The sequence below is a fragment of the Hoplias malabaricus genome, chromosome 18, assembly GCF_029633855.1.
Source record: "Hoplias malabaricus isolate fHopMal1 chromosome 18, fHopMal1.hap1, whole genome shotgun sequence".
Taxonomy (NCBI): domain Eukaryota; kingdom Metazoa; phylum Chordata; class Actinopteri; order Characiformes; family Erythrinidae; genus Hoplias; species Hoplias malabaricus.
Genome location: NC_089817.1, coordinates 9,197,230 through 9,341,408, shown reverse-complemented (window position 1 = coordinate 9,341,408; position 144,179 = coordinate 9,197,230). Strand labels below are relative to the sequence as shown.

The 144,179-nt window shown below is 38.3% G+C and overlaps 5 protein-coding genes and 1 pseudogene across 8 annotated transcripts; all 6 read left to right on the top strand.

The window, feature by feature from the left end:
- The first annotated feature begins 2,991 nt into the window (after nt 1-2,991).
- On the top strand, nt 2,992-66,274 carry pam (peptidylglycine alpha-amidating monooxygenase). 4 transcript variants are annotated; one of them, XM_066650535.1, is made up of 28 exons: nt 2,992-3,051; nt 6,448-6,556; nt 13,997-14,055; nt 14,216-14,673; nt 15,703-15,823; nt 20,129-20,183; nt 26,333-26,420; nt 28,580-28,671; nt 30,285-30,368; nt 31,459-31,507; nt 32,752-32,819; nt 33,115-33,195; nt 33,363-33,439; nt 38,225-38,328; nt 39,797-39,990; nt 40,593-40,655; nt 46,732-47,040; nt 51,540-51,669; nt 55,204-55,320; nt 55,813-55,885; nt 56,006-56,216; nt 56,746-56,949; nt 57,306-57,424; nt 59,600-59,699; nt 61,530-61,583; nt 62,386-62,676; nt 63,195-63,257; nt 65,422-66,274. In XM_066650535.1, exons 4-28 carry the CDS (start codon nt 14,582-14,584, stop codon nt 65,601-65,603), a joined length of 3,021 nt encoding a protein of 1,006 aa, XP_066506632.1. In that variant the 5' UTR covers nt 2,992-3,051; nt 6,448-6,556; nt 13,997-14,055; nt 14,216-14,581; the 3' UTR covers nt 65,604-66,274. The 4 variants fall into 4 exon arrangements, with proteins under 4 accessions (XP_066506632.1, XP_066506631.1, XP_066506634.1 ...); XM_066650534.1 differs by having other exon boundaries at nt 14,213-14,673; XM_066650537.1 differs by lacking the exon at nt 46,732-47,040 and having other exon boundaries at nt 13,997-14,673.
- A 3,939-nt stretch (nt 66,275-70,213) lies between these two features.
- ppip5k2 (diphosphoinositol pentakisphosphate kinase 2) lies at nt 70,214-103,913 on the top strand. Its single transcript, XM_066650193.1, has 31 exons — nt 70,214-70,734; nt 74,280-74,684; nt 76,315-76,510; nt 77,582-77,672; nt 78,147-78,232; nt 81,892-82,046; nt 82,263-82,364; nt 82,960-83,121; nt 83,567-83,688; nt 84,151-84,252; nt 84,489-84,575; nt 84,823-84,898; nt 85,014-85,123; nt 85,207-85,292; nt 85,488-85,613; nt 85,908-86,029; nt 86,606-86,788; nt 87,124-87,265; nt 87,339-87,562; nt 87,737-87,864; nt 88,727-88,841; nt 89,088-89,195; nt 89,311-89,427; nt 89,659-89,829; nt 91,769-91,942; nt 94,343-94,415; nt 95,755-95,874; nt 97,357-97,419; nt 101,716-101,859; nt 102,189-102,296; nt 102,517-103,913. The coding sequence occupies exons 2-31, from the start codon at nt 74,523-74,525 to the stop codon at nt 102,873-102,875; spliced, it is 4,014 nt and encodes a 1,337-aa protein (XP_066506290.1). The 5' UTR covers nt 70,214-70,734; nt 74,280-74,522; the 3' UTR covers nt 102,876-103,913.
- Nucleotides 103,914-105,503: 1,590 nt separating this feature from the next.
- On the top strand, nt 105,504-111,003 carry macir (macrophage immunometabolism regulator). The gene is made up of 2 exons (XM_066651076.1): nt 105,504-105,610; nt 107,614-111,003. Exon 2 carries the CDS (start codon nt 107,621-107,623, stop codon nt 108,251-108,253), a length of 633 nt encoding a protein of 210 aa, XP_066507173.1. The 5' UTR covers nt 105,504-105,610; nt 107,614-107,620; the 3' UTR covers nt 108,254-111,003.
- A 6,859-nt stretch (nt 111,004-117,862) lies between these two features.
- Nucleotides 117,863-125,765, top strand: LOC136675163 (uncharacterized; annotated as a pseudogene).
- Nucleotides 125,766-133,845: 8,080 nt separating this feature from the next.
- Nucleotides 133,846-136,284, top strand: LOC136674320 (lysozyme C-like). Its single transcript, XM_066650252.1, has 4 exons — nt 133,846-134,052; nt 135,296-135,454; nt 135,538-135,613; nt 136,036-136,284. The coding sequence occupies exons 1-4, from the start codon at nt 133,923-133,925 to the stop codon at nt 136,100-136,102; spliced, it is 432 nt and encodes a 143-aa protein (XP_066506349.1). The 5' UTR covers nt 133,846-133,922; the 3' UTR covers nt 136,103-136,284.
- A 1,846-nt stretch (nt 136,285-138,130) lies between these two features.
- On the top strand, nt 138,131-139,398 carry LOC136674321 (lysozyme C-like). Its single transcript, XM_066650253.1, is given in 5 exon segments — nt 138,131-138,190; nt 138,192-138,258; nt 138,535-138,693; nt 139,082-139,157; nt 139,251-139,398. Coding segments are annotated over 5 exon segments (429 nt in total). The 3' UTR covers nt 139,318-139,398.
- The last annotated feature ends 4,781 nt before the right edge of the window (nt 139,399-144,179 follow it).

The following is a 144,179-nucleotide window of genomic DNA, read 5'->3' as shown; positions in this document are numbered from 1 at the left end:
TTTATTTTCAAAGTGTATCAAAAATCCGAAAGGCTCGTTGAAGGCACAATATAACAGACTATTGATATCCTAAAGATGAAGAAATTTTACCGTGGATTTGTCATGGCCCTGTGAATATATAAAGTGACATGATGAATATCATCTAGCGGCGACAGAATGCAACTACTGCACCATTTAAGGTGAAAGAGAAAATCCAAATGAATCGATTGCTCATCCTTGGTGTCCCGGATGTGTACTCTGAATTTTTTCACTCGTATTTTGGTATCTGAATGTCGTCTACCGAATTTGAGCAACTTCGAAATATATTGTTTGAATTGTTTTGAGCTTGAATTTTTTTTTTTTTAAATTTATTAACCTTGAATAATAACAGTGAAAACGTGTTCTTGAAAATTCATGGGTTCTATTTAAGAGCAATTATATTTAGATGCATAATGTCGAAGCAAAATATTCAGAGGTGGAAATCTGAAGACTTAAATTCAAAAGCAGCAAAATTCAGAGGCATAATTTCACTGCAAAAAAAATTCAGTGCTAGAAATTCAAAAGTGGTAATATTTCAAAGTCTGATGAGACAGATTTGCTTCCATACAAAAACAACTGGGTACATATGGACAGGAATGACAAAGGTATTCACAAGTTAGAGTCACAAACAATGAAAGCATTTAAACTATACAGCTTACACTCACCGAACCACAGCGTCAGCGTTTGCTTCCACGCTAAAAGGGTGTCATGTGACATCACTGTCACACGATGGCGCACTTCTCTAAGTCTTGTTTTATTGCATTTTTGAGGCCATGATGTTTGTTTTTTTATCAACAGTGAGGATAATGGAATATTAAAACACAGTGCAGTCCTTGATGAGGTCACGAGATTATTTAAAAAATAATGTACGTAAAATAAGTAATATTTATTAATCAACAAGAATAAAAAAGATCACACCAGAGACAAAAATGACAAAAGAGAAGGTTTGACTCTGTAAACAATCTCCAACACCTAAGAAAATACTTTTTAAAAGCTAGATTAAATAACTTTTATTGTCTTACTGTTACACAACAGTCTGATTCCTCTAAACCTCATTCATGATCATTAGCAAATATTTATAAATATTTAAATTTTATCAGGTAATAATTCTTCAACTGAAAAAAACCAATTATGTCCCTTATATTCAAATACCCCACATTTTATTGTACATAAATAAAGTTAGAATTTCTTGTTGTATCATTCACTCCTCAGTCCATACTGCCTATATATGAACTGTCTTGATGATGTCATATGTAAAATACATTTCCACTTAATGTTCATGTAAATATTATTTTTAAGTTTGTATTGGTCCATTAACCACACCAATCTCAGAAAGAGACCTTGGTCCATAGTCAATCATAAGAAACACGTAAAAGTTTGCCCCTTAATAAAATATAATAGAATTACACAATCACTGAGAAATACGTATATCCTATATTTATATATCAATATGAACACATTGTTAAATGATATCATTTTATATAAATATATGAACATATGTATGTGATTTATAGTAGTACGTATCTAATACTATGCCTTATTCTGTTAGCCACTGGTTAAAACTGAGATATAATGTCATATTTATTTTAAAAATCATGTACTTAGACATATACTTATTCATTACCTGTACCATGGGAAGGCCCATCTGATGGCTTGTATTGTTATTGCACTCCTTCGACATAGAGCAATGCGATATTGGGTGGTGCAAATGACTTCATATTAATAGCTCATGTATTACATAGTCATGAATGAAGACACTGATGCTCGACACCTGATGCACAAAACTTACTGTTTTTGCCTGTATTGCTACTGTGGAAAAGGTGTGGGAGGATCGCATGGTGGGTAGAACTGTGTATGTGTGTGTGTGTGTGTGATAGAGAGAGAGAGAGGGGGGAGGAAGAGAGAGTGTGTACATGTTTGAGTTCTTGAATTTAGGCCTATCCAGAAACGCATTACATTTCTGAGCTTTGGGAGATTTAGCCAATTGAGTTTAATTAACGACAGATAGCTTAGTCTTCCCTGTTATGAATAACTAATTTCCTCTGGCCCTGTGAGACAGTCTGCTCAAATCTAATGAATAATTTGCTAGTGTAGACGAGACCAGAAACAGGACACAGCCTATATAATATTTGAGTATGGTGTTAAAATATTTACAGCCTTTAGTAAGTATGTGTTAAAAACGAATCTATCATGCCATGTTTTTAAATCTGACCTGGTCAAGTTTTGCACTGTGTGCCATGTGCTGTCCCAAATACAAGCAATATAACTGCTTTTACTATCTATCTATCTATCTATCTATCTATCTATCTATCTATCTATCTATCTATCCATCTATCACATACCTGTGCCATCAATGTGTTTTCATAAATATGTTTTAGGCCAAAGCTTTACACCAGATCTACAATGACAAATGTATCAGGCTGTGTATTGAGAATAACTTCATACAATTAATTTCTATACCCTGTTATACCAATGCGGACTGTAAAACAAACAAATAGGAAACCCAAAACGTTTACAGAAAATTACTTGTATTTCTAGAAAAATTTTCTAGTAAAATACTCTGAATATTTTGTACTTTACATCATTTTTAGTAACTTACTGTAATTCTATCCCATTAAAGTCAGAGTAAGTGAAAAATAAAATATGGACACCCTATTTTACATGGAATGTGTTTGTTTCAATGTTCAACAACAGGAATTAACACGAAAACTGTGAGGCCCTCCTTTCTCCTGTAGGTGTCAATTTAACCCTAGGGATGTTATTGAACCCTAGCTTTTGCTGCTGTAAACAAAATATTTTTTATTTATAGCTTTCTGACCTATAAAGCCCGTTGTTGCTCACGCAGCATTTGCTGTCGGTAATAAACGTTATTACACGTTTATAAACCTGTACGTGTCTGTGCTCACATATTTCCCTCCGCGTTCTGAATCGATTACTCAGGCTAGATTAGTTCGGCCTACCCTGGGATACTGGGAAATGAAGAGGGAGTGGGAGGACAAACTCAGTTTAGGACGGAGACAAAACAACAGAAAGGTAGAGTTTTACCGCCTTAACGCTCACTTTATTGGGTCTGTGTATGTACTTCTCTGTATAAAGTAGTTGTCATGTGTGGAGTTGGTATGAAAGAAACATCGTTGGTGAATGTTGAATCCACGACTTTCACTTCGCTGTTTTAAAGTTCACTCAACTTTAAACGGACGGACTGCGTTAATAAGAGCCGTGCTGGTGGCATCCCTTCATATTAAGGTTTTAAACGTTCAAACGAAATAAAAGTGCGTGGAAACCAGTTAATAATGTGTGGAAATTGTATTTTGTCCCGGGAACAAGATATCTAATGTGTGAGAATAGTTTTTGATCCCTTGTTAAGCTGTTCTTCGCCTTATGACCTCTTTTTCACTCACTATTTTGTCGTTCCCACGCATATTTAACGCATTCACACACATTATTTTATTTAGCAATTATGTGAGTGAATATTTATAGTTGAGCCTTCCTTTAAACAGCTGTCCTGTTTTTTGTTGATGTTGGTGATGTCTTTAGCCAGTTTATGGACAAAAAGCTATTGGTGTTGTTTTTGTTTTTGTTTGGCATGTTCATCACGTTCCTAATGGTAATTTAAAGACCACTTGAAATTATACTTATTATGTGGTAATAAGTAGGTTATGCCCCATTTTTAAGTTCGGTCATTCCTGGCCAAATAATATATTTAGTTTAGAATACACACATTTTGTAGCAGTATTATTTCCATTATATCAAACCATAGCACTTTAAAGCACAGTGGCTTTATATCTGATTAACTTCAGAAATGTGGCATGTGCAATATATTTTGACACCTGTACAGTTTCAGTGTCTCAGAACATAATTAGGGCTTTGATGACCTGTTAGGCAGATTAAGAATTAACGTTAGGAACTGTCATTATAAATTCTCTATGTCTTAAAACCTTGTGCTAACACTCATCATATCAACTACTTACTCATATTAGCAGCTGGCAGAGAATTTGACATTGAAGCAAACTGAAGCCTGCAACACAAAGGAAAGCTAGGGAAAACTGACCAGAATGTAAGTAGGTATATTGTCAATTAAAGGCAGGTGTGGAACACAAGGAAAGATCTGTACGATGAAGGAAATTCTCTGAACTGATTTTATGCTAGCAGTAAAAGCAGAGTGAATCTCCTGTATAACAACAGTGGGTCAGAGTGTTGGTGCACCATTCTAGAGGGAGGAGTCAGAAGTAAAATTGACCTGCAAATTTATCATAACATTTTCCAGAAGTTTGCAGAACAACATCTGCTTAAGCCAGATGTGGCTTGAAGAAAAGTGCTATGTTCAGACGAAGCAGAAATATAACTCTTTCGCCATAATCATTGAAGACTTTTAGTTAAACACATTATTCACCTGTCAAAATGTTGGTGGATCTGATGCTTTGGGGAAGACTACACATTGCATTACAATATTTTCTATGTGTAGTTTTTGATTAAGCTAATCTTGGCCACAGACTCTCTGCCGAAACACAGACATACTGCCAAACAGACATAGTGTCTGATCACTTTAGTGTGCTACCCAGGCACACAAGCTCCAAGGGGCACTACTTCTTTCTTTATGGAATACTGAAACAGCAGGTCTGTGATTGGTCATTTAGTGTATGAGTTAAATTTCCTCTTTTGTAATGTTCTTGTGCAAGTGGCGAAGGGCACCAGACTCCCTTGAGAGAGTCTGGCAATGGTAGGCTACCGTTAACCTAATCATTAATGGAGTTTAAAAGAGTGTGGTCCACTGTAGAGGTCCTGTGGGGTCCTGGCTGTTTGCTGGTGGGGCCAGGGAGTGCTAGCAGAATGTGTACGGAATTAGATGGACTGCAGTGCAGGTTGATGTGTGTGGGGGGGGTTTGATGTTGTGACTGATTGGTGTACACACATACACAGATATAGACACACACTAACACAAATTATAATCCTTGAATGAAGTTATATATTATTTACTATGATCACCACAGATTCTACTCCCATGTCAATTTCTAACAACAAAAACATGAAAACATTCCCAAAAAATCTTGTATAATATCTTCTTATTCTGTTTTCCTCCTATTTTTGTCATTTCGACATTTTTATAAAATGCTCTGTACATCTGTCCAATTATATTGTTATATGTAGTTTGTCTGGCTGCTTGTCTGTCTCCTTGTCTTGTTTGTCTACCCACAGTAATGAGGGGGTGTCAAATGAAAAAGATTTTGTGGAAAGCAGCCAGAAACCTCCAGTGACGTTGGGAGTTAGAAATAGATTTCAGTGTTTATTTAGAGATTTACCTGGTATCGAAACCCATATTTAGAAAAATGAGGAAAACTTCCCATCAAACAATTCTTTCAGGCTTTGTAACAGTGGTGCTCTAATAAAGTGTAGTACACAAATGTGTCTCTGGTCTGTTTGGTTAGTATTCATGTGAGGCCTGTACTGATTTGGCGGGTGAGTGGTAGATTTTAACTACATTAAACACTTCATTCATTCATTATCTGTAAGCGCTTATCCAGCTCAGGGTCGCGGTGGGTTCAGAGCCTACCTGGAATCATTGGGAGCAAGGTGGGAATACACCCTGGAGGGGGCGCCAGTCCTTCATAGGGCAACACAGACACACACACACATTCACTCACACACTCACACCTACAGACACTTTTTGAGTCATCAATCAACCTACAAACGTGTGTTTTTGGATTGTGGGAGGAAACCGACGCAGACACAGGGAGAACACACCAACTCCTCACAGACAGTCACCCGGAGCAGGAATCGAACCCACAACCTCTAGGTCCCTGGAGCTGTGTGACTGCGACACTACCTGCTGCTCCACACTGCCGCCCACATTAAACACTTATTTAAGGATAATTTAATAAACTTTGGTATAAACTTTGGTGGGGATTTTAAGCATCATATAACGGAATGTTCTTTACTGTGATGAAGAACAAAAGCAATGCTACAGAGGCAGTGAAGAAGCTACTCTTTTTTTCACGCTTGTCCAATCGCAGCAGCTCAAACTCCATGGTTGCTTGCGTATGTTCAGAAGGTGCCTGACTGTCGGAGGATACATGCAGCTGTTACCATAGTTTCCTCCTGGTCGACTCCTGTGTGTGATGATGATGTCAGCAAGCACGCTGAGCTGAGCCGCCTCTCTCTCTCTCTCTCTCTCTCTCTCTCTCTCTCTCTCTCTCTCTCTCTCTCTCACTCACTCTCTCGCCCTCTCTCTCTCTCTCTCTCTCACACTCACTCTCTCTCTTTCTCTCTCTCGCACTCGCTCTCTCTATCTCTCTCTCTCGCTCTCTCTCTCACTCAGTCTCGCTCTCTCTCTCTCACCCTCTCCCTCTCTCTCTCTCTCTCTTTCTCACACACACACACTCACACCCTCTCTCACTCTCTCGCTCTCTCTCTCTCTTCCCCCTCTCACAGTCTTGCGCTCCCCAGCGACTCACTGGCAGTAGAGAAGCAGCTGTCCTCTCTCCTCTCCTTGGCTTTCTCTCCTTCTTCTCCGTCCTCCAGAAGCCGATGTGACAAGCAGGTAGGCAAGCCTGTCTGCGGGCGTCTCAGCTCTGTGGACAAATTCTCAGCACTTCTCCCCACAATGTGGACACCCCTGTCTGTTGCTGTGGCTTTTAGGGCTTAAGCTGAACTGAAATTTTGCTCTGCATGAAGATTGTGCTTCGTGACGAAGATGTACAACATGTTTGTCCTCTTGTGTCAGAATTTGATAGCTGTTATAAATAGGTGAGGATCTATCAGTTTGTTGCTGAGACTTGTGTTGCCATTTTCTTGGGGCTATAGAAGAAAAAACAACCATTTTTTCCCAGTCTTGGAGCTATCTGTAGAACCTCAGTGCTGTGGCTGATTGATGTTTGCAGTTACCACTGGTGTATGTTGCTGAGGAAGCTGCAGCGATCAATAGAAATCTCCGTTATGAGTTTTAAAGTGGTTTTATGTGGGTTTCTTTTCCTTCCACTGACAAATATTCTATATATCTTCACCCACATGTCCACAGCTATTTACATCAAACTTATGCTTCCATAGTGGACTATTTCAGGAAACAGTGTGGCTTCTTGAGTAGACGTAGAGTAATGCTCTTATATCTGTATCTTGTTGGGACAATTGTGGATAGAGTTTCATATACTTTGTGCTGAAAATATCATTCTTCATCAACTTCATACAACATTAAGTGAGTCACGTTGGTCATGATATGTTTAGCCCGAGAGGATTTTTAAACATTCAGTTTTTAAGGTCTTTATGAACTGAAATTATTCACATGTATTGTTTTGCATTATATTTCACTTAAGGATGTTTGGTGACCTTTGAGCCTTTTTGTTTCCTGTTTATTTCCCTTTGGTCAGGAAATAGCTTTTGCCTTCAGGCTCTGTTTATTCACACCTTCTAACCTGTCATACTTCAGACTAGACCCGCTTTAAGAGGGAGCTGCCTTTGACTAGAATTTTTATGATATTTTTATGGTGCTACATTACGAGTAAAAACGAGGAGAGTGCTTTATCAGCATGTTTATTTGTTTATCATGGTGGACTCTCATTATATCTGCTACATCTATTGCAAAATATGTGTTTCTGCTGTTTGTCTGTTTCGTAAATCATCCTTTAGTTAGACATTTTAAAAGCATCTGTCAGTCTTGTTGCTTTCTTGTGCACTAGAAAACAGAAAATCAAAGCAATATGTGGCACTTATTTCACTTCAGACCGAGCTGTAGATTTTATGGATTGGTTTCTTCAGACGAATAAAGTGGATCAGGGTTACATCGTGGATTGATCTAAATTTAGAGGATGAGTCATGTGCTGTTATTCTTAGTTATGTATGCGCTACACAATGTTAGGAACACACTTGCCATACAATAAAGTCGAATATAAGCCCTTATTTCTGTTTGGAAGGTTTTTTGTTTTCATAAAGCATCATTATGTGGGAGATGTTTGAGTGAGTGTTTGTTTGTTTTGAATCTGATGCTCTGGAATAGCTCTTTTTCCCCTGTTTTCCCTATCACCTGGATTTGCTTTACAATAATATTGACTTTTTTTGTCAAATTATAAAAAGACCTTTTTGAAAATCACTGTAATTTCAGCTTTGTTTCTTTAATCTGTTATTTTTTTCATCTATTTATTTTTTCTGTTTATATGTGAATATGATTAATATAAACTCTGTTTGCTTTATTTGCATTTATTGTTCCCTCTTCTTATCCTATCGCTAGTTAAACACAAGCCAGCGGTGACGGTTGAGCTTTGTATTATCTCGAAAAGTACACAGTGATGATGCTTTTCTGTTGACTCATTGGCTTTCTGGTTGTGAAAGAGCGAGGCTGGTGCCACTTTGGCATATGGACGCTGCCTGCTGGTGGACCGGCCTTTCTGCCCCCAGAGCTGCTTGGCAACATGAAGGGTCCTCTGTCCCCCATCCTTCTCTCTCTTTGCCTCTCTGTCTCCTCCCTTCGTAGACTTTGCCGCATGGCATGGCTCCATGCTCCCCGCATTTCATCCGCCTCTGTGCTCTTGGCTTACTGAAGCTGCATTGGTGCAATGGGACAGAAGCGTCAGAGCCATTCTTAGTGCAGACAGACTCCTTTATTCTGATGTTTAAATGTGCCGTTAAAGTCCTCATCTCTTGCTGGAGAATGTGAGGAAATCCAGACATTCACAATTCAAAAGAGAGTTCCAGGATGGGACCTGAATCCTGCTTGGATGGCACCTCATATTTAGAGCAAACAAGCTAATTGTTATTAATTACTTGACAATCGACCTTTCTCAGCAGGCTCTGCCACTAATCTGGTTTTCATGGCACTTATTTCAAGTATGGACAGACTTTAATGAATGCTGGAAAAAGTGCTATTCAGCTGGAAGAACACTTATAGGGACACATTGTTTACAGTTGCTGAGTACAGTCCTCTATAAGCCGTGCAGCTGAGCTGGAATAAGTCACTGTAACCAATATGAAGTAAGCAGGTTTGTAATGACCAGAACAAATATGTCACCACTAGTGATGCATAAATACCATTTTGTGCCAACCGAGTATGAGTACAATTATGTCTATGTACTTTCCCATACCAATACTTACTTAGACATAAGCCATCAGGAGCGTTGTGTAATAGTGTAGTTATTAATTAAAACATTTTGTTTAATGAAACATTTTATTGTTTATTTCTGGAACTGTCCAACTTTTATTTAGCATTTTCCCACATTACACCACCAATTTATTTGAATACTATCAATAAAGTGTCTATCTATCTATCTATCTATCTATCTATCTATCTATCTATCTATCTATCTATCTATTATTGGCAGTGTTTATTTAAGAGCAGCACCTGATCTATGGCATTGGATCGAATTCAAAAATAATTTAATTTGAGGAAAAACCACGTCAGGCAATGAACAATGCTGCCAGTAACAGGAAAACATTTCCCGGTAGGAAAATCCACTTTGAGTGATGAAAAATCTACCTTTTTCGAAGTATACTTTGCTTGGGTTGCCATCACAGATTGTGAAATAATTTCAGATTGCCAACAGTTTGGGTTGTTTGCTCATTAGCGCAGCAACGTGCACTAAGCACAAGGTATTGGATGTTGGTATCGGAGCCTTGTTTGCGATTACTGATTACTGTGCGGACTGAGCTAATCAGTTCAGGAACAAATACAGGCAAAACCCAATTATTAAACGCTAATAATGTATAAATATTGTTCAAATAAAATCATTATACTATAAAATATGTAAGGTACATTGCCTATATTTCTGGGCCAAATATGTTCACTGTCTTCAGTTTCAGGGCTTCCTTAATTGGCTGGACAATACAAGAAAAACCAAAAGAGGTACATTGAATCTGTCCTAACATTTTGAACTGTTATGTACATACAAAATGACATTTAAAATTGCTAAAATGCTTTGATAGCTCATAGATATGAAGCGTATAGCTCACACGTTGGCTCATTCACTCAGTCAGTCACTCATATTTAACGATTTCCTACACAAAACTGATTTAGTGCTATATATCAAAGACACTCTATGTCCTTGTTTTTTAATGCGTTAAAATGTCTGATTAAACTGAATGTGATTTTTGACAGAGTTCCGTAAATCTTGTCTAAACTTGAAACAGTTCCTTTGGGAGAACGTACTTGTGGGCGGAGCATGGAGAGTACAGACTAATTACAGTGTCACTAGAGCAAGTTTAACACATTCAACTCTTTCGTCAGTTGTGGAGTTGAGTGAGACAAATGCCAGTTATTTAACATCCAGAAACACATCTCTCTAAGTGCCCCTCTGAATGAACAGTGCGTGGGAAGACCCTCATCACAGTGAGTCGGGTGGGCTGATGTGATACTGGATGATGGATTGATGTTACAGGGAAAAGTCCTTATTTACATAACGGAGGGCACGTAGGCCAGCGTGCTGTCAGTCTGCCGGATGTCTGCAGTAACTGGAACGTGGCGGAGGAGCCAGGCAGAGTCCAAATGAAACAGCAGTCACGTCTACAGAACTCAGTCAAGCACTAAATGAAGAAAGTGCTCGAGCCACTGCGTTTGACAAATGTTTGATTTAGCTACAGTGCTGCGTTGTCATTTTGGGAAAGATAAATTGCTGATGGTTGTCTGGAGAGCGAAGTCATGCTTGCGTATATACACTGGAGTTTTTGGATGCGCCCTGAACAAGATGGTTTATTGTTTATTATTTAAAGTGAAGGGAGTGTATAAAAAACAGATGGCTTTTACTTACTAGTTTTTATTGTGTTACACTATACAGCTAATTACTTAATTACACATTTTATTGCAGACTTAAATAATTACATTTACCTTATATTAATATTGGTTTCTCCCTTTTTATGACTTTTTTCAATGTGTTTAATTGCAAACAAACAACACAAACATGGCTAAAAAAACATTATCATTCTTCACAGCAGTAATGTTTTAATAAATGAAATTATTGATTGAAAATATAGAATTTGAATCTAACATAATATCTACATTTAATTACTGCCCAAAGACAGTCTAGTATCTCCCAAAGTTTTCATTTCAAGCAGTTTTGGAGAATTTCTGTTGGTCCATTCAATATGAAATTTTGACATAATGCAAAGGACAGATGCTGTATTCAAACAATCTAGTAAAGTAAAAATGGGCAAAAATGGAGATGTTCTTCATTCAAGTGAGAGATACTTTTGGTGTTGCTGTGGTGACAGTGAATAAGGATAAACACTATGCTCTGGTTATCTAGCAACCTGATTTCTTAACATCAAATGGCCCAGAATAGAGTGTGGATGAGGCAGCTAGAAGGCATTACGTTAATTTCCCTCAGTGCATGTGGAGAGGATTATTCTGCTAAACAGTCCTTGGCATAAGGAGGGTAAGCCCATTTCTGAGGATCTGACAATCTCGCTCTTCTCTACATTTTCTCCCTGAATAGACTGTTTTCACAGCCATTTGTTTGTCTCCTCTGTGTTAGTCCCCCCCACTCCTCTAACTCAGTGGTACAGGCTATTTGGCATCTGCTGTTGCGAAACAAGTGTGCTTTGTTATGTTCTCACGACTAGAGCATCACCATCTGTTTTCACATACAGTTAATTTCATTGAGGCGGCTGTCCTCTCCTGTTGCTGCACTGAATGTACCTGCATTATAGGGATGTGGAGTATATTCTTCTGTATTCTTTAGGGCTGGAGTATGCTAGAGTTGTGTGTATGTGTACACATTTATATGCCTGGTGTCTGTCTGGAGGATTAAAAGTTACATAGATTGTCAGCCAGTTCTAGACCAAAACACCTGGGAAAAAACTTCCTTGGCCACTTCGCTATTAGCTGAGTAGATTACCTTTTTGTTAATCTTGAGCTTATGTGGGAACTGTAATGCATGGACACGCTGCATTATTATTTTGAATATGTAAAAGGCCAATATAAAATAGGGTTGGACAACATGGTCAAAAATAGTTTAGAACAACAGGTTTCAGCACGTGTTCCTTTAAATGAGGATGAGCCACAGTTCTCTTCAGCGTGGGCACACAGGAGTGAAAAGCGAGGAGCAGAAGCTCTGTTTTTTGTCATTTTCCAATATTTAACCAGTACACTTATTTCTCCACAGTCTTTGTGTTTTCCTCTGTTTAACATTGTCTGTTTGCTCTCACAAAAGTGCGGGTCAAGCACTGTGGAGACTGGAGATACTCAAATGGGGAGGCAGGATAATTCTAAAGTCTCTGCGCTCTAACAAAAAAGCAACCCAAATGAGAATGGCTCATTTTATCCCATGTTTACTGACTTAGGCCACAGTGTGTGGGTTGGTCAGCTCCAGATCCCCAAATTAATGTGCAAACAGACTAAAGAAATGACCTTTCCTTAATGTGTCCTCTTCAAAGAAACAATTTATTTAAAAGATTAATTAATTAAATATTTTCATTTTCATTCATCTTTTAAAGCAGACAAAATGCAAAAGTGTCACATGTAAAAACGTAATCATATACAGGGGGTCCTCGACTTACGACGTTGATCCGTTCCTACGTCGCGTCGTAAACTAATTTTCGGTGTAAGTCGGAACATACGTACATACTGTACGTAAATAACATCCTGTAAGCACTTATCCTATCCTAACACCTATCCTCCTCGCTCCCGAGCCACGTAACCGTGTATTCTTCTGCCGCGCACACCAAACACGAAGTTCGCGTTACGACGTTTACGATGCAAAACCACTTAAGTCGAAACAAGGCTTTATACGGTAAATGGGAGATGTGTCGTAACCACGAAACATCGTAACTCGGGACTGATGTAACCAGAGGACCTCCTGTGTATATATATATATATAAAATGTTGCATGAAATCCAATTAAACAGGGTCTATGTAATGAAATGTACAGTGTGTCAGGTTTAATTAAGTACAGGCAATTTCCACAATATGGTTAGAAAAGCAAAGTCATTATCACAGTAATAATAAATATGGTCCTATCAAAAAGAAAATGCACTGGAACTGAATAAAACAGAAAAATAGTGTTATTTCAAGATGATCTATTCCTAACCAACTGTGAAAATTCACCTGTGATAGCTTCAGTGGTACAGCTGAAGAACATAAGTTTGCCAATGATTTTTGCTTTCTTTTTACAATATAACATTAAAAGCATAATATTTCAAAACATTGCAGTGACTATTTTTCTTAGTATCATTCAGCCGCAGTGTTGCTGTTGCAATGAACCTGCCACCAATTGAAATCCACTCTGTAATCTAGTCATATTTACGTCTGTGTGAGATGATATGTAGTTGACAGCTGATCATTCAGCAGTGAGAGGAGACTGAGGAAGATCATTCCTTTGTTTTCAGCTTGTCGTTTCCATTTTGGTGATGCACAGCGAGCCCTGCCATGTGTAATTTGGCAAATTCACCGTAGTTGTCTCTCTTCCACACTCCAGACGGCTGTATTGCTTCCCAGAGTGCTGGTGATGTCTCCTCAGCCTGGTGGTCAACAACCGGACAGTGGTTTTATGGGATCCTTTTTGCTGCCAGGACCTGTGATTGGATTAGTGGACTCTGACAGAGGCTTTGTGTCTCCCTCTCTCTTGCTGTCTTTCTTTCTCTGTTTTTTTTGTCTTGCTGTGCTTCCACAGATGGCTCTTATCCCACTCTATGTATTTTTCATGGCAGACGAACAGCAGGACAGAAGATTTAGCTGCTCAGAGAGATTTTGGGACAGTGGCCCCTTTTCATAACCACAGTGGGTTAAAATAATACAGTGCCCTACAAAGGTTTCAGCAGAATTTAAAATCTACTTTAAAGGTTTCTTGCATATTATCTATTTCCTGTTTGCTCTGCATTACAGACATTACAGAGACAGGGCTATTAAATTCATTGTCCAGACATTTATCCAGACAGATTGGTTTTTATATTTGAGAAACATTGCAAATATTAATTCCAGGCTGTTTAATGGTGAATCTAAGCGTTTGCAGGGTAATGTAGCTCATCCACATTTTCTTTTCTTCCTGTGATTGTGTATCTCCAGGTCCTGACAGAACGCTTTGACGTCGAATGTGTGATATGAGCCATCCAACCTAAGGAGGAGTGAGAAACTGCACGTTTTCCCAGCGTCCTCTCTCTCTCTCTCTCTCTCTCTCTCTCTCTGTTTAATCCCACTTGCTCAGTCTTTGCCTCGCTGTTTCTCTCCCTCTCCCCTTCTCGCTCTCTCTCTCCCTCTTTCTTGTTCCCCTCTTGGTGACAGAAGGCTGTGCCCCAGCTGTCACAGTGCATCTGGGCAGCCCTTTGACTGACTCTCAGACACTTTCGAGCCGAGCGGAGTGAGAGAAGAGAGGGGGAGGGAGAGAGAACCTGAGGGCAATCCTGCTTTTGTTTGCATCCAAGGAGGGATTACCGAGGAGAAGAGCAGAGGTGGAGGTGAACCAGAAGGAGCTGAGAGCCTAGCTGAAGAAAGCGGTGGATACAGGGCGTAGCATATGGAGCCAGGGCAGGGTTGATGCTGTGAGAAGTGTGCCCAGCTAAGCTAAACGTCCAATCTACTGGCCATCAGCTCAGTGCTCTGACCTGACCCACCCAGCCACCTGAGAGAGAGGGAGAGCGAGAGAGAGCAGAAATGGGTGTCCTGATATGTAGCATGATTGTGCTTGCTCTTATTGGCCAAAGCCATAGCTACAATGTCAGAAACCCACTGGACAGGTTCAAAAGGTAAGAGAGTGGTGTTATATGTTGACTACATATAAGATATATACATATACAAGGACTATCAAAGTACTTGCTTTCTTTTTTGGTTTTGCGCTGTATTTGTTAAAATATATAAAAGGAAATAAAATATTTGGGTGGCACGGTGGCGCAGCAGGTGGTGTTGTAGTCACACAGCTCCAGGAACATTTGTTCCTTTGAGGAGTTTGGTGTGTTCTCCTTGTTTCCGTGTGGGTTTCCTCCGGGTGCACCGGTTTCCCCCCACGGTCCAAAAACACACGTTGGCAGGTGGATTGGCGACTCAAGAGTGTCCATAGCTGAGAGTGTGTGAGTGAATGTGTGAGTGTGTGTCACCCTGTGAAAGATTGAAGCCCCCTTAAGGGTGTGTTCCACTTGTGGCCAGTGATTCCGGGTAGGCTCCAGACCCACCGCAAACCTGAATTGGATAAGTGTTTACAGACAATGAATAAACGAATGAAAATAGTTGTTTGACATCTCTTTTCAAGCTGTTCAGATATGTGAAAACAACAAAGTAGTTACATTTCATTCATTCACTCATTATCTGTAACCGCTTATCCAATTCAGGGTCGCGGTGGGTCCAGAGCCTACCTAGAATCATTGGGCGCAAGGCGGGAATACACCCTGGAGGGGGCGCCAGTCCTTAACAGGGCAACACAGACACACACACACACACACACATTCACTCACACACTCACGGACACTTTTGAGTCGCTAATCCACCTGCAGCATGGGTTTTTGGACTGTGGGAGGAAACCGTAGCACCCGGAGGAAACCCACGCGGACACGGGGAGAACACACCAACTCCTCATAGACAGTCACCCGGAGCGGGAATCGAACCCACAACCTCCAGGTCCCTGCAGCTGTGTGACTGCGACACTACCTGCTGCGCCCTAGTTACATTTCATTCAAATAATAATAAACATAAACATTAAAAAGCAGTAATGTAGTCTATTCTGTGTTAATGCAACTTTAACAGGTGTTTACATTTACACCAGTGGTTTCCTTTATGTTCAGATTTCAGGATACACCATGGTCTGACCCAAATGACTGCACCCACACCAGGCAGCCTTTTGTCTTGTCCAACACCTTTAACTTCTCACTGGACATGCGCATGCCAGGCGTCACTCCAACAGCGGTAAGTATCTTCAAATTTTGGTTGCTCTTTATGGGATAGTTTATGGACACACACACACACACACATATTAAGGATGTCTGAGATGTTTAATGCTGAGTATCTTTTGATATAGTGTCTTGAGCTGAGACTGATTTTTTCCTACATAAAAATGTTGCACAGTGCACACTACATACAGTTACATTAGGTACATTACAGTTATTAAAATCAATGATGACAATGAAATAACTGCAGTGCATTAAAAATATTGCCTATTTTTTTATATTTATTTATTTATTTATTTATTTACCAAATTACAATGTAAAGAAAAGATGTCTTTATCAATAACTTGCATAAATTCCTGTGAATGCAGCATTGCAATTGTAAAACTAGAACAATAAAAATGAGTTATATAATCAGTACCATACCAGACACTGTAGCTGTGTCCTGCCACAAACTGTGCACTACAGATGTAAAACAAAGTATTGGGCTTAGATTCGTGCTCAAATCTGATACAGGTCATTTAAAAAATGTCTTGATTCGCACCAATACTGTTTCTTGGTGTTTATAAGGCAAAATTGGATCTGAAGTTGGGCTTAAAAGAGTGATTGAAAATTCATATTGATGCTTTATTTAGGAACTCCTGTTTTAGATTTTGCCAAAAAGGATCTGATGTAAGATTCTGTTTTGGTCACGTCACTGCACTGGAAAGCGTGGGGCTGGGATGCTGTATATGGCGGGCCTGAAACTCAGCCCCTCTGGGAGAGTGCAGCAGGGCCTGGGGTAGATCTTCTGCAGTGTTTGTGTACACCTTATTGATCGCACTGTAATGTAGTCGTTAAAGCTTGACTCATTGCTACAGACGAAAGCTAATTGCCGTTACTGGCTGGCTTGCCAAACGCAGCATTGTTTTCCCTGCCCAGCCAAAGCTCATCTCCCACACCCATGGGGAAAGGGAGGATTTTTTTTGAGCCTAACGATGTTGGAGGTGAATGTGGGAGCCTTTTGCGTTGGCCCCTGGCTTTATTGACTGAGCTTCAGCATGTGAAATTTTGAGGGGCTGGGAGGGGGCCATTGCTATTATTATTCTCCAAGCAGGTCTATGAGTCATCGACGAGTGATTCATCGCAGGCTCTCAGTGATAACTCTGCTGGGAGGAGGAAAAGGGAGGAAGATGTGGATGTAATATTACAGAGGAAACAAGACTTCAGCCCTAGTGGCCAGTTTTATCTATATTGAGCTATTGATCAGCTGGGGATGACCTTTGCTTGCCTCTGGGGGTGCCACTGAAGTTGTTTTTGCCTGCTGATGCTTCCAAATGTTCCCAGATGTTTGGGTTTTTGAACATTTGGGGTTTGGGCTGCTGTTCTCAATAAGAGGCTAGGGAAACATGTCCTGACTAGTTCTCTACCTTGGCTTGGGACTAGGGTTTAGGAGAACGGGGTTTCTTTATTTATTCTTGTTTGTAACAATGACGTGGTTGAACACTGATGTTTTAATGAATCAAAATCATTTAACTCTAAGTGCTGAAATGGGACACGTGAACAAAAATGATCAGGGCATTGTTCGGATAAGCACTTACATTGTTATCATCATTGTTGTCACTTTAATTTGTGTTATTCAAATAAAAGTGTTATTTTGGGTCAAATATTACGTGACTTTAACCCTTTTTTGGCACTAATTGATATATTTATTTTAAATATATTCAGTCACACTGCTGATATTTGTCCATATTGTGCAGCCAGACCTGGGGCTTAATAAACCTCCCGAGTTTGATCTTTTTAGCAGTGTTTGTTTGAAGATTTCTCCTGATATTTGAGCAAAAATAAGCAAGCCTGTGCTCCTGCCAAACTTCACTTACCCAATTGGCCCATATTAGCGCATTAGTTCAGTTTTGTTGCTGCAGAATGTAAACTCAGCCCCTGTGTGCAAATTGATTCAATCATGTTCTCCAGCAGGAAGTCAGAGGAAAAGATAGCCACAAGCTATCGGCCATAACCAGGCAATTACAGTGTTTCACTGAAAATGACTTGCTGTCATGTTTGTTATTAATATGTGGCTGAATGGCTGTTTGCAGTCAACACACACACACATTAGCACCACTTGGTCTTCCATCAGTGACAATGTCCTCAGTGTAAGTGTTGGGCTGATGGAGTTATTTTAAGAAAATGAGTTTTGACTTGACTTGTTCGAGCTGGCTAGCTATAAAGAGTTCAGGGTGACAGAGAGGGGAGAAAGAGAAGCAGTGAGAGAGAATGAATGAATGAATGAATGAATGAATGAATGAATGAGCAAGTGGGGGCGGGGTGCATTGAGAAAGTGAGTTAAATGGAATTGGTGTAAAAATGTAGACAATGTTTGCAATAAAGGGAAAGACAGACAGAGAGAAAGAGGGTGATGGAGTGAGAAATAATCAGAAAGAGGAGAGTGACAGAGTGAGAGTGAGGATGTTCAATAGAACAAGTGAGGGATTTGAGAGAGAATTGGTTAAAGGGATTTAGATTTAGGAGATAGAGATAAAGAGGAAGATAGACAGATAGAAAGAGGGTGATGGAGAGAGAAATAATCAGAAGAGAAAGTGACAGATGAGAGAGTGAGAGAGGAAGAGAAAATGTCAGGGAAAGAAAGACAGACAGGAGAGAAAGAGACAAAGGGAAAGAAAGCTGGCAAGTGAGAAAACCAGAAAGGTAAACAGGCAGACAGAGAAAGAAAGGAAGTTATAAAGAGAGCTAGACAGACAGAAAGGATGTTACTCTCAGAGAGAGAGAGAGAGAGAGAGAGTAAGAGAATATAAAAGCCCTTGACTCTAGGCAGGGTCCTTCCTGTCATCTCCATTACCAGATTAAGAGCATTGTCTCAGCTTTGTACTGAAATGCAGACTGATCTTGGTGTGTTACACAAGGTCAGCTAAAGAGTGTGTGATTTAAGACTTGTGTGGAGCAGGGTGTTAGAGCAGTGCTCCGGGAGAGAGGTCCACTTACTGCTGGCATCCTCCATTTCTGCTGCTCTTCTGAATCAAATCACTGGTGGGGTCTGATCTCTGCGGCTGAGTGTTGAATTAGAGATGCGTGCCGTGTTGTATAGGCAGCGGCTGTTGCTGTCTGATATACTAAAGTGACTCATAATAACAAGTTTCATTTTCAAGTGAAATGAAGAGCAGAGAGGAGGTGAAGTGACCTTAAACATCACCCTGTTTACATATCACAATTGAAGAGCACAATATTATGACAGCTAATGAGCACTGACCACAGCATAAATGCAGTGGAGTTACAGGACCCTAATTATTGAAAGCATAATTAATGCATGAAAATGTTGAGTCAAACATGCATCAGCTTTAAAAATGTACTCATCTTTTATATATTCTGCCATAAGCTGTTTAGCATGTTGAATTTATAAGGATTGTTTCAAACGGTGGTGCAGCAGGTAGTGTCGCAGTCACACAGCTCCAGTGACCTGGAGGTTGTGGGCTCGATTCCCGCTCCAGGTAACTGTCTGTGAGGAGATTGGTGTGTTCTCCCTGTGTCCGCGTGGGTTTCCTCCGGGTGACTGTCTGTGAGGAGTTTGGTGTGTTCTCCTTGTGTCCATGTGGGTTTCTTCCAGGTGCTCCGGTTTCCTCCCACAGTCCAAAGACACACGTTGGTAGGTGGATTGGTGACTCAAAAGTGTCTGTAGGTGTGAGTGTGTGAGTGAATGTGTGAGTGTGTGTGTTGCCCTGTGAAGGACTGGCGCCCCCTCCAGGATGTGTTCCCGCCTTGCGCCCAATGATTCCAGGTAGGCTCTGGACCCACGGCGACCCTGAACTGGATAAGCGCTTACAGATAATGAATGAATGAATGTTTCAAATGGCAACCCTGCTCCTCTGGTTCTGGGAAGGATTTAGACTAGATATTTAGACATTCAGTATTTGATGAGATTTACTCAAGAGAACATTAGTGTGGTCAAACATTAAAAAAAGATACTGGATGATATTGCATAACTTCTAAGAGCATAGTTCCATTGCTCCATAGCCCAGGTCTTGTTGTCATTTGGTATTGTGTGTGATTACATTAGGCTCCTAAGAAACAGCTTGTTTTTGTTCTAAAGGATAAAGAGAGGCTGGAAAAGTACAGGCAAAATTAATTATGATGTTGCTTCATAAGAACACACAAATTTCAAAAGTCAGTGCCATGTTGTCAGTAGCCACAGTCCAAAGCATAGAATGACTCTTGACACAATATGATGTAAATGCCACAGTGGAAGAAGTGTTTTGGTTAGTCGTTCACATTTTTAATATGCTTATGATTTGAAAGTGTTGGCCCTGACACTAAATATTCATTGTTGTTTTTACAGTCGGATTCCTACTTCTGTATGTCAGTTCCTGTCCCCACAGAGGAGGCCTACATAGGTAAGTGACAGCTGTCACTTCCACAAAAAGGAAAATACTTGCAGTTATGCTTTTTTTATTCGATAAAAATATACTAATTATATCAGAGAAGCTCCAGGTTTCCAGTGCTTAAACATGTTTTTTATATTACAAGAGATTTTAGACTGTTGCTGTTAGTCTGTTGTCATGAAATACTCTTCCAGTGTAAAAGGGCAGCTGGCATTTTCAAATAGTGTAAAAAATAAAAAGGGAAAAAATGTGATAAGGTTTTATATGACAGCGGTGACATATTGGTATTTTTTCTTGGAGTTTCTCAGATCTCTTGCGTGATCAAATGTCATAGCCCTTATTTAGATAACACTGCAAAGTATTCACCCGTGAACATTTAATCTCCTCTGACAAATCGGCATAGAATAGCTCTGTAAAGTAAACACAATGTCATCTCTGAATATTGCATTTTTAAACGAGATTCTGGTTGCTACTGACAATGCTTCTCCCAGTGTATCACGTCGTGTCTTCACCAGGGTAGATCAACAAGTCCAGAACAATCCCTTAACACTGAATTGACCTGTAACTGTGTGAGTCACTGCTGTTTCCTACTGCCACATAAACCCAAGCTCAAAGAGTGTTTGTCTAGTCCCGGCAGAATGAGATTACCACCCAGCCAAGTACATTCTTCCCACACCCTCACTGGCAGTAAAATAAAGTGAGCCGGTCTCCAGCCCTGTTCAAATATATTGGACAGGCTTCAGCACAAAAGCAAAATGAATCACATGTAGGGTCTTCCCAGCTGTAGCCATAGCCTTAACTTTTCATTCATTGCTCCTTACTGCATCAATTCTCCTCAAATGTGCAATGCTCAGGTTGACTTAAGGTAGCCAGGCCAAACACACTGGTTGTTTTATTCTTTAGTTAAAGCCATTAGTCTGTACTTCAGCTCCATGATCATTGTCAGCAGGAAATCAAACATCTTCAGAATGATCACACTTCATTCATATTATATTACAGTATATGGGCAGTTTTAATTAATGACAGTAAATAGCCCTTTTAAGTGTTTCTGCATAAATCTAAATCTGTCTTAAATTGTATTTACCTTGAGTTTGTTCCTTTAGCCAGTGCAACTCACAGACACATGGGTGAAATATTTTTCTGATAAAATCTTCATAAGCTTCTCGAGGAAGAACTCTGGACACAGCCAATTAGAGAAGACCATTCTCTCCACAATATTATTTTTAGACTGTATAAACAAATATTGCAGTTTGCCCCAAAAAGTATCACAGATTTTGTTAGCATCCACTTCAGTAATGGTATCTCCGCATATAAAACAGTTCTGTGTGTGTTTAATTTCCACGACACTTCTCTCCTTCCCAGTCATTGTTAAGTAGACCCCTTCTGTCAGCATTATTTGTTGGACACAATCAGTAGAAGGGTTCAGTAGTTCTTCCGTCATACTCTATGCTTCATTCTTCCCAGAAATGCTTCAGTGACTTGTCTAGTCTTTGTCATGTGGAGTCAGCTATCCTCTGCTTGTATAATGGAGTCAAATGCCCTTACGGACACTGAAGGAGATCAAAGAAGCTACCTATGGTCAAATCAAATTCAAATGCAATATTATGCAGTGTGTGTGCCTCAATTTCTGCTTAGCTTTGAATAAACTCTGTGACTCACAGATATATGTTTTTGCTTTGAAAGCAGAACATTGTCTCTCACTTTCACAAAGCAATTAACATGAATGCACTGGGAGGGAGAACACTAAGCAGTTTTTTGGAGGGCATTTTGTGATTAACTTAAGCAAATTACTTACAAGGGATTATTTTAAAGTCTCCCAGTGGCTGTGGTTTATTTACGTTTGGTGCAGTTTGAATAATTTAGGTCCCAGGCAGCTTTAAATGTAGCTCTTTTTATTGTTTGAATGTGACCAATATTTAACATGGGATGGGCGTCCTTCTGTCTAGAAAGACAATGGAGTTTTGCAACTGAGTTGAGCCTCAGTGGGTCGATTGTGCCATGGCGTGAGCAATTGCAGGTTATGTGTTCTTAAGTCCTTCTAAAGCAGCATAGGCAGACGTTACCACGCAGCTCTTGTCTGCTAACTACGTCTGTCAGCCACAGATGAGGTTGCTGGACAGGGATGGTTTTGGACGACTGTATTATTGGTTTATAACAATGGAGTAGTAGGTGTCACAAGGCTACATCATGATAATTGTGAATGATGAGGACGTTAGTCTTTGTGGCTACAGCCAGGGTGATATTGTTTCATTCATACATCACTTTAGCTCAAAATGTTAAAAGTAAAGGCCTTACAGTCTCTCAGTGTTTGTCTGAGGCACTTTGTTTAAGGCACTAGTTTCCTCTCCAGGGCAGCTAAGAGTTGACTTTGAGGGTGGAGCAACCATTAATAAACACAAAGCACCTTCAAATCCTTCTAGGTTTGCACATGTTGGATATTTGATGACACATTGTATGACAGGTTACGGTGTATGTATCTGCCCCATCATTAGCAGATAAAGTACATGAAAAACAATGTGTACCTGCAATGGACATCATTTACAGTATCTGTGTATCCAGAACTAGGATGTTACTGTGACATTCTGTGCTGAAATTTACATTGTATGTGAGTAATAGGGATTTAAAATTTGTTCTGCAAACTGAGACTCAGCATTTTTTTGGGGGGCACTTTAAGGTTTCCCATTTCTGTGTCCAGTACTGCAGAACCAAAAGTCCACATTATTGTATTCTGGCAAGATGTTCCCACGTTTGTGAAACTTGTACAAGAAAATGGTGCACAGTCTTGTTGGCAGTTTTATTTGAGGAAGTTTCTCACAGAAAAAAACAAGGCTCTATGCTGTTACCATTTCTCTTGAAGCATAATCATCTTCTCTGACAATGACAGCAGCAGTTTTTTGATAGCTGTTAATGCTGGAGTCGTCAGTTTGTTCAGTACCTCAAGACACATGTCCTGAATGTTCCAGCCTGCAAAGTGCATTATTGATGTTTTTCGGCTTAGGTACTTGGCTCACTTCTAATAAAAGTGCTGCCAGTGGTGAGACCTAAAGCAAGAGGTAAAAATACTAGCTGCTGGTCCAGTCAAACACATCAGGTTTGGTCAAACACATCAGATTCTACTCTTCGGTTTATTTCCAGCTTTATTGGGTGTAGGGAAGTAGGACACTTAAGAAATAGCTGTATGTAGTTGTGTAACTCTTGATGAATAACAAAGCCAAGTAGTGTATATTTGCGAATACTTTTGCTATGTTTTGCAACATGCTGTGCCTTATTGACTAAGCCAGTTTAAGGCATGAGTGTTTAGTCTGCATGTCACAAACACACACATACACACATACATTGGTTATCTGCTTAGGATTGAATTAGCAGTTATCTTTTCATAAAAACACACAAAAATCTAGAGCAGAGGTTTGAATACTGAGGAGCACTGACATGACAACAAGGGGCTTAGGTGTTAATCTCTATGTTGTATTTTTATCAATGTTACATTATATTTATAATGATTATAACCTGACCAATAATATGTCTGAGTTTGTGTAGTAGAATGCCACAAGGATAAAAGTGCAAGTGGCTTTCATGCAATCGCTCTGCTGTTCTGTGATTTCCAAACATGTGCCATGTCTGGCCTTTATCATCTTAAAATGGAGGTGATGGCTGCGGTATTAGCTTTAGCTGCGGTGTAGATTACAAAAAGATGACAGCAATCCTGCGATGCAGAAAGGCAATCAGCGGCGCTTCACAGCCACATAAGCCCACTCTAATGTTGCTCAGTGAGGCGACTAAAGATGGTATTGATATTAGCCAGTGGAGGCAGGCAGCCACATGGTTGGTTGTGGTCTGCTTTCTGTTGTGTGTGTGTGTGTGTGAGGTTTTTTTTGACAAGTGATGACTCTATCCTTTCTCAACCTTCAGCGGTCTTCTAGCCAGGGACCATGATCTTGCTGCTCAGCTTTGATTAATGCCAAAGCATTTTGGTACCTCATTAGAGGCTACTCTCACCGAAGACTGAGTGTTAATGTGCATGTGTGATATAGGGAGTGTGAGTGTGTGTTAGAATTATTGCCCACTGTGCATAGATCCCCATCCAGACGGAGAAGATTTGACCTCAGTCAGGGGGAGATTTGGAAAGTCAAAGCCAATCTTGGATCACAGGCCCTTTTAAATAGCTAAAACCACCTCTCAATATAACTCCTTCATAGAGAAAGTATGGATGACCATACTTTTTATAGTTGCAGTGTTTTCTGCAATGAATATATTTTAAGGGCCATAATGTCAGATTGATATAAACTACCATAATACATAGTGTAACATTAGATTGGGAGGAACATAGCATTAGAAGCTCAACAAGTATATACTTGTCTTTAACTGCTGCCCTGTAGAAATGCTTTAAACAACTGTTTGAAGTGAACTTTTGTCTCATGTGCATTAAAAAATTAGCTGTGGCTTTTGTCACAACAAACAACAGCCCAAACAATAACAATCTATGACCATAAGGAGCTTTCTGGGGCAGGGGCTTTTATTATATTTTCCACATTATATCATAGAACCAAACACTAAGTTTCCATAAAAGTGGCAATTACATTTTCATGCTATCCATTTCCATATCCTCAATAAACTTCAAGAAAGGTTGCCAAATATCATAAAGCTTCCTAGTGGACCCTCTCACAGTATATAAATTTTTTTCCATGACCTCTCTGATCCACTGAGTGTATGTTGGTAGATTGGAGTCTTTCCATTTAAAAAAACCTGGCCAGGAGAGAACAAAAGCAAACATATTAATTTCCCATCTACTGAGGAGGCTGTCCACTGGAGTCACACCAAAGAGTGCAGCAAACAGAGACCGTTCCAGCTTTCTCCAACATGTCTTAGAAAATGTCACAAATGCTTCTTCTGATGTTACCTCGTCTAAACTAGTTTACTTTACAGTTTATTCATTCTTGAAGGCCAACATTGGTTTAAATGTAATTACGTATAAATAGAAACATAAATGTATCTGATCAACCAAAGTTTGTGTGTGCTCTAGTTTCCAATAGAATATGAGGCTAATGTTCAAATATGTTTTCAGAGCATTTAATCATCGCGAATAACATGCCTAAATCATCACATATTCACCTTTTGTCAGGTTAATAATTTTTCTTATGTGGTTGTTGACTGCCAAAAAAAACCAAACAAACCTTATTGTGAAAGTAAAAAAATAAATGTATCAACTCACCTGGTGCGTTTTATGGCTTTTTGGAGACACCAGACTTGGTAGGTCAGTCAAATTTGGGGTAAATTCTAAATTGGTTTGGAACATTGCTAATGACGTAAATAATTCATAGAAACCCCAAAACGTTGGTTAGCCATGTCAAGGGGAGGAGTCATGTTAATTCCTGACTAAGTGAATAGATAAAGAGAAACTATTTATGTTAAATTTGCACAATATTTCATGAGCGAATTTTACGCCAAGGTTCTCACATGAGTTCTGGTAGAGGCTGTGCATTTCTGTTTCTATCTCAGACAATACTGTAGCCTACTTTCGTCTGACCAGCTATGGCCATCAGTCAAACAAGCCCATCCATTATTCATAACTCGATTAAGCTTCCTGGGAGAGAGAGGCTGGTGCTGGGCATGTCAATCAACATCATATGGGGAGTCTATTGATTTTCTGTCCTTAATAACGGTCTCCTGGTTGCTGGGTTGCTGAGCTTTTGGCGGCACTGTGATAAGCTCTGAGTTTTCAGAGAGAGCAGAGTGGACTTGCTTCATATAAAAAACAGGTGTGAGCAGTGATAAATTGGTGGACCCTGTTGATGTAAAGGCAGCATCTGACAGCCACAATCTAATACAATTTTAGGGGAAGATCATTTAATATGAGAATATTTAAATTATGGCTCTTTTATTTAAAGTTCTTTCACATCAAGAATCACTTCCACATTTGCAGTGTTTCTTTTTTAGAATGTAATAATATATTTGGAATATAATTGAATGACCCCAGTCTCTCAGGTCACATATATTGGCTTTTTTGATTCTGAACTATGAACATCTATGTCCAAAGAACTGTACATGTAAATCAGGTTTATGTGCAAACTATAAAATACAAAAAGAATTTAACTAGCTGTGTATTATTTGATGAATTTATTAGGTTGAATACAGTGCTAATAAAGTTCTGTCTTTCTCTTCAGTGGACTTTGTGCCCCATGCCTCTATGGACACGGCCCACCACATGCTTTTATATGGATGCACAATACCGTACTCCACCAAAGGCTACTGGTGAGTTTCAGTCTGCACCTCAGTTTTCCCCTTTAATATTGAATCAATGTCTGTAATATTGATGATTTTTTTCTTTAGGAAATAATGAAGTGTCCATCTCATAACATAACATCTATCTCATTTACACAAATATTAGTTTTTGTGTAAAAATGTCTTAACACAGCTCAGTGTGAAAGATGGTGTTTGAGACGGATGAATTTGCCATTTTCATGTAACTAAAGCTGATAAATAGCCTAGCCGACGATAATTTATAAACTCCTTAGGGGAGAAAGTAACCAAAAAAAAGCATGTATGAAATTATGAAAACAAATGGACCTAACATATTACAAGCTGCTGGAGTGCACAAATTGATTTTATTTAGGCTTGCGTGTTAACTGTTAGTGTTGTGCCATTAACAAAATCAAGCAACCCACTTTGACTTTGTTGCACTATGTTACAGAGCCAGCTAATGCGTGGGATGACAGCTGTGTCCCTGGAGATACAGTGTGAGAGAGAGAATGAGATATAAAGAGCAAGGGAGTGAGAGAGAGTGAGACAGAGAGAGGGAGAGAGAGAGAGAGCATAAGACCATGAGACGCTCTCTAATAAACCCATCTGTTACCATGGTAACCGCTGCCGCCTTGACAACGGGGATTCTTAGTGCTGACCCGTGGGGTGGGAGTTTAAGGGGGGGGGGGTTGTTTCTTTCTCATCACCACCCCCAGCCCCACCTCGTCACCCGGCACTCTTCAGGCTGTGTGATAAGAAACACAAAGAGAACATTAGTCAAATCAGGACTGTTTTGGGCCAGAGCATCAAACAAAACATTTAGCACCTCGGCAAAGAGCAAAACAAGGCCCTTGTTAATGAGATTGCACCATGAAGCATGTTTATATTCTTAGCCAGTTTTATCACTGAAATGCAGCAATTGTGAATTTGAATTTGCATTTTTCTGAACCACAAGAAACAAATTTATATGTTAAAACCCACTGGTTTATCTGGCTGCAGACTCTTCACAGCCTTGAATTTTTGGTAATCTGAGCCTGTTCTTGTTAATGTAGCCCCACTTTTCATCAAAAATTCATCTCCCAAGATTCCACCAAGGCTTCCCGCCTCTCTCCCTTCAGTATGGCATCAGACATTCAGTGTCAAACATGGAGAGAGGCTGTGAACTGCCTGTGAGGCTCCTGAAATCAAAGAGGCTCCAGAGGATCAGGGAGGGGTGGGGGGAGGCATGAAAAATAGGCCAGGCCATGTGACTTGCTATCACACCCAACACCAGCAGATCCATAGTGAGGCAGCAAAGCTCAAAAAGACGGCAAAAGACCAAAGGGAGCAATGTAGCTAAAGTAGTGTATTATTCCTAACATTTAGTTTTTATATATATTTCATTAACATAATTAATTGTTGTTACTATTGTTATAATTGATTATGTTATTAAGGCTGAACAAACATGAGAATTCTGGTTTAGTGCTGATATCCAGTACAACTTGTAATTAAATATACATATGAAAATTATTAATGATGGTTCTGAGATATTCGTCAAATAAAAACATCCTTCCATGCCAGTCTTTTTATATTTTATATTTACAGCCAACTGCAGAATGTGCATTTGCAACCTTTTTAGTTTTCACAAAATTGTATATTCACCACAGTAAATCGTAATCACGTCTCTCCTACATACAGATTGTGCACTTTTAACACATTTCTTAACATGTCAATAAGCTATGAATTGGAAGTAATAGAATAGTATAAATGAAGAAGACGGTATATGCCATGAGTGCAGTTCTGTTTTAACAAATGGACCAAATGAATGTTGATTTGTGACTGTGCTGGATTGCTTTCATTAACATAAGCATGGTATAGAATGAATATATGAAGATCTCATGTCATGAATCTGTTTTTAGCAGCTGTGTCTGTAGGGAATCCCTGCATTAGCACTTTAGCCCAACATTATGATTGTATTTGTCTATGACAATTGGTAATGCCCTATGCTTTGTGTCACTCTTTGCTTTGTATTACAAATCTTTGCAGCATGACTATCCCCTGACGTAACCCAGTTTACACATGTCATCAGTGTATTTATATATACTGCCATTAGTGCTGCATGTGTACTGAAGATAATGTGGGTGAATGGCTGGTTGCACTGAGCAGCATGTGTGTGTGTGTGTGTTGTGCAGGGACTGTGGGACACTGCAGGGCACCTGTGAAGATGAAGCTAAGATCATGTATGCCTGGGCTAGGAATGCCCCACCTACAAAACTCCCTAGAGGTGCACCCTATCTTTCTTTCTTTACTCTGTTTATCAGTCCATTACTGTGTACTAGCCATACACTAAGCACAAATGTACTGTGTATTATTTTACCATTGTGAGGTTTTGTTCAGTCAGGATTCCAAATATAAATTAAATTATATTTAGTATTTAAGGAAATAATGAAGCACTAAGGCCATGTCAGCATTCACCCTGTCAATCTGCAATGATTTGTCACTGTTCCATGTGTTATAAAAACACTCTAAAAGCATTTACATTTATCCTTCCATTGATAGCTCCTGCACTTCATGTTTCATCTAGGGGTACCAGTTTCCTTCAGCACTGTCACATTTTGCTAAACAGAGTTTCCTTGCACAGTTTCCTCAAAATATCCTAAAAAAAACAACTTTAATTGTAGGTTTTTGACAGATGTAGTTATTTGAAACCACAGTCCACTCATTTTCATATTTCTAACATTATCTCTATGTTTTATGATCATTATGCTTTGAATTGGCACATAAAGAATGATCCAGGCTTTTGTCTTCTGAGAAGTTTGTATTGGCTTATATGATTTTAAGTCTGAACAAGAACCAGTGAGAGTTAGCAGTATGTTAACCTCAGTTGCCTCGATAAGGCACTGCCTTCCAGCACATGCAGCCTCTAAAACCCCACTGGGATTGGATGAGTTTATCAGGGGGATGATTGTAATGAGACATTTTACATGACTCATCAGTGATGAAACTCTTGCATCTGGACTGTATTAAGAAGTCTACAGAACGACTGAGTCCCCCTGCAAGCCCCTGACATCTCCTCCAGCAAATTGCTCACATTCTTGCCTCCAGAAGTGACACGCAGGCTTTCAGACAGCCACTGTTTATGGGTTGGCTTTTGGCAACAACCACACTTCTTTCTGCCCAGTGTTTGGTCTAATGAGAACAGGGGTCCTCCCCACAGTATCATGGGGTAAATACTACAGTGTCTCAGCTGTCCAATTCTCAGTTCTGTTCTGCTACAGAGGCATCTGAACTCAGGCTAACTGGGCTAACTTCAGGGGTTTTACACTGATGTTCTCAGTGGCTCAGCTTCTGCTGTTGCATTGTTTACACTTGCCCTGGTGATACCAACATGACAATTTCTGCAATTGTTCTGAAGGCAGCAGATAGGGTGTTGGTACTTTTAAAACAAGTGGAATGACTTTAAGTGTGCGAATTAAAGCTGTATTTGCTTGTGAAATTTAAACATTTGATTTATGAGATATTTACTGGTCTGCATTTGTTAACTTTCCTTTTTCTCTCTTACTCCTTTTTCCCTGTCTCTGCCATATTCTCATTATCCTCTCAATTATCTCCATTTATTGCTGTGGTTCTCACTCTTTCTATGACCACAAATAATCTAAATCTGTCTTAATCAGAGGATTTACCCTGGGTTATTGTTGTTGCTTTCTACAGAGGTCCTTTATTAACTTAAGTCTAAAAAAAGAGTCATTGGTTCCTCGTCTACTGTTCATTGCTTTTCACTCTCTTTCACTCACCCTCTATCTTACCTCTTTATTTTTCTTGCTCTCTTTTTATCCCTCTTTTCTATCATATACAAAATGCTTTCTTATCCTTCACCTGTCTCTCTTTTTCCTCCAGATGTTGGCTTTAAAGTTGGGGCAAAAACAAAAATTACCTACTTTGTGCTGCAAATTCACTATGGTGATGTCAAAAATTTCAGAGGTAAGTTTTCTGTTTACAACAACAGCCCAGAGCTCAGGCAGCATACTGATGTAGAGTAGCTTAGCTTCATTGCTGGCACAGATTTGCTCTATCTGTGCCAAGCAATAATGAGAAAACAAAGTGAGTGAAGTTATGTGAAACCAATTTGTTTGCTGTCACGTTTTCATATCTTCATTTAGATTGAATTTGACTGAGTATTTAATTTGTTATTCTGTTCAAATTACATTTAATATAGTTTGGTGGGGTGTATTCATATTCATGAGTAGAACCTTTAGATTATGAGCATTTCCTTTAAAAGGTATCAGTTAGAAAGACATGACAAATAACAATCATCATGGCTGTAGTTGCTTTTTCTGTTTTAAATGGTTAAGTTTTATGGAAATGGTACTTTAATGAATCTTAATTCAAGTTTGGATGATTTCTGTTTGTCTGTGCATCATGAAATTTTTACACTGGGCACCTTGCAATAAAAAACAAAATCATAATAAGATTTAGCAGTATGGCAATGGTCATGCCTTTGGCTTCTTTTCAGCACTGGTAGTGGACTCAAAACACAAGATTATTGGTGCATGGCCACTGTTTAATCCTGGTATAAAATTGAAGCAGCAGTTACTTCAGTGTCCACTGATTGTTAACAACAGACAGCTAAAGAAAGGACAGAGTCCTCTGATTTTGTTTCTCTGTGTTTCTTTCCCTGTTTGTGTTAACCATGTAGAGAGACTTGTTGCTCTAAGCTGCTTAACAGACAGCTCCAGAAAGTCTTCCGGCACTACTCAGTTATTTTCAGTATTTCACACGCTATTTCACCTGCCTTCTCTCTGTTATTTAGGAACATACTCTCTGAACACATGCCATTTTGTGTGTGTGTGTGCAAAACTATTGACCTATTCATTATTTTATGCCCCCTGCTTGCCTGCCTGCCTGTTGCTTCTCAATAACTGAGCTTTTTATTTTGAGCGAAGCCAGGAAGTGTGACTTATCATCTGTGATACATATGATATAGGAGAATAACATGCTAGAGTTGCTGTCTTTGCATGTGGAATGTGTGTAAATTATGAGCTTGAGTTGGTTTGCTTTGTCCCCATTTTAGATCACCACAAAGACTGCTCAGGACTTACTCTAAGAATGACTTCCAAACCGTAAGTGTTTGATCCCTGTTGTTTTCTCTTTCTGCTGTTGTTGTTTGTTTTCCTTTTTTGTTGTTTGTCTAACTTTAGAACTCTCTAAGGGTTAATGAGCCTTCATGCTTTTTAGTCAGCCTATTTAATTGGACGATGCAGCTCAGTAAACTTTAGAGTTTGATTCACTGATGCATTTGTTTTCCTTAGAAGCTACCCATTAAATTTGACTAATGAGTGGAATATTAGACTTGTGGGCCTAAGAGTACTTTTTTCGCTGCATGTTTAATTATAAGATTCGGGTACATTCATAGCGTGTGCTGTGACAATAATTTGACATTTCCACTGAAAGTGTGAGTGTGTGCTATTAATGGGCTTCAATCAACAGTCCATTTTTTTAAATCCTTAAAACCACAAAATGAATGAACACCATTCAACACACAGCAGGAGTCTAATCAGTTAAGAGCAATATAAAGAACCAAATGTCTTCCCCATCTGATGCCAAGACCATTTCTAATGCAGATTTGAGCACAAAAGGAGGTGTGAGGAAGGATCATTGATCTAAGTTAAGCCTGGGCGTATTGATTTCATATTGTCATTAGTGCTGGAGATGCACGCCATCCAAGATTTCTGGGGTGTATAACGAGGTTTGACTTTCAGTCAGCCATCTTTAATCAAATTGGCATTAATTTATGCCATTACTGAGAAAAGAAAATAGACATACAATAGACTGACCACTCCATGCCTAGACTTCAAAATCACTGAATGTGTTTGGAATTATTGCATTGAGAAAAGCAGAACACACAAATTTTCTAAGACAGAGCTTTGAAGTAGAAATATCCCTGCAGGTTTTTTGGAAATCATAAAAGTATGGCTACTGAAAAGAAACTACCTAATGCTTAGAAATGTTACTGGAATTTTATAAAATCAAATGGCATATAAGGGTTAAAGAAGCACTTAGACTGCAGATTAATGATTATTTTTTTATTAGCCCAACTGTCAGTCCAGGCACAGTCTGGGCTTTAGAAACCTATGGGATGGGAAACAAATTGCAGAGCTGAACAAATCCATGTGCAAACAGATCTGACTAAGAAATCATTACAATCTTACAAACTGAAGCATGGGTATTCATGATAATATAAATCATGAATGCACAGAGTAAATTTAAAGAAAGATTTGGGCTTTTTGATGCTTAAATAATTAGCAAAAGGATTTTGAAGTAATGTCACTCGAGAATCACATGCCACACTGCATTCTTTCTCCAGACAGCCCTTTATTGCTGGCATGTATCTAATGATGTCTGTGGACACTGTCATCCCTCCAGGAAAGGCAGGTAAGAAGCTGATGGCCAATTTAAAACTGTATATAGCTGAAGGGTAGAGCTGGATGGTAAATCCATATTCTCATCTACTGGCTACTTCAGAGAAGAGCATTGTGTTTTGGAAATCACAGCCTGTGTGTTTGCAGATTAGTGATCTGTAACATTATAGTCGTAAAATCTTTTGGTGTGTATTTGTATAGAGATGATGAAGTAGTATTTCATGGAAATTTTATTGCGATGCTCATTATGTGCCACTGCAAGTGAAATAATTACTTAACAGAAGGAGTTTTTTCTTGTTTCTTCACAGTTATCAATGCAGACATTGCTTGCACTTACTCGTCATACCCGATGTACCCTTTTGCCTTCAGGACCCACACACATCGCCTTGGTGAGTTACTTTGATGACATGGATGGGATTTTGCTTTATTAATATATTGCCATTGCTATATTGCCATGCTAAAATGCTTAATTAGTTTTTTCAGCATAAATAGTTGATTTAGCATTGTTAAATCCCTAAAATATTATAATAATTATTATATATATATGTATATTTAGGCAAAGTTGTCAGCGGTTACAGAATTCGAAATGGACAGTGGACGTTAATTGGGCGCCAATCTCCACAGTTACCACAGGTATCTCTTCATACACACACAGCCTCAGGCTCCATCATTGGATGAATTCTATTAGCAGCATCTGATATAATGTAATGAAGGATTATATGACCTGGATGGCAACTGTAAATTCTGGGTTTCTTTTATAATCTTTTATGACTATTTTATATAAAGTCATTTTTAGTTTATCACTTTATTATTTCAGCAAAATGTAGTTCAAATGGTCATAATACAAGAATTGTGTTGTTAATTAGGTGTGTTTTAGACTCATTTCATTCACTTTCTTGTGAATCCTGTAATGGATTCCACCTGTTCTGGCACACTGAGGCATATATCAGCATTTGGGTGTTTGGCAGATGGCACACCTCTATGAGCGAAAGGTCAGGATTAAATGTCAATATGAAGGCCGTGCTGTGAAAGAAGCACTTCCTCTCATACAGTGCTGCAGCTCGGCTCTGCAGGAAGCAGCACTGAGCCGGGCCCTAAGCGCATAAGAACATTAGAAAGATTAGGAACACAAAAAGGCCCTTTTGTACTGCAACACTCACACTCATTTCTTACTGCAGCTCAGGAAATGCTGCAGCAAGCCCTTGCTTGCACAGAGTCTATGCATTTTTTCCTACTACTGACCTGGATTGTAGATATAAATGATATTCTATGTGGCTGGAAAATTGGATGATGGAAAGCACACAGTTTTTTCAAGGAAGTGCAGGCAGTTGTGGTCTACACATGCATTTATCAGTATTTATTGCTTGTTAGCTCCACAACACAATTCTACCAAGCAAACACTAAAACAAATGTATTTGTTATGAATATACAGTGGTAAAATTTACCCAATATACTGCAAATGTAGAAAATCCTGCAAATATGCTGCCAGTTGAGAAATGCCACAAAGGAAATCAGGACAAAATGGAAGTGAGCCAAGATGAAGAAAAGAACAGTGATCAAAATTACAGAACTCTTTGGGATACTTCACAGTTATTGGCGCTAATCTTGTGTCTGTTGCTAATTTCTGTCAAATCGGACAAATCCTGATTATTTGGCAACACAAAATATCAAAATATTTTTGCCAGTGGCAAGCCATGCAAGATTATTAAAGTCCTGCAATACTCGTTGTGTAGATGAAGCCAAGGGATGACCCTCTCAGCTGTCCCAAGAGATATTTGTCATTCTAAGAGCATGATTTGCAAGATAACATTTTGATACCTGTAGTAAAGTAGAGACTTTTGATGGGGTATCATTTCAACACCTCAACTGGAATTGTTCTGCTGTTCAGCACTGTATGGCATTCAGTCATGGCATACTGTCAGACTAAAAGACCCTCACCAGTAACCAACCCAATGTGGGTGAAGAAGCGGGTTTAATTTGAAAGTGGAAGTGTCACTGTCTTTTTTTTCAGCAGGAGCTGGGCATAAGTGTCAAGGTGAATATTAATGTTTATCAGAAACTACGTTCAGCAGCAAGGCCCGCCCACTGAACATGTCCCAGTCCGCTTTAAATTTTTATATAAGTAAATTCCCCTTGTCACACCACAAAACCTGTAAATCACTTCTTTGAAGCCGTTAAACTTGTAATAATGAAATGGCCAATTCAGATCCTGATTTGAAGCTGATAATAAATCTCGGGTAAAATCACTGGTAACAAAAGTTATGCCTAAAAACCCTCTACAGTTACAGTTACTGAACTGTGAAAAAAGCTGGAAGACGAGTGGCAGAGAATCAAACCAGATCAGTGTAAGATGCAGATGTACTGAAGTTATTCAAAGCAAAGTCCTCTACATTTTCTACAAAATTTTGAAAGCATCTTTATGCATCATTTCTGCAACACTGTTTACTCTTCTCCAGTTTTGATTTCTGCTATTTTTATCCTTCAACGACATTTATTCTGTTCGTATTAGGATATCTTTAAATTAGGAAGTGCAGGGACTGAAATGTAGGGAAATGTTCTCTAATTCTCTTCTGTATTGTAGGTAATTTGAGATGAATGAGTAAAATGTGTGGTGCGTACTTTTGTTGTTACTGATGCTAGGAGAGACAAGCATTCCAGACACCTTTTTGAAAACACTGCTGTTGTGTCTGTGGTTTCTTTGCATCATTGCTGAATTTGCAGTGCATTGTCATATTTGCAGTGCAGTGTTTCTTCACAGTCACCATACAAATGTTTTTATTTACGGTTTGAGGACTGTTCCAGTATGCATAATATCTTAAACTGTAATGATCCTGAATGTCAAATGTAGTCAGATAATACACATGATGAGAAGCCCACATCACATTAAAGGATTTAGTTCAGTTTATTAATATTTCTGATTCCTTTTGGTCTTTTCCAAATGTATTTCCAATTTTGTGGCATATAAATCCCTTCAGTGCTGACTTTGTGGAGGAATCAAGAACTTCTTGCACCCCAGGCATAGTTACAGACTAATCCACAAAAGGCTCCTACAAATAGGCTTTAAGGTTTTAATGTAATTGACTCCTTTTGCACTATCATGTTTGAAATTCTTTTCCTGCACATGGTGTGATGCTCTGTTCCCTTCCGTTACATTTGATAATCAAATCATAGGAAAAGGGCCCAAGAGTGGCTGAAGTGGAGACAAAAGGCTGGGATTAAAATAGCAGTTTTTCCATGCCCCGGAGCCAGTAGTGTTTCGGTCATTGGCTCTCCACAATCAGACCTCTGCACGTAATGACCGTGTCCTCTGCCCTGCATATGGACCTTACAGAGAAGGCCCTCATATTACCTATTGCTGTAATTACATTATAATGTGTTTTTGTGCACTACATACACATTTGTAAATTTTTATTTTCTGTGGGGTCAAACACTTTCATATGATGTCAAATCTCCTATAGTCACACAACATCCCTGAGGAAAGTACCATGAATAGACTCTCAGTGAGTGACCCCAGACATTCTTAATTCACTGCACAGCCATTTAGTTTTTAGAGACTTTAGTAAATCTGCAGCTGATTCACTCCAACTGTATGATGGAATACTACAATCTATAAAATAATCTACAAATTCCAATGCCAAATATTATTCCCAGGTATAATTTTGTATTTGTGACATTTTTACACCAGTGCATTTCTGACTGGTGTGATTTTTCTATTCTTAATGGTCACTTTTGGAAAATCATGCAAATGACAGGCAGAAATGCTAAATTGTCAATGTAGTATGTAAATTATTAAAGTATTGTTGAAGAAAATAATTAATTAAATCTGAATTAAAGATGTATAGATGTAGTTTTAATATACAGGAGGTCCTCGGGTTACGTCAGTCCCGAGTTACGATGTTTCGTGGCTAGGACACATCTCCCATTTACTGTATAAAGCCTTGTTTCGACGTAAGTGGTTTTGTGTCGTAAACGTCGTAACGCGAACTTCGTGTTTGGTGTGCGCGCCGGAAGAATACACTGTTACACGGCTCGGGACCGAGGAGGATAGGTGTTAGGATAGGATAAGTGCTTACAGTATGTTATTTACGTACAGTATGTACGTATGCTCCGACTTACACCGAAAATCTGTTTACGACACCGACATAGGAACGGATCAACGTCGTAAGTCGAGGACCCCCTGTATAATTATGTATCTACATTAACATTTACATAGTTCAGCCAAGGGATATGCACAATGACTACTGGTTAAATAGTCCCTTATGCTAAGTGAACCAATGTAGTATGAAGAATTATAAATGAATGGCATTTTATTTCATCTCGTTCTCAATAAATTTTGAAAAATTGTCTTTAATCGCAGAGGACATGGAATGGCTGCAGCTCTATGGCTCTTATGTCCAAACCAGTTTAAATAGACAATAATAACAACATACAAAGATAGTTATATGCTCTGAATTATTGTATGCCTCGTTTTAGAAAAGTGAAATGAGTTTTCATTTTTCTGCTTTGAAGCTGAACTATCTTTTATTTCATGTAAATGAACACTCACATTAGTGTTTCCAAACAGGATGCAGACGTATTTGTAACAGTAAATTGCACACTGTTGCCTATTTTATCATCTCTACAAGCGTCTCTACATCTGTTTATGTTGACTGTCTATAACATTTTTTTTACAATGCTATGATGCCTGCTATATGAAATAAGCCCTTGATTCATTCACCAGCTCCCTCAATTAATCTTACCTCAACCATGAAATTGCCTTTACCTTCACACAAGATTTGTTTTTCTATTTTACTTTAAAAAATATCTTAGTATTTTATCATGCCTCTGATATTCAATTAGGGGTGCATTTTTTTACATTAGATTACATTTTGTTGTTAATTTCCCCTATATTTACAGTTCACCTGTTCTGTCATACTGTCACAGGCAAAAATAACGATGCCACTGTTCAATTACACGTTCTGTTGATTTTCTAAGTGAATATAAGTACATTGCTTCTACGCAGAACACACTTGTGCACACAGTAATTATTTCATGAATTTAACATATTGAAAAAAAAACCCAATGTGGACTATACAAAATTTATGGCAATTATTACGGTATTTTTCAGCAAATAAACTAACAATACACTAAATGTATGTAAATTAGCAGCACATTATAAAAATGTGTTGTTTGTAAAGGAGGGGTTATGTATTTTCAGTTTGAAAATCACTCAGCATATGTCATTTGAAGGGTAGTTAAAACTCAGCCAGATGAATGAAATTCTAAGACATCTTTTTGAATGTGTGGGTCATAACAATGAAACTGGACAGTGTCAAATGAATAAATTTGGCCTGTGCTGCAGGTCCTGGTTTCACTGTTGTTCTTTTGAGCTCTCTTAATTTTTACAGAGAATGAACAAGAGCTGTGTGTTTGTCCTAGGCCTTTTATCCAGTCAGCAATGCCATTGATGTAAAATATGGAGACACGCTAGCTGCCCGCTGTGTTTTCACAGGAGAGGGAAAGACCACTGAAACACGAATCGGGTGAGTTTAAGCCCTAGCCGGTAATTTATGCATTCTCTTCTCTCTCTAGTCCTAAGAGTTCTGCTGCTCCATTATTTAACATAATAGCACCACATTTAACAGCATAATTGTGATGTCAAATCTAAGATGGATTAATGTACGGCCCACTTCGTCTGGTAGATGTGTTTTAACAGCTTTTGTTTCACTGGTTCTCCCTGTAGAGTAAATGAAAATGTGAGTAGGTTTATTGTTTGGAGAGTGGCGGCTGTGTGTGGTGTGGGCACGATGGTTATAGTGTGCTGTAAGTGTGGACGGTATGATGAAAATGTATCATCACAACATTCTGCTTTATAGTATTTTTTTCCCAGGCATATGGCAAGTATTGTCATTGTATGTTGAACATTAAGTAACTGAGTGCTTCATAAAGAATATATACTACATTATTTTTTGATATAATATTCAAACCTTGAGGTCAACCCAGTACCAATGTTAATATGGTGATCGTTTTATTATTTTTTTCTTTAAAAACTAACATACCGTAATATGACGTTTTTTATTGAAGTGACCCAGTTATTCAGAAGTTGTTTCTAACTGATATTTTAGCTGATGGTGGCTTCACTCTGTTGACTATTGTTATTATTTTGTTTTGTTTTAATTTATTTAATTTTTATTGGGTTATTGTCCTGAGTCACACATCAGCCCACTGTGTGACAGCTGGTCATCAGTGCTGCTGTCTGTCCCATTTGTCTGTCCCACTTGTCACAGCTCTTCCCTTGACAATGTGTGTGTGTGTGTGTGTGTGTGTGTGTGTGTGTGTGTGTGCTCTGATGTGTTTGAAGAATGGTGAAGTTCCTCATTTCTTTTGTTTCTCAGTTGAGTTGATAGGCACTTACATTTTTCATGATTTTCTTTTTCAAGTGTGTGTGTGTGTGTGTGTGTGTGTGTGTGTCTGTGTGTGTGTGTATGTGTGTATGTGTGATACTTGTGTCTGCCTCATCATTCTTGTTGCCATGGTGATTAGGGGAGTGTACTGTGGTGATAGAGGAGAGTGCATTGACGCATCTCCGGGGAAGCGGCTGTCCCAGTGCACATACACACGCACTTCCCTCCTCTCTCTGCAAACATATGATTCATTTAACTGGCAGTAAGGAAATGGAGACTGTCTTTTTTCATTTAGTCCTGGTCAGAAAAATCTGTGCACAATTTATTTGTCAATTTTGTGAAAAATCTTTTTGTAAATTTTGTGAACATTTTTAAATTTCTTTGCTGCTACTCTTTAAAATGAATGTTAAAAAATTCAGATAATGCATTAAACAGCAGTGTTTAACAATAATGGCTCAGTCACAAAACAGTCTCTATAATCCTGTGGGTTAAATTCTGAATGTTGAATTATGAATATTTTGGCAGAAAAACAGACAACCCCAATATGCATAATTGCCAATTTAACTTAAACAAGGGCATGATGATCATTCTTTCTTTTCTCTTTTAGTGGCACCTCCAACGATGAGATGTGTAATTTCTACATCATGTACTACATGGACAACAGGTTCTTTGTGCCTTACAAGGACTGCATGGCCCATGGCAGCAGCAACTTGTTTAGAAATATCCCGGATGAAGCTAATGTCCCAATCCCGGTCAGCCCTGACCACATGATGACCATGATGCATGGCTCAGCCCATAAAGGTACACACTATTTTGAGTTCTATTTTAGAGTTTGTTTGTTTTTTTTTTACAGGGCAGTACCCTGTTCAAATCAGGTTTTGATGGCTTTGGCATGTTAATCTCTGATTATACAGCTTCAAAGGGCACTTCCAAGGTTTAACTATAATGTAATTCTGTATGTTTTAGAAGTAAATTAACGCCACACACCTAGACACACACAAGCTTTTTGAGATGTTTTTACAGTTGCAAAATGAATTTTGGCTTAAAAAATCAACACATAATTCTTTTAATGCTATGGTAATAAAGTGTAATTTTGTCAAACCTTCTAAAATTGATGTAGTTAAATTGACAACACCAGATTAACCAATAGGAATATATTAGCATGTTTAATTTTTACACCACATATAGTGGCGGAATGATGAGATCCTTGTAGATTCGAATACCTCTCTGAATTTCTACACTTTAGAAAATATATGTGAAATGCTACATTTAGGAGCACAGATTAACAAATCTTGTTAGATGTCAGACAAGCAGTAGCAGATTTGACCTTTAACACAGCGATCATTTATAAATCATTCTTGCTCTGATTTCAGTCTTTTGATGGTTTCTCTTTTCCTCCAAAGATGATGAGGACGACTCTGTGCTCCAGCAGCCGAAGAGCAAAGAGGAGGAGGTTCTGGATCAGGGTGAGTCGTCTTTCAGTGTGACAGCAAATTACTGAGCTAACGAGGAGCTGAGGCTTTTTTCTCAGAAGGCTGATGGAGGCAGACTACACTGAAACACATCATTATATCCTGTATTTATAAAAGAGCCCTGATACTTTATACTGTCTATTTTTGAGACAGGATACAGATTCATGAGGGATTTTAAAAATAGAGAAGAGCTGACATCACACAGCACTATTTAATGAGCTTAAGTTATGTAGCACCTATTAGACGATATTCATCTTTTGAATGGCCCTTCTGGTTACACAGAGGTTTTCCTTTTCTGCCATATGCTGAGTATGACAGAGCGTAAACAGAGTTTAAGTGACTAGAGATATCACGTCTTGTGGTCCAAGTGTGACGTTTGAAGCTGCGTTGCTGTGGCAACCACTCTCAGCTTGCCTTTTGCGCAGAGATGCCGGAAGAACCCCTCCCCGAGGTGCCTCTTTGATTTATTGTTTTTACTCTCCTTGGTGAATGGTGACACATTTGTGTCATGTTGATTGTTAAGCCTCTGAAAGAGTGATACTGGTGTTGAGTTTGCTGTAGTTGCAGCATCAGTAATCTTTCACCAAGCAAGGGGAGGCGAGGGGCAGTGTAAGGGCATAACATGCCCCTTTCTGCTTTGCTTTACCGCTCCCTTTTTCTCAACTCTTCCTGTCTTTTGCTCTTCCTTTCCTCTTTTTCCCACTCTTTCCTCACATTCTGTGTTCTTCTTTTGTTCTTGCTTGCTCTCCATTTCTTTATCCTTTCCCTTGCCTTCATCCCCCCCCTCTCTCTCCTCTCCCTGCATTCCTCTACCTCCCAGATGAGCTGGAGATAAGAGTGGAAGCGAATGCAGATTGGGGCAGTGTTCTTTGATGTTGTGGGTTGGCGTCTGTATTGTGCAGTGCTTTATTAGAGATGGTTTCGGGACATGGGCCTTTAATCCTTGCACACCTGCTGAGAGCACGCAGCAGGCAGAGAACACAGCACCATCACCATCGCACTAATCAGCATAACAGAGAAGAGTTTCTCCTGCTTGTTTCTAATGCGGCAAAAAGGCAAGGACTCAGGGACAGTTCTGCTGTATCAGCCACAAGCTGAATGTAAGAAAAAGTAAATAGGACAATTACAGCATTGAGAAGTACATATGTGATAGATAGATAGATAGATAGATAGATAGATAGATAGATAGATAGTGTCATCCTTCATGTGTTCAATTTCCAGTCAAATGGCCTTAAATATATTACAATATTAATTTTTATTTACTTTTTTACATGATAAATAAATAATATATCAAATTCTTTAGTATACATTTATTCATTCATTGTCTGTCATGAACTGCTTATCCAGTTCAGGGTTGCCGTGGGCCCAGAGATTACCCAGAATCATTGGGCAGAAGACAGGAACAACACCCCCTGGACAAGGTGCAAGTCATCACAGGGCAGCACTCACTCAAACATTTACTCACACACTCACACCTTTGGACAACAATTTAGAATGGTATTAAAAAAAGACTTATCTCATTTCCTCAGATATAGCGCCAAACAATGAATAACAAATGGTGTATTGACTGGAAACTAAATACATAAAGAATGGTCTCTGACAATTGCACAGTACTGCTGATATATTTTATTGATTCTCAAAGAAACCGGAATGCTACGGAATCAGAAAAAACAATGTACAACAACAAATATAATGCCATAATACACATAATGATAATAATAATAATACCAACATGAATACCAACTCCAGAGGAAACTGGAGGTGCAATTATAAATATGAATGCATAAACAACACACAAATGGAGCTTAGTTCTTTAATTGCACCTAAAGCTGAATAGTGATGCGCTCAACAGGCGTGAGTTTTTAATCCAAGTGATACTACATATTAGTACCCCTAAGCGTGATTTAATAGTAGCCTCAATTCTAAATCCATTACACGTAGGGATTAGAGGAGCATCCTGACTCCACTCTCTTTTCAGCTGATCTGTGGCAAATGGTGTGTCGTAAACTGGCACCGGCTGACTCGTGAGTGGAGTTGTTATCACTAAAGGAGCATGTGTCGGCCCACTGAGGAAAGGGAACATGCTGGCAGATACAGTTATGAAGTGAGCTGGAACAGAGTGCGGATCACTGGCCTGGTGCCAGGCTATGGGGTATTTAAGCGACCAGATTGCACCGGCAGTCCTCCCGAGATCCAGCCTCCATTTGCGTGGTGTGTTTTTCTTTTCCAGTGAAACGCTCCATTTCCTAGCAGCACAGGAACAAGCCTTGCCCTGGTTTTACGACTTCATAACATACACCGGTGCAGAAGGAAAAAGCAAAATGATGGTGAATAGGAACAGTCAGTGAATTTCTAGAAGTGCTGTAGGGTAAGCGTAGTTTCCAGTTTGCACCACCCACATCAAGCATGAACTACGGGCTACTTGTTCCAGACAGTGACTATTTCATATATGTCTATATACAGACAGTGATGCCTCTAAGTGTAGCCTCCTGTGCCTCTATTGTTCATATATCTTATTAGTTCTAGTGTCACTGGAGGCTTTTGATGGGAACTCCATTTTGTTGTTTTTGTTAGTTTGCTGCTCATTGATTTATCCAGGACTATCAAGAGCACTCGCCAGTGGAATCTACAGAGATTCTTTAACAGCAACATACACTATACAAACCATTGACAATTTAAAGTGGGAGAGGGATCGAAGCCTGAATTGTTGTTGTCATTTTGTTAACACCCCACACTTTTCATTAGCCACACTCCTGCTGTCTTTTGTGCTCAGGACGTGTCTTTGCCCACACGGTCACCATCTGAGTCATCTGCCAAAGTACTGCAGTCACAGTGGGCAGCAAAATGTTTGTGTTCCTCGGTCTGCAGAAGTGACCAATCCTTTTGTGCATGGTTTCGTGTTTTCACTGAATTTTATTATACAATGTCTAGAGTTTCTATCTTTTTCTGAGCAGGGAGGGGAGCTTTCCTGCAGTTCCGTCGCACTGTTTAAACAGGCAGTACTGTAAGCAAACACACTAAGCCATTCAGCCTTAGCAAATCCATAAGTCAGCGAGGCCTAATCTACTTTGTTCACTGTTGAAACAGACGATCATGGGTTTGATGATATAGTGCAGTGCTTGTTTTTTGTGCTTGTCATTGTTAATTATTCGAGGACATTCATGTTACATTAGTGTAATAGCATAGTTTAAAGTAAGTTATTTGATATATTATTATATAATATATAATTGTAATAAAAACAGTTTATAGTACTGTGCAAAAGCCAGAGACCATTCAGCATTTATAAAAAAAAATACTGCATTTTAAAACAGTTTTTTTCTACACTAATGGTTCAGTTTAAAAACAGGTACATTTTGCTTTAAAGGTCCCAAATGGCTGTTACGAGCCCACTTTTTTCGGTACCTTTTAAAGATTTTGACCTCATTTATAGGGCCTTTTGTTCCATTTGCCTCCCATCTAATCTCAGAAATATCAATAAATAACCTGTAGTTTATAGCCATTTTGACTAGAACTAAATGAAGTATGGTCTCTGACTTTCACAAAGTATTTAGTTTTTAGAAGGCAGTTGTGGGAGTTAGTGTTTGTGAATGCTCCAGAAATCTAGACTTTACTGAAGGTGTGACACCACTGTGATATGATACAAGGACTTAACCGGTCAAGCATAACTAAGCAGCTCTTTTTTATTTTACGTTATTTTTTGTAAAATGAGATTTTCTCTGTTGCCATGGCTTCTCAGAAAATCTGAATGACGGCCAGTGACCTCACTGGTCCAAAAATGCAGTCATTCAGCAAAGATGTTTTTGTTTCTCTTTGTTCATTGGTGCTCACCCTCCCCACTGAGACACCCTCCTGTGACACACTTTACATGTGCTTTGAGGAGTCTGCATGTGAATATCAATGAAGAGATGAAGACAGTACTTGAACATCCTTCAGTCACACTCTGCAATTGAAATCATCCACTGATGAAAATAACAGAACTTTGATTTTTTTTATTGATTCACTTCAGCAATACTTGTGTTGAATTCATACATTTTACTAATATACCACTGATTTACACATTTAAATCAAGTAAATACATGGCTTAGTTTTATCAATGGGGGCTCATGCATTCTCATTCACAAGACTGGTGTCACTCAGTTCCTTGCTCCCAGCATTCTGGGCAATTAAAAGACAGCCAACAGCCCTTGGTGGTAAATCAAAAATACTAAGCTATGATGCTGCCACAGCCTCTGCAGATTAAAATAGATGTGCCCGCCATAAGCCCCTCGCTCCTCATTACCCTTTTGTAGAATGAGATTACTGAAAACCTTATATTACTTGCATCATGCAGTATTAAAACCCTGGCTTTAACATTAACAGGACCAGGAGATAAAAACCCACAGCCAAATGTTATATGTGGAAAAATATGCATTCAGCTATACAATGTATTATATTAATAAGGATTATGAATAGCCTTGCAGTACATATTAAATGAATGACCTGTATGTTTTAGATTCTTATAACAGTGCTGCCAAATACATCATGTGTTTTAGCCTGACTGTTGTGTCGTTTAGTTCAGTGAGCATGAAAGAACCTAGCTTTCTCTTTGCCCGTTTGAGTTTTGTATGCGGTTTCAGGCTTGGATTCTAAATATGGATTTGAGAACTGAAGTCTCGCCCTTGGCTGCAATTGATAGAAGTAGTTAGAACTGTGGATGTGGAAGAGGATGAAGGCGTGTCCGTGGGTGTGTGACTGTTTCCACAGCAGCCGGCTGGAGCTGAAACACTCATTATCTCAGTCCTCTACAGCTCATGGCCAGACACCTTGATAAATCACTTTCTATATTTGCCTTTGCCGTTATTAGGACACAAATCCAGGCAGTGTCAGTCAGGGCCCTTCGGTTTGTCTCTGTGTGTTTGCTGGCCTGCTGATGGATGGGCTCAATAAATAAAAAGCGCCCTTCTCTCGTATATCTCAAGGGGGCAGGGTTTTGTGTGCAAAAGAGCCAATCGGGAAGCAAAGGTGTTTTATCAGTGAGAAGCGCTGAGATGTTCCGCTGTAATTACAGACAGATGAATGAAAACAGTGTTATTTTGAATATTCTGAATATTTGCCACTGCTTTTCTGCTCTTGCATCCATGCAGTCTTTTGGATTTATTCTTAAATAAATTAATGCAGAAGCAGATTTGTCCTATCTGTACCAGCGCCTTGAGGCTTTAGAACCTTCTTTAAATTCAGTGGAGGAGGTGTAGTAGTCATGGAGCTTTCACAAGGCTTTGATGAAACATGTTTGAATGAGAGGCAGTGCTTTCTAATGAGGAGCTGACCTTTTCCAGCCAAATGACCTGTCATTCCCAGACTGAATACAAAATGATCTTATATTCCTGTGCAGGAAAGCTGTGTAGATCTGTAATCTCCTGTTGGAAGGTATATAAGCGCACAATTAGAGAATTAGACACTTTGGTGTGAGTAGCATTTACTCCTAAATACTAGTTTTGATTCTTTAAAAAAATTATTCAGTGCATCATATTTTATGACCTTATCAGAATCTTTTGAAGCCCTAATTTAGGTTTTACAGGTTGAACAGAGAGTTTATTGAATATTATAATTCAATAACCTATTTTATTGCTAATATTTTAATAATAAGTCTGTGAACTTCAATTGCCACCTCCTGTCTGTGACATTTTTACACCACAATGAGTAATTATTGGGTTATATGACGCATAATATAAAGATTGAGAGTAATACATGATTATTTCACTGGTGTGGTTCTCTCAGGAAAGAGTAGGAGGTCCAGTTGGTGTGTTTGAATCTGAGACCCTGGAGTATTCCTGCACAGTCTGTCCATATAACTCACACCTACAGAATTTTTCCTTCTCTCCATCACGCCTAGTCTACTGTCTGCAGTGCTGTAAAACTGTTATCTTCTATCAGACCGGCTGCTTCCAGTTCAATGACTGTCCCTCGCTTCCCTTACAGCTCTATTCACACGGTCCGTACTTCTTCTCTTCCTCCGTTTCCTTCTTTTCTTCTTCTTCCTTCTTTCTCTTTCTCTCCTTTTGTCTTCCCTTCTTCTGTTTTTCCTGTGCAGGTGACTTCTATTCCCTTCTCTCCAAACTCCTAGGGGAGAGGGAGGATGTTGTCCATGTGCATAAGTATAACCCTGCAGAGGCAGCCAAGGCTCAGGCGGATCTGATGGCTGAAATTGATAGCATAATGCAAAAGAAAGACCTGGGCTGGCCTGGGCCCAGGTTAGGCTACAAACAGAGGGAAGATGCAGTTCTGGTGAGGGACAGAGTGCACAAGTTTCACCAGTTAGAATCCACTGTCAGGCCTCCGGGGACCAAGACTATACCCTTCAGACAGCCGAGCGCAAGGGTGGCAAATGCCAGAAAACAAGGTGGGTCTTGGTGTTGATTTGCAAAAAAACAGAAAAAAAAAGAAAAGAACATAACAATTGTGCCCTAGTTTCATCCAAGGCATGGTGTTGTCCATGTGAATGCTTTCTTTTGAAGCTCATGCCTGCCATTTCATTCTGGCCATTAATCTTTTGATTTTGAGGCAAGTGAGCTCACGGTATTGGTTTACTTCGCTTTATTAGTCAAAGAGGAAAGGGCTGGCTGAATGGAAAAAAGGATTTTTGTTTAGATAATTTTCCACATGAAATGCTTTCATCACATTACAGACATTAATCTCAGCAGGATCATGCTTGGATACTGAGCATGAAATGAAAAATCTGGGCCATTGCCATAGGCTTTGTTCACCTGCATTTGTCTTTTCTTGGCAAGAGGGAAAAAAAGAACAGAAAAGACTAACATTAATGGAGAGCAAACTGAAAAGACGCTAGTGCTTTTTTGAATATTGTAGACTACTTGTCTACTTTTCTCACAGTCCGGACGAAGGTGCATCCATAGAGTTGTTATTTGAGACATAAACAAAATTTCATGTGCACTTTTATTTAACGACAGTTTATTCAAAGTAATGCTGTGAAATATTCATACATCGTAATGATATTTGGAGTTGATCTTCCATACATGTACAGTTTTGCACTAATGTCAGAGATCATGCTTGACTTTACAGTCAAAATGACTATTTCTACTGCAGGTTAGTATTTTTTATGTGTTATTTCTGAGGAGATTAGATAATAAAGGAAATAAAGGAGAAAGTCATAACCATAAAACCTCCATTGTAAAACTGAAGCAAATAAATAATAAAAGGATATAGAAAAAAATGAAAGAAAAGGATTCAGAAAGCTTTTGTCTTTCAAAGATGAGGAAATTTAAGTTGTAATCTTGCTTCAGATCTGAAAAGAATATGTGTATCTTCAAGAATCCAGTATAAAACAAAGAAAACAGACCAAAAAGAAAGAATTTACAATTGAACTGCAGTAATTGCTGGTGTTTACTGAGCCCAGATTGCCAAGACCTAACCTCACTGAGTGTTTTTAGGATAATCTGGATCATACAAAGTAGAAAACACTCAATGTGACTAAACGTTGAAAGTTTGAAAAACATGGTAGATTTCTTGACAGAATGATAACTGTAATGAGGCAAATGATAGAAAAAATAGATACTGAAAATTTCATATTGTATTTAGTAATCAATGATTCTGTGTTATGTTTAAAGTGTATATCGACTGATTACGTACCTGAGTCTGGCCACATTTAATGAGGGTGGTCTCTGACATTTGCATAATATTATATTTACACTGCTAACTTGCTTGTTAAAGTTATTAACTAAGATGTGAAAATGTACTATGTGCACAGTGTTTCCACTTGTATTTTAAACAGCTGTTTCTTGAACCAAAACCAAGCAGAATGGTTTTACTGGGTGTTCATCAAAGTCTGCAATCCAATAGCAGCTGAATTGCCACTTGTTTTGCATTAATTGTCTGCTGGAGTGGTCCATGACTCGCAGTCCGGGGGCCCCAAGATGCCAAATTTTATGCACCATCAATACGCATCTATTGGATCGCTGTCATGGTGCTATTGATCAGCCCCTGAGATCTAATTACAAATCCAGAAGGGGACAAACAAATGAAATTTCATGCATTTTGCACCTGTGTGGGGGTATGAAAAGCCTGGTTTGTTCACTCGTTTTCTAGTGTCAGTAATTGCTGTTCCTGTTCACGTCTTGCTGGGTAGGAATAATTCATGAAGGACGGGTGTGTTGTTTTTGTGAGAAGCTGTTGCAGTCATGGCCTTGGGTTCAGCACAATACTGGGAGAAGCTGAAAGAGTACATACCAAGCGCAGGGAAAAAGAGAGAGCGACAGGGAGATTTAATTTAGCCTGGTGCATGCTTCTTGCGTCATGGCATAGCATACGTGAGTGTGGACATGTGTCTTGGCCTGGTTATTGACCCAGAAGAAAACTGCACAAAGCTTTGTGTTACACGTTTATCACTGCGGTTAAAATTCTTTCAGACAGGGCCTTTAAAATGTGCTCACTTCCACTGTGGCCATGTATCATCTGAATCATGCATATTTTATGTATCTTCATCCATTTTCTTTTAGCCTTCAAACTGCTTCTGCTTTTTTTGTGGACCTTCTAGCCTACTGCATTCAATTATCCCTTTAGCAAAGCCTGAATGCTACTTTGATTCCTCAGTTTACTGGTTATCCTCTGTTAATTTTTACATTTGTTGCCAAGACAACCGAAAACATCAGACACATCAGTGCTGTTATGATGAGCATCCTCATTTCTGCCAGAGTGTGGTAGGGACTGAGCTCATTAATCGTGATGCTGGTGTCTGGAGTATGCATGGTTATTGTTTGTTGCTCAGTGATTTCACAGTGATTTCACACTTCATTACTAATGCATGTGATTCATAGTTCTCTGAAGGCATTTCCCTGCAGTACATGGAGGTGCTATCTCTAAATATTTCTTGCCTTTTAAACAGTAACTATTTCTTCTAAGAGGTGCAGGCTATATCTCATTTGACATTCTGTTGCATCCTGAAGATGTAAAGTCATTGGGGTGTGAGACAATATTTATTGAATAATTTATGTAATATATAGCTTTATCGCCTGTGCTGGTAATATGCCCAGACACAGCTCTGCAGCATTTTATTTCTTCCTAAGTATATCAGGTAGCTTCAGATTTGTCTTTGTTAGTTTAGTGAAGTTTAATCTAGGAATGCCCAATAATATCACATTTCTATATCCATCAATAATAGCACTAATGTGACACACTAATTGTCCATTTCACCAGCTCTAGGTTTTAAATCAGGTTTTAGTGTTACAGTTACAGGCTGTAGTCTATCTCTTGCTGTGCATTTTTTGTTATCCCGATTATCCCCTTTTCCTTTCTACTTTAATAAGTATTTGAGCAGTGGATGACTTCCAGCAATGCAGAAACACTTACGTGTTAGTGGCATGTTAGTTTGTGTTGTGCTGCTATGAGTGGATCAGAAGCACTGCTGGAGTGATACTGAGCCACTCACTGTCCACTCTATTAGACGCACCACCTTTGTTGGTTCACAACAGGTGATAAGTCAAAAGGAACTCATCTGCTGCACGGTTTGTGAAGTTCATCCTCTATTTCTTCATAAGTGACTACCTTGCCCACGCTGTTTGCTGGATGTTTGTGGCTGGTGGACTATTCTTAGTCCATCAGTGACACTGAGGTGATTAAATACTCCAGCAGCACTGCTGTGTCTGATCCACTTTTTGCAGTGCAACAAACATCAGTGTAGATGATCCAATATTCAGATAATAACAACTCTGTGGTGGTTTTGTGGAAGACCTGTTCAGAGAGGAAGAGGGTAAAATGGGAATAACAAAGCATGTATAGACTACAGTCTATAACTTTGAAACTACAAAGTTCACCTGTGAGGCCAGTGGAGCTGATAAAATGGAGAATGAGTGTAGGAACTGGAGAAAATGTAGTTAAGCTTGTTATAGTTTGTTATAGTTGGTCAGTGAATATATCCTTGAAATGAAGATACCAGCAACAGGCATAGTTTAGATTTGAACAGATTTTGTAGTTATGTTTTTATTATACATGCTTTGTTAAACCCATTTACTCTGTAACTTCTCTATTATAGAATTGTTAAGGAAGTCCTTTTTTTTAAGGAAAGGCTTTTTAGTTATATTTTCCTTCTAGCCATGGCAAAGATATGTTCTTCCTCATCTTAATCTCTTTTCATGCTGCTCATATTTGGTGTTTACCTGTAGATTGTAATGGAAATTCAGTAACAAGGTGAAGATTTGACCGGCATTCCTTAAACTGTCACGTTTTGCAATTGAAGGTCATCGGCCCTAAGCCCCCAGCACTCAGCCATGTATAGAAGCGGAAAAAATCCATATTAGCAGCTAATCCCCCAACAGACCTGAGTGTGACTGTGCCGCCTCATAAAAGTGTTTACACACACCGCTTCCATTAGCTGCACTTCTGCATTCATTTAAATTTGATGCCGCATACTTCTTCACTGCTCTCTCAGGCATGCGCTGGTTCTGATGACTGCCTGCCAGCAGCTCACAAATGCTTCTGTCCAGCCATCGGCAAAAATGATGCACATGAATCACTTTGATTTCAGACGTTGTGAATCAGGCCCAAGTTAGCAGATTGCCGGATAGCATTACAATGCTAAATGAAGCTTGAGACCATACAACAGAGTTTTGTGTTTGACTCAGGCAGTCAGCATGTTTACTACTCTGCTATGTTACACCATCAAGAGTGATTACGCCATCATTAGTGATTATACCACCATTTGCCATCCTCATTATTTTTCGTTCTGTGGCTGAATCTAGCTTCTTATGCACCAGTGTTTTAATCAGTTTTTGTTTTAGGAGCCAAAATGTCAAACAAATGACAAAATGGTTGGCCAAAATTGTGGACTCATATTTATGTGTGTGTATGAATATGTGTATGTTTTTGTGTGTGTGTGTGTGTGTGTAGGGACACATCTGGAAGAGCTGGATGACTGGCCGGAGGTAGAGCTGCAGCTGGGACAGGTGTGTGGTCTGGCTCTGGACTCTGATGATAACCTTGTCATCTTCCACAGAGGAGACCACAGATGGGGAGTCACGTATGTACTCAGCTGCTTTCAGTATTAAACTTGATTCTTTTTACCTGGGGAGGTACTCTCTAGGTAGTGACTAATAACAAAAATTATTATCCTGTATGAATCGGCAATATAGGTTTTGCAGTCTTTTTTCAGTGAGGCTTCCTCTGTAATTGGCTGAAAAAAAGAGCCAGTTTGTTGGCTTGAGCCCAGTGCACAAACTTAGTAATGTAATTTATTCTGTTTATTCCTCCAGATAACTTAAAGTTATTTTCCAGAGTCAAAATCCTGGAGTGGCTCTTTGCACTTCAGAGTTTTAACTTCTCTAAGCCTTGTGATTCAAATAATCAGTTCATCCAGCTATTAATGATTTGAATCAATTATATTACAACAGAGAAGACATTAAATTAAGGGTTCTCAAAGACAGAGATAACACTGACATACACATTATGATGTGCACATAAAAGAAAATCACAGAAAGCTATCCTGTGCTTAAACTGACTTTTTACTTTTTGGTAACTTGCATAATTATATCATCTTCTGACATCTACTAAGCTCTTTAAGCCCACATACAATTGAATCTCATTAGCCTATGTGATGTTGGACTGTTTTTTCACTGCCTTCTTATTTGCTCTCCACAGGCCTCAAATAAATGAACAAGATAAATCTGCAGAATTGACAATATTAGACTGTTAAATTGAGGAAAGCTTTTACTGAAGTATTTAAACATGCTCAGATGCTCTCAAACCTCTGCTCTAGGAAAGATAATAGCAAGGCCTGGGTCTCTATTCCAATGCTGTCATTTCTGTTCTCTTCATGTTTTATATTTATGACCCTACAGCAGAGTACTCTATAAACCCTTGAATATTTATTTTAAATCTCCAGCAGAAAAAAATACAAGCACAGTCATGTTTTCTAAAATTTACAGAGGCTTTTGGCATACATTTTCAAATTGAATTAGTGAAAGCGTCCTTGCCTGGCATTCTAGCATGGCTGGGGCAAATTCATTACAGCCTGCTGCATCCTTTTTGAGCATATTTGCTCAAAGGGCGTTTGCACTGGGCAGGGGAGAAGCCGAGTTGCTGTTTTGGTTCTGAAGTCATTAGAATTGCTCAAGGTCTGCGGCCGTGACTGAAGTGTCATTAACCTAAAGCCAGAGCTAGACACGTCAGGCCTCCTAATCCACAAAGCTCCTATTGGGGATGATAAACAGAGCTGTGCCTAATGCGAGTGATGAATGGATGCTGATATTCACTCATAATCTTCTCATTATATGGCTGGGCGTGTCTAGATCAAGTGCTCCTTCATATCTTGCTTTTGCTGAGGGGATTGAAACGAATACTTGGGGTGGTTTTATGTGAAGTGATCAGTATCTTGATGGAGTGGGCTGCGAGGATACTTAGTAATAACAAAACATGTCCTTATGTAGCCACTGCATGTTTGTAAGAACATGCATCTATACTGAGGGCTGTATTAGTGATGATTTGCTTTCAAGCCTCCACTCTGATTATTAATGAATGGGAAATCATTGTATGATTGCAGCATGGTAACTTGTGCAATCATATGTGGTATTAAAACCTGTAATACCAATAATACCTGGCACAAAAAAACAGGACGAGGATACTATTACTTAATCTGCTGTTAGTATTGGTAGGGCACAGAATTTCACATGCATTTTCATTTTGGAGAAATTAGGAAATGTAACCACTGCTTCATCCATTATAATCTAGTTTACTGTCATTCACTGTAGTAACTAGACTGAGATATGTTTATAAAGAGGCATTCTGATGATGAAAATCTAATGCCCTGCAATACCAGTATAACAGTGTGCCCACATTGTTCATCAGTTCAGCCTGTATTCTTATAATAACAGTGAAAAACTCCAGCAGGACTGCTGTGTCTGATCCGCTTGTATCTGCCCAACACACACTAACCCACCACGACCATGTTAGTTTCAGTACTGTGCTGAGAAGGATCCACCTCTGTTGTGGTCCTGTGGGGGTCCTGACCATTCAAGAACAAGGTGAAAGGAGGCAAGCAAAGTATGCAGTGCAACAGATGGCTGCAGTAGAACCAAAGGGTGCACTCGCATGGTTATTGGAGCTGTTTTACACGTAGCCTTATGCTTAGAAAATGTTTTGTGATATCGCTATGAATAGAGTTATAATCTAAATGCAGTTAAAAGCCCAAAAGATTAAAAGCATAAGCCTCTTTTATCCAAGCACTCTACATACTCATCCATCCCCGACCTGCCCCTATCCCAGCAGGTAGAGGAAAGTTGACCAAAGCTACTGTGTTGGATTTTGAGAGGCCATTAATTAGCCCGGCTTGCTCTCATTCACTCATCTGCCCCAGATAATTTCCATAGAGCCATAGTCTTAACACTGTACTGCATGCCAGGCATCCAGAGGTGAAACTGCCCCTGCCTCTGGGCTCCTGGGCCCTGTTGGGCTTCTGCTATTTCTGCTTAAGCCGGAGAGCAGAAGAGATTGTTAAAGAGAGGGAGAGTGGAGAAGAGTGAGAGAAATGGAGAGAGTAATGTCTCTAGGTGGGAGTTGGGTCTCTAGGTGAAGAGAGGCAGCACTCTTAAATCTATTCATCCTCTGCCCCTAACCACTCCAGATCTTGTTGTAGAGTTGGGCAGAAATTCATCATTGGGAAAGAGTGGCGATGGAGCATTCCCAGCAGAATTACAGAATGGAGCATTAGTTTAGTTCTCTATGCAAAACGATTAGATAAAGAGTGATTTAGTGGCTGTTCCTAGCTGCGCTCGTTGGCGGGGATATTTGTTATGCATAACTGGTTACATTGGGAGGTCTACAGGGAGGCTGCAGCTAAAGAGTGTGATGGATCAAGTGCATACTGGATATGTATGAGGATACAGATGAGGTGGTTACTGCAGTATTCCTGTTGGTTCTCTACTCACAGATATTTGCCCCCAATTTTTTTACCCCATCAAACTCTTTTGCTCTTATGAGCCTCAAGGCTGGGATTCACCTCACTGTGCCTTTCCCTTTTTTTTTTATTAAAGAGACTTCTCTACATTTTTAAATCTAATTTCTGTCTGCCTCTCATGGAGCATATGATCAGTTCCCACTGGCAATAACTTTGATCTTTTACTTAAAAAGGATAGAAAATGTTCATTTCATCACACTCTGATAATAGAGTTAATTGGAGAAAGTGCTTTAGCATCTATCTATTAATTTATATTATAAATTTAAACACACTTTCTGTTCTTTTTTTAATAATGTACACTCATAAAAAGAGCTTTTTGTGTAACATTTGGCCAAATTTTAAAAGTGTGGCAGATTTATATGTAGGTTAAACATGTTGGTGTATCCCTTTAAGACATTTTGCAGTGTTTCTAAGAACCTCTATTGGGGGGAAAATCCTCTCTTCATCTAGATCTTCATCAAGATTTTTGGATTTCTTGCTTTTCTTTCTTACAGAAATTCTAACCACTTACATTTTTCTAATGTCAGATGTTTATCTTTTCTTGAGAAATACTTGATAAAATGTATAATTTTTTTGCATTAATGTGCTATATTTTCCTTACAGCTCTTTTGACACCAATGCGATATACCAGCAAAAGTCCCTCGGCCCTATTCAGCAGTCCACCATCTTGGTGGTCGATCCAGTCAAAGGCAATGTGCTTAAGGCCTCAGGGAGAAACATGTAAGCCCCAGTTCTTGTTTCTGCTCTTCATTTGATTTTACTGCGCTGTCATTTTATAGTTGGTATCAAGTTGATCATTTGACCTATCGATTGCAGATATCACATTCTGTGGTGAACAAATTCGTTCCAAACCAGATATGTTGTGTTGTACATACAGTTGTCTGAAATAAGTGTAGGAAATAGTAGATTAGAAGTTTTAGAGTTACTGTCATGCTGCATCAGTTCATTGTACACGCATGCTAGTGTATATGTGTTAGTGTATTATTATTTAGAATGAATTATTCATACTGCTAATTGACCTCATAATCCATAGCATCCAGTGACATGTGGATTGAAAATGCACACTGTACCAAACTTCAGCAACTACATTAATTTCCCCATAGAGAAGAAACATACTTTGTGCATGATGGATTTCAGAATTACACTTAACTTCAGGAGTTGATTATAAAGTACTTGAGGGATTAAATGTTTTTGTTTGTTTGTGTTGAACAGGTTTTATTTGCCACATGGGCTAACTACAGATAAGGACAATAATTACTGGGTGACTGATGTAGCTCTTCATCAGGTAAGGCAGTTAGTTAATGTCACAGACAACTTCTGCTTGCGCCCAGCCTTATATCTGAAGCATTATGCATTTCGCACTGGTTCTTAAAGCAGCTGTTGTTGAACTTTTATGATGGTGTAGGTGTATAAACTGAGCAATGATGGAAAGGACAAGCCACTGTTGGTTCTGGGAGAAGCTTTTAAACCAGGCCGCGACAAGAGCCATTTCTGCCAGCCTACTGATGTAGCCATAGATCCTGAAACTGGCAACATCTTTGTGTCGGATGGCTACTGCAACAGCAGGATTCTCAAATTCTCACCAGAGGGCAAATATCTTTCTGAGTGGGGAGCAGGTACACAACCCTAGACACTGTAGTTTCTGCTTACATTAATCAGAAAGGGCTAGAGAGAACAGTAGACAATACAGCACAATGTGTACATGTGATATGACACAACACAGTGCAACTTTAGAATCCTTTCAAGCTAGTCACTCTCTTAAAAATGTTATGTGGACAATAGACTTGGTTTAAAGTAACATCCTGGTGTGATTCCCTTTTCTTCATGTTCAAAATAAATAAATTAATCATTGTCATTACTTTCTTATTAAAATCTACACCTTTTAAAAACCATCACATTATTACATTGTGCAAACATTTCATTGCGAATAGATAAATAGGAAGTTCTTTAGAACAATATCTTGTTACTTTAAATACGTACTGCGATTAAGATTTTAAAATACAATTTTAGAGAGGTTTTCTAATAATGACCTGCATTTATTTGAATAAATTTGCTTACAACAGCATGTGTTGAATTCAGCTCCCTCAAGAACAGTAATTACCCAAAAAACGGAACACATCACTGTAAAAGTCTATTTGTCTGCAGGTTCTTTGGACCGGCGGCGGCGTACGCCATTTCAGATTCCTCACAGTTTGGCCTTTGTGCCAGATAAGCGAGAGATTCTAGTGGCAGACCGAGAGAACGGTCGTGTCCAGTGCTTCATGGCTGACACTGGCGAGTTTGTGAAGGAAATCAAGAAAGAGGAGTTTGGAGGAGAAGTGTTTGCCGTCTCCTATGCACCTGTACGCGGTGAGCATCAAAAACCTCCAGATCTGCACACAGATCTGAACTTCTTTAAGGTCAGGGCTGTGTCTGAAACTGTTTGGATGTTTAGTTTGAATACTTGCTTTAAATAAGTCCTTTTCCAATGAAGTGAAATACTGAATGTAAATGCTGCATGATATGAAACAAGTACAGAACTATCAGTCACTGCTCACTGCACTGATCACTTCCACTTCACCGGCCTTCTTGTTTAATATGAATAGCTGGTTAAAACGAGCAACCCCTTTGACAGCGCCTTTGATGATTAAAGCACTGGCTTTATCAATATTTATGTGGAAGTGTTACTGGGACTACGCGTCTCTCATGCTAATGTGCTGTTCCAGGTGGGTTAATCTACGTAGTGAATGGAGAATCTCATTACGACAAGTCCGCCCCTATCCAAGGCTTTGTGCTCAGTTACTCAACCAAGGAGATCCTGGATACATTCGCCCCTGACACACAGGTGCTTATACACTCACACACATACATACATATTATACATAAGATATAAACGAGTTGGGGAATGTAATCTCTGTCTATATGTTAATCTTTTTGATACATCTATCATAATATATTACACAGCACAATGCTTTCCTGATTATGTTATGAGTATTTTCACTGCTTCTACAGAATCATTTTATGTGTGTTATTTGAACATATTTTTTTTGTTTTATTTATATGTTTTATTATAATTTTAATAATTTAAAACATCTGAGATAAACATTCAAACAAACAACTTAAAAGGTTAAAAAGTAAATGGTTATTTATGAGTCATTTTGACAGTTGATTTTAAAAACAAGCATTTGGGTATTTGATTGTAAATGTTGGCAAATATTTAAAGCCCTTAAATGCTTTTGGACAAACCTAGATTACAAAGAATTTTCCTCTTCTCATGTTTCTAGTGTAACCCTTACAAAAAGAAAAAAAAAATCCTGTGAAAGGTATCAGGTATTCTGAATCTGTCTTTAAGCACTGTGATATATTTTTGATAGGTATATTATATTCTTGCCATGTCACCCACCCCTAACACATTGTGACACACTGTAATTCTGCTCCACCTAACACAAGAGCTGCAGCTTTATCAGAAAATCCCTCATGTTCAGCCACAGCATGAAATAGGGATTTCTCCTTTAGGTTTATACCTTTCTTATGAAACCATGAAACATCCAGACCTGGTGTTGTTTATTGACTTGGGCGGATATGATATGTACTGTGAAGGTATAATCTAGTTCTGTTCTCCTGCTCCTGTGATAAGCTCTCTTAACAACAGTAAAACCCAGCTTAGCTGGACTGGAACAGCATTATATGAGTGATTACATGGTTGTAGCATAGCCTGCAATGGCCTGTGAGATTTTGGCTGTGATTTTTAAACAGCTATATTATACACCTTGGGATTTCAGGCTGTGCACTCTATAACCTTGTCACATTTATTGATTCAACAATAGTGTATTTTAATATACTGTAGGGAATGTTATAATCACAGTACCAAATTTTCCTCATATAGCTGTAATGTGGTTATACCGGTAGACAGTGTGATACCTGTTCTGTGTCCTGTAGTATTTTCATGTCTACACCAAATTTTACTGATTAAGATGTGAGAATATATGACTCCAGAGGATGGAAATGGTTGCCTTATGCTTGGCTGAAATATTTTATCAACTAGAAAACTTGATGTAAACTCTAGCTTTACTGCTTTTGCAAAACACGGTTGCTATAACAACAGTGCAAGTTGGATTTCTCAAGGCCAGTATTTTATAATACATCAGGACTGACCTATATAGATGATCATGCACACTGGCATATTACAGAGAACAAGATTATACTTAGAATTTGATCACATTTAATGTATGTGCAAATAGATGTGTGTGTATATTCTGCGAAATGACTGTGTACAGCTTTTCCCATAAACATTTATTGATTAGTCTGAAAGCTTTTGTTCTTGATTGATTGTCTTGTCTGAGGTGAAGTCATTTTGTGCCTTCCCCTTCTGATACCACTTAGAGGAATTGAACCAAGTTGCTGACTGCTTCTGGACATTTTCATCTCCATCAAAAAGAGTGACATCATCATGTCTGAGCACCCAGTGCTAGCCTTTCTAATGAGATGTTTTCGTATGTTGAAATTGCCGGGTGTTTTTAAACATTTTAAAGTATTAGATATAGAAAAGGAATATTTTTCACTTTGGCAATGGGGGATGTCCACTGGAACTTTTATAAACGGGGACAAACACTTTGAGAGTAAACTAAAGTCAGACATTTGTCACTGTGAGTAACAGAACTGAAAGTAGTATTGTGTAGTGTCGAGCTATAAAGCCTTAATGAATTGCAGTAAATCAAGCTCTTAGCAAAGTGTTGGATGAACTCTTCATGTTTCCTGCCAATAGGTTGGGTATTATTCGATTTTGACCTCACTTCTGGCCTTTTTTGAAGACTTGCAGAGGCCTCTAATAAAGTGGTTTTAGAGCTGTCAACTTTGTTAAGGGAGCGTTTGCCTTAATACTGACCTGTGCACCATTAATAAATCCTTACCGATCTGTAGAAAATGTATGAGAGAAATGGATTCTGTGCTTTTTGGAGATGTTAATGTTTCTTCAACAGTGTGTTACAGTGTGTCTTTTGTGTTGTTTTATTTTATTCAGAAGTTCATGATGCCTCATGACATTGTTGTCACCAAGGACAGAAGTGTCTTTGTCGGAGACGCTGTCTCAGATTCAGTCATAAAATTTGTGCCATCTGAAAGTAAGTTTTAATGTAATTTAATTGCCTTATTTTGTATACCACTACTTCAGCTGTTATTCTTTTCATATAATATACAGATATTTATAGTCCTGGATCTATCAATGTTTAAAAATCAGAAATATTCCACAGTTCCACAGCACCGCTACATGAAAATTTTACACAATATAAAGACTACCTGAAAAAAATGCATTTATGATGTTTTTGTTGTTTCTGCCAAGATATATTCCTCACTCATGTCACTACTAGTTGCTTTAAGACCTGCTCCTGCAGATGATGAGGTTTTAGAAGGCTTCAATGATCCAGATTTTCTTTGGGAAAAATGGCTTATTACAGAATTCTTGCCCTGAGCAAGCCCTTGACTATTACAGTACTGTGCAGCAGTTGAAATGAAAGATTATTTAAAGCTATTTGAGTAGCAGTAAGAGACTTTTTGCATGTGATACAAGAAAATTATAATAGAACAAAACATAAGAATAAACACAAAAACATAAAGATTATTTTCAGTACAGTTATTTATATGTGGGTCAGAAGGATACAGGTTTGATTCCTAGCACTCCATTCAGTTTATGGATTTATTAAATCCATCATCAGCCCTTGATGTACAGGGGTTAGACAATGAAACTGAAACACCTGTCATTGTAGTGTGGGAGGTTTCATGGCTAAATGGGACCAGCCTGGTGGCCAATCTTCATTAATTGCACATTGCACCAGTAAGACCATGTGCATCCAATGGTTCAAACGTTGTGTCCTGAAGGCGGTGCCGTGTATCAGGACGACAATGCACCAATACACACAGCAAGACTGGGGAAAGATTGGTTTGATGAACATGAATGTGAAGTTGAACATCTCCCATGGCCTGCACAGTCACAACATCTAAATTTTATTGAGCCACTTTGGGGTGTTTAGGAGGAGCGAGTCAGGAAATGTTTTCCTCCACCAGCATCATGTAGTGACCTGGCCACTATCCTGCAAGAAGAAGGGCTTAAAATCCCTCTGACCACTGTGCAGGACTTGTATATGTCATTCCCAAGACGAATTGACGCTGTATTGGCCGCAAAAGGAGGCCCTACACCATACTAATAAATTATTGTGGTCTAAAACCAGGTGTTTCACTTTCATTGTCCAACCCCTGTATAATGAAATTTTACATAATATTGGTATTAGTAATTGTAAAAATGCTATTATTTAAGAAGAGCTTTAGAAATGACTGAACTAAAAATACATACACATAGATTTGTGATGTGTTTATTGATGTTTATTCTACTCTGAATTTTAAAAAACCTAATGAGTGTTTACTGAACAGATAAATGGTTGTATATCAGTTCCTCTGATGGCCTGAGTGCTATATATCATTGCTTTCTGTTGTTGTTGAACAGAGTGTTGCAGCTCAGTATAGTGTGTGATTGAGATTGATGTACACACACGTTAGAGATTGTGCTGGTTGTCTAAGGACTGAGTGCTTTATATAGTATTGCTGTCCTTCACGTCCATGATCCAGGAGTCAAGGCAGTGAGCTGAGAGTGGGGTGTTTTTCATTGCATCAGTCATCTGTCCCTCTCTCCTTATTCCTCTTTTTTAAAAAGAGACTTGACTGCACATATATAAGATCCTGAATACAGTGTTTTGGAAGGCTATTCAAATAAAAAAAAAATACTGCTGTTTCCAGCAAGACGTTTCCAGACTTTCACAAGTTCAACCCTTAAATATGGAACTCATTTGAGAGGAGATAGCTTTAATGCACAGTTATTACACATCCTTCTGAAATCTACAGATACACCCTACATTTTCACCCTAGAATATGAGCATGACTCTCTTTCTTTCTCTTCTCAGAAGCAGAACACCGTTCTGTTAAAAAAGGAGGAATTGAAGTGCAGGAAATTGAAGGTACACAGTCTGGACTTGTTTTCACTTTTGCCCTACATGACCGACTTCAGCACAACATTTATCAGGGCTGCGCTCTTCCCCCGTCTTTTTTTTTTTTCCTCTTTTGAGTCAGGGATGGAGGAACATACTAAAGTTGGTGTGCCAATTGACATTTTAGACTGTCAGGTCCAGCTTGTAGAGGCGTGTAGAGAGAATGGTGAGGGCTTTAAGGCTGTTTCTAGCACACTCTGCACGAAATAATGACAGAGTACTGTGGCCTCCACATCCATTCACCTCCCCTCCTGCGGGCTGAACTCTATGAACTCTAAAGTTTACCTTGTCAGAAAGCAGGTATTTGCCTAATTATAACACAAACTGAAGTTTGTGTGACTAATAGTCACATTCTCGCTACTTGTTTAAGCAGCTCTTTTCTGTAATGGAGTAATGGATTACTCTTATGCAGTAATTGCCTATAATAAACATACACTTAGTACAAAGTCAGGCCTGGCGTAATTTGATGCATTGATGTTATTTCTTTATTAATTGCTTGAGTTTCCTAAGTGATTTTTCCTGCTGATCATATTTTACCCCCCAAAAGGAAAGTGTTCATATTTTAAGGTTTAATTAATGGCTTGAGACCGACTTGCTCAGTCTCCGTGAAAAGCTGCTCAGACTTGGCTGAACAAGTCTAGAGGGGAAAATTACCCTGAACTGGTACCATTTTATGCTCAAAAAAGACAGCTGTATTTCTTTTTGAATGTCCTTGTGTAGAACATACCCCAAAACAAGCTCAAACACAGCATGTTTTATTACTTCCATTTAGAAACAGAGACTTTTGTCCAGGCCAATCTGAAGCCCGTCCACAAGCCGGTGGCGCAGTCGCCTGAGGCCAAGGTGCAGAAGCTCCCAGAGGTTCCAGAGAAGGAGCCAGCACAAGCACAACTGGCCAAGGCTCAAGAAGACAAGGAAAAGGAGAAGGAGAAGATTGCCAACAAGGCCAATTCTCAGGGTCTGTCTCCTGGAGTTATCACCACTCTGCTCCTGCTCCTCCCCCTGGTTCTGGTCATTGCAATTGGTGTCTTTATCCGCTGGAAGAAGAGCAGGATGTATGGAGGTAATTAGTGCAGAGCTACAGCTACAGTGATTAGTCAGCAAAGTCAAAGAGTGGTGCAAGAAAACAAAATCGCTCTGTAAACCTTTATAGTGCAATCTGCTAGAATGATGCACACAGTCATTTCAACAGATTGCATCACTTTACAGCAACCTCTGAAGTATTTTTCGGTGAACCATAAAAGCATAATAGCTTAAAACAGATGGAGCAATAATGGATCAATACAATTAGTCAAATATTTTGATAATCCCTGCAAAGCATTAAAATAATAAGGGCTATTTCTTGTAATTGTTGTAAATGTGAAGTAAAGATTGGCGAAAATAGCCCTTCATCAGTAATCATACATGAGTCATTTCCCCTCAACTTCTTCAAAATACATAATGTCCTATTTGGTTGTGTATAATTAGGATTTCCCTGACATTAAGAGCTGGTAACTCTTGGTTACAAGAGCTACTTCAGAATCTTTATCTTTTAGAGTGATTGGATCTGATCCAGTTGTATTTATTGTCATTGTTTTTAAGATGGTCATGAGGTGAAGCTGGAGCCATCAGGATCCTCAGGAGGAATCTTGGGTAAACTCAGAGGTGAGTGGGACACACCCTAAAGAGACACTTAAGCCTCCGATTAAAAGAACAGCCATGCTGACTCCGTACCCACAAATAGAGTTCCACCCTATTACACAGTAGATGTTAGCACAAGTCATGGCTTGTTTTCTGCAGGAACATGATGTGTGTCTTTCCGTTCAGTTGCAGTTGTTATACTATTTTGAAGCTGATAAGTTGCACTTCAACACCCCTTGGGAATTTGCTGTTTCACCTGACCCCAGACTTGGTCAGTTGCACATGAATTTCACTTCTTAGAGCAGTTCTGGAACAACAAGTCTCATGGACAAGCAAATAATATGCACTGATGCTCTAAGAGTATTGTTCAGACTGCATGCCTAAGTCATCACATCATCAAACACTTGCCTCAAACCATATTACACTGTAATCTCACAAAAGACTTGCTTTTGTGGTTTCTGAAATGTATGCCATATTGTTGAACGTCACCATTCATATGATGTTCCAAAAGCTGCTTTGTTAAAAATTGCGCCGCCTGCTAAACATGATTGAGTAAGTTAGTTAGTTCCAGGGCTTTTATCTATTATATTTTTTCAAAAATGACTCATAAATAGATTAAACATAATGTCACTTAAATCAACAACAACAAAAGAAAATATTACCTTTTTTAAAATGAAAATTACAAGCATCGATATTCTGATGCCTTCATTATGACTCCATGACCCACTGTAGTCAAGACTGCTCCTCAGACAAACACCATCTGTGGGATCACATTAAACACACAAGCTGGAAGGCTCCCTATGGTCCATGTGGCCTAAAATTCTGTTTTCCTCCAAGGTCAACTGCTAACTGCAGTCGGAAGCCTCCCGCTTCCTGTGTGTGTATAAATGCTGAGCCCTCTCTCTTATGTGTAGCCACACTGTGTTGTTTAGGTTTATGCACTAAGTGCTGGCTCCCATGAGCACGGTCAGTTCAGACTAAGCTCCCTCTGGATAAGTGTTAGCGGGTAACTTGGTAATTGGCAAGAGCCCAGCCTTTAAAATGTGTTCTGAAGCACAGAGCCCCTGAGGCTACGTTTTAGATGGTATTGAGAGATCCAATAAATGTAATTCATAATACTTTGCGGGCTGTCACTTTTTTAATGGTAGGTTATGTTCTCTAAACGACTTTCATATCAGATGGAACAGGGAAATTAACAGATGGTTCATTGGCTGCAGCTTAACTCAAGTGATGATAAAGTGGCCAGAGTGGTATAGTCAGACGTCACCGACATTTGTGTGTGTGGCACTGTGAACACAGAGACATTAGACTCCAACTGAAGTCTTATGTGTAATACATGGTACAACTTTGGATATAACATTGTATAACTAAACCTCATTTTAATTAACCTACCTTGAATCTGTTAATATTTTATCAGGTACGCTTACCTTATTACTGCATTTTACAGTTCTACAATTACAGGTTATAGTCCATATGTATCTCTGTATATTGTGTTAGCCCCTTTTACCATGAAGACATGTATTATAAAGTGAGGGTATTTTACTTATAATGTTAAAGTACAGGGCAGCATGGTAGCGCAGCAGGTAGTGTAGCAGTCACATAGCTCCAGGGACCAGGGAGTCCCGCTCCGGGTAACTGTCTGTGAGGAGTGTGATGTGTTCTCCCTGTGTTCGCATGGGTTTCCTCTGGGTGCTCCGATTTCCTCCCATGGTCCAAAAACACACATTGGTAGGTGGATTGGCTACTCAAAAAGTGTCAGTGTGTGTGTGTGTGTGTGTGTGTGTGTGTTGCCCTGTGAAGGACTGGCGCCCCCTCCAGGGTGTATTCCTACCTTGCACCCAATGATTCCAGATAAGCGGTTACAGATAATGAATGAATGAATGTTAAAGTACATCACTGTAAAACAATGGAATATTTTGTGGAATTTGCACTGGTTAAACTAGATGTCAGTATTCATGTTATTTTAGTTGTTTTGGGTAAACTGCAGTAACTGGACATTTTAAAACTACTAATCATTCTTTGCCTGTAGTACAGATGTGAATGTTGCAAAATGAGTGCAATTTAAGGCATTTTCTAAAACATTAAACAATCAGTTAATATCAATTCATGTTTTACTGCACATATAATGCATTTTATAAAAACTTCTCAGAGGTCTCAGATTTCTGACCTGTCTTCTCTCTTCCTCCAGGTAAAGCTGCAGGGACATTAAACTTGGGGAATTTCTTTGCCACCCACAAAGGCTACACGCGGCAGGGTTTTGACCGTCTCAGCACAGAGGGCAGTGACCTGGAGAAAGACGACGAGGACGCCACTGACTCAGAGAATGAGGAGTATTCAGCCCCACCTGCCCCAGTGTCCTCGTCCCAATGAGCCGTCCCACTTTAAACCAGCCGTCCCCCTCGTCCCTCCCTAACGCTCGCACCGTCAGGATGTACTGCAATCATATATGTAACTGTTCGTATTGGCTGCCAAAATGTTTTATTTATTTGTGCTCAAACCTCTTTCTCAGTAGGGATGTTATGACTGCCACTTTAATTTATGATTTTAAGGGACCACGTAGAGGAGAAAACACTGGTAGATTTAAGCATAAATTTATAGCATTATTTTTTAACAGAAGTGGAGCGATCAGGTAGAATCGTTTTTATTGTAATTGACAAATTTCTTCCAGTAATTTATCAATTTGGTTGCTTTTATTGTTTAGGTTTTTTTTATGTTTCAGGTAACTGGTCCAGACATCTGTTTGATCTATTATCTGTACATTTGTGCCTTTTTGATTATGTATTTTTCGCCTTCTGCAGCACCTATATTACTACAAATGTGCCACTTTCAAAAGCGCTGCTACTGTCACATGTATTTTGATTTCTGTTGTGCCGCATTCAGAAAAGAAAGAAAAAAATATTATTATGATGTATCTAATCTGTATTTACTACATTTTCCAAGCAGGAAGTGAGATGTGTCTGATATTTGTTGTGACATACTGAGGTTTTATTGCAAGAATACTATTTTCAGTAACAATGTTATTTGTGTAATAAAGTGTCTGCAAAGCATCACTTTTTTCTGAGAGTTTTCTTTATTTTGGGATGTTGTGCTTTTGATGATAAACAGTAAAGGGTAGTAAGCAGGAATATAGAACACACTAACAGTACACGTCAACAATTATTGATACGTTTCTATCCATTTTACCAAATCTTAGTTGCTAAGGTGGACGACTACTGACGTGCAGACTGACCAATTAAACGTTTACAGAGAAGTTTGTCGACCAATAACGGTAGCTCTATAGTCAGACCGCCCAATCAGAAGATTTTAGGCTACTTCGCCACGCCCCCTTCTAAAGCAAACCAATCGGAGTAGGGGAGGGCGGAACTAGTTTGTTTCTATATAAGCTCTAGAAAAACTAAATCCCGGACGTTTTTTTGAGTCTAAAAAAGAGGACATGTTTGGGTAAAAGAGGACGTCTGGTCACCCTGCCTATATTAGACCATGGCCACCATCTTCAAAACAAAAATGGCTGGCTGAGGTGCCTTAATGAGGGCAGATATTTCATTTAAAATTTGATTAAAATATGGCTTTAGTTTTGGACATGCATCTGTTGAGTTTGGAAATGAAGTGTATGTGCATGTGATCATAAAGGAAAAGGATGAATAAAAGCTATGCTACACTACACTACAGCTCATGAGCTCCATCCACACTCACCCCTGACCTTCTCTGTAACACCAAACACTACCCACGCTGTCTGCCTATACAAACATGTTAAAGAATGAGTCATTCTAAAGGCCTCACTAAAATTAAACATGGTACTGTAGGATGCCACCATTGCAACAACAGTTCATAAAAATTCATCGCTTCTAGATTTTCCACAACAGTGAATTGTGTTATGTAAAAGTGGAAGAATTTAGCAACCACAGCAACTCACACATGAAGTGGCAGACCACGTAAATTTACAGAGCGGGGTCACCGTGTAAAAGTCGCCAACACTTTCTGCAATAACAACTTCAGAATACTAAAGCTCCTCTGGCATTAACATCAGCAGAAATACTGGAGGTAGGTTTATAGTATGAGATTCAAGCTTTACATCACCAAGCACAATGGGGTGTCATAAGAACTCCTGTAATGTGTAGGTGTCCCAATACTTTTTTCCATGTAGTCTCTCCGTCTCTTCTGTAAATATCTTTAAGTCCACTACAGAAAACAGAGCCACAGCACCATCTGGGGCCTGACAATCACAACTACATCCCAGCCTCCATTACATTTATCTTTTCTATCTACACTATATTTGGGGATACTCTCGTCTCATTACAATAGATAGGGTGTTTGGTTCTCACAGATTCCTCTTCGTTTCTCGAATCGTCTTCCAACACAGAGTAGTACTCCAGCAACACTGCTGTGTCTGATCCACTCACACCAACACACACTAACACTCCACCACCATGTCAGTGTTACTGCAGTGATCCATCAGTCAAATAATACCTGCTCTGTGGTGGTCCTGACATTAAACAACAGGGTGAAATTAGCCCAAAAAATGTGCAGCGCAACATGTGGACTACACTCTGTAATTGTAGAACAACAAGTGCTCATGTAAAGTCTGTGAAGCTGAAAGAATGGGCAGTGAGTGTAGAAAACAAGGAGGTCAAAATGATATGGCTAATCTATCTATATAAATAGATATGGCTCTTGTCATTTATTTTTAGGATGTTCTTCTGTAACCCTCCCTCTCTATTTGTGCTTAATCTATGTCAGTTCTTGGGCAACTTACTGCAACACTGCAAAAAAAAAAAAAATTCAGGATTGATAAAGCGTTATAAGACTTGGAAATTTTAAACATACTGACTACTGCACATACATATATAAAACACACACACCAAAGCATTACTTCCAGCGACTCCGTTATCAAGGAAGTATCACATACTTTACATTAATTACACTGGCAGCTTTTAAGCCTCAGTCAGGATTTTTTTTTGACTCAGAGCCATGGAAAAGACTAACCTCAGATGAAAAACTGGGACAGTTTTCTTACTGAATGTATGTTTGTAGTAAAATCTTATTATGATTTATTTATATACATCAGCAGAATTACTTCAGCAGCATTTAAACAGTAATTAGTGTCAATCGTCTACAGGCCAAAAGCAAACTGTGTCATGTTTCTGTATTCTTTCACTATACTATGATTCTGCTGTAGTTATGTTCATTAGCAAGTTCTAATCATTGTGCTAATGTTCTTCATCATAATTATGTGCCTGAGAATGTGTGAAGAGTGGTGTGAAGGGTTTTTGTGTAATGACAGTTCGCTTAGCTCCGGCAGTTCCATCAAAGTACAAGTTTCTCTCTCTCTCTCTCTCTCTCACTCACACACACACACACACACACACAAACACACACACACACACACACACACACACACACATACTGCTGTGGCTATAATACATCATAAAGAAATTTTCCTCAATATTAAAAAGCCCAAACCCAAAGAGGTGGTTTCCCAGACAGGGTTTAAGCCTAGTCCTGGACTGTATCCTCCTTGCAATGGAAAAATCACGATTCAAAATGCTGTGTAGTCCAGCACTAGGTGTAAACTCTCTCTGGGAAACCACCCAAGAGTGTTGTTACTACATGGAAGAGCTAATATGAATGTATTGGTCACAGTTTAACCTACAAAAATTTAATCATTGTTTACATCATACATTCATTCACTTGTGCAGTAGGAACCTGTATTCTAACTATTTTAAATCAAACAAAGACATTGATAACACTGTTCACCCCAGAGCCCAGATCTCAGCATTGCTGAATGTGTTGAGGGTATATTAGATTGTGAGAAGCCAACTTCTAAAACTCAGATTCAGAGGGCTTGAAAAATATCTGCAGATATTTACAAATATTAAAAAATAATATATTTAAATGATCAAATATTTCTGAGAAATCTCTCAAAAGGAATGTTAACAGAAATAAAGGGAAAGATTGGAAACTAATACTGGATTTTTTATTTTTATTTTATTTTTTTATGTCACCATGACCCTGAACTGAATAAGCAGTTAAAGACAATGAATAAATATATATTAAATATGTTTAGTGATTCTTTCCCAGCATTGCAAGGTGCTGAAAACAAAGGTCCCTGACTTCTGCACAGACGTAGCTCTGAGGGGACACATCAGGGATTTTTTTTAAACGATAGACCTTAATCTGATCAGGAAACTTTTCATTCATTCATTCATTCATTCATTATCTGTAAGCACTTATCCAGTTCAGGGTTGCGGTGGGTCTTGGAATCTTTGGGCGCAAGGCGGGAATACACCCTGGAGGGGGCACCAGTCCTTCCCAGGGCAACACACACTCACACACATTCACTCACACCTACGGACACTTTTGAGTCGCCAATCCGCCTACCAACGTGTGCTTTTGGATTGTGGGAGGAAACCGGAGCACCCGGAGGAAAGGATCAGGAAACTATATTACAGATTCAATAAAGCTATGTCATACAGTGGCAGTGTGGTGGCTATGTGGTCCTCAAAGCAAAAAGTAATTATGGCAGTTTGAAAGCCCCATCTGAAGGTTAGGTACATGATATAAGACACCTGGCTCTCTGAATCATGTATTGGAACACTACAGTTTCAAAGTAGAACTGTTCAGCCATGATGCTGACTCCTTATTTCATAAATGATATATCTTCTAATATTCAAACATCATATGCACATGTTAAGAAGGTTACAAGATTCTGGAGGTGTTCTTTCAGAACATAATTTCTAGGGGGTGTGCCACAAATCAGAATTTATGAGTTGGTTAAGTGATTTAAGCCCAGATTTTATGACCGAATGTTCTCAGCTGTTTTCCTATTGGAGATGGTAAAATCTGGGCTTTGAGTTATCTTGCAAAACTCAGAAGTCCTGCTCTGTGTAACACCCCAAGAGGTTATCTATCTGCTCCACTGCTGTCATTTCTCCTTCTTCCATCCGGCCGGTGCTGCCTGCGTAATGACGTCACGGCCCGCTGCGCTGCCGCTGTGTTTAATGCGGTTCTGTGAAAAAAGTCGGTTAATATTCTATCAATGAAGAGCCATTAACGCTGGCGCGGAAGGAAATAGTAATAAATATAATCAGTTGCTCGGCCTGGGAGAGAACTGTTTGGAGTGCAGTCATTACGAGCATGTTATTTTATATTTAAAGACCAGAAACCAGGATTATTGAAACGTTATTAAAAAAAGAGCAGAGCTCAATTAGCGGAGCTACCGTTAAGGGAGAAGCACAGCGTTGACATTAACTGTGGTATTAGGAAGACGGACTGGGGCGGGGTATGTTAACACTGAGGTCCACGCTAACGTTAAGGTAAAGGTTAAAAATGAAGAGTTAACGCTGGTGTTGACGTTAAGGGTTAATGCTAAGGCTAACCCACTACTGTGCTTAGCTTCTTGTGCTAACGCGACTCATGTGGAAACAGCGGACCGTGAACCTCAACTTGCTGTCAGTGTTTTCACAGCAATAAAGCTCCGTTCTGGCTGCTGCTGCTGTAAAAGGTAAAGAAAAGACAAACCGGTTTGACTTATTCTTCAGGAATGCATATCTTTCGAAACTCAGCACGTGCGAGTTCTAATCAAGAACAATGTCAGGGTACTTTACAGTTTACTGTAGGAAGTAAGGTTAACATCAGGCTTACGAGGTTGGAACTGGCTTCTTCTGAGTTTAAATATTCATTCCACCTTAAAAGGGTCAGGAGAGGCACCCATAATTTCCAGCTCACTCCTGGGTTTCTTGTTGCTTTGAGTTTCTTCTGAGTGTTGGCAAACTTTGCGTTTAACTGAGGAGCACAGATAGAACACGGTAAATATTTATTCATTGTTCTCTGCAGGACTCAGCTTTATTTTTTTCCTCGAGGGTGTTTTATAATGTTAGCGTTTTGTCCTGGGAATAGCTTAATGTGAACTAGCTTAGACCTGAATTTGCTTCTCTTTTTGTTCCTGGTTCTCTGTGAATTTGTGATGCTTTAACCAGTTGAGCTGTTTACACATCAACTAGAGAGGGGTTGTGTATAGCTTCAGAAAAGGAAGCCTTGCTAAATAAAAAAAATAGAAACATTAGAACTATCCTCATAGTAGAACCACTGTTTCAAGTAGAGAACTGTTGATAAAATCTTAAGGGTTGGGTTTTTGCTTCTAAATCTGGAGACTCCATGAGGAATTAAGCCTGTGAGTTTAACAGTGAATAAACTTATGTTTCTTATGCAAGATGCCCTAGCGGCCTTACTATTGTTGGTCTTAGATCATGTACAGAAATATTTTATTCCTGTTTAGAGTTAGTTTCATATCCAGGCACATTCTGTTTGTATGTCTGAATGAATGAATGTGAACCTACTAGTTCTGCAGTGAATTAGAGACTGCATGCTAGCATTTAGCACAGTTAAAGAAGTAAACACTTTACATTTTTTTAAATTCATCATCAAAAGACTCTCTCATCATACTTTCAAACTGACAGGACAAATACCACTTAAACGACAACATCTAAACACAATGAAAACACATCTATATGTGATCCAAGACTGAAAAATTGTGGGGACACTCATGCATCCCCAACCCTCTGTTTTTATTCACTGCAAATCTAACTGTTTAAGTTCCTCATGGCATCTCCAGGTGTAGGTTATGGGTTAAAGCCCAACTGTTAACACGGTTCTTTAAGGGTTATATGCTAAAGGCAATAACCCAAACACCTTGTACAGTTTTCAGGAGGAATAGGTTTGTTAAAAATGTATTGCATGATTTGTCCCCAGCCAAAGGTTATTGGCTGCAGTGTTCTAGCATTCCTGTGTTGGACAGGTGGTGCCACAGACAGGTGCTGAGGCTCAGGGCTTGCAAAAGCTGACTGACCATGGCAGTGTTGTGATAATCCTGTACAGACTCTTTGTGTGTTGACCTTTGAAGCATGTCTCAAAATTCTGATTTCTTTGTTGATTCATGGCAGCTGAGACTTTAGAAGCATGTGTTGTGAAATCATATTTAGGTTTGCATGTATATAATGTTAATAAACCTCCTTTTTTTGAGTGCTACTGGGCTTGATATTTTATGCATTTGAGTAATGTTAATATTTGGATTAGACAGCTTAAATTTTATAATACAAATTTTTTTAATTTTTCAGAAACACACACATATATATTTAATAAAAAACAAACATCGTGACAAATTATGCTGAAATGGTACATCTAAATGTAAACCATTGTCAGATGTGACATAGTAGGGTGTTCCACAAAGCAGGATTAACTCGGTTAACATAACTAAAATTTCATGTCAAATATTTCCAATAGGAAAAGAGCTGGCTGACATTCCAGTTGGATAGTCCTTAACTCTGGGCTTAACTTATTTAGCTAACTCGCAAAGCCTGCTTTGCTGAACAAACCCCACACCCCCAGTTTCGATCAGTTTCAGTGGTTTTCTTGAAAAGTTGTACATGAGCGAGCCTCTAAAGACAGTGTGCTGTTTATAAACATGTATCATTGTTAACTTTTTAAATTCTGTATTAATATTGACACTTTTCCAAAACAACAATAATAATAAATATTTATTTACGGAGAAGAATTTTATTTTGCATATAAAATGCTCATTTATCAGTTAGGCCTAAGTTATTAAAATTGAAACACATCCTGATAAAATATTTATTTGCAATGTAACAATGTAAAGACATTTTTAATAAGGCACAGGAGCAAATGTTGAATTTAATATGATAACATTAAAATATTTTTAAAAAATATACCTCTTATATCAAGGCAAACTGATAATTAATTTCAACACAACAATGGAAACTACACACAAATAACACAAAAGAAATACACAAAAATGGAATGAATGAAAGCAGTTCAGATCAACTTGAGGTAAACTGAACTACATCAGTAAGGTATTAAATAAACAAAAATGAAAGAAAATCTTGGACTTATTACATAAACAATATGAAAATGTGTGCAGTAAAAGTGTTTTGTACTCAAAGCGGTGTCAGTGAAGGAACAGCACTTTCCTTCTCCCTCAAGCCATGGCTGAAGTGCCTTTGAGCGAAGCTCTTAACTAGGGCTGGTCGATATGGCCCGAAAATAATATCACACTATTTCAGAGTATTTTGGCAATAACGATATTCTTGGCGAAATGAAAAATCACAAAAAAATACCTTTATTATTTTCGAAAACAGACTATTACAACAAAATCAATGTTATATTAATATGAATTATATTTAATATTATCAATATATATTTTATTTAAGGCTTCTTTTGTTTCTAACATAATACCATGGTTTATTGTACATCTGGTATTTTATAACCAAATCACCTCCACAAGCCTCTCCACTTTTTTGGAGCAAATTCCTCCACTTCAGAGCCACTTTCCACCGTACTTCACTGTGGCTGAATGACTCTTGTAAAAAACATATGGCGTATTATGAGTAACTGCATGACGTCATTATGTTAACAAATCTAAATATCACTTATACAATATTGATTATTTTTGTTGTTTTAGAAATTGTGACGATATTATTGTGAACAATATGATATGGAACAGCCCTTCACCTAACCCACAACTGCTCCCCGGCCGCCGGGAAGATTATAAAGAAAATACAAAAACATACTGTCCAGTCAATTCAAATGAACATTGTTCAAACATAGGTAAATATGTGAATCTTTAAATTGTTTTAACCTTTTAATTAGAAAAAGAAATGGGCCACTGCCCTTCGTGACCAGGAGCCCATGAAAATATATTTGGTCTCACTTTCCCTTTTTGTTAGAACAGCCCTCTCCCCTATCTCTTAGACATTCTAGCCAAGTCTATTAGCTAATGTACTTGAATGTGCAGTTATTGTTGATCTGCCCACAGGTTTTTGTATTAATGACGCTTTGGAAATCATACTGGTGATTCATGGGAGACAACAAACCAGTGGCAATATCAATGAGTAAAATGGGGTGAATTTAAAATCAAGAATCAAAAAATGTTTTTAACGCCTTAAATGTAATTCTTTTAAATGTGCAAATAGCCAAAAATGTTCTCATTTGACTGAAAGACTTTGTTTTGGTTTACTATTTTCTGTATTAAAGAGAAACCATCCTGATGGCAAACTCTGAAGAACAGGAAGGGGGGAGAGAGGCAGGTTCTTGGCAGCTGTAACCCCACTGGTCTATGATCCTGTGCTGGGAGCACCTCCTTTCGCCTCTGCCTGTGCTGCATAGTGTGCAGAGGCCCAGAGGCACAGTGTGGAGCCAGGGACGGTGGGAGACACTCTGTAGGCTCCTTGGTGCAGAGGGAACAAGGCAGACTGGGCCTCTTCACGCAGGAGTGACATGTCTGAGAATGAGGACATGGATCACCCACGCTTCTTCGTGGGTTCTGATGATGGGGAAAGTGAAGAGCTACTGGATCCAGGCCGAGTGCTGGCATATGACTGCCTCTACGAGAATGTGGAGGAGGAAGATGAGGACGCTGATGAGGAAGAGTATGACTCGGTATGCAGGGTTGGTTTATAATATTTGAATTTGGCAGCCTTTCTTATAAAGAACATATTACGGTTTAATCAGGTTACAGGTGTAATGAAAAATTCCTTAGAGCTGTCATTCCACAAATACTGTGGATGTAGGATGGTGTGATTACTTGGGCAGACTCCTGCATGGATATTTGCACTGCCCTGCACTCACTGACATATAGCTTAACATCACAATTGTAGGAGAAAACCTCCTATCTCCAGAATGGTAACATTTTTAACATTTTCCCTGATCATGCTGTACAGCAAATGCATGATTATTTCTGATTCACAAATTCTAAACATTTATATATTTTCATTTATTTTGAATTCTTTATATACGGTAAAGATGAAGCTGGCATTTTCAAGTGGATAAAAAAACTTAACTACTATCTATAGATTTTGAATTTTAGTTTTTACTTTATTGAATTACCTTAATGTATACAGGGTGAGCCATTTATATGGATACACGTTGATAAAATGGGAATGGTTGGTGATATTAACTTCATTTTTGTGGCACATTAGTATATGAGAGGGGGAAAACTTTTCAAGATGGGTGGTGACCATGGCAGCCGTTTTGAAGTCGGCCAGTTTGGATCCAACTTTTGTTTTTTCAATGGGAAGAGGCTCATGTGACACATCAAACTTATTGGGAATTTCACAAGAAAAACAATGGTGTGTTTTCTTTCATGAGTTATTTACAAGTTTCTGACCACTTCTAAAATGTGTTTAAAGTGCTACCCATTGTGTTGGATTGTCAATGCAACCCTCTTCTCCCATTCACACACTGATAGCAACACCGCAGGAGAAATGCTAGCACAGGCTTCCAGTATTTGTAGTTTCTGGTGCTGCACATCTCATATCTTCATAGCATAGACAATTACCTTCAGATGACCCCAAAGGTAAAAGTCTAAGGGGGTCAGATCGGAAGACCTTGGGGGCCATTTACCTGGCACACGATGACCAATCCACTTTCCAGGAAACTGTTCATCTAGGAATACTTGGACCCGACACCCACAATGTTGTGGTGCACCATCTTGCTGGAAAAACTCAGGGAACGTGCCAGCTTCAGTGCATAAATAGAAAAACACACCATCCTGTAGCAATTTCACATCCATTGATGATGAATAGCCCTACTATCCTTGTACCCCATATACACAATATACCATCAAGATGTGCAGCACCTGAAACTACGGATACTGGAAGCCTGTGCTAGCATTTCTCCTGCGGTGTTGCTATCAGTGTGTGAAGAGTAGGAGAAGAGTGTTGCATTGACAATCCAACACAATGGGCAGCACTTTGAACACATTTTATAAGTGGTCAGAAACTAAAAAAACTCTTCCCATTTGAAAAAGCAAAAGTTGGATCCAAAATGGCCGCCATGGTCACCACCCATCTTGAACTTTTATTTATAGCTTTATTTATGATCATATACAAATATTCTATCAAAAGTAAGTACAGAACAAATAATTTAAACTTGTAGTATTGGTTTGTTTGATTACATAATGTAGCATAAATAGCAGTGACTGCCATTGGCTGTGGTCTCTAACATATTGACACCGTGATCTTCAAACATTTGACTAAATGCCCAGTGATGTGTTTGCTCCACCTTGCAGCCTCCAGAGAGACAGATAGTTGTGGGCATTTGTTCCATGGCCAAGAAGTCCAAGTCCAAGCCTATGAAGGAGATCCTGGAGCGCTTGTCTCTGTTTAAGTACATCACTGTGGTGACTTTCGAGGAAGAAGTCATTCTTAATGAGCCTGTGGAGAAGTGGCCGTTGTGTGATTGTCTTATTTCTTTCCACTCTAAAGGTAAGTTCCGTGAAACGAGGATGGGATGTGTAGCAGACACTTAGAGTGGTATAGGCCAGAATGCTTTACCCCTTCAGTGAAAGTGTTGAGTAGTATCTGCAGGAGAAATTTGATGAGTATCAAAATTATGTAAATCAAATGCTATGAATTTGACAATCTCAGATCTTAACCCAGTTGAACACCAGAATAAATCTTTCAGTGTGAAGACGCTTACTTGAGTGCTGCCCATTGCCCAATACAATTTGCCTCAAGCCATGCATTTTTACTTTCTAGCTTTAAAATGTTACAATTTTGCACTAACTAGAAATAGAATCGTCGTTATTTTCCGAGTTTATTTTTAGCATAATTACCCCAAGTTCCGGCCACTTTAATTACAATATTGGAAATCTTAGCTAACTGTAAATAAATAGAAGTACTTTACTCACTCAAATCAACATTTGTCAGGAGTTATATGTGTGTAGATTAATGTCCAAGACTTGCTTGACTTTGAAAGAAAATATGTTTTTAGATAAAAACGCTTTTGTTTAAGTAGGTGCCAATACTACTAAGATTACTGGTGCCCCCTAACTTAGGCCACCTCCCCTGCTTGTGACAGTCAAACGAGACCATTGCTACCACATTCAGTGGTTTTGAGAGGTTCACAATGAGATTATGTTTGTCCTGTGTTAGTATCCGTACTCTACATGTAAGGATTACACTGGCGGTAGATTTTCCCCTCAGAGAAACGGAAGCTAACCAGTAAGCTAACTTTTACGCTGAGGGAAATATTTGTCGCGAAATGGAAATGTGTTGTGTTCTGCATGCAATTTTGCATACAAATAATTACAACACTGTTAGAGATACTTAAATATTGTTTAGATATGTGATTTTTTGCAAGACTGATGTTTAAATGCCCTACTAAGGCTTGAACTTATGTTTTATTGTTTTACCCAATGTGATTGGCGAAGAGAGAGAGAGAGCGGAATTGCACTATATAGGGCAGTGGCGTATATGGAATTAGGGGGCGGCCGGAGTTAGGGGAAAGACTGATAGTATATCAGGTTGTGTTTTGCCTTTTATTACCTCTTAAAGGATTTCCGCTGGATAAAGCTGTGGCTTATGAGAAGCTCAGGAATCCGTTTGTGATCAATGATCTTGGTCTACAATACTGCATTCAGGACAGGTGAGTTCCATTCCTGTCTTAGGATACTAAGCACAGAAGCTTTGTTAAGAACAATATAAGGCTTATCCACATTATTCTGTCAGACCTTGGTATGGTTTGTTTAACAATGGGAACATGTGTTGTTAGTGCTGTGTACACCATAATTTTGATGGTCACATTACATAATCCATTTATTAAAGGCAGAAGTATAATTGCTGACACCATGACATTTATCATACAATAAGACTGAAGCACAAAGTAGAGTTTAAAATGTGTTTATTCATATTATAATCGTATACAATATTAAGTAAAACATTTTGCTTCTGCTTAAAATAATTTTTGTATACATTCACATATCCAAGAAAAATCAATGTAGTGTGGAAACACAGGTTATTGTACAGCTAAGATATGAATATATCTTTCTTTAAGGTTAAAGAACAAAAGGCTTGATCTAAAACATTTTCTCTGCCTTTCATTTTTGTCTGTTGTTGGTAGGAGAGAAGTGTATCGGATCCTGAAGGCAGAGGGAATCCAGCTTCCACGCTATGCAGTTCTAAACAGAGACCCAGCCAGACCAGAGGGTTTGTACATACTTATATGTCCTGAACTCTCAGGGGCAAAAACAAGACTGATTTTTAAATCTAGTGTTTCTTTTTATTTTGGCAGGGAATTTATAGTAGTTTTATTTACACGCAGTGTATAGCAAGTGTCAAATTTTTAGTTTCTAAATATTTGACTTCAGAGATATATATATATATATATATATATAAGTTCCAACTTTGGCCTGAAGTATGTCATTATGAAGTTATTCTTTCTGAGTGAGGATGCGGTGATGCCAGATATTTATTTATTTTTTTAAACCTTTTGATGACATGGCATGCATAATATCAGGTCCAGCTGTGGGGTGACAGTACATCATAATTCAGAGTACACTGTTCAGAGAGAGTGAAATAAGAGGTTTAAGTTAATCAGATACACCCCCCTCCACACTCCACACTCCAGTATGCTCCCTTCTAAAGGTCTTGTCACTCAGTTTTCCTTGTGTCCATGGTAACAATGTCAGCACCATGGTAACATCATGGATCTCTCTCTCTCTCTCTCTCTCTCTCTCTCTCTCTCTCTCTCTCTCTTTCTTTCTTTCTTTAGGTGTTCAAACCTAAAACTCTGTGCGAACTGAGGATAATAATTATTAAAATTTAGCCTATTTTCTAAATCTTCTCTTCCTTATAAGCCATAGGAAGCGACAGATGTGGACTAGGCAGGCCAGACAAATATGCTGTGGACCATCTGAAATGGGCTTGGGCCCAGAGAAATCATTAGCAATACTATATAGAAAACTGTATTGATGTATGGCTTTCTGTTTGCGTACCTGAAAAATGCTAGTTTCAGGTAGCATTTTTTGATGCAGTGGTGAACTCTGTTAAGTGACAATGCTTCCAAGCCTATGTGGCTTTATCTATCACTTTAGCATGGCAGTTTATTATTCAGTGTCATCTGAGGGCTTAAAAGTTGTGTTCATTTAACATTTGTGTCTCACCTTACTCTGGACTAGTATTACTCTAGATCTGCTGCATGAATTTGCATTATTAAGTATGGTTGATGTTAAAAGACCTACATTCTCTCCAAATTGCATTGAAAAATGTTCTGTATGACCTACTGGACAATTTGGCATGAACGGATGAGCAATATCCTCTTTTGCTTGCATAATCTATTTTATTCACATTTTTATAATGTAATACTTTAAAACTGTGTGAAATGTATTTTCTATAAATCTTTCAGTCTGATTTTGCCTCTGTCCCAACTTTTTTAGTGTGTGTTACAGGTATCATTTTTTTAAAAATATTTACAAAACACAAAGTAGTTAAGTGAAAACTGTGGATTTGTTTTTTTTTTGTTCTTTTTCAGAGAAGAGAATGAGAACAATCTCATTGAACATATCTGAACAAAAACAAATGAACAAATCTGTTTAATTTTTCTGTTGCATTTTCCAACCTTTGTGAAAGTGGTGTGTTTATTATAATCTGTAGTAGCCTTACAGTAAAGTAATTTATTTGTGTTTACAAGTGCACTCAAATGGATAATTTGAGCATTAGTATCATAGTATCAAATATTTTTGCTCTAATAGAGCCAAGTATCTGTAAATAACATTTTGAAATATAACCAAAGTAGATATACATTTGTTTTAGGTTTTGTACATTGAACACACATCAGCTATGTTTAATTGCAAAGCATGCATTATTATATTTGGATTTAGTGCAGTGTATTATGTAAAATGGTGGAAAAAATATTTGTTTATTTTTATTTTTTTTTGTCAGTTCCAACATGTAAAATCTTAAAAATTGAAACATTTTAAGGAATAATTGAAATATTGCAATGTATAGTATAGTGATATTATATTTTTGCATTTTTGGCTAGCCCTAGTTTTCCTCCAATTTCTTCTCTATTTGATAGTATGCCTCTGTCTGTCTGTCCGTCCATTTTGCATTGAATCGTTTCTGTAAGTGGCCCTGTAGCATAGCAGAAAAGAAGGATTGCATGGAACAATATGCCTTTATTTGACTGAAGAACCAGAACGCTTAGCAGCACTTTGTTCATGTTGTCCGCTCTGTGCTGTTACTATTGATAGGTCCTCACTGGCGCCAGAGACCAAGGCCATTTAGCTATTTCCTGTTGTCAGTAAAGATTGACCATGATATTTGTCTTTGTAAAAGTCCTGAAGCTCAGCCTTTGTTAGATGTGGCACAGATGCCTGACCTGATGACAACTAGGATTATAGTGATATCTGAATTTTGAATATGACGCTGGTACTATGTTTAATCTAACAATGGCTGCTACCAAAACAGTGCTTTGGCTTATCTGAATGCATAGGGTTTGTTTCCCAGATACAGAGATTTAGTGAGGATTCACGATAATTGATTTTAATTGTTGTCTGGGAAACCAACCCCCTTTGGTATTTTTTGTGGGTCTGTGTGTTTAACAGAAACATTGACATGTGTATGGTTTAAGATTGCAGACTTGTTAAACATAGGAATTGAGCATCTAAATAATACAAGCATGGACCTGTTTGGCTTTAAAGAGGTTAACTTTGAAAGAAAGACATTAAATACTACTTAGAATACCACAAATTAGTATACCACATCACACAGTATGAAACAAAGCTACAATAGTTTTTTTTTTCCACACTTTAATTATCTCTAGATGCATGAGGTCAGATATGTGCCTGAATATAACTATTTATCTGTATGTTTGGATAATACTTTAAATTTGAATAGAACGTTTTACTACCGTGCAGTACTGCAAAAATTACAAGCTGCTGAATAAAGTCTAGAAAAATTACATTTTACAAATACAGTGGAACCTCTACCTACGAACTTGATCTGTTCCGTGACCCAGTTCGTAAATGTAAAAGTTCGTTTCTCAAGTCAATTTTCCCCATTTAAAATAATGGAAAAGCAATTAATGCGTTCCAGCCCACCCCGAAAGTCACCCTTTTTGCACTGATATATGTTTACAAAACTCTCATATTAGTAAAAAAAAAAATACATGGAGCATTAATAAAAATAAAAAAGAAATACAGTGGAAACAGTAATAATGTTTTAAGTGGTTACGTATCGCTACCTTGAAGACGTAACGATAGCTGGAGGAGTAACACAGGCACTGGCTGTATGACGGGAGGTGGGGGTGGGTGGAATAACGGAGAGTAGGCGGGTGAATGTGGGGAGACGAAGCATAGATACGGCTTAACTTGGCACGAATTTCGATGTCTGCTATTTTCTTAGAGGTTCCACTGTATGTATTTGACCAAATATGTATTTGACCTTCTTTTGAAAGATTTTTTTTTTTTGTGCCCAGTCATGGACTGGCACCTCATATAAGGTGTGTTCCTGCTTCATGCCCAGTGATTCCTGGTGGTCTCCAGACATACTGCAAACCTGAACAGGATTAAATGAATGAATGTTTGTTTGTTCTGTTGCACAGATAATGACACACCTATTAAGGAGGGAAATATAAAGCTATTATTATCTCCGTATTATGAAAAATTAAAACAACAGATTTTTTTTAAAAAAGATCTTTATTCAAATGATTATCAATATGTTTTTCATCAAGATGTTGTTAGATTACAGCAGGAGAGTTCACTAGAGTACATGCTACTTAAAAGTATTCTGGAATATTGTTTTGTCATTATGAATCATGTTATATTTTATTTAATGTAAAGGTTTTTTTATGTTCTTGGTTTCAGAATGTAATCTGGTTGAGGGTGAGGACCATGTGGAGGTTAATGGAGAAATTTTCCAAAAGCCTTTTGTGGAGAAGCCAGTGAGTGCTGAGGACCACAATGTATATATCTACTACCCCACCTCTGCTGGAGGAGGGAGCCAAAGACTCTTCCGTAAGGTCAGATAACTTGTGGGCTAAAACACATTACACTAACCTGTTTGTTATTATACAAATAAACCAGTTTTCCAGTGTACACATAATATGTTTGTATTGAAACAAGTGATACTAGGTTTTTCTTCAGCCCAGAGGATTAACTGTAATGAAAGTTTTGCTCTTTATACATCATTAGGTTTATGGCCAATTCTCAAATTCTGGCTTCTGTCTCTTTTACAGATTGGCAGCAGAAGTAGTGTCTATTCCCCTGAAAGCAATGTCCGAAAAACAGGCTCCTATATATATGAAGAGTTTATGCCTACAGATGGAACAGACGTAAAGGTGTTAAAGTTTATATTTGTTTGTCTTTGTGATTGTGTCAGGGTTTTTTTTAGAGTTGAATGCTCAGCTAAGTTGACAAAACTGAAGAGATATTTAATACTCAGCCTATCTGGGATGAAGTTACGCAAATTTGTAGCTGTTGGAACAGCACAATAGCAGTAGAGGCATTCAATTTGCCCTTGTCAATGACTGCCTTGTCAAGCAAAGCCAGTTTTCAGTCTCTGCACCTTTTTAAGCACATGTATGCTTTAGTTTTATTCATATAATATCAGGACAGTGTTTCATAGAGTAAAAGGTATTCATTGAGTTGCTTGACTTGGTATTAAAAAGTGCATATAAGAATAATTTTGGGTATTTAGGCCTCCCAAACTGTAACATTGATTAAGTGTTGTGTGGGGTTCTAGTTACTCCTATAAAATCTATATGAAACCTACATATAAGTATTTACAATATACATAAGTCTTTATAGAAAGAATATTTGGTCCTATGTTTGTGGACATTGTCTACATTAACCTAAAAATGTATGACCAACATGCACACTAACTCATTTCATGCATTTTTCTCCTATTTATTATGTATTTATGCTTTATCTCAGGTCTACACAGTGGGCCCAGACTATGCCCATGCAGAGGCTCGTAAGTCACCTGCTTTGGATGGAAAGGTAGAACGTGATAGTGAAGGAAAAGAGGTTCGCTACCCTGTGATCCTCAATGCCAGAGAAAAGCTTATAGCCTGGAAAGTGTGCCTGGCTTTTAAGGTACATACAGATAACCTCACTGATCTCGGAGCAGTTTAGCCTGTTATAAAGATGTTTAAGCTTATTGCTTAGTGATTATCAAACTGAGCTTGATCAAAGCATGTGCTTAGCAGTGCATGGACTCAGGATGATTCATTGCCCGGTGGGATTACGGTGATACGGTGTTTATATCAAAGAACAGCTGTGTCATTGCATTAAATAACTGCAAGGCAATGAAAAGAATTTTAGCTGACTTTGTGTTGTGCCTGGATAGTTGTATCATAGTTTATCACTTTAAAGCCCTTGTAAAATGAGCATGAAAATATTTTGATTTCAAAGCTGCTTATTATTATTTTAATTCACCTTCTTTCCATGACTGGACCTTAATTTGTTGCCACATGGGTCAGGCTTGATACTGTAAAGAGTAATGTGCTCATTTGGTATTTCTGCTTCTCTTTACTGACAGCAAACAGTGTGTGGGTTTGACCTGCTTCGTGCTAATGGTCAGTCATATGTCTGTGATGTGAACGGATTTAGCTTTGTGAAGAACTCCATGAAGTATTATGATGACTGTGCAAAAATATTGGGGTAAGTAAAATTTCAGGTGCTAGGAGTGTGTATCATTGTTCCCAGTTGCTGGCTTGTTTCCAGTTGAAGTTTCCCAAGAGTACCAGGAATCCGTTCAGTCAAACGAGAGTAGCACATCAGTGGAGGAAAATGTGTGGGATGTTATTCACATAGTCATGTAATCATACAGGTGCTCACTGGAGTAGACATCACAAAGCAAAGGGGAAACTGACTCTGCTTTCTTAAAAATCTTAGGGGGTAAATACAATGCAGACATTATGTAAAATTTTAACACCATTTTAATCACTCTTTGATCATTTCAGGATTTTGGACTGAAGTGCATGATGCCACTTAAATTTTCCTACTCATAAGACATCTGGATTATATTATACAGTGTTAATCTCTTGACTGTAACCTCATTTTACGTGCACAGTATTCATTGATGATACACGTGTGATGATATGCATGTTTTTTTCCTCTCAGGAATATTGTCATGAGAGAACTTGCTCCACAGTTCCAGATTCCATGGTCAATCCCATTGGAAGCAGAAGATATCCCCATAGTTCCCACCACTTCAGGCACAATGTAAGTTCTTTATTCACAGCATTAACATATTACCTGCATTAACATGCATTACCTGAAATTTTCAAACAGTGCTACAAGAATATTTTTAAAACAGCAACATGTTGGCTATACTGTAGAGTGTCCAGTATGCTTCTCTCATTTATTTATTTAATTTTTATTTAACCCCCCCCCCCTCCCCCCATTTTCCCTTGCTGCTTTGTAACATCTAACATCATGTAACATGTAACATCTGTTAGGATGGAGCTACGGTGTGTGATTGCTGTGATTCGCCATGGAGATAGAACCCCCAAGCAAAAGATGAAAATGGAGGTCCGACATCAAAGGTGGTGATTGTTGACTCTACATTGTCTGTTTTGAAATACCACATTTTGTTCATGTTGCTTCGGGCAGTCCCTTAGAATGGTCTGTCTTTATTGGAGAAATTGTTAATGTTGCCTTTTACCTTGGCGGAAATAGCTGTCACCCGTACAGACAACTTTGGGCAACTTATGTGGCTTTATCACTTTTTTACTGTGGTGTGAAATGGAATATTCTTCAGTCTGTTCATTTGATTCATTGTGTATTTTTCAGATTTTTTGATCTCTTTGAAAAATATGAAGGGTACAAAAGCGGAAAGATAAAACTAAAAAAGCCAAAGCAACTTCAGGTAACAAAATTAGAGTTTCTGTAAGAGGAGTTGTACTTTTATTGTTAGAGGCAGACACTGAATTTTGCATTTGTTTTTTTTTTTTTGTTTTTTTTTTTTTTTGTTTTTTTGAAAGGAAGTTTTGGACATCGCCAGACAGCTGTTGGTTGAACTTGGACAGAATAATGATACAGAAATTGAAGAAAGCAAAGCAAAACTTGAACAGCTTAAAACTGTCCTCGAGATGTAAGTGTAGTTCTGTAAAACATATTTATGTAACCAACAAACCACTAATTTTAAGTAATGAACCTTTTTGTGCCTTGTTTCAGGTATGGCCATTTTTCAGGTATCAATCGCAAAGTACAACTAACGTATCTCCCCCATGGGTGCCCAAAAACTTCAAGTGAAGAGGAAGGTAAGAGATTTTTGCAGAGCTCTTTATTCTGGCTCTTGTATGCATATGTATAATATATGTATAATTTATAACTCTGTGTCCGTTTGTTATGGGTTTTATATATAACACATTATTTACTGATTTGCAATTCTCTTTAGTCCTCTTGTTATAGTGTATTGTTTTAGTTGTAGTTCATGACTTTGTGTATGCTTTTAGATGTTCGAAGGGACGACCCATCCCTGTTGCTCGTGCTGAAATGGGGTGGGGAACTCACTCCAGCAGGCAGGGTTCAGGCTGAGGAGTTGGGTCGAGCGTTTAGGTGCATGTACCCAGGAGGACAAGGTACAACCACTCAAGCAGCATGTTTGTCATCAGTCTCTTTAAATTTTTTGTTATGCTATTTTTATTTATACCTAAAACATTTCAGAAGAGGTCCATTGACAGGAAATCTTTGGTCAGAATTATTTCTATAAAGTGTTTGCAGTCTGCAGGCCTAGACCAACTGCTTCATGCACAGCTGAGCAAATCAGTGGTTTGATGAATCAGGAGCAAGTTGCATGGCAAGTCCATAAGTAATTTTGATTGTTTCTTGAACACTACTTCATCATATGTTCATGTTATTTATATCTTGTGCAGGTGACTATGCAGGCTTCCCTGGGTGTGGCTTATTGCGCCTTCACAGTACATATCGGCACGACCTAAAAATCTACGCTTCGGATGAGGGGAGAGTTCAGATGACTGCAGCTGCATTTGCCAAGGTACCGATCACTGATATGTGATCTGTACTTGTTACAGGATATTAAAAATAAATTGGGTATTTATGTAGGCCTCAGGGTCTCAGTTCAGTTCAAATTTGGTTTCCAACACTTTTTGTTTGTGACATTAAATATTAATGGGCAGATGTACAAAGCTTTTTATGCATGTCCTGCCTTTGTGTTATTTACAAAAAGTGCATTTCTCTCATATTTCTGCCATCTTAAATCATTAAGCTTGTAATCTTTGTGCACAAGCACTGAAAACATCAGTTTTTCACAATTTGTTTCCTGTCAAGCCCTGTCAAGGACTTTCAAAAGAAGTCAATATAATTATTTAAATATTCCATTCATCATAAATTTTTCACATAACATGAAGACCAGCTTATGTGTTCAAAAGCTGTAGTAAACTAAAAATAGACAAAAGTGGACACCCAAGGTTTTTCTTATACAGCAATGATTTATTCAATTATAAAACAAAACTGAGATTCGATTTTAGACACACGGCCAGCACTTTGTGGTTGTATCAACACACGTGATATAAATGTAATAATTAATATGATTGTGTAAATGTATCTACAGGGGTTGTTGGCCCTCGAAGGTGAGCTTACACCTATCCTGGTGCAGATGGTGAAAAGTGCCAACATGAATGGCCTGCTGGACAGTGACAGTGATTCTCTCAACAGCTGCCAGCAGAAAGTCAAAGCTAGACTCCATGATATTTTGCAAAAGGAACGTGATTTTGTTGCAGAGGATTATGAAAAAGTGGGTGGTAACACATTTTTCTTACTGTCACTATAAGGTAGTAAAGGTCAGTAAAAGCTTAGCAATAAGACACAACTTTGACACTGGCTTTTAAGATACCTATGAAAAAATTGTGAAGCCTTTTGTCATTGAAGGTAGTATATGATTTCGAAGCCAGCTTTGAAAGAAAAGAAGTAGATTTAATTTTATTTGTTTTATTAGAAGACAAATGGGAGAAAAAGCAATAATAATTTCAAGCTTTGAAACAATGCTGCCCCTTGAGGAAAGACGAATGTTTTTTATACTGTAATTTATCATTACCTGTTTTCATTTTTTGATTAATTATTTGTTGATAGCTGGCTCCTACTACAAGTACATCTCTGGTAAAGTCCATGCAGATGATAAAGAACCCAGTGAAGACATGTGATAAAGTGTACTCCCTTATCCAGAATTTAACACTACAGATCAGGCAGAGGATGGAGGATCCCAAATCAGCTGGTATGAGCCCTAAACAACTGTTCTACCCATAAACATAGTGTGTACATGCCTAAGTGCTTTTTCTCACACTCAGATATTCAGCTGTACCACAGTGAGACTTTGGAGTTAATGCTGCGCCGCTGGTCCAAACTGGAGAAAGACTTTAAGATGAAGAATGGCCGCTACAACATCAGCAAGATTCCGGACATTTATGACTGTATCAAATATGACGTGCAGCACAACAGCTCACTTAAGCTTGACAACACCATGGAGATCTATCGCCTGTCCAAAGCTCTGGCTGACATTGTCATTCCACAAGTGAGATCAACACCTCTGTCATGTTTTTTCTGTTATTTAACTTTCTCTTCACAGTAAAATAGTGGAAGCTCTTGACTCATCTTTGACGTTTTGAAGGGGTTTTTCTATGCACTGAGGACATATTGACATACAGCTGCAGTAGTTTTGCAACTTCTTTTTAATTATTCCTGACAGGAATATGGTATATCACAAGCTGAGAAGCTGGATATTGCCAAAGGCTACTGCACACCTCTAGTTCGCAAGATCCGTTCAGACCTACAGAGGACGCAGGATGATGACACTGTCAACAAGCTTCACCCAGTGTAAGCCCCTGTCTTGTCCTACATTTGTCAGCTCTGTACCTTATTGAATTTGCAAGGAGTATTGCGTAAATGTTCTCTCCCTAAATAAAGATTATAGTGCTTATACATACATATTATTATTATTATTATTATTATTTTTTTTGCTTTCAAATGAGTTTTCATTGATCTGATTGATTGGTTGATGAGCAGTGTTAATTAAGCTTATTTTGATTTAGTTTTAATCTTAGGTTTTGACTAAAATATGTAATGGTTTTTGTCACATTTTAGTCATTTGTTAATAGTTAGATGTTGTCTAGTTTTATTCAATGAAAATAAAATAATTTTAGTTTTGGTCTAGTAAATAAAAAAACAAAAAACCCTTAATTATAGTCATGTAATTTTAAATGTTTTACTATTTCAGTGGTAATATTAATTTATTTTATAAACAATAGTTTAAATATTGGGCTAAAACTAAAAATATTTTAAAAACCTTGAGTTCTGACTCTGAATCATTGGCCAACAGTTGAAATGATTGATATCTAACTGCTCGAAGAATAGATTCTTTAGGATTAGTGTCTTTATTAAAAATCTTGCAACCCTCTGTGTGCACTGCTTAGTGTGAAGGCTTTGGAACAGTACTTTGAAAATAACTTGTGATATTTCAGATCAATATCTGCACCACGTTGCAGGACTGAGGAAGAATGCCATGTAAAATCTTCTCACGTTTCTAATGGAAAACCATCTTTTTTTCCCCCTTAATTTTGCAGCACAGTGGGAGATACTGCGTGTATATTTAGTTTTGTTAACGAAATTAGCAATTTATGATTTCATGTTTAGTATAATGTAGTTTCTTCCAAATCCTGTTTGTCTGTGCTGTTTGCAGGTACTCTAGAGGAGTCATGTCTCCAGAGCGTCATGTGCGTACCAGGCTCTACTTCACCAGTGAGAGTCATGTTCATTCCCTGCTCTCCATCCTGCGTTATGGAGCCCTCTGTGATGTAAGCCATCTTCAAATCTTCTAAAATTTTATTTATTATTATCTGTGTTCTGGGTTAGACATGAAACATATACTGGTTTCACTGTAAATAAACTTTAAATACATTCATATACATTTTTCTTTGCTCATTAGGAAATATTTGAAATATAGATGCCTCTTAAAAGGGGCCTCAGTTTAAAGGGGTGAGCAGTAGTGTAATCTGATTGATTTGTGTTTGTTTCATTGGGTCGTGTTCATAATTTTTCAGGAGACCAAAGATGAGCAGTGGAAGAGGGCCATGGACTACCTCAAAGTTGTCAGTGAGCTGAACTATATGACTCAGATTGTGATCATGCTCTATGAGGACCCAAACAAGGTAACACTGTATCTGTTTCTGTTAGGTGACATCAAGTTGATGGCCCTCATAGGACTTTATTGAGTTGTTTGTTCAAGTAAATAACATCTGGATTTATGGTGGCTGCATGATTTAGGATCCTTCATCAGAGGAGCGTTTTCATGTAGAGCTGCATTTCAGCCCAGGAGCAAAGGGCTGTGAAGAAGACAAAAACCTGCCATCAGGATTTGGATACAGACCAGCATCCAGAGAGGTTAGAGAGGTTTGCCTGACTTGCTGTTTTTCTTTTTTGTATCTCTTGCCTCTCTGTCTGTATATTACCCGAGTTTTTGTTCAGCTGTTGTTCATAAATCAATATTTATTGTTTGTTATTTTGATAAAAAAAATTAAGTGTGATTTTTATTGCCAGTTGTTCTGCTGCTTCATTAGTCAGAAAAAATGTGTATATCTGAATATGAAAAACCTTGTGTTAACTTGCTTTCAGAATGAAGGCTCCAAGAAAAAATCACAGCTTGACAGTGACGAAGAGTCAAGCACTTTGAAACGGGATGAGCCAGATCGAGCTCTTGTGATGTTCCGGCCCATGGTGTCTGACCCCATCTACATTCACAGAAAATCTCCTCTTCCCCGCTCCAAAAAGATTGGTTCTGTAGAAGTAAGTGGAGTTTTGATATCAGTTTTCTTGCCTTAAGGTATAGTCAGAATAAAATTTCATTGTATATATTGGTACAATTTGATCATATTTGTATATTTGTATAGATAAATGTGTGGGTATTTTTTCTTTTCTTTTTTTTTTTTTTAATTTCTGAATGATATCTGTCAGCACGTTTTGCATTTTAAAGTGATTTCCCATAGTATGATAATGACATATGAGGAAGTGCCAAATATTTTATGGAACATAAATATGATGAACTGCTTGTTATAGAGAGCATTTCTAAATATTGACAAGTATTTTTGGGTATAGTGTACAACTTTTATTTTGCCAGCTTCATGTATTGAGGGTCTCATTTCACCTTTCAAGGCATGTGAGCAGCCATGCTTCAAATGCTATACATTTTATTTGCTGTATTTCATGATCTATATAAATGTCAAATGTTTACAAGCATATATTGGTAATTTTGCTCCTTAAAACCTAAACAAATTGAGGAAAAAAATGCAGTTTTACAGTTACTGGCATCATGCATACTTCACTAATTTTGCATTGTGATCATTTTGTTTCCAAATAATCTCCTCTGAAATTATTTTCACCATTTTGGAAAAGTTTGAGCTGGTGTTATTGTGCTTGACTCTTTCTGTGCAACTGACTCATTTTTATTTTTTACATTTATTTTCTCTGGTGTGAATTTGCTCAATTTTAAACAATGTTAATAACTAAACACCTACATGCATTTGGAGTAGAATCAGATTTAATACAAAACAAAAAAACTAATGTTAAAATGGAATAGCACAACAAACTACATGGCAAGTGCAGGGCATTTATTAATTCATATATCATTTGTCAGTTTTAACTGAATAATACAGTTTGTAAAATCTGTTCAAATTGGTAAATTTATTTGCTATTGTTAGTGTTATGACATGATTGCAGGCTCCATTTTACAAGCCCCGTTTTCAGAAAATCTGGGACATTTTTAAAAAATGCAGTAAAAACTACTAACGAGTTCTCTGGGACAAGTTCAGCCGAGATGGTCCAATCGACAGTAGAAATGTGTGCAGTAGCCAAGGAGTCCACACTTCAGGTTGTTTTCATAAAAAATGACATTGTATTTTCTGTGCTAATGTTGAAAGAAACCTTCCAGAATATTTTCAGCGATAGGTGCAACAGCTAACATCTCTCATTTATGGGGGTGCATTATTAACCATGACATGGGTTACTTGTGTATACAAGATATTTCCAATGCGGAGGCAAAGGTTTTAATAGAGACACATGCTGCCGTTAAGATGATGGATGCCCTGTATTGGGAGGTCTGTTATTTCAGCAAGAGAGTGCCGAGCCTTATTCTGTATGGCTTTGTAAACAGAGTGAAAATATCCAACATGCGAAAAACATTTTTTTTGTTTTTGCCAGTTAAGTAAATCTTAAAGGGAATTTAAAAATCTCAGATTCTTGTGGGTTTTTTTTTTTTTAATTGAATTTTAAAAATGGTCCCAACTTCTCTATAAATGGGGTTTGTATTTATAGTAATGCCTGAAGCTCATATTGTATTAGTTTATTATATTTAATTCATGGTTGAGTAATTCTCTGTGTGGGCTCTTACTTCAAGCAAACACTAATAATGAATCATGGATTGGAATATACCATAAAACTAAATATCAAAAAGATTCAGTGCAAAGGGCAACTGTGTATATTAAATTTTTTATTCTTCCCAAAAAACATTTTCATTTATTTTGTTGTCTTCTTTAGTCCCAATTGCAGACAGACTTTATCAGGACCTCTACTGGCAAAGTATGATCACAAATATGTTTTGTTATTTATTTTGATGTTTTTTTTTATCCTTAAACAAAGGGGCAACCTTGTGAATGTTGATGGGTCACATAGCTGGACTGTTGTTAATGTTGCATGACTGTGCTGTTTCTGCCCCCTCTCTCACTTCCAGGAAGAAAGCCCCCTGAGTGTGTCTAGCCCTGAGTCAATTGGTACCTGGATACATTACACCTGTGGTGTTGGTACTGGGCGTCGAAGACGCAGATCAGGGGACCAAATAACTTCCTCCCCTGTCTCCCCCAAATCACTGGCTTTCACATCCAGTATTTTTGGCTCATGGCAACAGGTTTTTACAAATTTAATTCATTCTTCACAATCGCTAACTCCTTGTTCATGCGCACCCAAGAAACTTGATGGCAGTTAGCAAGGACACCTAATCAGCAGATCAATCAAAAGAGAGTACTACTTTTTTGTTGTTTTTATTGCTTTTGCTTTTTTTTCTCATTCCATGTAAAGAGGAATTCAAGAGAAACGGGGTTGGTTTGTGTCCTCAAATGACCAACTTCTAATACTCATTCAATATCATGAGCTCTTACAGTGTCACCTACCTACAGAGGAGTTTGGGTCAAGTTGCATGTTTATCATTTTGTAACTTTTTTTTCCCCCCTCTAACTTCCTTGTTGTGTGGTGTGTCTCTGTGAAAATTGACTTATTACTCTTATTGCTTATTTAAACTAAAAGTTTTATGGAATGTCTGTAGACCACAAATCATTTTTTCATATAGTTGAAACTGAAGCTTAATTTTGCTGTGTGGTTCCTTTCTCTTAACTTTGTGACAATTCTTAAAGCAAGTCTTGTGTTTTTATGGGCAACATGTTTTTATTTGTTGCATTTGAATTCCTTTTTTAAAGTATATACATTGTGTGAAATGGTCTGCATATGCTTTGCCATGTTTTCCTGCAACATGTTTTCCATGCGCACCTTTCTTTTACAGTGCTGTTAATGACATTCCAAAACTAAGCACTAAGTAATTTTACCTGAAATATTTGTTTAGATACCTTCAGCACTATCTGCACTTTGCTTTCTGCTACAGCAACACAATTAACAATCTATTGAGTGGCACTGTGAAAGAAGAGGCATATTGAGTTTTGTCCCTTTTGTACTGTACAGCCTCATATAGCCATACTGATGACTCTTTTCATTCATCTGCTGACTCATTAGCTGTCCTTTGCAACCTGCTTCATATTACTGTCCAATAACAGTTTTATCTACTACTGGGTTGCAGTAGGACTGGTGGCATTGGTTTCTCGATCTTTGTCTTGGGATGTATGTCTCTCCAGCTGTTTGGCTCTTGCCTCTTCCAGTGCTGAAGTCCATCTTTGCTTTGGCACTCTTAAAAAGCCCATTGGCCATTGTCCTTCATCGGGAGAAATGTAGCTAAATTCTTCTACATTTCTTATCCGTATTGTGCAACAGATTAAGTGAACCAAAAACATAAGGATTTATATATTTTTTTTAAATTTTTTTTTTACCAGACATTGTGTGACTGAGAACGTAATTCACACACCGGTCTGAATGAGTGTGCCCTGTGATATTACTGTGGTGTAGGGTTTCTGTATATGCTCATGGTGATTGTAATAAGAATTAAGCATATTTATGTGCTTTAAATCAATTTGAAAAGAAATCATAATATGTATAGTGTGTTTTGGTCACCCTGTGAAGGACTGGCACCCCCTCCAGGGTGTGTTCCTGCCTTGCGCCCAGTGACTCCGGGTAGGCTCCGGACCCACCGCGACCCTGAACTGGACAAGCGGTTACAGACAATGATGAATGAGTGAATCATAATATGTATTGTGCATAAACTTAAATGTGTATGTTTATATTTACTTTATCTTTGAAAGCCTTTTTAACACTGACATGTAACATGTTGAACTACTTATTGGTTGTAACATGCTAATCAGTATTAATACAGCCTCAAAAATTCTGAACTGGCTTCTGAATAGTTTGTAAGATAAGTCATAATGACTGATAGTTGTAGTAGTATTAGCATTAATAAACATGCCACCCTTACTCAATATGAAAAATTTTTCTGCTCAGAGATTGCTCTGGGCCTCAGGTAAGCCATGGCAGATATAAGGGTGTTCATAGTCCTCCACTGTGTTTCATTTGTACCATCCCACCTCCAGAAGTCATTCTTCGTCCTGAGGGGAGACTGGAATCCAATACAGAATCCTATCAAAGTTTAGAGGATCCAGCCATTCCAAAGTTTGTCTTGGTTTTGCACGAAACTGTGAAATTAACATTTTCAGCAGAAACACAAAGAGGCCTGTGAGCTTTTTTTTGATGTCCTGTTTGTTTTTCAGCACAGGTGAAAATGTCCATTTGGTTTAAGTTGTGCAGTGTTGATTTGTGTAATCTCTGCAAACTGTTGCCATGTTTGTCTTCATGCCCTTTCACATCCCTGACCTCAGCCTTGTCTTGTGCTTTGTACTGTCACTGTCAAATGTCTTGAGTGGAATGGAATCTGTGGCCATGGGGATGTTGCATGAGTCATTTATTTTCCATGTTGTCTTTTGTTTTTGTTGTCTTGTTCACTAACATGTTTCAGTGCTTCTTACTAATATCTAACTGGAAAAGGCGAACTAAATGTTTAGATACTACTTTATAATTATTATTTTTGTAACATTTTTGCTCCTGTCCAAGATATTTTTCACTGAATGGCTAATGCTTGTGTGTGTTCTTTCAGGTTCTGTCAGAGAACAACAGCCATACAAGGCCAGGCAGACTTCACACAGAACAGAAGCTCACTACTGGAATGGGTAAGCTGACTACTGTTTGAAACTGTCAAAATTTTTCTTTTCACAAATATAAAGAGTTGAAGTAATTTTTGACTTGTTGTGTTTTTCATGTTGTATTTCCTCAAGAACTGATAAGTGAAGCCATGAATTGATATTGTGCCGTTCCATTTCAACTCTTCACTCTGTGTGATGCCTTTGTGCCTCTGTTAGCATATTTAGAGTGCCTCCTTTGCACAGGCTTTTCTCTGTTGATCCTCTGGCACCCAATGATCAATTACTAAAGGTGTGATGTGCAGTTTAAGTAATATTCTTAATGGAATAATCTGAACACACTTAAGACCAAGATTTTTGCCACATAACAACCTAATACTGTGCTGACTCAATTTCTCATACATGCTGGTAATGTCCTTTGTGCATGCTTACTGCATAAAAGGTAATACTAAAAATATAATTTGGGTGGGGGGTAAGCCAGTTTTTTGTTTTTACATTCAGATATGTTGAAATGGCCAAATTCCCAGCAGCTGAAGCAGGAGTGATTAGGTTAAGTGCAGCATATTAAATGACTGACTTGCAGTTTTGGAATGGGTTTCAAGAAGTTTTTTTTTGTTGTTGTTGTTGTCGTTTAAGGAAGATTTTACTACTGCACTTTACAAACATTAATATGTACAAAAGCAATGATTAATAAATGGTCTAATGTTTATAAATTTGCAGTGGCAAACATCAGGATCTGTTTGCTTCTGAACTATAGATCCTTAATCTTTTGTTCAAAAGTTTGGAATCACTGAATGTTCAAATTAAGATTATTAATATTTATAATTTAATTTAAAATTGCAACAGTTCACACATTTAAGTGTTTCACATTAGGTATTAGTATAGTTTCAGTAAATACTTTTGAAACATCTGTGAACAAGGGAGAGAATTTATATATATATATATATATATATATATATATATATATAAAACCTATTTAACTTATTTTATTTTTGCACACTTTGTTTTATTTACAGATTGTGTCCTACTGATTATTTAAAACTCACGAACTGAAACATATCACATTTTAAAAACATTTCATGCATTTGTCTGGAACCAGTTAGGTTTTGTATTATTGAAAACATTGATTCCAAAGGTTTTTGAACAATGTTAAGGTTAATCACCTATATTACAGTATAATAACTGGAGTTCTGTGTGTAAGCCCATCTTCAGCGCAACAAATGACATTACTGTCATTATGGGATGCTTTTAATGAGGCTGCACAAGTCTCTCTGTGGCAAGAATCTCCTAGAAATGCACGCTGCATGCATTCCAAGGTGTGGCTCGTGGAACACACGATGGCTGTATGTATCTTCTCTAACTCCATCAGGGTCTCATTGTGCTGGCCTGTTTAGCACCATGGTGCTGGGAGGCTCCTCCAGCGCACCTAACCTACAAGATTATGCTCGCGCACACCGTAAAAAGCTGACCTCTTCTGGCTTCTTAGATGGTATGTGCAAACACGCGCACACATCTTGGGTTTCATATAAAATATATAAAATATTAATCCCTTGTTCTTAGGAATCCTGGGGAAATCTTTTTCCTTTTTACTCCATAAATGTGTTGTGTCCCAAATTTTAGTTTTTGCATGTCTCATTGGAGCTTTAAATTTTAGTTTAAATTGGTTTCTTTGGTGTATTATTTGTCTTGTATATTTTATTTTAATATATTTTTTATTTTGTGTATTAAATATTTTTAAAGCACAGCTAGCATATTTGTGCCTTATAATATAACTGGACAGGCTTAAATGCAATCAATAGTACTCCAATATCACCTCTGAATATAAAATTGGATAAATAGTTATTTTTGATATAGCCATTTATTTATATTTGGTATAAATAATTAGACCATTTTGACAAGTGTTAAGCAACATAAAGCTATACCTTGAAGGTTAATATCTACATCTATTTACACCTATTTATTTATTTATTTATTTATTTATTTTTTTTTTTTAGGAGTGGAATTTACTATTTGGATCGATTTGTTGCCGATTGAATTATTTCAAATATTTAAACAGTACTGAGCAAAAGTCAGAGACAAGCCTTCACTTTCAAAATACCTCTCAAAAACACCCATTAAGTATAAGTTATTCATATTTCAGGAGATGCATATCTAAGGAGTCTGGATATAGGAACATTTCAAATTGCCCAAAGAAAGGAAAGGTCAAAGTAAAATAACTTAAAATATAAAACAAAACGTATAAACACTTCTAGAATTATTAAATACTTTGAGAAATGCAAAAGGAGAAAGACTTTTGGTTTCAGAGCTGAACAATTCTGGAAGGATGTGCTTGTATATATGCTTCGGTTATATTAGTTTTCTAGTGTTTTCTGATGGTCACAAAATGTATAACCTATACTTGATGGCAGATTTGTCTAGATACCTTGAGTAATTGTATGATAGTCTCTGAATTTTACATAGTGCTGAAAAATGTATTTTAAATCAAGTTTACACATGGGTGATGGGCTGTGGGTATGGCAGTATACAGTTGAATTAATATTTCCCAGATTACTTTAGTTCCTCAAGAATTAAAGTGTAGACAGACAAGAGTGGTGAATGGGGATTTGTTTGTGTAGAACCATAAGAGTTGTAGATTGAAAGCTTTACTCAGTAGGGTATATGTGGTTTGGCAGAGAACTTTTATTCTTGAATCCAGCCTTAGTATGTCAGGTACACAAGCTGATATATTTCCGTTCACATTTCCTTAGCAGAATGCATTTTGAAAAGCAGATAACCATAGCGATCGGGATTTCTTTGCATTACTTTGCCTGATGGAAATCCCAACACATCTAATTCACTAAAACAAACACTCCTTTCCTTTCCCTACCCTTTTCTCCTGCATGCCTTCTAACGGTGGCTATCTTCTGCCCTCTTCTAATCCTCTTTCTGTTAGCTGTTGTACATTTCAGGTACCTGTTTTTCTCTTTCTCAGAGGCCACGCGTGGTTCTGCTGTAAAAAGATTTTCTATCTCATTTGCGCGACACCCAACCAATGGTATGTTTGCTTTCGTTAATTCCCAGTACACCTTTCCCCCCCATCACCTCGCATTATTTTGTTTTGGATTTAGATTTCCTCCCTCAGTTCCTCCTCACTAACTCTAGGGCAATGCACATGGAATGCGGCCATGAACATTGAGATGGCTGAAATGCTCATGCAACACTTCAAAACCATGTGTTTTTCCAACCTATTTTCTTGCTCAGTTCTGCTCAGTAAATGTCATCGACACAAGGATCCAAATGGCTAAAAATTGTGTTCTTTCTGTCATGGCAGTACGATACAGAGTGATGTTTTTTTTTTTTACTAATGACAGAGATAACTTCAAGGAAATGTTTGATTATAATGTTTGAAAGGAAATAGCTTTAGTCATATGCTTATTTTATATAATATATATATATATTTTTTTTTATGTTCTCTTGAAGAACATTAAAATGTACTTTTGGTGAAAGTGGTGAAGCAGATTTTGCCTTTTATAGCTAATGCAAGCCAACTACATTTTAGATGACCCGTCAGGTTATTTTCACATAAATAATGTTTGTCACTATTTTTTCAGTGTTAAACATGTATTGGACATTAATAGTGTAATATTGTTATAACATCATTACTCAGATTAAACGCTGTTTGTATATTTATTTGGCATTCATTTGCCTAGTGCCATTTGCCCCATATCAAATAGAAATGCCTTATAAGTAGGGATGTCACAGCATTATTTTACTGATCTGTATTGGATTTATTGGGCTCTATCTTAAGTCAGATCCTGCGGTTCCTCTAGGCGGCAAGCTCACGCACTTCTCCTCCTGTAGCAGGCTTTGTATATGTTGTAATCTGACTCTGCTGCCCACCGTAGCGGGTACACTTCTTTCTGACTGTTCCGCACAAATGCATGTTCCCACGAGACGGATTCAGAGCTGGAATGTTAGGGGACGTGGTTAGAATTGCCAACCGTCCCATATTTGGACACTAAATGCCATGCTGTGTTTTGGACCCATACAAGAGGTGTTTTATCCCGTATTTGGCTTTGAGACAGTTAAGACCATGATTTGTTTTAGATACGCTGCTCTCCATCTGCCTGCCTTTTATTAAGCCAATCAACAGCCAGAGTTACCTGTCCATCATTTAGTGCTGCTGCCAATAGATCACAGTCCCGCCTACAGGGGTTTGATTTGTTTGAGAGAATAAGGTCAGTGCTGAAAAAATATATAACTTATGTTTTTTTATGTGTTATATGTTATGTATATATTAAATTATATACATGAGCTGTTTGTGAAGACACCATTTGTTTACTTGGTAAAAAAAAAAAAGGCAGCAGCTTGGATGCAGGCAGCATCTTTCTTAATGCAAGATATTCAGTGTCAAGCAGATACTCTGGGCTGATTTTAATAACTATAATGAACTTTAAGTGTGCGGTGTACAGAACTATCTTGGAAAATGTAAGTATTGAATTGGTACTCAGCAGATACTCAATATTAAAAGATTCAGATCAGGATCGGAGCAAAAACACTTGATCAGGACATCCCTATTTATAAGATAATTATTAGTAGTACTTTAAGTCTCTAGTTCTACTATAAAATTCTAAGCAGCCAATGATTTTTAAGGGTAGAATTTTTATTCTTTTTGTGTTTTTTTTTTTGTTTGTTTTGTTTTGTTTTTTTAAATCTGCTAAATGGGTCAGTGTTTCCGAGTATGTTCTGTGGTAAGTGTTAATTATCATTTTTGATTTCCATGTTTCTCTCCTGTTTAACTGTTGTTTGTTGTTTTGTTTTGCCTCCGTTTCCTGATGTTTTGTAGATGTCAGCTCCCTTATTTCTGAATGTTTGCCCCAATTTTTTCAATCTCAACTTATTTTGTTCTGTCCTTGTAGAGAACAATATTTCAATTTTGTAATTTATCAACATTCTTATCTGGGATCATATCTTTATAAAAATGTTAGGAAAGAAAGTCCTGTACATTTAAACTGGTTAAACTGTTACAGACATACCTTAAGGGAGGAAATTTCTTTTTTGAGGGGGTGGGGTTAGACTGAGAAAATCCACATTCAACACCCATCCACTTTAAAGTCCCAAACTCCAGGCTGCTTTCCTTGTAGAGTGCTGTGTCTCACAGCGTGGCTTCACTTGCTAGCCTCTCTTAAGAGCACAGATTAACCAGCACTTCATGGAGCTGGTCTAACTGAAGGTACAAAGCTGACAAAATGAACATGCTTTGTTGTAAGTAGTTGAGTTTTTTAAAGAGAAGATGTTTGTAAGGCTGTTTTAGGGTGAATTTAATTTGTTAATTTTATATCTACTCCTTTTCAAGTTTTATCTTTCCTCTTGGAACTGAGTTACATAGTGTAGTGTTTAAAATATTCCCCTGTGAAATGGGGCAACCCTTAAAAAACCTGATACGTAATCAGAACACAAAAATACAGTGCTTCAGCAGTGCACTCCTGTGAGCCTGAAGTGATATTAGTGCTTCTGGGCTTAATCTTTTTTAAATTTAGGGCATCAAACCTTAAAATGCATTCCACAATTATATATTATCATTCACTCCAACTTCACACTAACTTTCTGTGATTATGAAGCTGAATTCAACTACTTATTCTGTACCTTTTTGTTCGAACCAGTTCACCAATTCCACCTTAAATTTTGCAGTAGCCACAGGTGCAATTGCTTCCCTGTTTAAGGTGGAACTGGAAATTCAAAGACATCTGCAAAATATTACCAGTGTTTTATGTGTGTTGTGAAGTAAAGGGACATAATGCATTTAAACTACATGAAACTAAGATAATACAATTGTTAACATGGTTTATTAAAGGAGAATATACTGATATTTTTGGCTTCCTTCGCCATCTTGCATCTGATTCACAAGGCATTCAAAGCCCTTCATTTGAAGTTTTAGACACCAAAAACAGTTATAGAAAATATAATCACATTTAGCCATCATAAACATAACTTTCTTTTCTTCCTCAATTTGTTTTTGTCCTAGTAGTGAGGTGAGCCAGATGGGTAACAAAAAAATAACATGCCAAGTGGCTTTTTCCAGCAAATTAAAAATGACCTGTGTTTGTAAATTTGAATTGTTATAGTTTCTATTGGGAATACTTAATTTTTAATAATTTGGAGGTCACTTTGATACTGATAGACAGCATTTAACACACACACACACACACACACACACACACTAAAAATAATATCTCAATCTCAAATATAAATTTCTGCCCATTTTCCCTTTCTTCCCCCGTGGTTTTCAGAGTATTCATTTAACTCTTTGATAATTGAATATCTATCAAAATGAAAGAGAATGCTCATCCCTATTCCGATCTGATTCCTACTACAACACGGTTTGATATTTTCTTGTTGGGCTTTTTATAAATAATATTTAATTTTTGATTACTTAAAAAAATTGGGGCCATATTTCTTTGGATATTGTTAGCAGTAGATTTAATCCTTGTTGTATATTCACCACCATTTAACATCAGAAAATTCCAGTGTACAGAGTGACCATATTGTATTTCATTTTTAGTATTAATGAGCATGTTAACGATGCTCACCAGCCAATATAGAGAAAGCTCACCTGACTGCTCTGTATAATATTTTCTTCAAAATCTTTGTGGTTTGGTTAAGGCTCTCTAACATCTTGTGTAGAAGTAGCAGTTCCATACTATTAAATTCTGTAAAATACCAAGTGTCATCTTGGAGAAATATCAGTAATTATAACTTGGCTGAAATTATGATGTTAATGATGTTTTATGTATCCTTTGAATGATCTTGAATGGTCTGTTTGAATGTTTCCATGGTGGTAGTCCAGAACTGTTAATATAATTATATATTATAAATGATTACAGTGATTTCTTGCCCTCTTAAATGTGTTCATGTGAGAGGGTGAGAATCTCTTTGTGGTAGAGATTGATACATTTTTAGTAGCAATTTCCTTCTAAATGAACAGATGCTAATGTTTATATTGAGTGCTCTGCTGAAAATATCATTTTAAATAAATGCATTTATTCTTTTCAAAACTGGTGTTTGTAAGGTAAGTTGACTATTCTCACTCACTAGTGTCATCCTGGCTGATGACTTTGTGGTAGTTAGAGCTGCTTAAGGATATGTACTGTATGTTGTGAGACCCATCTGCTTTCATGCTACCCACCTCAAACATATGTTTGATGGTGCTATTGCTTCTTGTCATTCTCTTGGGAAATCAAACACCACATCTCTTTGTGCCATCACTGGTGTTTGCCTAATGTTTATGCTTGTTTCAGGTGAATTCTTATATTGCCATTGTTACAAATCTGTGCTATATTTTTTGTTTAAGGCTTTGAGTTGTACTCCATGGTTCCCTCCATTTGTCCACTGGAGACTCTTCACAATTCACTCTCCCTCAAACAAGTTGATGACTTCCTCGCCTCAGTTGCCAAATCCCATGAGTCCTTGCTTGATATATCTGCATGCTCCCCAGGTACAGTGGCAGCTGCCATTCAGAATCTTTAAAGAATTTTCCTGCATTTGGACTGTGGCTTTAACAGAGTTAGTTACTCAGTGTAGGTCATCCAGCATAAAATATCCAATCAAATTTATTTATATAGCGCTTTTCACAACTGATGTTGTCACAAAGCAGTTTCACAGAAAATTTTGAAATTAGTGATTGCTTCTTTTGAAATTTTAATTGAAAATTTTACTGAGTCATTTAGAAACACAGGTAAGGTAAATACCAATCCACTGCCTTTGAACTTCTACTGCTTATTAATCTTTTAGCACTTTTTGTCTTTTTCACTGTGTGTTCTTCAGCTGTTCAAGGGAAGAAAGCTCCCTTAAACACATACACACCTGCAAAGGTTTTACCCTGTCCATTTACTCAGTCACTAGCGAAGAAGTCACCAGAGCGGACTTCATCAGGCATGTATAAATTTGAAAAAGCACTACACTCACACAATATCACTGATAGTTTTTAAAATGTGTATAATGGCATGCAATTTGTGTTGGTTCAAGAGGGCAGCTAACCTAATCACAGTCTAACAGCTAAATTGCTAACCTGCATTGAAAAAACCAACCAAATATAACACAATGGCTATGTGTGTGTTCATGCATTTGACAGTGTGTGCTTTATTCCATCCAGTGGCAGGTGTTTCTCCTTGCAGTGTGTCCAAATCAGGCCAAACAGATCTGCTTAGCAGTGGTGCCAGTGGAGACAGATCTGTACAAGAGAGTGTTACATCCACTGAGAGAAAAGCATCAATACAACCCAACAGACCAGAACTGCATCATGCTAAAGCTATTAGCAGCTCTGCTTCCCTGCTGGCATCATCCAATGAAGCCCTTACTGACAATGGCCAACAACAATCAGCCTTCCAGGAAGTGCAAGAAAAACATACATCAGCCCAATCTCAAAGCTGTGAAGTCTCAACTCAACACATGTATAATCCAGAAAGTGTAGCAAATACACATCAGATCTCTCCTGCTGTCGAACATTGCTGAATCACTTCTCAACAAACCAATGCCCAGGATGTTCAAAGTGGGACAAAATGCAGCCATTTTCTGCAACATTGCTGATGGTGAAAGAGCCAGACTCATCAAAAACCATGCTGGACAAGCAGAAAGCCATGGCAGATTCCACAAAATTGAACAAAGTCTCTTGAGAAGTCACACATCACTGTTACATTTAAAATGTATGTTACCTGTAGTTGTCTCACTATATGCCATCAGACCTAAGAAGGTTAAAGAGCTTGCCAGTAATTTTTTATTTTCTCAGCTGTGGCTGTCTTAAGCCCCTTTCACATATGCACAGTGACCCATAACTTTTCCCGATGTTACCCAGAGGAGCAGTACAAATGTGCAAATGCAAATTTTAGAATCGTTTGCCCTGGACATTACCCACAAATTATCCTGCCGTCCCTTAGTACAAAAACCACATAATGTCAGTCAGCTTGTATGAATACAGCCAGTAATGTTCCAAATTTACAATGAATTAATGCAGTGTCTCCATTGCCTCATGCCTAAACCCTGCAGAAACTTTCCTGTAGTGAGAACGTGTCTAACACGGAAAATCTGTATGCTACTCCAGAAAATTTATGGAACTGATTCTCCAGACATTTTCTGGAGCTCATATGTGAAATTGGCTTTAGATTTTATTATATGTTCTCAAGCGTTACTTAGAATTTGTTACACATATCTTGTATATTTGAATTTTTGAATGTACAATCAAATGTAAACAATCTACTTTATCCTGATAGGTATAACATTTGCTAAAGCTATTTTAATTATTCCTGAGTTTAATGAATGCAGCATTTATAAGGGCGCAAATGTCAAGGTCCAAAGTAAAATGTAATGAAAACCCAATTTTTCATGCATATCTTTAGTTTCACTGTGTTTGCACTTCATTTCCTTTTCATTAACCTGGAAATGGGGTGCGGGGTGAGGTGGGATTTGCCTTAGAGTTACTGTTGTGAACTGTTTTCATATTCCAAACATCATAACCAAACATGATTGTAAATATAGATATATATTGGGAATAAATCTTTAGTGAAACTACTCTGTTTGTTTGTTGAGTTAATTCATGTTAAAGAATTTAGTAGTATTTTAACAGATGTCTCAGAGTAGCAATTTGTGGGACACCATACAAGTCTTTATTAATCATTTTTAAACTTGAAATATTATTTAGATTGCTTTGTAGTGAAAAGCCAGACTGGACATTTTGTAAGGAGTCCATCTGTGTTTTTTTTTATTATGTAAGGTTCTGGATAAGTATGTCTTCTGCCAAAGCAACCTATTGGATTATGGATGCAGCTGTCCACATTTTGGTTGACTAGTGTTGACTAATTCATTTGCGTTTCATATGTGTCTGTAATTGCCATTATTTAATTGAAGGCAGGTTTCATGCAGTGTGTTGCAGTGACATACAGAACACGGGGAACTTTGCAGTTTCTTGTACACAGTCCTTTTGTCCATCTTCTAAACACTTAAACTGCACATTAACAGTAACTTTTCAGTCAGATTTGTTCAGATTGCTATTTTGTATTATTGTGAATAATAGCTTTTATTTTAATAGGTGTCGAATGTACACTAAATAACCTTAGATGAAGTTCATAGGCCCATTACTGCTTGTGATTTGATTTTTACACACCGGCATGGTCACCTCATACAGGAGGATATGTGGCAGAACAATGCACCTGTCATAAGACCATGATTACAGTCCTTGGGCCACGCCCCATCTTTCAGGGGTTAACCCAATGTTGCCTGGCTGCAGTAACTAAAAGAATATAAAATAAGGCAATTTCTACTCTCCTTTTCTCCTGAGGCCAAAAGCTCCAAATTGTATTTCAGGAAACTTTATCAGATATGAATTGTGATTAATTATCTTTGCATTTCTGTATGTACTGAAATAACATTCTAATGGGTTTATTCCTTACTGAGCATTTTATGCATATAACAAATACAATAGCTAAAACCAAATATAGCTCCTCCTCTTGGGAGAAGGTGGAAGACAGTTAATCTATGCCTTAAATTCGGAACAAATATTTCAAACCCACATTAAAAATAATATTAATAAATCCTAACAATATCCTAAAGAACATTTTCAAAACGCCTCTCAAGCTAATCATTTTTCAAACAGATGCCTGATAAAATCCTAATCGAGTTAGTGTTCTTATCAGCTTTTAGTCAATACTGAATTGCTGTATTGTTTTTTTTTTTTTTTTAACCATATTTTAAAACTCTCATGAACGAATCATGAACGAATAGTGCATTAGATCTGATTCAGGTTCAACTGAATCAAAGCTTACGGGAACAGTGTATTCTGATTAAATTTTTTTCATTTTATTTTTTTCAATATTTTACCTTATATCATCAAAATATAAGCACCACTTATAAGCAAGTGAGCTGAATGAATGTTTATTTAAAATATTAATAAATGATAAAATATTTTTGTAGGTTTAATTGATGACGAGAGGGAGGGGGGACTTATTGACTGGCTAACAACTTAAGACGTAGAAATATGATTTTATGCCTAGTCACAATTTAGTAAAACGCTAATAAACTGCACCGTTCGGTTCATTAAACATGCTACAAATGAGTCGGTTCGCTGGAAAACTGAATCGAACCGCACCAGTGCTATTGCCATAACGTCACCGCGTCACGTGACCCGGTGTACAACGCGCGTCCTCGGGAGCTCGAGCTGTCTGAGACAGGCGGAGGCGCGCGCGCACCGAGAGCAGGTCTGCAATCACATACTTTCTTTTTTCTGTATCGTTTTAACTGCGGATATCCGAGCTGCGGAGCGTGGCGAAGTGCGGGTGGGTTGCGTCGGTGCCCCGCTCTCAGACACAGGCGGTTAAAGCGCCTTATAGCGCTCTGGTGCCGTTTAATAATGGTGGCCAGGGGTAGACTGCAGCCATTACTGAGGAGGAGGAGGAGGAGGAGGAGAATGATGAGGATGAGGATGGAGAGTGGTGTGGTAACATTTGGGGCTGGTTTGCTCGGTCGAAACAAAGATAAATTGTATAAGCATCGTGTGATTTCCCCAGACCATCCCTCTGTTTAACAGCGGACCTCCTCCTTATAAACGGGTTTGTTTATTAGCATTAGAGCTACCAGAGCTAAGGCCACGTAACGTGAAAAAAGACATCACTGCGTCGAGATTATTCTCTCTTTCTCTCTCTCTGTGTGTGTGTATGTGTATATGTGTGTGTGTGTGTGTGAGAATATGTCTTTATAATGTATGCTCATTCTCTGACAGGACGGTCCCGGCATTGTGGAATGAACATGCTGTCTCATCTCACCATAGGATTCTTCTCCATTTTATAGAAACCTTTATATTCGGTTCTGACCCGGGTTTCCAGTTGCCTTTGTATAGATGTTTGTTTATATTAGTGAATGCAGCAGCATGTGGATGGTGAGATGTATCAGTGTTTGGTGGCCGAGATGCTGGTGAAGTACATGCTGTTCTGTGAACACGCATAGTGTAAAGCCCTAGTCAGGCACTACTACAACATACTGGCAAGATCTTGCACTACAGCAGCCAAGACTTGCATACACCACCTCTTTCTTTTTGGCAGTTTACATGGATGCAGGTCTTATTCGTTCTAGTTTAAAGCCCATGCCAGGCTTCATGCCAGGCTTGAGTTTTTCAGTCAGTTGAAAGTTTTAAATAAGAATATTTGGCAATCCACAAAGCAAATTTTAGATTTTGTCTAAATGTGTGTAGTTCAGTGTAAAGACAGGAACGACAACTGAACATTAAGAGAAATACAATGTAATAATGTATACTTTTTCCCCATAACATTTTTTTTTTGGTAAACGCTCATTCCGTATTTAAATCTTAGGATGATAGTAATCTGCAAATGAGCATTTAGACTTGGTCCTGATCTATTTATTGTGGACCTACGCTAAAATTCACTTTGTGAATGCTAACTGAACCTGCACAGAGAGAATTAGTGTAATACACAATTTTTTTTTACAGATACTGATTTTTTTTTTTTTTGTATTTAAAATGTCTGGAAATGGACCAGTTGACAATAAAGTGAATCCAGTGAGGATAATAATAATAAGATGATAATAATAAAGCATGAATGTTTTTAATAGTAGATGTGTATCACCTGTGGACTTTCCCTTCTTTCCATTGTCCCAGAAGCCTGTTTTTTCATGTCCATGTTGTTATTGACCATGTTTTTGGCAAATCAACATGCATCAACATATGTCCATGTTATTGAGACAGATGGGCACTCCTCAGGGATTTATCTCTGTTTCATGACTAAAGGGCAGCTGATGATGTGATTGCATTTAGTGATTTGTTTTCCTGAATGTATTGGATGATATAACACACAGCTCTGGTGTGGCTGAAGGTCTGATCAATGTTTGAAGACCAGTTTATTAAGCAACATGTTAGGGGCCTATTTCAAAAAGCAGGAATTTTCAGTTAGCCACATAGGCTTAGTTTAAGCCCCAATTTTGAATTGGATAATGTCCTTACAGGAATGCACATCAGCACTCCTCCTATTGGACAATAATGACAGTGAGAAAGCCTGGTTTGTGAAATAAGCCCCACTTGTGACCCTGTTTTATTTTGTAGAATAAAAACATGCAGTTACCAGCTTTTTTGTAGATCTAAAAGGTAGTCACTGAAAGAACTCCATCTATTTCATGTTTCTCCTTGTTTTGTTTGCATCCCTCTCTGCCATTTCTTACTTTATTCTATTTTCTTTTCATCGTTTACCTCTAGCCAGGTCATGTCATTAAAGATGGAGATGGATGTCAGTGGAGTGTCCAGGGCACCTATATCCATTTTGCCTGCTGCTGAGGTCAAAGCTACGCTGAAACCTGAGGCAGATAAACCACGCTGTTCCAGCACCCCTTGCTCACCCATTAAAAGTACAGTTTCTGGATACCAGATCCTCCACATGAACTCCAACTACCTGGTGGGCTTCACCACTGGTGAGGAGCTTCTCAAACTGGCCCACAAGTGGTCCCCTCCAGAGAAGAACAACACAGAGGCCTTGCCCAGTCCTGTTAAAAAGCCTGCGGATTTGGGCCTGCACCGCGCCTCGCGGATTTACAAAGCCAAAAGCCGCTTCTACCAGCCCTACGATATACCGGCGGTAAACGGGCGGCGGAGGAGGCGCATGCCCAGCTCGGGCGACTCCTGCTTCAGGTCGTTGACAGCCGGGGAGCCCAGCAAAGCTCTGCACGGCCCACTGCCCCTGTGTCTCCTCAAAGGCAAACGGGCACACTCCAAGTCCCTGGACTACCTCAACCTGGACAAGATGAGTCTCAGGGAGCCAGCAGACACGGAGGTGCTGCAGTACCAGCTCCAACACCTCACCCTGCGGGGAGAGCGCATGTTCAGCAGGAACAAAACATGAGTGTCTCTTCAGCAGGCAGCTAGTACGCTAGCATCTAGAGCCAGGCCCCTCTCCGGCTAGGTGTGGGATTTGGCTGCTATTTTTCGGCCTTGCGTTTCTCCACTAAGATCATAGGCAGTTCCTGTAGTAAGGCACCCATAGGCCACAAATTCCATTATTTTAAGAACTGTTTGTTAATCAGGAAGTTTTGGTGAAGCACCGCCAGGGCCAAAAAAAACTTAGAGATTAACCTGTGAAAAAGGAAAAAAAAAAATCTTTTGATAGTGTGTGTGTGTGTGTGTGTCCAGGGGAGATGTTAAGTATGAGGGTTGAGGTCATTCAGAATTAGCAATAAATGACTCGCTTAATAATTGCTACTACTGTATGTACGTGTGTGCCTGTGCAAAGGTGTGATACCTTTTGTGTGAAAATGCCTCTTTTGCAGAAGACGTACATATGCTCTGCACTGGATCGCACTGTTATTACATCTGGATATATATATATATATATATATTTATTGTTTTGGTTTTATTTTGGGTTATGTTTTCCTTGTTAGCATAACTGTGGTTCTTCTAACATTAGCATATTAACATTAGCATCTTCTCACCGTTTAAATGTGTCATTGGGTGAGATTACCCTCGTTTCTCATTTGGCCTCTGTCTGGCAGGAATTTGTATGTAAATCACTGACTGTTACACAATCTAGAGGATATTTAAGACAGCGCTGAGAGGGGATTTCAGCAAGAGAGGCTTATCTTCAGAGAACCTGAGCTAAGATTAGCGTCTCATACACATTATTAATCCCCCTTTCCATTTTTTTCACCCTGAGCTCCACACGCTGCAGGATGCTGGTCGGATTATTTTAGACCAGTTTTTCAGATTAACTAGTCCTACGTGTTTGGAACCAGTTTATACACGGGCAATGCTAATATCCCTGTGTATGTGTACATTTCAGAAATTAACCTGTTTTATTTCTCATGTTGGTGCACAGCATTGCTACTGAAACAAACCAAAGGATGAACTTTGGGTGTCCTGGGGAAAACTTGATTGCTAATGTAATTTTTTTTTAATATGTGTAACACCTGACAATCATATCCAAGTATTTTACTCAATAAGCCACAAAGCTGTAAACGGTCCATATTTCTTGCTCATATTTTGATGCCAGTTAGGCATGTTTTTCCACGTTAAACATTTGTGTAATGTCTTACTGTTTAAAGCTATAATTGGTGTAATATTTATTGACTATGACTTCTGCCGTTACTACCAACGCCAGAGTTAATAGGGTAGATTTGATTAACTGGTTTAAAGCATGCAATGGATTTTTAAAACCTGCTTATTTAGTCCATTTATTCCTCTCTTTGGTTTTTATGGTTTGATTAAATAACAATACATTTATTACTTACAGTTTTTATAACATTTTCATTTCCTAACCCACAGTAAGTTAATGTTCTTCATCTTTTAGTTTGACTCTTTTTTTCTTGATATAAACACTTAAAGAGCTTAAAGGAACAATACTTTGTTTTTCGAACTCGAGTTGTATTTGTGCTGATGTGGAATTGTACACTCAAGGCTCTTGACTAAATGGGTTAGTTAAATATTACAGTGAGGGCTTTGTTGGAAGCATTGCCACTTTTAATTATTTATTTCATGCAGGTTTTATGGTAGGGTTTCAGTGTAATATTGGAAACTGTTCTGATTGTACCTTTCAATTATTTGATACCTGTTTAGCTAAACTGACCTGCACTAGTCCTTATCCTTTGTCTTTTGCTGTGGATGAGAGATATCTTCCGTGAATGCTGAGAAGAGCACCTTAGACTTAACGACAGCAGCAGCAGTGATATTGGTGGTGTTTTCCTCTTGTATTGACTGAACTGCATATTAAACCTGCATACTGCTCTTTTGATTATTTGTTTACATATTTGGTGTTTAATTTTTGAGGCTGGAATACTGTTATGTGATTGTGTTATGGATTTTTGTTGATTTTGATTTAATTGTGCCAGAATTTTCCATAAACCTAATGGATAAAGGCTGCTGCTCTTGGCTGCACTGAGCTTTGCTGTATATTGGAAATCTCAAAGGGAAGAGGGAACTACTGTTGGCTCCACACTGAACTAATCCTAGCCGTATTTCTGCTTACATATGTATAATAACACATTCAGTTCATGTGGAAAATATTATCCCTGCAGACAGTTCTACATTTCTGCTTTTAACGTTGAAGTGTCACAAACTGTAACTAATGAGAACACTTAGACAAAATGCATTGGTTTCGTTTATTAGTAACAAATATTAATTAATATATTAGTGGTATTGCACTTGGAGGCTCCCAATCTCTAAAGACTATGCTGGAAATTCCACGGTAACATTGTTTTTGATGTGACATTTTATATTTCAGCCATTACTAAATTTAACCTACTGTTCATTCTCCATTTAGCATCAAGGCAAATGTGATTTAAAACACAAATATATAACCAATTTTAGCATCGCAGTATTTAGATACCGAGTTTAACTTGTTTAAATAAATGACCCAAGAGCCACCACAGGTCACACTGACTACATACACTCACTACATACTCTGTGTCAGTCTTTCCCACTGTTTGACACTTATTTATATGGGATATTCACACTATTGGTGAATGCTGTGCTTCATTACTCTTGTATTCTGTAACCCCTCTGCTGTTTAGTTCCTGTTTCTTTGTCCTGCTGAGTGTGTTTGTACCCTGCTATGCTTTTGTATGTCTTAAGTTTAACCTTACACTTGACATTATTAAAACACTACACTGTACTCTTGTGTTTTTCTCTTTGATTGAGCAGCAATGGGTACCGATAAATGAGAATCGCATATACATTAGAGGAAGGCATGAGAACCATAAGAAAATGTACTGAAATCATGTAATAGGAAAGAATTAATTATAGGATTAATATTATGTTTATGTGATTGTCACACTGGGCGCTGTCAGGTGTCGCTGTCACAGCTCCAGGGACCTGGAGATGAATGTGACTGTGTGGAGTTTGTTGTGTTCTCCCAGTGTCCACGTGGGTTTCCTCCCAGTCCAAAAACACACGTTAGTAGGTGGATTGGTGACTCACAAGTGTCCATAAATGTGAGTGTGTGTCACCCTGTGAAGGACTGGCGCCCCCTCCATGGTGTGTTCCTGGCTTGTCCCCAGTGAATCCGGGTAGGCTCCAGACCCACCGCGACCCTGAACTGAATAAGCTTTTACAAATAATGAATGATTATGTTTACAGTTATGTGATAGTTTTATTTGTTTTTCCAAGCTGTTTTCTTTTTTAAAGAGATTATTACAAGTTTCATACTCAGCTGGTAAGGACGCTAATTTGTTTCACAGGAAATTTATCCTAATATAAGCACATTTTACACTTCATTTAACGTCATTTTCTCTCTTCTCCAAAAGTTTTTTTAATGTATTATTTCTAGCAGTTTTATCTGTAAAGTCTGATTTTGCTTTTTTCCTAAGGAATACAGCACAGCGGTACTCTCAGCTTTATAATCTTACGCTGGAGTGTATAGTGTATGAGGGGCTTGTCTGTAACAAAATGGCTGTGTCCATGGTGTGCTCCTGTGTTTTACCCCATGATTCTGGGTAGGCTCTGGATCCAACGTGACCCTGATCACGATTAAACGATTACAGAAGATGAATGAATGAAAAACCTTAAGGCCTTTGATTCTCGTTATTTTTTTATGCAGGTGTTAGAGCAGACACAAGAGGGCACAAGAGCACCTGTGTCAAGAATATCTGCTGAACGGTGCAGAATTGAACATGCGGGGAGGCCAAGGAAAAACGTCAACGTGGCAGAAAAGATAAAACAAAACTCAAAACCAGCTTTATACAAAGCAACTTGACCTTTAAAATAGTAATAAAAAAGTCCCAATAAAACAAATAAACGAACGGGTGGAATTTGTAATCAATATATGTAACAACTGTAATAAATTGGCTGAATTTAATGAGATTTGTAAAAAAAAAAAAACACACAATACCCTGCATTAGCACCTAAGAAAACGTAATTTATTAAACTTAAGTTATTATTGATTGACTAATGGACGATGATCCCCTTATTTTATTTGATGATCTCGCCCCTCGCTGCAGTTTTATGCTTAGCTAAACCTATGTGTGCTTTTAGGTCCTTTACACCTTTATTTGCTACACAAAACATGGGAATTTCTTTTTTAATTCATCCGAGAATTTACATTTACGTTTCTGCATAGCTGCTCGAGATGAGGGTAGGTACATGAGCTTTGCCTGACGTAAACAAGGACTACTGACGTGCAGACTGACCAATTAAATGTTTACAGAGGTTATCGACCAATAACGGTAGCTCTACAGTCAGACCGTCCAATCAGAAGATTTTAGGCTACTTCACCACGCCCCCTTCTCACTCAAGCGAATTAATCGGAGTAGGGGAGGGCGGGACTAGTTTGTGAACGAAACACTTCTCGAAGATCTATGTAAGCTCTAGAAAAACAAAATCCTGGACGTTTGTTAAATTCCGCCCGGACATTTTTTAAGTCTAAAAAAGAGGACATGTCCGGGTAAAAGAGGACGTCTGGTCACCCTAGGTATGTTTTAAGTCAGAATGTTCAGCTACCAAACCAAAATTGCTTTGTGTCATGTCTGTGATTTGTTTATTTTCTAGTGAGTTAAACCTGGGTGGGCATGCTCTAGGTGTGGTGATTCTGTATTGTTTTCAGTGGTAGTGAGGGTGAATAATGTAATCTCACACCTCATATTCCACATGTTCCTCCAGTCTTTACCCATAAATAACTCAAAACGCACAACATTTGGTCTGGTCAGTGACTCAAGAATTGTGTAACTCTGGAGTTCCACTGCAGAGAAAGTCTCAGATGATGACACTTGAGGCTGAAACATGAAATCTGAAAGTTCCCCTCAAAGGTTTTTGTTGTGACTTAATTTGTTGCAAAGAAACTATAAATAAAACCTATCCTCTGCACATTGAATGCAGTGCATTACTTTTGTAGTCAATTAATCTTTTCTCAGTAAATAGGCCTCTCCAGATATTATAATATACACATGTTGTATTTTACATTAGTTATTTTTACAACTCTTTAAAATAAATTCAGAAAAATGTGGGATGCTGTTTAATTGTAAATAAAAACAAGATTCAACAATGTAAAATCTCATAAACCAATCATTTATTCACAATAGAACACAGAACACATTGGATATTAAAAGTAAGACACTTAATTTCATGAAAAATAGTGTGTGCACAATTATTAGGCAAGTTGTATTTGAGAGGATTCTTTTTATTCTTGAACAACAACTTTGTTCTCAATCAACCCAAAAGACTCAAATATCAAAGCTTAATATTTTTGTAAGTTGGAGTGGGTTTTTTAGATTTGGCTATCTTAGGAGGATATCTGTTTGTGCAGGTAACTATTACTGTGCAGAATTATTAGGCAACTTAATAAAAACCAAATTTATACCCATCTCACTTGTTAATTTTCACCAGGTAAAACAATATAACAACATTTAGAAAAACATTTCTGACATTCAAAAACAAAACCAAACAAATCAGTGACCACCTATAGCCACCTTTCTGACACTCAAAAGCCTTCCATCCATAGATTCTGTCAGTTGCTTGATCTGTTTACGATCAATATTGCGTGCAGCAGCCACCACAGCCTCCCAGACACTGTTCAGAGAGGTGTACTGTTTTCCCTCCCTGTAGGTCTCACATTTTATGAGGGACCACAGGTTCTCTATTGGGTTCAGATCAGGTGAACAAGGGGGCCATGTCATTATTTTTTCCTTCTTTTACACCTTTACCGGCCACGCTGTGGAGTATTTGGATGCATGTGATGGAGCATTGTCCTGCATGAAAATCACATTTTTCTTGAACGATACCGACTTCTTCCTGTACCACTGCTTGAAGGTGTCTTCCAGAAACTGGCAGTAGGTCTAGGAGTTGAGCTTCACTCCATCCTCAACCTAAAAAGGTCCCACAAGTCCATCTTTGATGATACCAGCCTATACCAGTACCCCATCGCCAACTTGCTGGCGTCTGAGTTGCAGTGGAGCTCTCTGCCCTTTACTGATCCAGCCTCTCGCCCATCCATCTGGCCCATCAAGAGTCACTCTCATTTCATCAGTCCATAATACCTTAGAAAAATCAGTCTTAAGATTTTTCTTGGCCCAGTCTTGACGTTTTATCTCATGTTGCTTGTTCAAAGGTGGTCGTTTTTCAGCCTTCCTTACCATGTCCATGTCCCTGAGTATCGCACACCTTGTGCTTCTTGATACTCCAGTAACGTTGCAGCTCTGGTGGCAAATGGCATCTTGGAAGCTTCACGCTTGATTCATGGGCAGTTATTTTGCGCCTTTTTTATCAACACATTTCTTGCGACCCTGTTGGCTACTTGCCACGAAATGCTTGATTTTATGGTGATCACGCTTCAAAGGTTTGACCATTTCAAGACTGCTGCATCCCTCTGCAAGACATCTCACAATATTTGACTTTTCAGAGTCCGTCACATCTCTCTTCTGACTCATTTTGCCAAAGGCAAGAAAGTTGCCTAATAATTACACACACCTCATATAGGGTGTTGATGTCATTAGACCACATCCCTTCTCATTACAGAGATGCACATCACCTGATTTACTTAATTGGTAGTTGGCTTTCAAGCCTATACAGCTTGGAGTAGGACAACATGTATAAAAAGGATGAGGTGATCATAATACTCATTTGTCTAATAGTTCAGCACACACTGTATTAACCCACTTATTGTAAAGCATCCTTGGGTTTGTTAAAGGCGCTATATAAATTGCACTAATTATTATGCTGTGGTGTGGGTTTCCTCCGGGTGCTCCGGTTTCCTCCCACAGTCCAAAAACACACGTTGGTAGGTGGATTGGAGACTCAAAAGTGTCTGTAGGTGTGAGTGTGTGTGTTGCCCTCTGAAGGACTGTCGCCCCCTCCAGGATGTGTTCCTGCCTTGTGCCAATGATTCCAGGTAGGCTCTGGACCAACTGTGACCCTGAACTGGATAAGCGTTACAGATAATGAATCTGCCCACACAACAGGCACTTTAATGCAAACCCATACCATCAGAGATGCAGGCTTTTGGCTGATAATAAGCTGGATGGTCCCTGTCCTCTTCAGTCTACAGGACACGACGTGCTTGGTTTCCAAAAATAATTTAAAATTTTGCTTCCTCAGACCACAAAACAGTTTTCAAATTTGCCTCAGTTCATTTTAAACGAGCTTTGGCCCAAAGAAGGCAGTGGTGTTTCTTGATGATGTCTACCTTTGGCTTCTTTGATGCAGCTTTTGTGGAGTGCACAGTGAATTGTCTTCAGTGATTTATGGAAGTGATCCTGAGCCCATGCAGTGATTTCTAAAACTGTTTTTAATGTAATTGCGCCCAATGGTCCAAAGATCATGAGCATCCAATATTAGCAATTGCGTTTGTCCATTGTGGACAGGGATTTCTCCAGATTCTCTAAATCTTTTAATGATATTTTGCAATTTTATGTTGAGAACCATTTTTCTGAATTTTGTCTACAATTTCTAGACGTAGTTACCCTCAGATTGGTAAATCTGAATTTCTTCTGAGAGACTCTGGCTCATGTGAGTTGCACATTGTTCCTCCAGTTATATTTTTATTAGTAACACTTACTTTTCCAGCATTGTGTTGCCCCTGACCCAAATTTTTGATGTGTGGCTGCCATCAAGTTGAGTTAATATTTTTTTCATGAAATGGTAAAATGTCTAATTTTCAACGTTTGCTATGTGTTCTATGTTTGAATATGAATTTCTATGAGATTTGCCAATTGTGGCATTCTGTTTTAATTTACATTAATACACATTTTACACAGAGTTGAATTTGGGTGGTATTTTAAATATGGGACCAACTTGTAATTATTAAATAATATAGATATTACTTGTAATATAAGATATAATACAATTTGATTTGCAAGAAAATCCATTACTTACTGTGTTTGATTAATAATATTTGAACTGTATTCACACCTTAGAGAGTCTTTATTGTTTGTTTGAAGGGTGGTGCAGGACTCTCGATCCGTGGGTGAAAGCTGGTACATACGCATTTTTAATTAAAAGTAGGGCACATGTTCCACTCTGTGCGTAAATAAAGTGAAGTGCTAACCTTATCCAATTCATCTCTTGCTCAACTGTTTGCACCAGAATGTGTTGTGTGGTTAGTGATTAAGCAAATCACTTTTATCTCACACTCAGCTATTGGCACCAAAATATGTTTAACGGTCTATTCCGGCCAAGTTTTGCAAAACCACCATCAGCAGCATGGCATCGGTCACGTAAATGCGTATAGTGTAGATATTACGACTATCCTATTATGTGCAATAGCTTGCAGTGAAGATCTAACCTGCATTTCTGGATATTTTTACTAAAGATGGCAGCATTAAATTCACTAACTTTATCATTCTTGATTTTCCTTCAGTTTGTTAAAGGTTAAAGGTTTGTTAAGGTCAGTTACTGGAACACACGGAGCTCTATAACTCCAGAGAATGCTGTTCCACTGCTCCATAACCCAATGCTGGAGACATTTATACTCCTCAAATGCCTGTATATCATTGAGCATGGTGAGGGTAAGCTCATGTGCAGCTGCCCTGGGGTGACCTCAGTGAGATTAAGACAACTGTGCATTAAATATATGGTATCGTCTTGTGTCTGGTGTTAATGCCCTGGCCGTGCTATTCTGATCAGTCAATTTGCTGGCAACAACAAGTTACGAAACTTTGTGTCTCTTCATTCATTAATTATCTGTAAGTGCTTATCCAGTTCAGGGTCGCGGTGGGTCCAGAGCCTACCTGGAATCATTGGGAGCAAGGTGGGAATACACCCTGGAGGGGGCACCAGTCCTTCACAGGGAAGCACAGACACACAATCACTCACACCTACGGACACTTTTGAGTCGCCAATCCACATACCAACGTGTATTTTTGGACTGTGGGAGGAAACCAGAGCACCCGGAGGAACTTTGTGTCTCTTTCTTGGCAGTATTCAGTGCATATTTTCCCCCAGTGAAAATATACCTCCATAATTTCAACCTATGGTGTTTACACAAAAATCTTACTGACTTAACTCCCTTTATGTTCAAGGTGTTGTCAGTTGCAAAACAAAAATCATCAGCCTCTGCGTTTAACATAATAGAAGCTGATTCAGGGCCTAACTGGAGCAGCACGAATAAAAGATCTGCAAAGGTTTCACAGAAACACATTCCAAACAAGCTGCCACGGAGTTATTTAATGTGAGTGTGATGATGTGGAGTCAGAATCATGAGAATAGACATCCTCTTCTTTTACAGGATGTGCTCCATCTTTGCTCAGCAAACGCAAACACCTGCTGTTTGTGACCTGAAGAGTTTCTGATATTTTTTTATCTCAAATAAAATCAATAGTGCTGTGGTTTCTGGCTGTAGATGAAAAAAAAATAGTGCTGTAAATATTGCCCAACTCTTCTCAAATTGATGTATTTGTTTGCCCAGCAGCGCTAAACAAAGAAGCAGCTGATTATGATAAAATGCAACAGTCAAATCAGGATTTATGTTTGAGGAAGTTTAAGTGACGTTCAAAAGAAATCACAGCAGTTGCAGCAGTTCCTCCAACAGTATATATTCCACTGAGAAGTGTAAAGGAGAACACACAGGACGTTCTTCCTCATCTTGAAGCACGATGAAAGTGTGGGTTCTCCTTCTGCTGGTGACAGTGGCCAGCGCAAAGACCTTCACCCGCTGTGAACTGGCCAGGACCCTGAAGGCAGCTGGGATGTCCGGCTTTAAAGGAGTCAGTCTGGCTAACTGTGAGTGCTCTGTTGATCTATACTACAAATCAAGATGTTAGGACTTCTCAGTCAAGCTGTTTCCAGGTTGCTCTTAGTTACGAGAACAGACCTACAACTCCAGCTAGCTTTGGGCCATTAGCTGATATCACTGGATATCGGCATCATTTAAAGGGCCGATGGTATGCAATTTATTCTTTTCTGAAGTACTATCAGTGCAAAATTTATATAGCATCACTACATCAGTGTTAAGGCAATAGGCTCAGAATAAAACCCTTCTATCAAGACTCTACTCTGTGGTGCTCCTGACCGCTAAAGAACAGGGTAAAACAGTTAATAAAATATGCAGAACCAGAGATGGACTACATTCTGTAGAAAAAGAAAGGGCATTTATTAGGATTATACAATGAATGTAAAAACAAGGACATTTTAATGTTTTTTGTTTGATTGGTGTATGTCTGTTTTGTTTGTATCATTAGGCTTTAGCTTATTTGCACTAATTAAAAATGTACTTTGTGGGTAAACAACAAAGCAGTTTTGCCAGTCACTGTGGAATAAAATGTAGCTAAATTCTGTACATATAGATGTCAATTTAGTTTTCCTGATAAAGCAGAACAGCATTCAAACTACTAAATTAAGTCTACACAGAAGTGGACATGCAAAACAGCCTTCAGCTGGAGTCATACACAGCTTTTTCTTTTTTAGTTCTTTGCGAATTCCACTGGTTAACTGACCTCTCTGAATCACACATGATGCTAAAAGCTGGGACACCAAAGGTTAATATTATGTTTCCCAAAGACATTAGAATTAAAATGTTGCTTCTTTTCAAACTGATAAAACATTCACTCATTATCTGTAGGCATTTATCCAGTTCAGGGTCGCAGTGGGTCCAGAGCTAACCCAGAATCATTAGGTGCAAGGCAGGAATACACCCTGGAGTGGGCACCAGTCCTTCACAGGGCAACACACACACACACACACACACACACACACACACACGGACACTTTTGAGTCGCCAATCCACCTACTGATAAAACACCATTCAACAAATCAACACACTTGTAGGAGAACATTAATTGATCAGTTTTGTTGTACCTGCTAACAGATACCATTGTTACATATGTAACAGTTGTAACACTTGCCATATGTGCATTGCTGTGGCTGTATAAAATCTACTGTTCATTATATTTTAAAGAATGAGTATTATATTTCTATACCTATAGGGGTCTGCTTGGCTAATGCAGAGTCTTCATACAGAACCAATACCATCAACCACAACAAAGATGGCTCAACGGACTATGGCATTTTCCAGATTAACAATCGTTGGTGGTGTTCCAATGGCCAGTTTCCCAGCCACAATGGCTGTAAAATCTCCTGCAGCCGTAAGAAAAACTGTTTAATGCTTTAAAATTGATAGAAATAACCAGATTCATGTATCTATCTTAACACTTATGCTCTCCAACAGAACTAATGACTGACAACATCAACGCTGCCATCCAGTGTGCCAAGACCATAGTGAGTCAGCAGGGCATCACGGCATGGTAAGACTAAATTATCAGGCTTTAAAGGGCCCATATGTGAGGAAAATTTTGATGATTTTGATAGTTTCAATGCATACCTTTCCCTTCCAGTCCGTAAATATTGTATATGGACATTTAATGCTAGCCATACAGCAGAAAGCTTTGGAAAGACACAGGGGGAAGACTTTTAAAAGACAATGTGTTTTTAATCATGGATATCATGATTATCAGAACATCCAGAGTAGAAAAAGACTTAAGAGAGCTATCCTGACCCCATAACACAAATTGACATAGCTTTATGAGAGTGCCACAACTCGTTTGATGTTAAATAAATGACTGAATCTTTTAAAATCTTTTCTCAGGGTGGGTTGGCGTAATCGCTGCAAGAACAGAGATGTGAGCCAGTACATCGCAGGCTGTGGAGTTTAAATAAAGATTGATTCTTACTCCTACAACACAAACCATGAAAGCAGAACATGATGTCTGTTATTTCTGGAGATGTTGTGCAAGCTTAAATAATCTTTGAAAATGGTAACAATGCATTTATGCTGCACTATTGTTAATCACCTACAAAATATAATAATCAAGAAAAAAAAGAAAACACACACAAAAAAAAGAGCTTAAATAAACATAAAAAAAACACTCAATGTTTGTTTTGTTCTTGCTCAGCTCATATTTGATTTTACATTGCTAATGAAATGTCAAGTCGACTGGAAATTCAGAATACTCGGGCAAAGGTTAGAAACTTCCTGGTGAAAACACACAGGCAGTTATTGATAACACAATCTAATTCATAATCTCAGATGGAAATAATTTTAGATAAATAGCTACAGTTAGTTAATATTTAGATGAGACCTAGATCTGATGGGAATTAGGCCAAGTGAGACGAGAAAAGGTATGGTCCACGTTACAGTTGTCTGAAATCGTATTACAAACATATTTCCGGCATGAATCTATGTGTCTCTCGACAACCCGAACTCATGTTTTTAACTTTCTGAGAGGTCCAAGTCTTAAGTCACCCACAACTGGGTCCTTAGACCTCCGACCAATGGTCCTGATTATGCCCTCTTGTGGGCAAAAATGGCAATTGGGCTTTAGGTCAAATGCCACCCACCCCAACTATATAGGTCACGCCCCTCGGTGCCATTGTATGCTTAGCTGAACCTACGTATGCTTTTAGGTCCTTTACACCTTTATTTTCTACACAAAACATGGGAATTTCTTTTTTAATTAATCCGAGGAATTACATTTACGTTTCGGCATAGCTGCTCGAGATGAGGGTAGGTACATAAGCTTTGCCTGAGGTAAACAAGGACTACTGACGTGCAGACTGACCAATTAAGTGTTTACAGAGAAGGTTATCGACCAATAACGGTAGCTCTACAGTCAGACCGTCCAATTAGAAGATTTTAGGCTACTTCACCACGCCCCCTTCTCAAGCGAACCAAACGGAGTAGGGGAGGGCGGGACTAGTTTGTGAACGAAACTTCTCGAAATTCTATGTAAGCTCTAGAAAAACAAAATCCCGGACGTTTGTGAAATTCCGCCCGCGCATTTTTAAGTCTACAAAAAGAGAATATGTCCGGGTAAAAGAGAACGTCTGGTCACCCTATCTATGGTTGAATTTTAAATCTCTCCGTACTCTTTAAATAGTGCATATTTCGGGTCAGGAAAACACCTTTTTTCAAAGTGCACTAAATTTTAAAGAACGAACTGAGAAACACATCGGGACTTAAACGGATTCACGTTCACTAAGGGGTGTAGGAGACATTAAATACCTAGGTTTCTAGTGCACTAGTGATGTGTCGGTCACGAACGAACCGGTTCAAAGAGCCGGCTCTTGTAAGTGAACGATGAGAGCCGGTTCCCGTCTAAGACCGAGCCATTTTTTTCTAAGGCTTGTTATTCAACCAATCAGAGAACAACAATCAAAGCTGAGACACTTGGTTTTCCTGAATGCCAATCTGCCTTCTAGGGCTGCAACAACTAATCGATTAAAATCGATTGTTGAAATAGTTTGCGACTAATTTAATAATCGATTAGTTGGGTCTAAGTTATTATACACATAGGTCCCGTTGCTACACGTGACGAACTCTGGAAGAAGGGTTTGAAAAATGGCGGAGGCGGTCACAGCAGAGGATAATGTTAGCACAAGCAGAGAGAAAAATGTACGACCCAAGTCATCAATAGTATGGGAACACTTTACAGTAACGCTTTCAAGGAACAGCGTTAGGTGCAAAATGTGCACAGCTGATCTCATGGCACAGCAGCACAACATCACTGCATGAGGCACCTGAAAATGAAGCCTGTTGGAGCTATGTGTGAAAGAGATGAAGTATAGTAAAACAATTCTACTTTTTCTCTCACTAAAATGTTACTAGAGCCTGCTAGAGTAGTTAAAAAACGTTTGTTTTCTTAGTACATTGATATTACACTCGCGTTTAGCGAACGAGCCTTAGCTTCCCCCCGAGTTTTCTCTTCCACCTTAAATGTGTCAATGCTCGACCAGCAGTTCCAAAACAGGCCGTAGTTTTAGTCAAAGGTAACGTTAGTGACAAGTCTTTTTTCTCTCACTCAGTGTCACTAGAGCCTGCTAGAGTAGTTAAACAAGATGTCTCATTTTTAGTAAATTTATATCACTCTTGTATTTAGCGAGGTTCTCCGTTCCACCTTAAATGTGGCGGCAATTACATTCAGAGTTTAAAAAAATCAATCCAAGGATTTTTAAAAATAATATATTTAAAGCCTTTTTCAAGGTCTTTTCTGACTGGCATTGCGTGTTAGTGTTTGAGTATCACAGCCCAGTGTATATTACATTATAAGTGTATATCACATTACATACACTATGTTAAATATTGATAAATATAAAATTAATGTAACGGTTGGGTTAATTTTTCATGTATTTTTTAATAATGGTAGGTTGTACAATTACAACATTAGTTCTCTAAAATCTTAAATATCTTAACACCATCTGATCATATGTGTTAGATGAAATTCCCTTTTATTCTCAGCCCATGGCAGCATCACCCAATGTCCATTTATGTAATTTCAATTTACCTGCGTTGTTGTCTGTACTTTAGATCAGTAGTTATTAACTTAAAAAAGGTGTATGTTCATATCTACACTTTCTCTCACCTCAGATAAAAACAGTCCATCATTGCAGATTATGTTTTAAAGAAGATCTGCACACCACAGCAAGCAGCTGTTCTCACTGATGGTATCCTGAATATGCTCATAACAGACAGGAAAACAAATTTGGCTTGTCTTCCTTTTTATCCGATTAATAATCGATTAATCGAAAAAATAATTGACAGATTAATCGATTATCAAAATAATAATTAGTTGCAGCCCTACTGCCTTCCAAAAATAGTTGAAGAAAATGTTAAATCAGTTAAATGTTTGTTGACAGTTGCGGTTGTTTTAATCACTACCGTTGAATGCTGCAGAGTATTTGTTTATTTTATTACCCAGACATGGATGATAATTTAATTTAATAAGCTATTTTGTAATACCTACCTTTTGGGTTCCATTGGCTGTATTTCAGAGTTTACAAGTGATTTTTTATTAAGGTGTTTAAATAAAAATCCAGTTATTTATACAATTGAATGTGTGAGTGCAATCAGTGGGTTATTACAAGACAGCCATAAAAACAATTGACCATTGCAACACTATTTATTATTTTTAATATTGAACAATAATATTTTGTCCATATAGTCATGTAAAATGTAGGTAATATTGTTCTGTACCAGTGGAAATAAGTGGTAAAACAAAGAGCCATTTAGGAGCCGAAAGAGCCGGCTCTTTATGAAGAGCCGAACCAAAAGAGCCGAAATTCCCATCACTATAGTGCACTTTATAGTGAGTAGATAGCCATTGGATATCGAGCTCATATTTCCAGCCAATCCCTACGCAGCATGAGCCCTTAACCGCACGGCCAATCACAGGGCTAATCACAGCCAATTTACAAACAGATTTTTCTAGAGTGTTCAAGACCGGGAATAAACCTTGAGCTATGTGTTACATTAGATAAGAGTCTCCCTGCCACACATTAGTCTGGTCTTGTTTGCATGGTTTGTTTTACCTTATGTTCTTCTTATCCCGCAATAAAGAGCAGCACTCTTAGGCAGTAAGGGCTGTGACTCCACCCTCTTCTTTGAAGATGCTACAGCGATATATTTAATACAACATGAAGGTTGGGAGGTTGAGTAGAAAATCAAAGCTTTTTAAAATACTGCCTTTTTTCTAAAGAAAATAATCCTATAGTACATCACTAACAGTAATCAATAACCTCACCTAGAATGTGTTCAGCAGTGCTTATGGCATAGTAGCGGAATTATGACAAACGCATCAAGGTCTTGGTGAACTTGTAATGTTTTGTTTTTGGATTTTATGTGCATTGTATATAAACTTACACATATATGTTGAGGAAAGTAAAATGCACTTTGCAGCAGTCAACAGAAAAACTCAAGGAGAAAACACTTAACTATATTCAAGCCTTATTTTATTTAAGCCAATGCATGCTTAATGATACAAGGCCCTATTTTTCATGTCACCAACAAATGTTTGGGATATACACTTTTGATCAAACTGTTCTTTCTCCACAACCATATGTACCTGCACCCTGCCACCAAGCTATCTCATAATTCTAAGCATAAATGTGTTGTGGTTTGATTGTTGTAGATTATAAAACAAACACATTTGCTTGTCAGAACTGAATTAAGATTAAATTATTTGTTTCTCCACAAGAGCTGATTAAAAGAACATACTTTGAGAGTAGTCAAGCATGATAACATATTACAATCAAAATAGGAATTAACTCAGAAAAAGATAACGGCATGTTCACAAAAAATTCCAATACACTACATCAGTTTCTCTAGTGGTATATATTCAACAGAGCAGTGCAAAGCAGACGTCAGAACTCTGCAACATTTCTAGAGAGTTTTCCTTCGGGGGCACAATGAAGGTTTTCCTGCTAGTTCTGTTTGTGGGGGCTGCCAAGGCCATGTATTACACCAACCCTCGAACTAGTGAGCACGCTGCAAGCAGCTGGAATGGACGGCTATGCTGGTGTGAGCCTGGCTAACTGTAAGTGCTTACAAACGCAATCATGTTTTTGAACATGTCAGCTTCAGATTTATAGTTTGCTTACATCTATAGTTTAATTGTGAACTGTTTATCATATGAAAAAATATATTACATCTGAAGTACTGCAAAAAGAAAGCAACACAATCTCAAAACAATCAAATGTATTCATCTGGAAATGTACACCTTTAACACAAGTGAATATGCTTTTATAGGTGTGTAGCATATTTGTATTTTGGCTGTAAACAGTGATATTTAAAGTTGGCCTGTTATCTGTAGGGGTGTGTTTGGCCTTTGCAGAGTCCAGCTATAACACCAATGCCATCCACTATGACTCTGATGGCTCAACGGACTATGGCATTTTCCAGATCAATGACCGTTGGTGGTGTTCCAATGGCCAGTTCCCCAGCTACAATGGATGTGGAATCTCCTGCAACCGTAAGATAAACTTTCTACATCTTTCTTGACATTTATCTTTTGCAAAAGGCCATCCACTTAAATCAGCCACTGTGTTCCGATGTGAATAGTCAGAAATTCATACGAAAATGTAACATTTTTTATTGCGTTAGTAAAATAGTTCCAGCATTTAAATAATCACGTGTATGTACATCATTATTCTGTGATGCTCCAAATTTTCCATCTTGAATAGACCAACTGGAAAAAGACTAACCAGACTGTCCAGAAACTTCAAAGGTAAAGTTTAAAGCACATTCAGCAGTGGTAACTGTTTTTTTCTGTAACAGAGCTAATGAGTGATAACATCCAAGCGGAAATTGCATGTGCCAAGATCATTGTGAAACAGCAGGTCATCTCTGCATGGTAAGACTAAAGTATTCAGGTCTGAATGAACACTCTCTCTTTTTTAAATATGTAATGAATTACTTATTTATTTATCCCTCGTCTTTTTCTTAGGGTTGGTTGGCAGCTTCGTTGTGAGGGACAGGATGTGAGCCAGTACATTGCAGGTTGTGGAGTTTAAATGAAGACCATACATTGACACTTCAGGCTTAATTAAAATGTATCTTAGGGACAAAAGCAGTCAACAACAATATCAAAACATGCTACAAATCACAGTTGGAAATGGTATGACTCATCAAGACCAGTATATAACAACATAACACACACACAAAAAAAAGCATTGAATAAACTGCTTGAATATGCAAAAACACTCCAAGATTTGTTCAGAAACACACCCAACCTCTACTGAGTGTATTCCACTAAGTTTTATTCCTTGCCATTTTCACCCCAAGCCAATTCTCCCAACCATGCAATGCCAGCCATTGCTTTTTAAAATTGCCACTAACTTGTCATGGGGTATCTCTATTTTTAATCTGGCGTAGTCTTATTTATAGAAAAGGACTGTCGTTAAGAGTTTGATGCTGTATTTGTATTTAGGATTAATAGTTATTTTCTGAGACTTCCCCTATGGCTTCCCAAAAAACATAAAATCATGTTCAATTTTGCAACATTCTGATGAAGAAATCTGCTTTTACTGAAACTGAAGTTTATTGAAAGTTAACTGAAAAGCTCACAGTTAGGATAGTTTAGAAATTAAAAGAAATGTGAACTCACCCTTTTGTTTCTGTAGTAGTAAAGGTAGCAGTCATGCCTGAGCACAAACCACCTCTTTCTCCAGCCCTTTAGCAGACTGGACTTGGTGCGTTTGTGCAGGTAGCCTCTGTCACATCAGCCCAAGCAGTTTCTCCGCCAAACCACCAGAGGTCACACTCACCTGAGTTCTAACCTAGATTCCTCACCTGTCTCTAATTAGCCAAATCTTTTGTAGAGCATTTAAGCTCACAGTTTTGTTCCACAGGTTGCGAAGTATTGTTAGAAATATATTGGCAATTTTGAGCATTAGTGTTTGTATTAGCTTTTCATGGTTTCTTGAATCTGTGTTAGGAGTGCGTCCAATATCAGAGCCGATTGTCAGAGTCAGCAGATGAGGATCTTTTGAGAAACCAGGAAACAAATATATAATATCACCTGCCTAGACCACCAGCTTTTCTAAGCTTGAGTAGGTTCTTAACTAGGGAAACATGGTCTTATCAGAATAATACTTTTACAATTACTTTTATCCGTCATTGGCAACAAACAGTGTGGAAGTGTAAGAAGTTGACATGTGGTATCATGTATAAAGTTAAAAGATGTTTTAAAGTTTAAAAGAAAAGTGCTACCTACAGAAATTTTAAACTTTGCATTAACTTGTTGTTGCATTTGTATTTACAAAAGAATTTTAAAAGAAGTGTATTATAACATGAAAAAACATAAAATGTGTGCCAGAATTTCAGCATGCTGATGTCTGACAGCAGACTGTTTATCCTAGTAGTAAATCTGAGGTTTTGACCTGAATTGCACTTCCCAAAGTAGTGATTGGAGCTTTACTACATCCTTGTGAACATGCTAATAAACATTACCTTGTCGGGCAATGTCAGCTGCCTCAGAGGGTGGCACACTCGTGACATCAATACCAACAATGTTAAGCAGACTGAAACTAGGCCAGCTATTCTCTATTTGTTGAGTGCTTCATGCTGATCAAAGATTTCTTATCTACTTGTGTCAACTTCAGTAACAACAATTGGTTTGGAGAACTGGATTCTGAAACCCTACGGGTACTCTCCCATTCCTTTACTGATTTTTACAGTTCGCTCCCAAACTGAAAAGAAAAAAAAAAACATAGCTGATAATTCTACTACTTAAACAGTCCTCTGTCTTTCATCATTTGTCTCATTTCTTGATTATTGTCAGTAGAATGCTCCTGGCAGAATCAAATCATTTCATGAGCATATGAGGCTTTCCCTTCCAGGACACTCAGAACCAAAATGGTCCAGCAAATCTCCGGCCAAGCTAATTCCGTGGCTATTTTCTCAACGGCATCAAAAAATACAACTACCTCGTCTTCCTGAAATTTTGGCATTAGACATAGACATTTGGATACATCAAACTGAGTCTCATGTCTACGCTGCTGTTGACTCTTCAACTGCGAGAGTTTAACCTTCTCCAACTCAGTCTTAGCTAGCACCAGATCCCTCAATCTATTCTTCTCCTTCTCTCGCGTATCCCTATTGGCTTGTTCCCTAGCCAATCTTTCCTCAATGACGGAGTCACTCAAACGTAGGGACTGAATAAGACAATCTACTACCTCATTTATTTTTACTCTGAATCAACCTCAATCTAATAATATTCACAAAGCTGAAGCAACTGAGGCTTCTTTAATTTTACTCAGTCGGATCTTTGCAGATCGGCATGGATAAAACTTTCCGGCTCAAACTGAGACATTTTTGGGAGAAAATAAAAAAAAACAAAAGCCCCCCAGCAGATATGAGGAAAGACCAGAGTCCCCTAACACTAAGGCTACTAAAATTCAAAGATCAAGAGGTAACCTATATTCCCCTATTGGCCTAAAATCGCTAAGTAGCACCAAAGTATGAGTACAAAAACTAAAAGTACCTAACAATTTTTGCCAAATTACTTCAAGTCCTCTCATAGGACTTCTGAAAGAAGACATACAACTCAAATCCCCAAAGTAGGCCACAATTTCCAACAAGTCTTTTTGAGTCAAAACAATAGCACCAAATCAGATTTCCTGAGAGCTCAACCAAACATACCCAATTACCAAAGGTCTAGACTGTATACAATCAAACAAATCTGCAGTCCAATACCCACTAAAACGATAGGCTATCGAAATCCTCCAACAAACAGCATGGGTAACAGCTTAGCAACAGCCTTAGCAAACTGCCAACAGCCTTAAACAACCACTAACAGCCTTAGAAAGCAACCAAAAGCCTTAGCAAACAGCTAAAACAAACACTCAATTATAGTTTTTGTCTTAATGTTTCTCAAGGGTACAGCTTCTGGAAATCTAGACACATCCAATATATTGAGCAGATACACATGACCCTTTTTTTGCCTTGGGCAAAGGCAAAGGCCCAACACAATCTATCATCACTCACAAAAATGGTTCTTCCACCACAGGAAGAGGACACAGTGGTGCACAAGGCACTTTTTGATTTGGCTTTCAGGCTAGCTGACAAGCATGACGTGTCCAACAGAAGGAGACTACATCTTGATGCATCTTTGGCCAATAAAAATAATGCAAGACTCTCTCTTGGGTCTTACAAATACCCACATGCCCTGCCATGAGTGCTTCATGGGCCAAGCGCAACACTTCAAACCTAAAATTCTTCAGCAACACAGTCTTCTCAACAACACTCCAATCCTCAGCAGCAGGACAATAAGGAGGCCTCCACTTCCGCATAAGCACTCCCTGATGTATATAGAAGCCCTCTGCTGACTCCTCCAGTGTACCAGCCCCCTTACACAATGAGACCAGCCCAGGGTCCTCCTTCTGCTCCTTGATTAAAGTTTCCATATCAAACTGAGCTGCATCAGATAAACCTAGTTTTACAAAGAAGGTATCTCCGAGCTCAATTCCTGCCTCCTCCTGCCCTCTCTGTGGAACCACCACCTTGGGACAAGACTGGGCAAGGATAACGACAGGCTGAAAACACCTCAGAATACTCCCTGGCCAAAGCCTCTTTTTCTGGTACCTCACATGGCATGTGACTAATTAAAGGGGTTACCAACACAGGGGGGCCAACACCCCAGCAAGATCATTCCCTAATAGCATAGAAACTCCAGGGACTGGTCATTGTAGTGTGATATGATGAATGTCTTTTAATTTCTAATAAGAAATTGTGAATGTTTTATTTTAAATACCCAAATTTTAGCTCGTCTCAGCGACATCCTCTCCTTGCACAAGCAGATGGAAGGTGAGATAAACCTCCAGAGCAGGCTCGTAAAACCCCCTCCAAGGACATTTTTTTATGACTTAAGGACCACAGGGTCAAGAAAAGAATGCAGCAAGACACACACACTCAATCTTCATTGAAACTCGCAATGCCCTCTTACACCTTTTTAAAGACTGTTAACTCTAAAAGACTCAAACATCCCAAAGTTCTTACATGGAAAACAAGTTGTATATGGGCACAACTGTTTGAAATTAATTCCATTTGGAAAATCAAAATGGGTGGGATTAATTTACATGTGTTTAAGTCATTTTTGTTTATATGAATTTATGTAGAACCAAGGTAGCCATATACTATGTGTGTAGTTGCTTGATAATTATGTAGAACATGGTTGTCTTAATGATATTACTTTGTGTTAGCATCTAATCTTTTATATTGCAAAAGCATGATTCAGAATTCTGGGATGCTCAGGAATTGTCTTCAAGTCTTTGTCTTGTCAAGGGTCATAAATTCTCTGTGATGCCACTACCAAGGTATAGGAAACAGCCAATCAGGAGCAAGAAATGCTCCAATTCTCCCTCATTGAGGATGAATCAGGTATTCGGGTGGGTTTTCTAAACTCTGGTAAAAGCCAGTCACACACCACACTTAATGCACACTCTCTGTTTAACACTCCTCTGAGACACAATCTTCGAGAATTTTGGAGAGGAAGACGTTTTTCTGAAGAACGTCTCTCCTGCTTCCAGCAGACAATGCTTTTTCTTAGACAGGGTAGTCAAAGAGCTCTCCTGACCTGTTTCATGGCTCTCTTCAACAGTCTTGGGCCCCTTGTGGTCCAGAGAGAACTGACTTCTCTATATTAATGTTGTCCAGATAGAAACTATAGATTAAGAAAAGCTAATCTCACAAGGCGGCAGATCAACGATGACAAAGAATCCCCACAGAGACCTACAGAACACCACCAGCTCCGACGGCTGCATCTGAAAGCCTTGGGAGAAAAGGAACACCCGCAGTTGCAACCTACAAGGCCCGCGTTTGCAATTCTCCAGGAAGTTGTGCTGGAAGGCACCATCAGCGACATGCTCCCTGTCCATCTCCGGATACGTAAGGTCACATGGTCTCATGTGTCTCATGGCTCATGGGTTGGTACTGAAAGTTTGCTGGGATAAACAATAGCCTTTCTTAGAACTTAGGGCAATAATTATCATAGAGAAATTCCATCATATATTAATCTCCCTGTTCCCTCATATATTGCTTTAATCCATTTTATTATATGAATGTCTAATCAATATTCATTATTTGATATTATTATTAATAAACCAGTTGTGTAACCAATCCTTGGTTATTTGTTTGTGTGTGCACCTTTCTTGTATAGAATTATAACTTCTAGTTCAGATTCAATTTCAGAGTCAAGAACCCATGGCGGGTGTCACGCCCTTGTCTCGTCATGTCTGTTTTCCCCGGTCATGTGCTTTTAGCACATGGCTATGTTTTGTTTATGTCCTTGTCTCCGCCCTTGTCCCACCTTTGTTCCGCCTCCTCGTCCGTGTCATGTGTTAACCCGTCCTCCTCGTTATCTGTCCAGGTGTGTCTCGTTTGTGTCAGTATTTAAGCCCTCTTGTCTCACGTCGTACATTTCACCTTTCTCTAGTCGGTCATGTTTTCTAGTCTGTCCGTCTGCCTCCACAGTTTCTCCGTGTTTGTTTTCCTAGTTGTTGTTTCCTGTTGCAGTTTCTTTTCCTCTGTCGTTATTTTGTTAACTCTTTAGTCTGTCAGTCCAGTTTGCCCTGTTTAGTTCACCGTGTTTAATTTAGCCTGCTTTGCTCCCTGTTTGTTTTTGTTCTCTTTAGGTCTTGTTGTTTGTTATATTTCGATATTAAAAAACCCTGTGTTTTAGCAAGTGCGTCCGCTTCCGTCAGTCCGCCAAATGATCCGTGACAGCGGGTCAATGAGCATAATTCATTAATAATAGTTAATTCTAGCTAATTCTGCTGTATAATATGGGAAGATGGCCTTCTTGTCTAAGTTAAAATTAAGACAGGCAAGGAGACTACATATTAGTTAATGGCCCCCAAACATGGAGCTTAGAAAAATGAATTAAATAATTATCATTGACTCCGCTATGTAGTGCTAATGCCACTGCAACATGTGCATACTATTTCCACTACATAATGATGGCACTTCTGCTACATTAACATAGCCATTTGCCAAGTTAGAGGTTAGGTACACTTTATACAATGGCATGGCACCAAACATACCTGCCACACCCTGAATCAACACCGAGGAGTCCTCCGCACTTGAAGCCAGCAAATCAAGAACCCCTTGTAACAACAAGGACTGAACTGCACCAGTGTCACTCAAAACTTTAATTTTGGTGTCTGGCTCCCCAGAACCAATGGACACTGTACCCAAGGAGAGAAACCCATCATACAGAGAGGGGGTTATTTCAGACTCAGGATCCACACAACTAATAGTCCCCTCTGAACCAACTACTAGTATCACAGATATTGAAGAGTCAGTATAAGACCCACTTTTGCACTTCTGCAGAACTGGACAACCTGATTTCATATGACAACCTGATTTCACATTTCCCATGACTTTTAGTCTCAACTGATTTGACCTCTATATTAGCTTTTCTTCAACCACCAACCACTGATCTCTCTTTTACTCTCGACTCCTTATGGGTAAGTTCATAAGTATCCGCCATCATAGCAGCCTTTTTAACTCCAATTGCCCCATGCTCATGTCCACTTCCAAATGGACAGGTAGACTATTTATCTGTTCCATAAGAGCAAGCTGTTTTAAATCTGCAAATGTATAAACTTCACATTCAGTCTTTTTGAGTCAATACAATAGCGCCAAATCGGATTTCCTGAGAACTCAACCAAACATACCCAATTACCAAAAGGTCTAGACTGTATACAATCAAGCAACTCTGCAGTCCAATACCCCCTAAAACAATATCCAAACCCTCCAACAAACAGCATGGCTAACAGCTTAGCAACAGCCTTAGCAAACCGCCAACAGCCTTAACCAACCTCTAACAACCTTAGCAAACATCCAACAACCTTAGCAAACATCCAACAGCCTTAGCAAACAACCCAAAGCCTTAGCAAACAACCAACAGCCTTAGCAAACAGCTAACAGCCTTAGCAACCTTTACCCACAACAGAGCACAAAGCTATCAAATTACCAACACAGCCAAAAATTAGATCAAAATTAATCACAGGACGAGCCCCACTTGCTACAAACCACTAGCTAACCCCTTTACACCAGAAGCTGTCTAGAGGAAAGAAGGTCAGTTAACTATAGTGTCCCTAACCTAAAGAGTATTGTTTGCAAGTACCCCAATATGAAAGTAAGGTGTAGAAAGCTATTATGACTAGGGTGACCAGACGTCCTCTTTTACCCGGACATGTCCTCTTTTTTAGACTTAAAAAAATGTCCGGGCGGAATTTCAAAAACGTCCGGGATTTTGTTTGTCTAGAGCTTACATAGAATTTCTAGAAGCGTTTTGTTCACAAACTAGTCCCACCCTCCCCTACTCCGTTTGGTTCACTTGAGTGAGAAGGGGGAGTGGTGAAGTAGCCTAAAATCTTCTGATTGCACGGTCTGACTGTAGAGACTGTAGCTACCGTTATTGGTTGATAACCTTCTCTGTAAACATTTAATTGGTCAGTCTGCACTTTAGTAGTCCTTGTTTACGTCAGGCAAAGCTCATGTACATACCCTCATCTCAAGCAGCTATGCCAAAATGTAAATGTGCCGAAATGTAAAAGTTCTTGGATGAATTAAAAAAGAAATTCCCATAGCAAATAAAGGTGTAAAGGACCTAAAAGCACACATAGGTTCAGCTAAGCATACAACTGCAGCGAGGGGCGTGACCTCATCACCCCCCTCACCCTTCCGAGACGTGTCCTCTTTTTCACCATCTCAGATCTGGTCACCCTAGTTTAAACAAAAATCTTACTGATTTAACTCCCTTTATGTTCAAGGTCTTGTCAGTTGCAAAAGAAAAATCATCAGCTTCTGCATTTAGCATAATAGAAACTGATAAAGGGCCTAACTGGAGCAGAAATAGAAGAACTGCAAAAATTTCACAGAAACACATTCCAAACAAGCTGCCACAGAGTTATTTAATGTGTGTGTGATGATGTGGAGTCAGAATCATGTGAAGAGACACCCTCTTCTATTTCAGGATGCACTCCATCCTTGCTCAGCAAATGCAAACACAGTTTGTGGCCTGAAGTGTTTCTGTATATTTATCTCAAATAAAATTAATAGTGCTGTGGTTTCTGGCTGTAGATGTAAAAAGGACAGTGCTGTAAGTCCTGCCCAGCTCTACTCAAACAAAAGTATTTGTTTGCCCCGCAGCACTAAACAAAGAAGCAGCTGATTCTGAGAAAATGCAACAGTCAAATCAAGATTTATGTTTGAGGTGACATTCAAAAGAAATCCCAGCAGTTGCAGCAGTTCCTCCAACAGTATATATTTCACTGAGAAGTGTAAAGGAGAACACACAGGACGTTCTTCCTCATCTTGAAGCATGATGAAAGTGTGGGTTCTCCTTCTGCTGGTGACAGTGGCCAGCGCAAAGACATTCACCCACTGTGAACTGGCCAGGATCCTGAAGGAATCTTGGATGTCCAGCTATGCAGGACTCAATCTGGCTAACTGTGAGTGCTCTGTTGATCTATACTACAAATCAAGATGTTAGGACTTCTCAGTCAAGCTGTTTCCAGGTTGCTCTTAGTTAGGAGAACAGACCTACAACTCCAGCTAGCCTTGGGCCATTAACTGATATCACTGGATATCGGCATCATTTAAAGTGCAGATGGTATGCAGATTATTATTTTCTGAAGTAGTATCAGTGTAAAACTTATATAGCACAACTACAGTGTTAAGGCAATAGGTGAGAATAAAACCCTTCTATCAAAACCCTATTCTGTGGTGCTCCTGACCACTAAAGAACAGGGTATAACTACTCCACAATCACAGGGTAAAACAGTTAATAAAATATGCAGAACCAGAGATGGACTACATTCTGTAGAAGAAAAAGGTGCATTTATTAGGATTATACAATGAATGTAGAAACAAGGACATTTTAATATTTTTTGTTTGATTGGTGTATGTCTTTGTGTTGTTTGTATCATTAGGCTGTAGCTTATTTGCACTAATTAAAAATGTACTTTGTGGGTAAACAATAAAGCAGTTTTGCCAGTCACTGTGGAATAAAATGCTAAATTCTGTACATATAGATGTGAATTCAGTTTTCCTGATAAAGCAGAACAGCATTCAAACTACTAAATTAAGTCTACACAGAAGTGGACATGCAAAACAGCCTCCAGCTGGAGTCATACACAGCTTTTTCTTTTTTATTTCTTTGCGAATTCCACTGGTTAACTAGGTCTCTCTGAATCACACATGATGCTTAAAAGCTGGGACACCAAAGGTTAGTATTATGGGTGCCCAAAGACATGGAAATTAAAATGTTGCTTCTTTTTAAACTGATAAAATATTCACTCAATATCTGTAAGCGCTTATCCAGTTCAGGGTCGCAGTGGGTCCAGAGCCTACCCAGAATCATTGGGTGCAAGGCAGGAATACACCCTGGAGGGGGCACCAGTCTTTCACAGGGCAACACACACACACACACACACACACACACACATACACATACACACACACTCACACCTACAGACGCTTTTGAGTCGCCAATCCACCTACTGATAAAACACCATTCAACAAATCAACACACTTGTAGGAGAACATTAATTGATCAGTTTTGTTGTACCTGCTAACAGATACCATTGTTACATATGTAACAGTTGTAACACTTGCCATATGTGCATTGCTGTGGCTGTATAAAAACTGTTCATTATATTTTAAAGAATGAGTATTATATTTCTATACCTATAGGGGTCTGCTTGGCTAATGCAGAGTCTGAATACAAAACCAATGCCATCAACCACAACAAAGATGGCTCAACGGACTATGGCATTTTCCAGATTAACAATCGTTGGTGGTGTTCCGATGGCCAGTTTTCCAGCCACAATGGCTGTCAAATCTCCTGCAGCCGTAAGAAAAACTGTTGAGTGCTTTAAAATCGACAGAAAGAACCAGATTCATGTATCTATCTTAACACTTATTCTCTCCAACAGAACTAATGACTGACAACATCAGCGATGCCATCCAGTGTGCCAAGACCATAGTGAGTCAGCAGGGCATCTCGGCATGGTAAGACTAAACTAAAACAAATCTGATGATTTTGATGGTTTCAATACATACAATTCCCTTCCAGTCCATAAATATTGTATATGGAAATATAATGCTAGCCATACAGCAGAAGGCTTTGGAAAGACACAGGGGGGAAACTTTTAAAAGACAATGTGTTTTTAATCATGGATAACTATGCAAAGACTTGGAGCCTTGCAAAGTCATCAGCCAAGGCCAAACTCTTATGCTAATATTAAAACATGATGTATTTTTGTCAGAACATCCAGAGAAGAAAAAGACTTAAGGCAGCTATCCTGACCCCATAACACAAATTGACTTATCCTGATATTAGATGTTTGTCAAAAAAAAAAAACATATATAAGGTCTTAATCTTACAGCTGGATGTTAAATAAATGACTGAATCTTTTAAAATCCTTTCTCAGGGTGGGTTGGAATAATCACTGCAAGAACAAAGATGTGAGCCAGTACATCGCAGACTGTGAAGTTTAAATAAAGATTGATTCTTACTCCTACAACACAAACCATGAAAGCAGAACATGATGTCTGTTATTTCTGGAGATGTTGTGCAAGCTTAAATAATCTTTGAAAATGATAACAATGCATTTATGCTGCACTATTGTTAATCACCTACAAAATATAATAATCAAGAAAAAAAAGAAAACACACACAAAAAAAGAGCTTAAATAAACATAAAAAACACTCAATGTTTGTTTTGTTCTCGCTCAGCTATATCTATTTGATTTTACATTGCTAATGAAATGTCAAGTCTAGACTGGAAATTCAGAATACTCAGTCAAAGGTTAGAAACCTCCTGGTGAAAACATGTATGCACAAGCAGTTAAAACAATCTAATTCATAATCTAAGATGGAAATAACTTTAGATAAATAGCTACAATTAGCTAAAATTGAGATGAGACCTAGATCTGATGGGAATGAGGTCAAGTGAGACGAGAAAAGGTATGGTCCACTTTACAGTTGTCTGAAATCGTATTACAAACATATTTCCGGCATGAATCTATGTGTCTCTCGACAACCCGAAGTCTTAAGGAGGGTTAGATCGAACCATATAATCGTTTTAATTAGGGAATTCGGCTGATTACAGTACATTAGCAGACAGCTTTTCAGCACCCACAACTGGGTCCTCAGACCTCCGACCAAAGGTCCTTATTGTGCCCTCTTGTGGGCAAAAAAGGCAATTGGGCTTTAGGTCAAATGCCACCCACCCCAACTATATAGGTCTGCATGTCGATCTATGGTTTGAATCTCTCATTACTCTTTAAATAGTACATATTTCGGGTCAGGAAAACACCTTCTTTCAAAGTGCACTAAATTTTAAAGAACGAACTGAGAAACACATCGGGACTTTTGCACATCGGGTGTAGGAGACATTAAATACCTAGGTTTCTAGTGCACTTTGTAGTGTGTAGATAGCCATTGAAAATCGAGCCCATATTTTCAGCCAATCCCTACGCAGCATGAACACTTAACTGCCCGGCCAATCACAGGGCTATTTAGCAGCCAATTTACAAACAGGGTTTTCTAGAAAGTTCTAGAGAGGGGGAAGAAACCCAGGTAGAGAATTGTTCACTGTCCTTGAGGTGTGTGTTACACTGGATAAGAGTCTCCCTGCCACACATTAGTCTGGTCTTGTTTGTATGGTTTGTTTTTACCTTATGATTTTCTTATCCCGCAATAAAGAGCAGCACTATTAGGCAGTAAGGGCTGTGACTCCACCCTCTTCTTTGAAGATGCTGCAGCGATATATTTAATACAACGTGAAGGTTGGGAGGTTGAGTAGAAAATCAAAGCTTTTTAAAATTCTGCCTTTTTTTTCAAAAGGAAATAATCCTACAGTACATCACTAACAGTAATCAATAACCTCACCTAGAATGTGTTCAGCAGTGCTTATGGCATAGTAGCAGAATTTTATGTTTTGTTTTTGGATTTTATGTGCATTGTATATAAACTTACACATATATGTTGAGGAAAGTAAAATGCACTTTGCAGCAGTCAACAGAAAAACTCAAGGAGAAAACACTTAACTATCTTCAAGCCTTATTTTATTTAAGCCAATGCATGCTTAATGATACAAGGCCCTATTTTTCATGTCACCAACAAATGTTTGGGATATACACTTTTGATCAAACTGTTCTTTCTCCACAACCATATGTACCTGCACCCTGCCACCAAGCTATCTCATAATTCTAAGCATAAATGTGTTGTGGTTTGATTGTTGTAGATTATAAAACAAACACATTTGCTTGTCAGAACTGAATTAAGATTAAATTATTTGTTTCTCCACAAGAGCTGATTAAAAAAAACATACTTTGAGAGTAGTCAAGCATGATAACATATTACAATCAAAGTAGGAATTAACTCAGAAAAAGATAACGGCATGTTCACAAAAAATTCCAATACACTACATCAGTTTCTCTAGTGGTATATATTCAACAGAGCAGTGCAAAGCAGACGTCAGAACTCTGCAACATTTCTAGAGAGTTTTCCTTCGGGGGCACAATGAAGGTTTTCCTGCTAGTTCTGTTTGTGGGGGCTGCCAAGGCCATGTATTACACCAACCCTCGAACTAGTGAGCACGCTGCAAGCAGCTGGAATGGACGGCTATGCTGGTGTGAGCCTGGCTAACTGTAAGTGCTTACAAACGCAATCATGTTTTTGAACGTGTCAGCTTCAGATTTATAGTTTGCTTACATCTATAGTTTAATTGTGAACTGTTTATCATATGAAAAAATATATTACATCTGAAGTACTGCAAAAAGAAAGCAACACAATCTCAAAACAATCAAATGTACTCATCTGGAAATGTACACCTTTAACACAAGTGAATATGCTTTTATAGGTGTGTAGCATATTTGTATTTTGGCTGTAAACAGTGATATTTAAAGTTGACCTGTTATCTGTAGGGGTGTGTTTGGCCTTTGCAGAGTCCAGCTATAACACCAATGCCATCCACTATGACTCTGATGGCTCAACGGACTATGGCATTTTCCAGATCAATGACCGTTGGTGGTGTTCCAATGGCCAGTTCCCCAGCTACAATGGATGTGGAATCTCCTGCAACCGTAAGATAAACTTTCTACATCTTTCCTTAAAATCATCAAGGAGTAGTTGGTGTAACCATATAATTGATATGTGAGCAAAGTATTATAGGTTTTTTTCTTGACATTTATCTTTTGCAAAAGGCCATCCACTTAAATCAGCCACTGTGTTCCGATGTGAATAGTCAGAAATTCATACGAAAATGTAACATTTTTTATTGCGTTAGTAAAATACTTCCAGCATTTAAATAATCATGTGTATGTACACCATTATTCTGTGATGCTCCAAATCTATCTTGAATCTTTCTATCTTGAATAGACCAACTGGAAAAAGACTAACCAGACTGCCCAGAAACTTCAAAGGTAAAGTTTAAAGCACATTCAGCAGTGGTAACTGTTTTTTCTGTAACAGAGCTAATGAGTGATAACATCCAAGCGGAAATTGCATGTGCCAAGATCATTGTGAAACAGCAGGTCATCTCTGCATGGTAAGACTAAAGTATTCAGGTCTGAATGAACACTCTCTCTTTTTTAAATATATAATGAATTACTTATTTATTTATCCCTCATCTTTTTCTAAGGGTTGGTTGGCAGCTTCGTTGTGAGGGACAGGATGTGAGCCAGTACATTGCAGGTTGTGGAGTTTAAATGAAGACCATACATTGACACTTCAGGCTTAATTAAAATGTATCTTAGGGACAAAAGCAGTCAACAACAATATCAAAACATGCTACAAATCACAGTTGGAAATGGTATGACTCATGAAGACCAGTATATACCAATATAACAATATAACAAAACAAAGCATTGAATAAACTGCTTGATAATGCAAAAACACTCCAAGATTCTTTCATCAAAAAAAAGAAAAAAAGAAATGCTGACTATATTATCTTTCATTTCATATCTAAAATGCAAACTAAAAAAAAGCTGCATTTCTCTAGAATAAAAAAACAGCATACAAAGATGTTATTGTGATTTCTTTCAAAATATACAGCAAAATGGATTGAAAATGAAATTATTATTTTAAAAAGGTAAAGGATTAATCACTGTATCGTTACATAAACTAAACATATTACTTGTTCAGTACTGTCAAATAAATAGGTAAAGAATCAGGTCATTTCACACACATTTTAAAGACATGCCCATAAAAGTATATGTTGAAAATAATTTGAAATAACAAATTATTTATAAAAGCTCATACAAAAGTGAGCTAGTGCACAAATGAATTCAAACACAGTGTTACACAAATTGTTACTGTTATTGTAACCTCTTTGTTGTATTCAAATGTCCATATTATATTTGCCGTCAGGTTTATTTATGAATCAGGACAAGATGCTCTGCAACTTCGGCAATTTCATATTACCTTGATCTAATACACCAGATTTTATATTCTGAAAAGCTTGGTAATGACAGTTGACTCAGTGGAGTTGGATTAAGGAAAGCATACATTCCCCCCTTCCCCAAAGGCTTTAACCTTCTCACATTCTTGTGGCCTCAGGTGGGCGACTCATGTAGTCTTGAATTGCCTGATGCAAAGGCAGCCATTTCCCTATGGATGTCTTTATGGCCCCTATCCACCTGAAAATGTGGTAGGAAAAAAAGAACCGTGAGTTCATGCTCTCCTAATTTATACATGAAAAAATAAACTAATTTTAAATAAAAATGATTTAGGTTATAATGCAGGTTAATGTAAAGAGGTTTGTATTGCATTTTCATTATTATTGTTAAGCAAAGTGTAAAAAGCAGATACTTAAATGGTGGATGAAAGAAATATGCAGCATCTCAAAAACTGTATTTTTACTTAATTTAATCTTACTGTTTTCACATTATTATCACACTCTGAATCTTTTTTATCAAAACCTAATCAGAATTGGTAAGCGGACATTTCCCACTCTGATTTTGCCTAACCTATAAATAATGTCTGATATTTATTTATCATTAATGCTACAATGCAGTCCCAAATGAGGCTTAATCTTCACCTGGGAAACCAGCTCACAAAGTTTATTTATTTCATTTGTCAGTGCAGGTTAATTATACTCAATTTTACTAGGTCATTTTTTCAAATGAATTGCTATTTTCTACCGTTTGTTTTCATTGGCATTTTCAGCACACACGTAGAACACTTTGAACTCCTCAGATGGGTGTTTGAGCTCGATGGTGGATCTTTTGGATCCGAAAGGCTGTTCCTTCACTATGTAGCCATGCAGATAAATCCCACCTGTGGTTATTGAAAGGCCAAACACAGTCAAACTTAGTGTACATTCAAAATCACAAAAGCCATTTGTTATCTAGAAAAGAACAAAAGAATTTGTAGTAACACCTTATTAATAGTCATTGTGTGTAGGGCTACATTACAACTAGTCAGACACTCTTAAGGAGTAGAGGTGGGCGGATCAATCCAAATATCGATAATATCGATACCAACGCTGGTACTGGTATTGATCAATGCTTGTGTAAAAAGATCGATATTCGAGTTTTTTTCCTCTCCCACTGCTCTCCTGCTAAAGTCTGTGTGTGACTCAGCGCAGACCAGCGTCCCCGCTCTTTTGTTATTGCTCCGAGACGCAGCAAAGTCTAGCGGTATCGCTAGATCGATTTTGCATGCTGCGAAACAGGCGGCAGATATCCAATCAGAATGCAGAATCCTGACAGTGAGGCCAAAGTAACGTACTAATGCTGCGTTCGAGTGATGTCGGAAACTCGGAAATACCATTTTTCTGACTTGTAAATTGCACACGAACGGCGGACAAAGACGTATTTAACACTGGTAAACTTGGGATTCTAGATGATACATGAGTTTACGAGATGCGAGGTATATCGTGACATTTTACCTGTTCCCCTGGAGAAAATGGCAAATATGCACTTGAATAGTTTTATTGTGCATGTTTTCTGTAAATAAAAGCCAAATATTATGATCAGATTTGTTATTAATCAAAAAACGTTTAGTTGTTATTTAATGATAAATCACTTTTGGGGGACATGTTGTGTAAAGTGAGTAGATCTTCAGCGAAGCACGCGAACGCAGTGAAGTCGTATTTACAACTTAACCGCCCAATATATACAACCTTCCGATGAGCACCCAAACGTAGTATGACTGTATCACACGCTTTGTCAAATTGTGGGCGGAGCATCTGTGGCTAAGACGACATGACAAATGACAACATAAACATCTATAGATAAATGCCGACATACGTTGATTTTTATAAAAAACTGTTTTTTAAAGTGTCACAAGAACTAATGATTGTTGGAATACGCATTTGAAATGTTTATATATCGTTATTTTCTGATAGTAAAATGTTATATATTTTTTGTAGCTTTAATTTTTTATTAAATATTCCAGGTTTATCCTCTATCTCTTCAAGTTGGGTGGATTAAGCCAAAAATAAACAGACAGTATAAAAGCAGATAATATAAAATGATTTTTAGTACATAATAAAGTGTGTTTTTTTGGCAATACATTCATAAATGTGTCATCAGGTTGCAATTTCATAAAATATGTTGTAGATAAGGCATACCGACTGCATAGGTTGAGCGAATGCTGGCATAGAAGTAAAGGCATCCATCTTTTAAGATGCAGTAGTGCTGTACCCATGAGTCTTTGTTTCTATCATGCAGGTGAAGCAGGCCAAGGCACTCTGGGTTCTTCACGGCCAGAGGAGGCAAGTTCGAGTTGTGGCGAGTTGCGTCCACCCACACGTGGTTCTGCAACATGAATCATCACCGTTATGGACTGGACTGTCTCCATAGCAACAGTGGTGAGGCTATCACATACTTAAAAAAAAGTCACTGTTCTTTGTTCTCTGCAGCTGTGCAGCTTAATAGTGTCATGTGTTGTGATTAGATGCATGCTATGGTTACTAATTATTCAATGGATTACTGTAGGCCATTATACTATTCTTCAGAAATAACACATCCATGTCTGTATTTATCAAGGGAGTGGGGTGTATGTTGGGGGTGGGGGTGGACAGACAACATGCACTGAATGATTCATTGATCTCTCTTCAAAGATAAACCAGTCCAGATGTAGGTGGTCCATGTTTGTTATATTACTTTTCTGAGGTTGAAGTTCTGAGCACATAAATATATATATATATATATATATATATATATATATATTTTTTTTTTTTTTTTACCTGAGTGATGGGGTGAACTGCTCGTTCCATGGCCTCCAACCACCTGAGAAAAAAGTGATCTTGTTAAAGCACTTCAATATTAAGCAAACATTTGCTCAGTAATGTCAGAGCACGGAGCTGATGCTTATCTTACAAGGCTCTGTTTTGTTTTTTGTTTTTTTTGGTTTTTTTTGTCTCTTGTAAGGCCTCTGAAGGATTTTGGCTGGCAAGTCAGCAACTGCAGCTCCTTCCAGATGGAAACCTCAGGTCTAATTGGACTTGTGCACAGTCTGATAGCAAAATAAGTAGGGCACAACAACACATTCCAGAGCTTACTCATTCTGGTGAGTTAGGGAACTTTATTAGCCAAGTCTCAAATACCTAAAATAAAACCCTGCAAATATAGTAGGCAATGTTTACTTGAAAGACATTGTGTGCCAATTTTTGAAATCAGACATCAGATCTTGGTCTAACAATTGGAATTCCACTGATTTTCCAACAGGATAATAATACATAAAAAACGCTTGGAATATGCTTGGATTTATTTATCCTTGTGGTGATAGGAAACAAAGATTGCAATGTGTACAGCATAATTATTGACATTATATTTTAAAACAAAAACACCTGTGAACTTTCACATCATCTAAGTTTTATATGGACCACTGTAGCTTTACTTTGCAGGTTATTAAATAAGCCCTGTATTTTTCAACTCATTCTTATCCTTGATACATCATATCTCTGAGCTATTTGCAACCCTGAAATAAAAGCAGTCTTACAAAAACACTTTAAACGTGATCACCTTCTCATTTCTTGGTTTGATGTAGCACAGAAGTAGTAAACTCTGTTCCCAGACACTGGACAGCATTTGAACACAAAGGGCTTCCCCAGACTAGAGTCAGCCTCCACTACTGCACCTTCCAGCTTAATGCCAGACAGAGCACAGCTTTTCCCTTCATCCTGTTACAAGGACATAATGCAGGTTAGTTCAGAAACACACCCAACCTCTACTTTTGTATTCCACTCAGTTTTATTCCTTGCCATTTTCACCCCAAGCCAATTCTCCCAACCATGCAATGCCAGCCATTGCTTTTTAAAATTGCCACTAACTTGTCATGGGGTATCTCTATTTTTAATCTGGCGTAGTCTTATTTATAGAAAAGGACTGTTGTTAAGAGTTTGATGCTGTATTTGTATTTAGGATGAATAGTTATTTTCTGAGATTTCCCCTATGGCTTCCCAAAAAACATAAAATCATGTTCAATTTTGCAACATTCTGATGAAGAAATCTGCTTTTACTGAAACTGAAGTTTATTGAAAGTTAACTGAAAAGCTCACAGTTAGGATAGTTTAGAAATGAAAAGAAATGTGAACTCACCCTTTTGTTTCTGTAGTAGTAAA

Coding starts and splice junctions, on each gene's coding strand:
- ppip5k2 (XM_066650193.1), top strand. CDS start 74,523: ATGTCTGAGAATGAGGACATGGATCACCCACGCTTCTTCGTGGGTTCT. Junction 85,124..85,206: donor CTTAAAACTGTCCTCGAGAT/GTAAGTGTAGTT, acceptor GCCTTGTTTCAG/GTATGGCCATTTTTCAGGTA. Junction 97,420..101,715: donor TGCGCGACACCCAACCAATG/GTATGTTTGCTT, acceptor TTTTTGTTTAAG/GCTTTGAGTTGTACTCCATG.
- pam (XM_066650535.1), top strand. CDS start 14,582: ATGGGTGTCCTGATATGTAGCATGATTGTGCTTGCTCTTATTGGCCAA. Junction 51,670..55,203: donor GACCACAGATGGGGAGTCAC/GTATGTACTCAG, acceptor TTTTCCTTACAG/CTCTTTTGACACCAATGCGA. Junction 56,950..57,305: donor CTCCTATGCACCTGTACGCG/GTGAGCATCAAA, acceptor GTGCTGTTCCAG/GTGGGTTAATCTACGTAGTG.
- LOC136674320 (XM_066650252.1), top strand. CDS start 133,923: ATGATGAAAGTGTGGGTTCTCCTTCTGCTGGTGACAGTGGCCAGCGCA. Junction 134,053..135,295: donor AGGACTCAATCTGGCTAACT/GTGAGTGCTCTG, acceptor CTATACCTATAG/GGGTCTGCTTGGCTAATGCA. Junction 135,455..135,537: donor CTGTCAAATCTCCTGCAGCC/GTAAGAAAAACT, acceptor TCTCTCCAACAG/AACTAATGACTGACAACATC.
- macir (XM_066651076.1), top strand. CDS start 107,621: ATGTCATTAAAGATGGAGATGGATGTCAGTGGAGTGTCCAGGGCACCT.